This window comes from Delphinapterus leucas, chromosome 2 (genome assembly GCF_059928025.1).
Source record: "Delphinapterus leucas isolate spDelLeu-1000000601 "Yukka" chromosome 2, BTC_Dleu_Yukka2, whole genome shotgun sequence".
NCBI classification, from domain to species: Eukaryota; Metazoa; Chordata; class Mammalia; order Artiodactyla; family Monodontidae; genus Delphinapterus; species Delphinapterus leucas.
In genome coordinates, this window is record NC_143130.1 from 77936332 (window position 1) to 78080510 (window position 144179).

Here is a 144179-nt window from a genome sequence, read left to right on the forward strand (position 1 = left end):
TGCGGGGGACACGGGTTCGTGCCCCGGTCTGGGAAGATCCCACATGCCGCGGAGAGGCTGGGCCCGTGAGCCATGGCTGCTGAGCCTGCGCGTCTGGAGCCTGTGCTCCGCGGCGGGAGAGGCCACAGCGGTGAGAGGCCCGTGTACCGCAAAAAAAAAAAAAAAAAAAAGAAGATAGGGTAGAAGGTCCCCAGAGAAAGAGAACCAGGCGTGGCTTTCTTGACAGAAGAGAGGTTATTTTTGGCCTAAGCCATTATGTGACCTAAGCCTGACCACAGTGCTTGCCCTTGAACATGTCTCAGTAATTAATGATCTCAATGGAACAAAAGAATTCAGGAACAAATTCTGTTATCAGGCAAGAGAAGTAACAATAGAAATGATAATAAATCAGTTGTGAAGATTCCCTGTTCTGTTTCAATGGTAAAGATTAGCCTGACGCCTCAACCGCCAGATCAACTGGAACCTAAGGGATGGTGATGTTGACTGACCTTTTCTGACCTTCAGTGACTTCAATCAACTAAAGGTTGGACTCTGTTGACACCCTTCATGAATATGCATATACCCTTAGCTTAAAAATTCCCCAATTTTGCAGGGAGACACTGCTTTGGGAAAGATCCCAGTGTTTTCCTTACTTGCTGCAAGTGATAAATCCTTCCTTCTCCAAATCTTTGGCTTGATTGTGTCTTTTGGCTCAACACCAACCAAGAGGTGAACCCAGTTTTGGGGTAACCATGCTATTATATTGGACTACTATTCCATTTGATCTTTGTGTGTTTGTATTAGCTTCTCAACTAGAAGACAAGCTCCTTGTGGACAGAATTGTTTAAACTTTACTGAATTCCCCCATGGAAACAAATGTCATAGGTATGAAATGGTTTAATTAAATTACAACATATTTTACCACATGTCTGTTAGACTGGCTCAGATCAGAAGGAGCTGACAATGTCAAGTGCTGACAAGGATGCAGAGCAACTGTAACTGACATGCATTGCAGGGGGAATGAAAAATGGTACAGCTGTTATTGAACCCAAATTCATGTGCCCAGCACATAGTGAGGCCAAACAAACAAAAGTATTAGAGTTTGGAGCAGAGAAAGGTTTATTGTGGGGGCCGAGCAAGGAGGACAGGCAGCTCAAGCTCAAAAGGCCCAAACTCCCTGATGGTTTTCAGGGAAGAGTTTTTAAAGGCAAAATTTAAAAATTTTGGGCTGAGAGCTTCTTTCTTAGATCAACTGATTAATTTTTCATTGACATATGTAATATCCTCTTCCTAGCTCTACCCCTCAACCTCGGCAAGAAATATATATGTATTAAATTAAGTAAAATAATTTATTTTTACACAGAGAAATTGACAAAAACAACAATGGATATACTAAGGGGAGAAGGAAGAAAATAAAATATTTCCACAGGTCATGTTCAAGGTGAGGAAGAGGTCTGAAAGCAAGGAAGCCCTGCCAAGCTGGGACAGCATATCAAGCAAATGTGTACCTGGACTTTCAATCTCTTTCTAGCACCAATTGGTAGCCTCCTCCATCCTCTACTTTCTTTGGCACCATGTAGCAACAGCTGCTTAAATCCTGAAAGAGTTTAGAACCACTCCAAACATAAGACTCTGGGCAATTTTTTAACCCCTACTTTCCACATCTTAGAGAAGTCTCTGCCTATAGACTTCCACAGGCATCTATGACAGGTCAAGTCTTAGGAAGATCTGTGCAGCATTTCAGAGTTCATACTTCTACTGACATAGTAGGCAGACACAACTGGTAATTTTCTATTTTTATCTGACCTGACTTGAATGTAATTTTTGTGTAAACAGGGGAAGTGGACTATTATAAGACCACCTCTAATCTTAGGGAAGAGGAGGAGAATTTCTCCTATTTCCCTATTCTCTTCTTGCAATTTCATACACAATCACACAAAACAGGCACCCAAATGACACAGTTTAGGAAAGTGTGTCAAATGAGAAAGTGATGTACTAGGATTAGTGAAAGTGTTAATGCTGGGATGACATTAGAAAAGAAAGGCAAAAGAGTTCTGTGTTAGCATGATAGCATCTTACGTGGTCAGAGAGTTGTAGGCATTTCTGTTTTACTGCATTGGTTATCTTTCTTGAGTTGTGTCTTTAAATTTAAGATGGGGTATAAATTCTTACAATGGTTAAATACTGTACCCTTTGAGAATAGAGGAATTTGAATTTTATATTAACAGTATTTCCAATATGTTAAAAGTTAACTACAACCCATGTTCAATATTTTCTTAGATAATGATTGTATTTAACAGGCCATTCTGAAGTATAATAAATGATGTCTTCTAAATTCTAATAATGGCTGGCATTACTTATGACCCTTTCTATAGTAGTAGCCAATAAAAAACAGATCATATTTTCAGTATATACATATCCTTTTGAAGACCTAATGTTCAGAAGTGAGTCAATTTATTTAATTTATAGGAATATGAAAACCATTCTAGGAATAACATTTTATGATTCTACTCTCATCGATATCTTATACTCTAAATCTTCTTTTTAATCATCTCCATTTTCCATTGTCATGTCTGAATTACTTTAATTATTGTATTTTACCTATTTCACTGTCTACTTCTTTTCTTTTATAAATGAATTCACCAGTTGGAGCCAAAATGAGCCTAGAAACCCTTAAGATTTAAAACACACTTTAATTACCATATATCATGCCATTAAGAAAAATCAGATATATCTCTCTCTCTAATAAGAATTATGTTTACATTTATCTCATCATTAAATCTGACTTATTAAAAATAATCTTTTAACAGCAATAAAAATGGAAGTAACATTAAAAATTTGTATTCTTATTTTATTATTTTAAAATTTTAAAACTATTTGGATGCTGTTGCAACTGTGTTTTCGTCATTCCCTCTGCTTGTTTTACTTAAGAAAAAAATGTTACCATTGAAAATGTACATGTGATAGAACCTATACATAAATAAATATACATAGAATGACTGTATATACATATGCATATCAGCAGACAAAACTGTAAAATGACTCCATAAAACTTCTGCTATTAAAAATGCTTCAAATACAGTGATAAGAGAATTATCAGAGATTTCTTTAGGAAAGAAGAAGTCTGTCAGTGTGTGGGAGGGTCTGTATTTCTTTAGATAAGCCCTGACTGGCCAGTTAAGTCCATGAAAACTGTCTTCTTGTTTTTCATTCATCACTTGTGATTCCCCATTAGTCATTTTATAACAAATCAGAAGTCCAATTTGTTAAGATTCAAGTATTGTGTTTGCAGTGTCTTATTTAATCCCCCAGACTATAAAAGATCCATTTGCCTTCTATTTGAATGGATATTAAGAGAAATGAAAGAGAAAGAGAAATATGGCTTTGTTTCATAAATGGTAAATATCATCTAAAAAGTTAGTTTACTGGCCATGGTTAAATATTTGACGCTCATGAAGAAATTGCACGATATGCTTTTGAATCACTTTATATTATTAATTGCATTAAACCTTTAAGTTTTCACTCCCATAATTATTTTTAATTCTCACCCATTCCTTCAATTACTTTTTCCCTTTGAGTAGTTTAATTATCATGTTCACTTTTCTCAAACTAAATTTTGTACTTTCCTTTATAAATTTTGTATTTCCATAAACTAGGTAACATTATTCTTGGCCTAATGACCTAAATATGTTACAAGATTAGATATTATTAAGTGTGTTGCAGAATTCTTAGGATTAGATATCAGAGACAGAAATTGTGACAACAAGGTTGAAGATTTTTAATGGAGAGTTTTTTGACACTATATTCTGGTCGCAACTTATGGCTTAGAAACTTAGAGCAGAATAACTCTACATATACAGATCAACAAATAAATAACCAACACTGACATAAATGCCTTATTTCGTATGAACATGTCTCATCTCCCTTATTAGATGGTTAGTTTTTAAAGACAGAGTCAAAATAATGCCCCAGCATCTAGCGTATACCTAGAAAGTATTAGGAAATAAATGTTTGAGTTGGTTTTACTTTTTTTAAAATTAATTAATTAACTTATTTGTTATTATTATTAGTTTGGCTGTGTTGGGTCTTCGTTGCTGCGTGCGGACTTCCTCTAGTTGCAGTGAGCAGAGTCTGCTCGTTGTTGTGGTGTGTGGGCTTGTCATTGCAGTGGTTTCTCTTGTTGTGGAGCACGGGCTCTTGGCGTGCGGGCTTCAGTAGTTGTGGCACGTGGGCTTGGTAGTTGCGGCCTGCGGGCTCTAGAGTGCAGGCTCAGTAGTTGTGGTGCACGGGCTTAGTTGCTCTGCGGCATGTGGGATCCTCCCAAACCAGGGCTTGAACCCTCATCCCCTGCATTGGCAGGCAGACTCCCAACCACTGCGCCACCAGGGAAGCCCAAGTTGGTCTTAGAAGACCAATGAATCTTTGGCCGTGTATATTTACTTATCCCCAAATGAAATGTCATGCTATTTAAGATGTACAACTAGTAAGTTATTTGCACATCCTGTGAGTTCTGCACAAGTCTAACAAATCGATTAACTTCATTTTCTATTGTGAGTTTCTGAGTTTACATTGCTTCCATATACCAATCATGAGGGACGGGGTGCTTTTGTTGCCCTTTTCTTAGACTGTGTTTCAATCTTCACAATATGGGACAAAGCAGAACATTTCTTTTAGACAGTTTTTGTTCCCAGCTTACCCTTTTTGCTTTTGAGATCGTTTGACATTTCATGTTGGTGGAAAAAAATAAAAGTATTTTAAATGTGCAAGTGAAATAGCAGCCAACAAAAAACTGTTCTCTGCATTAGATAATAGAATTTTAATGTATTTCTGCTGTCAGGTTGGTGTATTTGTGTGATAATTTTATGTGACAGTGTAATTAAATTGTAAAACAATTCCCATTTCCTATGTATTTTATCTATTTATCATCATTTATTTCTTTACCTTCTCTTTCTGCAATAAATATTATTGTAAGGAGAGTTAAATAAGTTAAACCAATGCAATTACTTTTACAGATTGAAATTAACTTCATATATCAATTTGTACCCATTTATACAAAGTACCTACAACTTGCCCAGTATAAATAAATGTGTTTATTGCAGTATATTTATGATGTCACTGTGGTTTCCATGTTTGCCTTCCTTTTGAGTAATGATGTATATGTTTAAACCTGACATTTTAACAGTATTTTCAAACAATTTCATTCATTATCAAATAACCATTTATTACACTATGGCAATTTCATACCATTTACTCTACCCTTTAGACACTCCTAAACAATGATTTATCAACCAATATACAGATTTTAATGCTTATCACAGCAAATATAGAAAGTAACATTAAATAGTGACTTGACAAGAGATAACTAAATTATCTTTTTAAAAGAAATCTTGAAGAGTCATGTTTAGCAATTGCCACTATGCACTTATAGCTGTATGAGTAATTAAAAGAAGTGTATTAAATTGTTATATTCTTCATCTATTAAGATGATTAATTATAAAACCTATATGGACATCAACCATATAACCCCAAATGCTAATCTTAAAGGAAAGAAAGAAGAAAGGGTGCTTTAAATGTTTTGGATGCTGACCTACTTGGTAGCTTTTTGTGTCTGGGCTTCTCGATAGGAGGGACAACAGTCCTCAAAAATCATCCCTTGCGACAAGCCTGGAATGAGCCAGATGGATCGTGTCCTGTGAAACCAGTGGCTCTTTACAATGTCCCTATCTGCTTGCTGCACACAAGACATAGCCAGATCGTCCTCGTGAGGTCATCCTCGCTGGAGCATCCCACAGAAGTTATGTAGCTATGAACTTTATTAGGGGAGAAAATTTTATTTCTCTCCCCAAAGGAGCCAAGTCAGTGGCAGAATATTATCCTTGTAGGATCACACAGTTGATCCAGTGAAGACTACAGTCCTCAGAGGACGCTGAAAAAGAAAGTTTAGTTTAAAAATAAACAATTAATAAGGACAGAAAGGGAGGAGGGAGAAACACGACAAGCTTCCGTTGAAGTAGTATCATTTACATAAAACATTAAACCTGATAAAGGTTTCTGTCAGTGTGTGGGAGGGTCTGTATTTCTTTAGTTATCCACATCCAGAATGAATTAATTTGACACTAACTGCAGAAGGATTAAATTTATTCAGTCTCTATAGACTACTCCTTGACTACTTAAATTAAATGAAGATAAAAATGAATTATTCTTTCCTAGATCAAAAATTAAACACCAAACCAATTTATGAGGATGTGAGGGAAGATGGGCAGTAAAGACCTCAACCTGTGAGTTTTTTGTTTTTTCTAAAATAGATAGAAATGAGAATCTTATTTTTGGATAGATTTATTAATTTAACAAAAAGATCCCTTCTTGAGGTGGCCCCTGAGACACCTTTAGAAAATATACCCTAGCTATAAAAACCTAAAAATATATACATTTTTATTAATACTTTTAAAATAGATAGCTATGTCATGATATTGGTTTGCTAGAGAACGGCTTTTTTAGTAGTCAAAACACAGAACGAATTATTAAGATCAAAAAGAGAAACAAGTTTCAAGTGATTTCATTGCAGCATGTGTTTTCCGTACCTCCAATCAAATAAAGAACTGAAGCAAAAACTATTATAAGAAGAGGCATGCCTATAAACTAAACTTTGAAGCAACTCCTCATTTTCAGAATGGTCGTTAAACAATAAATATCAATTCAAGGCAATTCCTAAGACTCCCTGAGACTACCATCTATTTCTTCATTTGCTGTTGCCTGTTTCCTAGTTTTAGAGAATGCATATTACATGGGGCGCAGTGGGTAGAGAAGGGGGGAGACTTACAAATTCAATGGTCAAGTTGGAATTTCAATGGAAATTTGCTGATTCTGAGTTCAAGGCTCTGTCTACTGTATTGTGCAAACCTGCAAACTGTAAATACCGATATCCCTGGTAAATATTCAGATTCTTTACAGTATCTTTCCTGTCACCTGGCATGGATTTTATGTATGTATTTGGATTGTCTTCTATTTTTATGCCATTTTTAGAAAAGATAGATGATAACATGTAAGGCGTGTCATTTTCAGATGTTTGTACTTAAATATCCACTTAACATTTTAGTGAATTCCTAAAATTTAATGAAATGATAAGCCCAGCTTCAGACAAAATGCTAAATTAGGTAAAAATGAGTCTCTGGTGCCTCATAAATTACTGACAAGGAAACTGAAGTTCTAGGGGAAATAGGTAACTTACCCAAGGTCACAGAGACTCTACTGGAATAAGGACTAAAATGCCTCTCCTAATCCCAATCCAGTCCTAGCCTTCCATTTTAGCATAAGGTTTATGTATTAAGCCATTCTATGAAAAATAATTGCATTCTAACATGAATCAGTGCCATTAGCTAATTAAGGAAAGACTAATAATGCAATTTCAGGCATTAGTCATCATATTGATTCAAATTCACCCCTACACTCTCTCATATCCCAGACTACACACAAGGCATATTAGATACAGTATTTGTACATAGTGCCTGGGTAAGGTCATTGTCAGATGGAATAGCACCTCATATATATATATATATATATGTAAAGGTCCTCATATTAATGGGTTATCTGCTGAAGGGTTAATACTCTAGAATTTTAGAGATTAAGGATCTTTTAAAGATGACAATTCATGCTAAACTTCTGTCATTTCATCTCTCCCCATTCTATAACTACCTGAAACTACAAAGTGTTCTTTTTTAAAAACTTTTTATTGGGGTATAATTGCTTTACAATGGTGTGTTAGTTTCTGCTTTATAACAAAGTGAATCAGCTATACATATACATATATCCCCATATCTCCTCCCTCTTGCATCTCCCTCCCACCCTCCCTATCCCACCCCTCTAGGTGGTCACAGAGCACCGAGCTGATCTCCCTGTGCTATGCGGCTGCTTCCCACTAGCTATCTATTTTACATTTGGTAGTGTATATATGTCCATGCCACTCTCTCATTTTGTCCCAGCTTACCCTTCCCGCTCCCCGTGTCCTCAAGTCCATTCTCTACATCTGCGTCTTTATTCCTGTCCTGCTCCTAGGTTCTTCAGAACCTTTATTTTATTTTTTTCTTAGATTCCATATATATGTGTTAGCATACGGCATTTGTTTTTCTCTTTCTGACTTACTTCACTCTGTGTCACAGACTCTAGGTCCATCTTAGAAAGTGTTCTTTTTCTTAATTTGGTGCTTTAGTAATTATATGAGAAGAAAGGTATTTGTCTTTAAGTATAAGGGAACTGTGTAAGTGAAAAAGAATGTTACAATATTAATATTGTCTCCTCGGTTTTACTGAAATTCATTTAAAAAATTGAGTTAGTACATTTTACTTATTTACAGAGTTCCAATGTTTCAGAATATAAATAATCACCTAGATTCCCTCAGTTGAGGTACTTTTAGGAGGTAAAGTATTTTGGGAAATATGTTTCCGGAACATTTAGCGCATCACAATAGTGAGTTAGATAATACAGCCTTTTCATTTTTATATTTGTATGAAATAAAAATGCATTTGCCTAGATAGCCTCATCCACCAGAGGGCAGACAGCAGAAGCAAGAAGAACAACAGTTCTGCAGACTGTGAAACAAAAACCACATTCACAGAAAGACAGACAAGATAAAAAGGGAGAGGGCTATGTACCAGATGAAGGAACAAGGTAAAACCCCATAAAAACAACTAAATGAAGTGGAGATAGGCAACCTTCCACAAAAAGAATTCAGAATAATGATAGTGAAGATGATCCAGGACCTCGGAAAAACAATGGAGGCAAAACGAGAGGATGCAAGAAATGTTTAACAAAGACCTAGAAGAATTAAAGAACAAACAAACACAGATGAACAATACAATAACTGAAATGAAAACTACACTAGAAGAAATCAATAGCAGAATAACTGAGGCAGAAGAACGGATAAGTGACCTGGAAGACAGAATGGTGGAATTCACTACTGCGGAACGGAATAAAGAAAAAATAATGAAAAGGAATGAAGACAGCCTAAGAGACCTTTGGGACAACATTAAGCACAGCAACATTCGCATTAGAGGGGTCCCAGAAGGAGAAGAGAGAGAGAAAGGACCAGAGAAAATATTTGAAGAGATTATAGTCAAAAACTTCCCTAACATGGGAAAGGAAATAGCCACCCAAGTCTGGGAAGCACAGAGAGTCCCATACAGGATAAACCCAAGGAGAAACATGCTGAGACACATAGTAATCAAATTGGCAAAAAATTAAAGACAAGGAAAAATTATTGAAAGCAGCAAGGGAAAAATGACAAATAACATACAAGGGAACTCCTATAAGGTTAACAGCTGATTTCTCAGCAGAAACTCTACAAGCCAGAAGGGAGTGGCATGACCTACTTAAAGTGCTGAAAGGGAAGAACCTACAACCAAGATTACTCTACCAGCAAGGGTCTCATTCAGATTCAATGGAGAAATCAAAAGCTTTACAGACAAGCAAAAGCTAAGAGAATTCAGCACTACCAAAGCAGCTCTACAACAAATGCTAAAGGAACGTCTCTAAGTGGGAAACACAAGAGAAGAAAAGGACCTACAAAAACAAACCCAAAACAATTAAGAAAATGGTCATAGGAACATACATATCGATAATTACCTTAAACGTGAATGGATTAAATGCTCCAACCAAAAGACACAGGCTCGCTGAATGGATACAAAAACAAGACCCATATATATGCTGTCTACTAGAGACCCACTTCAGACCTAGGGACACATACAGACTGAAAGTGAGGGAATGGAAGAAGATATTCCATGCAAATGGAAATCAAAAGAAAGCTGGAGTAGCAATACTCATATCAGATATAATAGACTTTAAAATAAAGAATGTTACAGGAGACAAGGAAGGACACTACATAGTGATCAAGGGATCAATCCAAGAAGAAGTTATAACAATTATATATGCATCCAACATAGGAGCACCTCAATACATAAGGCAACTGCTAACAGCTATAAAGGAGGAAATTGACAGTAACCCAATAATAGTAGGGGACTTTAACACCTCACTTACACAAATGGACATATCATCCAATATGAAAATTAATAAGGAAACACAAGCTTTAAATGACACAATAGACCAGATAGATTTAATTGGTATTTATAGGACATTCCATCCAAAAACAGCAGATTACACTTCTCAACTGCACACGGAACATTCTCCAGGATAGATCACATCTTGGGTCACAAATCAAGCCTCAGTAAATTTAAGAAAATTGAAGTCATATCAAGCATCTTTTCGGAGCACAGCGCTATGAGATTAGAAATCTATTACAGGGGAAAAAACGTAAAAAACGCAAACACATGGAGGCTAAACAATATGTTACTAAATAACCAAGAGATCACTGAAGAAAGCAAAGAGGAAATCAAAAAATACCTAGAGACAAATGACAATGAAAACACAATGATCCAAAACCTATGGGATGCAGCAAAAGCAGTTCTAAGAGGGAAGTTTACAGCAATACAAGCCTACCTCAAGAAACAAGAAAAATCTCAAATAAACACTCTAATCTTACACCTAAAGGAACTAGAGAAAGAAGAGCAAACAAAACCCAAAGTTAGCAGAAGGAAAGAAATCATAAAGATCAGAGCAGAAATAAATGAAATAGAAACAAAGAAAACAATAGCAAAGATCAATAAAACTAAAAGCTGGTTCTTTGAGAAGATAAACAAAATTGATAAACCATTAACCAGACACATCAGGAAAAAGAGGGAGAGGACTCAAATCAATAAAATTAGAAATGAAAAAGGAGAAGTTACAACAGACACCACAGAAATACAAAGCATCCTAAAAGACTACTACAAGCAACTCTATGCTAATAAAATGGACAACCTGGAAGAAATGGACAAATTCTTAGAAAGATATAACCTTCCAAGACTGACCAGGAAGAAATAGAAAATATGAACAGACCAATCACAAGTTATGAAATTGAAGCTGTCATTAAAAATTTCCGTCAAACAAAAGTCCAGGACCAGATGGCTTCACAGGTGAATTCTATCAAACATATAGAGAAGAGCTAACACCCATACTTCTCAAACTCTTCCAAAAAATTGCAGAGAAAGGAACACTCCCAAACTCATTCTACGAGGCCACCATCACCCTGATACCAAAACCAGACAAAGATACTACAAAAAAAGAAAATTACAGACCAATATCACTGATGAATATAGATGCCAAAATCCTCAACAAAATACTAGCAAACAGAATCCAACAACACATTAAAGGGATCTTATACCATGATCAAGTGGGATTTATCCCAGGGGTGCAAGGATTCTTCAGTATACGCAAAACAATCAATGTGATACACCACATCAACAAATTGAAGAAGAAAAGCCATATGATAATCTCAATAGATGCAGAAAACGCTTTTGACAAAATTCAACACCGATTTATGATAAAAAACTCTCCAGAAAGTGGGCATAGAGGGAACCGACCTCAACGTAATAAAGCCCATATACAACAAACCCACAGCAAACATCATTCTTAATGGTGAAAAACTGAAAGCATTTCCTCTAAAATCAGGAACGAGACAAGGATGTCCACTCTCACCACTATTATTCAACATAGTTTTGGAAGTCCTAGCCATGGCAATCAGAGAAGAAAAAGAAATAAAAGGAATACAAATTGGCAAAGAAGAAGTAAAACTGTCACTGTTTGCAGATGACCTGATACTATACATAGAGAATCCTATAGATGCCACCAGAAAACTACTAGAGCTAATCAATGAATTTGGTAAAGTTGCAGGATACAAAATTAATGCAGAAATCTCTTGCATTCCTATACACTAATGATGAAAAATCTGAAAGAGAAATTAAGGAAACACTCCCATTTACCACTGCAACAAAAAGAATAAAATACCTAGGAATAAACCTACCTAAGGAGACAAGAGACCTGTATGCAGAAAACTATAAGACACTGATGAAAGAAATTAAAGATGATACCAACAGATGGAGAGATATACCATGTTCTTGGAGTGGAAGAATCAATATTGTGAAAATGACTGTACTACCCAAAGCAATCTACAGATTCAATGCAACCCCTATCAAATTACCAATGGCATTTTTTACAGAACTAGAACAAAAAATCCTAAAGTTTGTATGGAGACACAAAAGACCCCGAATAGCCACAGCAGTCTTGAGGGAACAAAACAGAGCTGGAGGAATCAGACCCCCTGACTTCAGACTCTTCTACAAAGGTACAGTAATCAAAACAGTATGGTACTGGCACAAAAACAGAAACATAGATCAATGGAACAAGATAGAAAGCCCAGAGATAAACCCACGCACCTATGGTCAACTAATCTATGACAAAGGAGGCAAAGATATACAATGGAGAAAAGACAGTCTCTTCAATAAGTGGTGCTGGGAAAACTGGACAGCTACATGTAAAAGAATGAAATTAGAACACTCCCTAACACCATACACAAAAATAAACTCAAAAAGGATTAGAGTCCTAAATGTCAGACCAGACACTATAAAACTCTTAGAGGAAAACATAGGAAGAACACTCTTTGACATATATCACAGCAAGATCTTTTTTGATCCACCTCCTAGAGTAATGGAAATGAAAACAATAATAAACAAATGGGACCTAATAAAACTTCAGAGCTTTTGCACAGCAAAGGAAACCATAAACAAGATGAAAAGACAACCCTCAGAATGGGAGAAAATATTTGCAAACGAATCAACAGACAAAGGATTAATCTCCAAAATATATAAACAGCTCATGTAGCTCAATATTAAAAAAACAAACAACCCAATCCAAACATGGGCAGAAGACCTAAATAGACATTTCTCCAAAGAAGACATACAGATGGCCAAGAAGCACATGAAAAGCTGCTCAACATCACTAATTATTAGAGAAATGCAAATCAAAAGTACAATGAGGTATCACCTCACACCAGTTAGAATGGGCATCATCAGAAAATCTACAAACAACAAATGCTGGAGAGGGTGTGGAGAAAAGGGAACCCTCTTGCACTGTTGGTGGGAATGTAAATTGAAACAGCCACTGTGGAGAACAGTATGGAGGCTTCTTAAAAAACTAAAAATAGAATTACCGTATGACCCAGCAATCCCACTCCTGGGCATATACCCAGAGAAAACCATAATTCAAAAAGACACATGCACCCCAATGTTCATTGCAGCACTATTTACAATAGCCAGGTCATGGAAGCAACCTAAATGCCCATTGTCAGACGAATGGATAAAGAATATGTGGTACATATATACAATGGAATATTACTCAGCCATAAAAAGGAACGAAATTGAGTCATTTGTTGAGACGTGGATGGATCTAGAGACTGTCATACAGAGTAAAATAAGTCAGAAAAAGAAAAACAAATATCGTATATTAACGCATATATGTGGAACCTAGAAAAATTGTACAGATGAACCGGTTTGCAGGGCAGAAATTGAGACACAGTTGTAGAGAACAAACGTATGGACACCAAGGGGGGAATGCCACTGGGGGGTAGGGGTGGTGGTGTGATGAATTGGGCGACTGGGATTGGCATGTATACACTGATGTGTATAAAATTGATGACTAATAAGAACCTGCTGTATAAAAAAATAAAATTAAAAAATTTAAAAAAGTGCATTTGCCTTACATAGAGCCATGTTAGCACTTCATTTTGTTAAATAGAATGAAATTCCCAGTTGACCCAGTAATTGTTTGTGTATTTTAAAATGCACTTACTTGTCTTCTTGAAGCAAGTAAAATTGTACTTTGATTCTAAAGGTGCAGAACAAATTGTTAATGCTTTGTTGAACGACAATGCTATATCTAATTTTGTGCTAATCTGGATGCAGGAACTGTAATTGGCTGTGGGACAGTTCACTTTAGTTATCAATTCTCACTTTTCTTTACCCAGCCCATAAAGAATTAGAAAAGCATTGTCATTGGTAAAAATGAACATCATCACCATCATCATCAATCAAATTCTGCTTTTTGTAATTGGAGGCTATTACTTATTTGTATGTTTCTAATTATAGATGGTCATACTGCTATTAACATTTCATATCTTAAAGGAGAGAAGGAAGAGTAAAATCAACTTCCCTCTTCAAAATTAATGTTTATTTTAGTAATAAACCAAGCATGGTAATACTATGTCTCATACTTTTGCAAGAGCATTAATTAATAAGTGGAGTGATTTTTTGGTAACGACCCCTACTCAGGGTAGATGGATCTCTGTCCATCATCTTCTTTCCAAATGAGAATCACGATCTCCAATCTATTTGTTGCCATGATTTTGCCAAATTTTGTGCTTTTATATTATAAAATGTATACTGTCAGATAGTTTTTAACTTATACTTGCCATTTCTTTTATGACACTGCATTAACATCTTCATAGAGGACTTAAATATGGACTTGAAGCTTTGTTCACACTATTAGTTTTGATCAGTAATCTGAGGTAGTACTAGTCTTTCCTAACTTCTGCTGGATGAAATGCACATCTCCTGTCATCCCCAACAAGCATGACCATGTCTAGATCTGAACTCTTATTCTCACATGACTTTAACCCATAACCTAGCTATTTCCCTGTATGAGTTGAATCCTTAAAATCCTGCGGACTAAAATTGTCCAGTAAATAAGCCTAGTTTTCCTCTAAAATGGCCATAACCTAACTCTGCGTGTGAAAATATTTCATAGGAATGTGTGCTGCTGCGTCCCTGTACCTATCCTGTGGGATGTGGAAGCATCACTCAAGAGTGAAGTGTAATATATGTACGTAGTCCAGTTTGAATTTTCTGAAATAGGGAAGCAGAAATTCTCTCTGGAACAATTTCTTTTACTGATTCACTGTAGAAAAGAAACTTGTCACCATGCCAAAGACAAAACTGCTGCTGGGTTTAGTTTTGAATTTTATAAAGTGAATAAGTGAAAAATATATACACATTCATTTCAGACTCAAGTTATGAATAATTAACTGAATATATAATTGTATCCGGTTTTACCCTCAAGCTCAACCAGCAGAGACATCTTCAGCCCATGTAAAAAGGATACTTCATTTTTTTTCAAAATTGTGAGCGAGCTGCCAAACATCATTGAATTTATATGCTCATAAGCAAGAACAACAATCTGTCTATAAAATTATACACTGGAGAGTGCAGCAGCATTCAAGAATTTTGTTTAATGTACATTATGTCTTCTGAAATTTGAATTTACACAAGCATTGTCTTAGCATTGTCTCAGATGTCTTCTTCATCACCCCTCATCTGACCTCTGGTCCAAGGTTGGGGTGGGGGTGGAACAGGGACAGCACCTCTTAAGTCCATCTTGACTGAGTGCTTTTGTTTTGATGTATGAAGTATGACAAAGTAACACACATACTAAAGTATATATTCCAATGAGTGTTATCCCTCTCAGAGTTGTTCTCTTAGGACTTATCCTAGCGAGGCTGCCATCCTGTAGGACATGTTTCAATTTCTTTTGATTGCTTTTCTATGTCACTCATTATATTGGCTTGAATAAATCCTTAGTATTAAAAAAATCCCTTTTTACTTTAAAAAAATTTTTTTATTGAAATATAGTTGATTCACAATGTTGTGTTAGTTTCAGGTGTGCAGCAAAGTGATTCAGTTTTTTATACATATATATCTTTTTTTACATTATAGGTTATTACAAGATGTTGAGTATAATTTCCTGTGCTATACAGTAGGTCCTTGTTGGTTATCTATTTTACATATAGTAGTATGTATATTTTAATCCCAAACTCCTAATTTATCCTTCCCCCTCTCCCCTTTGATAACCATAAGTTCATTTTCTATGTCTGTGAGTTTGTTTCTGTTTTATAAATAAGTGCATTTGCATCATTTTTTTAGATTCCACGTATAAGTGATATCATATGATATTTGTCTTTGTCTGGCTTACTTCACTTAGTATGATAATCCATGTTGCTGCAAATAGCACTATTTCATTCTTTTTAATGGCTGGGTAATATTCCATTGTATATATGTACCACATATTCTTTATCCATTTCTCTATCGATGGACATTTAGGTTGCTTCCACGTCTTGGCTATTGTAAATAGTGCTGCTATGAACATGGGGGTGCATGTATCTTTTCGAATTATGTTCTTCTTCAGATATACACCCAGATGTAAGATTGCAGGATCATATGATATTCCTATTTTTAGGTAAAAATCCCTTTTTAAAAAATTTACTTATTTATTTATGGCCACACCCTGCGGCATGCGGAACTTCCCTGACCAGGGATGAAACCCGTGCTCCCTGCATTGGAAGGGTGGAGTCTTAAGTTCTGGACCACCAGGGAAGTCCAAAAAGTCCCTTTTTAATCTGGCCTTTAATTACTTATTATTGTTACTAGCCATTCATACCTGCTTATCTCACTGCTTGTGCTCTAGTCATGATGAACAGTGGGCACTTCCTAGAAAACTCCATGCATTTGCATATGCCATTCCCTCTGCTTGGAAGAGCCTCCTTTTATTCTTAAGGTCAATATCATTTCTTTCAGAAAGTCTTCCTTTCCTGACCCTACCTTCCACTCCCCCACCCCCAATCTGTTTAGCTCCCTTCTATTTAGCTGCACCTTGGAAGTACCAACATCATCTCAATCCACCAAATTGTTTATGGTCTTCATTTGCCCTTCTCCCTGACTAGTCTATGAGTTTCTTGAAGACAAACATTGTGTCTTTTTCATCTGTACCCTCAGGGCCCAACTCTCAGGACTCACAATATTGTCCAATAAAGGTTTGTCCAATGATGGTTTGTGAATGGATACAAAGGTTTGTCAAAATGTTTGTGAATGGATACTTGAACGAAGTGGGTAACCTTAGATCAGGGGTCCCCAACCCCTGGGCTGCAGACCGATACTGGTCCACGGCCTGTTAGGAACCGGGCCACACAGCAGGAGGTGAATGACCTACGAGCGAAGCTTCATCTGCCACCCCCCATTGCTCGCATTACCGCCTGAACTATCCCTGCCCCACCCCGGTCTGTGGAAAAATTGTCTTTGATGAAACCAGTCCCTGGTGCCAAAAAGGCTGGGGACCATTGCCTTAGATGATAACTTTGAAGGTAAACATTCACTTGATCGAGTCCTAGTCAAGTTTAAAAAATTACTGGATTATTTAATAAATGATGTTAGGTGGAATATTTTGTCAGTAAAGTAAAAATCAGATTCCCTACCTCATATCATAAGCATATGTACAAAATTCCAATTGGATTTAATGTTCGTATTTTTTAAAAAATGAACTCTAAACAACTATGACTACTTGTATAATTTTAGGGTGAGGAGGGCCTATTTAAACATAGCACCAAAACCAAAAACCACAAAGGAAAAGACTGATGGTGGCTCTGAGCTAATGTATCACTTTCCAAAGGTATCACTTTCTGCTTAGGGTCTGGAAGACATACTTTTTTCCTTTGTGGACTTAAAAAAACTCACAATGTAAAAGTTGCTAGTAGAGTTTATTCAGTGTCTTCCTGAAGACTATAGCCTGGGAGACAGCCTTTCAGATAGCTCTGAGAAACTGCTCCAAAGAGGTAAAGGGGGAGGTCAGTATACATGTGACTCTGGCAAAGGGGGTATGTGCAACCAAGCACACATCTTGGGAGAAGTTTGCTGCTAATCACGAGGAACACACATCTTAAAGGTTTTAGTGCTTTTCTAAGTATAGGCAGATGCAACAATCCAGGTTCATAAAAAATTTCTCCTGAAAATACCTAATTATCTAAAGCTCTGTTCTGCTAGTTTTTTAGCACAGAGCGCCTCATTCCTGATCTCTGCCCTGAACTCCTTTCAGAGTCTGTTAAAAGTCAGCAACTGCAATGGCTAATGACTCAATCCTTGTAGGACCACATGGCTAGCAACATTCTTTAGCTGGCACCTCTGAATTATTTTCCAATTGTTAAGAGTCTTAATATCTGCCTATTCAAGGAGCCACATAGGAAAAACAAGTGATTGTAACAATACACTAAAGGTTGTCCAAAATTTTGGAAACACAGGGAAAATAGTGTCTATTATTCTTTTTTCAGATTAATAATTGAACCCATTGCTTCAAGGTATTTCACCTAAAAGTTGAAGGAAAATATATTGAGCATATTATTTGAAAATATAACTAGTATATTGTTTGAAAATAAGTGAGTCCTATGTTTCTGACCTTTTGGATACTCCATGCAGTGTTGTCTTTAACAGTGCATAGAGTATCCGAAATTGAGCAACCTAAATGTTCAATAAGGACTTGTTAGTACATAAATTATCCATAATAAAAATTATGGTGTTGAAATATACGTATTGACCTGAAAAGGAATTCAGGACATATTTTTATAATATTTATTTGTTCATTTTTTGGCTGCATTGGGTCTTTGTTGTGGCATGCAGGGTCTTTTGTTGCGGTGCAGGGCTTCTCTCTAGTTGTGGAGCACAGGCTCAGTAGTTGCAGCGCACGGGCTTAGTTGCCTCGCGGCATGTGGGATCTTAGTTCCCTGACCAGGGATCAAACTGGTGTCCCCTGCATTGCAAGCCAGATTCTTTTTTTTTTTTTTTAATTTATTTATTTTTGGCTGTGTTGGGTCTTCATTGCTGCACGCGGGCTTTCTCTAGTTGCGGCGAGCGGGGGCTACTCTTCATTGCGGTGCACGGGTTTCTCATTGCAGTGGCTTCTCTTTGTTGTGGAGCACGGGCTCTAGGCACGTGAGTTTCAGTAGTTGTGGCACACGGGCTCAGTAGCTGTGGCTCGCGGGCTCTAGAGCACAGGCTCAGTAGTTGTGGCACACGGGCTTAGTTGCTCCGTGGCATGTGGTGTCTTCCCAGACCATGGCTTGAACCTGTGTCCCCTGCATTGGCAGGCGGATTCTTAACCACTGGACCACCAGGGAAGTCCCCAGGATATATTTTTAAATGAAAAGAAAATATGAGATTATAAACTGTTAGGTAAATTATTTTATTTTTATAAAATATATGCTATTTTTATAGTTATATGTATACAAAAATCTGAAAGGATATACATAAATGTGATAAATAGTGACTACCCTTCTTGCCTTATCTGAGTTTCTAATGTTTCAGCAATAAGAATAGATAATTCATGAGATGGGGATAAAAAGTCAAATAGTAGAATGGCTTACTCAAAACCGAAGCAAATACTGAGCAAACTTATTTAAACAATAAAGTTAGTGAAATGAAGAAGAAACTAAAGATTGCAAGACCACATAACTGTATACGATTTCAAATGATTTTCTGCCACCCCGTGGAGAATACTACTCATTGCAGGACATGGAACTATGAAAAATATAACTGAGGATGAAATTGTTGTCTAGGGGCATGGCCCAAGAAGTTGTTCAAAGGTCGGTTTATTAGGGCTTCCCTGGTGGCGCAGTGGTTACGAATCTGCTTGCCAGTGTAGGGGACAACGGGTTCAAGCCCTGGTCCAGGAAGATCCTACGTGCCACAGAGCACCTAAGCCCATGCGCCACAACTACTTAGTCTGCGCTCTAGAGCCCGCAAGCAACAACTACTGAGCCCGCATGCTACAACTACTGAAGCGCGCACGCCTAGAACCCTGCTCCGAAACAAGAGAAGCCACCGCAATGAGAAGCCCACGCACCTCAGCGAAGAGTAGCCCCCGCTCGCCGCGACTAGAGAAAGCCCGGGCACAACGAAGACCCAATGCATCCAAAAATAAATAAATAAAATAAATAAATTTATTTTTAAAAACCCTCTGTTTATTATGATCAGTTTTGTTTGTTCACTCTGCCAGCTACTTAACAAAATTGATAGGAGGAAAATAATAATACCTAACACATGTATAATTCCAATGCCGTGCACTGTTCCAATATACATAGGACTTTATCTCACAAAGATCCTATGAAGTAGGTATTACTTTTTCCCCATTTTATAGATGAGACACAGAGAGTTTAACCCCCTGCTAGCAGTAAATGTTGCCAAAGCAATGTAAACCCACGAGCTGCATTTTGGGTCAATGATTTAAAATTTTGAGCTTTTCAGTTCCCTCAAACCCCACCATTCCATAATGCCTTACCCAAAGGGTTGACTGCTGGGCCTTTGCAGGGATTTAGTGTTTGGGATTTAAGAGGGATCATTACATTCTCCAAATTAATCTTAGTTCCTTGAAGCTGTAGAGCAGTGTTGCTACTCAAAATATGGCCCATTGACCTGAACCCTTCAGAGAACTGTTTGTTACTGGTCCACGGCGAGACAGGTAGTACAGAAATTGAGAATAAATGTTTAGGAAACTTTACGGTGATTTTGCAGGTAATTTTATGGCTGTTGACTCTAATGATGAAATGTTTCTAATTTTTTATCTTACCAAAGCATGGTCCACAACTAATTGGAAATTTGTAAAAATAATAAGTTGATCGTTCTCTACATATACTTTTGTAAGCAGATAGGGTAGTGGGTCCCCGGAGAAAAAGAACTAGATCCAGCTTTTTTGACATAAGAGAAGCCATTTTAGGCCTAAGCCCTTTTGTGATCCAAGCCTGGCCACAATGCTTGCCATTGAACAGGTGTCAGTAATAAGGATCTTAAAGGAACAAAAGAACAAATGACTGTTATCTGGCAAAAGAAACAATAGCAAAGATAATACATCAGTTGTGAAGACTCCCAGCTCCGTTTCAATGGTGAAGATTAGCCGGAAGCACTCAACCACCAGATCAACTGGAACCTAAGAGATGATGATGTTGACCTTTTCTCAGCCTCAAGTGACTTCAATCAACTAAAGCTTGGACTCCGTCAACCTTTACCCCAATTCTATGCCGCAGTCTCCTCTGCTCAAGCCCCTTCATGACTGTGCATGAACCCTTAGCTTAAAACTTCCCTAAGTTCTCTGCTTGGCAGACACTGCTTTGGGAAAGATTCCCCAGCTTCCTCCTTATTTGGTGCCAGTAATAAATCCTTCCTTCTCCTGATCTTTACCTTGGTTGTCTTTTGGCTCAACTCCCTCTAAGAGGTGAACCCAATTTTCTGGTAACAATTTGAAAAGCACTGTTATAAAGCTGTTCGCCCGGGACAATTTTACCAAACTCTAAGGATTTCTTCTGAGGTTAACTTCCCCAGTGAGACATCTGATATTTTTCCTCCTCTTTTTGCATCTATTTTATTATATAGCGCTATCATAATGATCAGTAAAGCAAACATAAAGAATATAAAAATGGCTCCTTGAGACTCGAGGGCGGCGGTCCTGTTCCGGGCGAGGAAGCGCCTGTAGCCGCAGGGGTGTGTGACAGGTCGCCTGCCGGACAGAAACGCTTGACAGCCCCGCGGGCCAAGTCGCGGGCGCCTGCGCGCAGGCATTAGCTCCTCCCTCCCTTCCTCCCACCCCACGGCTGAGGGTGTGGTCGGGAGAAGGAGCCCTGAGGCTTCCCGAAGACGCCACGGCTCCGCCTCGGCTTCCGCCAGCTGCGGCGTCTGGAGAAGGTCGGGATGTTGTCACTTCCTCCGGAGCCGCTCTCTGCATCCGGGTCGGCTGTTGCCGCTGTGGCTGAGGGACTGGGCCCGGGTCTCACCGTCGGAGGGGAGCGGGCTCCGCTCGGCGCTACCTTCTGCGACCTGGCCGTCAGCCCTGCGTCGCCGGCCTGGAGGGGCGAAGAAGACGAGGAGGCCAAGGGTTCCTCCGGGGTCAGTGCGACTCGGGAAGGCTGGGCACGGCGGGTCTGAGCTGGGAACAGTCCTGGGGTGGATGGGGGGGACGTCCGAGGGGCACGTATCCCGAACCGCCCGACCAGGGAAGCCCAGAGCGGTATCCGCTGTAGGAGGCGCCGCGGAAACTGCCCGGAGGCGCTTCCCGGATCCCCGCCCCGCTTAGGCCCCCGCCCTTGGCCAGGCTTCTGATTGCTTTTTGCCACCTTTGCGTCCCCCCTTCTTCCACCCCTTTTCCGTTTGTAGGGGTGGTGCTCTCTTCTCTGCCCCTCTGCACATTCCCCGCTCTGGGGGCACGTTGGTCCCTTGTTTGTCACCAGCGTTGGTCCTGGTGCAGAACAAAGAAACTTGGACGTCTAATGTGCTCCACATCCTCCGGGAATATAGACACGGAAGCGGCATCCGTAATCAGGGCTTTAATGGACCTTGATATGTGAAAAGCCCAATTCCTGCGTGGATTCAGACACTGCCTTTTACTTCCGTACCTGGCAAAAGTGGTTTGAGTTTCTTGATGCCACTGGAGATCTACTAGAGCAACTCCTATTAAATCAGAAATGTATTTGGGTCTGTTACATTGCTTTGAAACCCCCTTGGTCTTCCCTGTTCTGGGCAGCTCTTTGAGAGCACGGCTTTTGTCATCTAGGTAGTCGTAGCGCCTTGCATATAGTTAGTTTAATGAAGTGTGATTGTGTTTTGGTGGGGTTTTTTTTTTTCGCCCTTTTAAAAAAAATCAGGCTATTTCTCCTAATGCTTACTTAATTTTTAAAATTAAACGTATTTTTTCTCTAAAATTATATAAGAATTTCTGCCATTTGTAAATGGGTGTTGTTTCCTCAAAATTATAACTGAAGTTACCGTGTCTAGTTACCCTACAGACTATTTTCTTATGATTTTGCATATCTTCTCCTTAGTTCTTATCATTTTACATTTTCTCCACACAATCTTTTTAATTTTTATGATCTCCTCTATTGCAGCCTAATATTGTTGGGTTTAGACGGGAAGTATGACAGGTCCACTTCTGCAAACATGGGGCTTGAACTAGATCATCATAAGTCTGTGCTATTGTAGTCTTTAGGCATTACAGGACCTTTGAAGCTAAGTGTAGCTATATCTGGCATTGCAGGCTTATTCTGTAGAAAGTTGCCAGTGAACTGGAGATGGTGTGCTGTATTAGAAACAGTCTAGGTCTAATCTGGAAACCAGAATGTAGTGTTATTTGCCTCATATATAAGATAAAATGGGGGTAATAACATCAGTGTTTTATACGACACAAAGTTTTTGGGTGGGATGCATGAGATGATGGATGTACAAGTGGTTAGTAAAGGGGAAAAGCACTCTTTGGGAAAGTAGTTCTCTTCCTTCTCCTGGTGTAATGCTCGTAGAAGGAGCAGTGGTGGAGAAAGGCATCTAAGAAAGGAAGTATATGTATAGCCAGATCCGATAATTTAACCTTGGCTGATAGTGGATCAAAAGATGCCATGTGAAGTTTGCATCCTGTAAAGCAGAGTGCTAGTATAATGTGATGATAATAATATTCCAAAGTTATAGTTTTATGTTACATCCAGTATTTGTAACTCCACAGCAAAGTGTTACAGATCAGTTTTTAGACTTTAATCTTCTTAAAGGTCTCAGAGCATTTCCAGTACGTTCTGCATACTGATAATATAATGTACCTTGTATAGTTGGCATAATTACCCTGTGCTTTATCGTCACAATTTTGAGAAACAGCACTATTGTAATTTCTCTTGAATTTTGTGTTAACATTTCTGATAGGGTGTCACATTTAATTGAGATATATAATTGACATGACTTTTTTTAGTTTCAGGTGTACAACATCATGATTCGATATTTGAATATATTGCAAAATGATCACCACAATATGTCTACTTAACATCCACACTTAGTTACAAAATTTTTTTTCTTGTGATGAGGACTTTTAATATTTACTCTCTTAGCAGCTTGCATATATCTAATACAGTTTTATTAACTATAGTCACTATGCTGTACATTACATTTCCAGGACTGACTTATTTTATAGCTGGAAGTTTGTACCTTTTGACCCGCTTCATCCATTTCACCCACCTCCCACCCCACGACCTCTGGCAACCACCAGTATGTTCTCTGTATCTATGAGCTTGGTTTCGGGGGGTTTGGGTTTTTTTCTGTTTTTTGGGTTTTTTTTTTAAAGATTCTACACATAAGTGAGATCATATGGTGTTCATCTTTCTCTGTCTGACTTATGTTACTTAGCATAATGCCCTCAGGGTCCATGTGTGTTGTTGCAAATGGCAGAGTTTTTTTTTAAGTAGCTGAATAATATTCCTTTGTGTGCGTGTGTGTGTGTGTGTGTGTGTGTGTGTGTGTGTTTATTCATCGATGGACACTTAGGTTACTTGCATATGTTGGTTATTGTAAATAATGCTGCTGTGAATGTGAGGGTACAGATATCTTTTCCAGTTAACGTTTTCATTTTCTTCCGATAAATACCCAAAAGTGGAATTGCTGGATCATATGGGAGTTCTGTTTTTAATTTTTTGAGGAACCTCCTTACTGTTTTGCGTAGTGGCTGCACCAGTTTACATTCCCATCAAGGATTCCCTTTTCTCCTCATCCTCGCTAACGTTTGTCATTTCTGGTCTTTTTGATAATAGCCGTCCTAAGGTGTGAGGCGATATGATATCTTCGTGTCATTTCATTTTTAAAAACCTGCATGACTCTGCTCTCAAGGAAACAATGACAAGCATATAGGATTTTTACAGGTGTTTTGGTGACCTTCCTAAACACGTAGGCTGGGCCTAAAGTATTTTCTTGTAGTGCTACCAGCATTGCCAGCTTCACAGGAAAAAGTGAACATAAATATTTAGAATGAAGCCCTTTCCTTTAAATGGGGATGTGAAAGCCTTGCCTAAGCATTTCCTTTTGCCAGATTGATTTCAGCATACATGTTGGTTATTAGCACCTATTCCAGCATCTAGGTTAAACTACATAATAGTAAAGTTGTCATGTAAAATTGTAAGTTATAATTCAGGCAGTTCTAAATATGATCTTAATATTTAATTTTTGCTTATATTGTTAGGCTGCATGGGGAAATCCCCGTTTTCATCTTGGTTGAATTTACCACCACACCTCGCTGAGGTCAGCTACAGTTTTTGAATTTGTCTCTGTGACCTCCACTGCTAACTGGCATAAGTAATGATGTACCACCACTACCACACATTTGTTGAGAAATCAGGGTACTCCTCTTGCATTTGGTTATTTTAACAGTTGGCATCTTAAAGTATTACTTCCCCATTCTGATTTACCAAATCAATGAACAAAAAACGGGAAACAGCCACGATTAACTTGTAAATCAGCAGTATCCCGATTTCCTTCAGAGTAGTTGTGCTTATATTGCTCCTGTCTTGTTTCCTGTTCTTACAGCTGCTGATAATGTGCTTCTAAGAACAGTCCTCTCTCTGTCGTTTACCTAGTGTACTTTTCCCCTAAAATTTGTGATGAAATGATTAAGAGTGAATCTGTATTTCTCTCTCCTAGGTTTCGTTTAACTAGCTTAATTAATTATCCCCAAACTAAATATCCATGTCCATATGCCGGGGTGTATTAACATCACATGACTCAATGATATTAAAGTAAAAGTTGAATGAATCAGCTAAATGAGCTGACAGACTCTGGCTGCCTGTGTCTAGAGAAGTATTTTCACGTGGTTGACTTGTTCAAGTGGTAAAGCAGCTAAAAGACATGGTTTATCTTTTAGAATTTCACAAGGTATGTATTTTCTCTTACAAACAAGGAATAATTTTACCAACAGAAATAGACACTACTTGTATGTAGGTTGCCCCAAATATTTTCACTACTCTTTTTGAGGGGTAAAACTTAACAGGAAGACTACTTATGTAGTTTAATTAGGAAAAAAAACTTAACAGGTTGAGCAAAACAAGTGGTTACTATTCAGTGTTAAACCTTACAATTAAATGTTTATTTTTAAATTTAACTAATGTTTAAAGACCCATTATGTGCCGGACACTGTGCTAGATGCTGGGAGTACAGTGGTAGCAACTTCCAGTCACCGCTTATATTTTTGAAATATTAAATGTTTTTCTGAGTATGTGGGGTATTTGAAAAAAACACTCAGAACATCCTATTATTTTTCCAACACCCAGTAAAAATGTGAAACTAAATAATGAAAGCTCTGATTATTAAATCTAGGAAAAAACATTAATTCACTTCATAGTGAGTATCAAAGATTTGAAAAAACACTGAGTCGTGTAATGAATTTAAAAGTTGAGGGACTTCCCTGGTGGCACAGTGGTTAAGAATCCGCCTGCCAGTGCAGGGGACATGGGTTTGATCCCTGGTCTGGGAAGATCCCACATGCCGCGGAGTAACCAAGCCCGTGTGCCACAAGCACTGAGCCTGAGCTCTAGGGCCCGTGAGCCACAACTCCTGAAGCCCATGCTCTGCAACAAGAAAAGCCACTGCAATGAGAAGCCCGCACACCTCAACAAAGAGTAGCCCCCGCTCGCTGCAACTGGAGAAAGCCAGTGCGCAGGAATGAAGACCCAATGCAGCCAAAAAAGAAAAAAAGTTATAAAAGTTGGAATAGACTGTCAGTTTTCAACCTTAAGTAATAGAATGCTGCACTGTCACTTGAACATGAATTCTAGAGTAATAAGTATTAAGTATTTGGGTTTTATTGATCATAATTTGGGGGTCTTTTCTAATAATTCTGTGTTCTAAATAGAAAATTATTTGTTAAAGTAGGTATCCCTTTTTTGTTTGTTTTCCTCTCTACAGAGAGTAAGAGTTGCTGTCAGAGAACAGTCTATGAAGTGGTCCTTGAAGGTGTGTCAGATTACTTTATAGGTTATGTATCAGAAACAGAGAAACTGCTAAATAAGTCAAGATTATTATATTTTAAGTGTGTTTTCCATTCATTTCTCAAAATTGCCTGGCTCAGTTTTTCCCGGAGAATTAAAAATGCCTTACTTCTACTATGTATAAATTAACTGACTTTTCCCAGCAAACATGTTGGTGAAGAAAAGACAGCATTTGCTTTTTTCTATTTGCAAGTGGTTCCTCAACAATTTAGACCTTTTGAGAATGTTTGAAATCTCTTGAGCATAAGTAAGAATTCAAACTGGGAAAAGAGCCTCCCAGTCTTGGCAGAGATATGAATGTAGTTTATTATGTGAAATCTAACACTTTAGAAAATTTCCAATGTAATTTTGTTGTTGTTGTTGTTCTGGAACATAATGGTTTTTTGGTACAACTTTGTGTATCTTTTGAACGTTGTAATGACACAGCAGATAAGGCAACCATAAAATATGACCACAAGTTATACGTACATGATTTTAAAAGTTAAATAATTTAGAAGGATTTACCATGAATAGCATCTTCTCCCCCTCCCACCTTATTTCTTCTTCCACTGGTGTCAACCACTTTTAACTTTGTTTTAAAACTGCTAGTGATAACTAGTAATACTTTCTATCTCTTAAGACATCTATGTTTTACTTCTTTTTTAAAAGATAACTTTAGACATCTATTGACTTACTCTAATGTAAGTGAACTAAATATTCCGTTTATACCTCTTGCCCCCTAAAGTTGTCACGATTTTTGTTGCACTGTTAACCAGTTGATCTTAATGACTTCTTAAATAATATACTTAAACCTGTATTTCTTATTCCATCAACAATACCAAACTCTAGATCCTTCATTTTGTAAACTAAGGATAGTAACACCCACATCCTTTCTTGGAAAAACTGAAACTAAGTTAAAACATGGAGTTGCGTGAATAGAAACATTCACCAAATTCAGTGTCTGAAAACTCATGCTAAACTACATGAGAAAAGCTTGTTATAGATATAAAGCAAATCAGAACGTAGCATAATTCATTTACTGGACAGGTACTGGATAGCCTTCTTTAAGTGGCTCAGGAATTATGTCATTGGAACTATAGAGAAGTAATATAAGAGACAGCACACCACTTGGACTCTGCTGAATCAAGCGAGTGTAAATGCTGTTTACCTAGTGTTCAATTTCTAGAATTAACCTCTCTCCAAAGGACAGAAAATTTAATTATGGGTGTAGAATAGAGCATATATTTATTTACTTTTATTATTTGTGCCCCCCATCCCGCAAATTGCTTTTACATAATTTACAGTACCTAATAAATTTTAAATCGTGTCCTGGGGCACACATGCATATATGCAAATGAAAGCAGGTACTTCACTGCACAATACCCTTATTACAAACAGTAATTACTGGAATATATACACTCTGTTTTCTGTTCTAATTCTTGGGGGAAAAAAGTTGTAGTTGCAACCAACTAAATTTATTTCATGATCAGGATGGAAGTATGAACTAAGGTATAAGATTATTGCATCTTTTTAGCAGATAAAGTGAAAAATAAGCCTATAAAATTTTTTTTCGTTTTTTACAGGACCTTGGCTCTCTGGATTATCAGGAGCTTGTAGTTGACATTGAGTCCAGGCTGAGGATGGAAGGTGTTGAGCTTAAGGAAGAATGGCAAGATGAAGATTTTCCAATGTGAGCAATGCTTTTAAATGAAAACAAGTAAACAAAACTTCACAGTTTCTTTATTGAGATGTCACTTACTACAGGGGTCCCCAACCCCCAGGCCACGGACCACTACCGGTGTGTGGCCTGTTAGGAACCCGGCCACACAGCAGGAGGTGAGCGGAGGGCGAGTGAGTGAAGCTCCATCTGCCGCTTCAGTGCTGCTCCATCACTCGCATTCCCGCCTGAACCACCCCCCCACTGCCCCTCTGTCTGTGGAAGAATTCTCTTCCACGAAACCGGTCCCTGGTGCCGAAAAGGTTGGGGATTGCTGACTTACTAAATGAATATCAGGCTTCTTAAAGAAACCCAGTGTTGCAAAGTATTCATTTAATACTGGTAATAGAGTCTGAGGTTTTTCTAGGGGAAGGTGGTCTTTAGAAGTCTATAGGAATTGTTAAGTTGTATGCTTTTATTTTGAGAAAAAGCTTGTTAAGTAAACAAGGAAGAGCTTTCTAGGTTATCTGGCGAGCTACCTTGACACATTTGCATTTGTGTTTACGATTGTATCGGCACCAGTTGGGTTAAGAGAAAAAGAGCAAAGGCAGACTTTATATTTAAGTGATGCTTCCATGCCGTCTTGGTCAGAAGACCATCCCAGTGCATAAGAAGGTTCCTTAGCAGTTGGAATATGGACAGCTGGTGAGAGTACTGAGTCATTGCATAGCATAGCATGATAGTAGTAATAAATGCAGAGCTCAAAATATGTAATCATCATTACCATATTCCCATTGTGAGTGACAATTCAGCTTCATTATACATTGTATCATGCATCACATTAAATTCATGCATTTGAAATATATTTGTTCTGTAGATTAATGATTTTTTAATTTGTTTTGTAGTTGTATTTAAGAGCAGTTACATAAGGAATATATATCTACTTTTATGTGTTGCTTATGTAAATATGTAAGTCAATTCAGACAGTCTGAAAATTTTCTTTGACAGTGGTTTGTAAATTACTAAACCTTAAGAAACATTGGTTTATTCAGTTTTCCACATAATTGTTTCTATAAGCTATTTTAATAGATCTTTGAACTTCAAAAAATTTTTTTTTAATTTCTGGGTTAAAAATTGTGTCTGTGTGTTCTAGACCTTTACCGGAAGATGATAGTATTGAAGCAGATATATTAGCTGTAACTGGACCAGAGAGTCAGCCTGGTAAGAACTTGACACTTAGTGATAGACTTTAACTGTGCTATTTTTTGAACACATTTCTTTGTCAAGATAAAAAATATACTCAGTTTTTATTCCATCATAGGGTGCCAAAGGGTAATGTGAATGTTTAGGAAAGCGTTTTTGGATTGCTTTGGAATACTTTTCAGAAACATACCTTTGGGTTTTAGAAATTTCAACCATAAAGGGGTGAGAGGAGATCGTTTTTAATAGTAAAAGGTGACTATAAGGTCTGCTGCTGTTATTTAAAAAGGCATATCCTTGCTGTGATGTGTCATCTTGCTGTGATACAGAAGCAATAGTGATCAAAATCCAAAGTTTGTAAATAAGTGCTTTGGAATTGTGTTTAATTAATGTTATTTTCTCAAGAATAAAGTGATTAAAGTTTTTCTCTTATTCAGTTTATACATCTAAGCATTTTTTCTAAATATATCTTTCACTTTTTTTTTTAACCCATTTCAGGCTCACTAGAAGTTAATGGCAATAAAGTGAGAAAGAAACTAATGGCTCCTGACATTAGCCTAACCCTGGATCCTAGTGATGGCTCTGTGTGGTCAGATGATTTGGATGAAAGTGGGGAGATTGAGTTAGATGACTTAGATACACCATCGGAGGACAGTAATGAATTTGAGTGGGAAGGTAAGTGTTTCATTATTTTTACCTGACTTTTATTAGTGAACGTTCGTGTGTATATACATACGTAGTAGCATTTTCATATTAGGATAATTGGAAAAACTTAAAACTTGATCATGAAACCAGCTAAGGGATTTTGTTGAAAAAATCAGTGGCTAAGGGATTTTGTTGAAATGTTACACTTTCTAAAGTTCATATATTTGTTGCAAAGATATGAAATTCGGGTAAACACTGAATATGATGGCTTTCAAAACCGTTTATAGTAGATTACACATGTGGCTCTATTTTTTTCTTAATTGCCCAGTGCTGTAAACTTATGTTTTTCCATGTAGCTCCCAATATTGCTTGATAATTATGGCATGTTGTTTTATTCAGTAGATAACTAAGAAGAAAAGCTTTGAAGAAACTTATGCTTTAGGGAATGTGCTAAAAGTAGTTAAGACTTTGCAGAGAGGGAGTTCTGAAGGGAGTGGTTTTTTTTTGAGGGTGTTTTTTTTTTAAAAATAGGTTTGCCTGATAGTGCTGCACTTTGTAAACAACTACCTTGAATTAGTGTATTCTCCTAGCCTCCACCCTTATATTCTTTATCATTAGTTATTTGGAATTGAAAGGAAATGGCATGTGTTTTGCTTTGCATGCTTTCTTTAATTAGATAATTGCTGTCTACAGTATCTTTATAGTTGTTAATAATTTATATATGTTTAGTTCATCTTTAAAGTGATTTTTATTTCAAAGCAGTGTTTATCACTAGGTATGTTATCTGCAGTAAAGAGTAAGATCCTTAATGTGCTGTTATCTTCTGTTCCTTTTTTTCTTCCCTGTTTCACTCGTTCAATATGCAATCCGGTAATAAGCAATATTTTATAAAGATACTGAAATAGTTTTCTGCCTATGTGTTTTGTCTCTTCTTTCTTTAATGCTGCTGTAGTCATTTCCTGGAAGGATATTTTCCGTTAACAGCTTTGTCTTGGAAACAAACAACTAACATACAGTAGGTTTCCCCTTCCCCCATCTTTTGGTAAGGACTATGATACTAAAATTTCGAAAATCATTGCTTCATTAAAAATCAGCTAAAGTGCAATCTTAAAATGTAAATTATACCTAATCATTGGTGCTTGTGCTTTGACTAATGTCAATTTAAAATAGACTTTTGCACGTACACTTCAGAATATTATCAATAATTTTCTGCTTTATAAGACTGATCAAATGAGAAATAATCATTGACTCGTTAACCACTTTCTATCTGGTATTATAATGTTTGGGGAATAATTTATGTGCTCAGCAACAAAAAACATTGGCTCCCAGAGAGTTGCTTTAAGTAACCTATAGTGGTAACTGTCTGTCAAGGACAGTGTTGTAAATAGAATCTGGAAAGGCATTGTAGGGCCAGTGTACTAAGATTTTGATGGCTGTGTGAATTATCGTTTCTGAATTTGTGGATGTACGTTGTACTGCGATTAGGTCCTTTCTGAATTAAGCAATTCAAAAAAAGTTAAAGAACCATGATTTCCAAAAAACAAAATGGCCTTATATCAAGAATAAGCCTTTTCCTCTATTACAGAAGAAATATTTAAAATTCCACACACAGGGAACTCTGCTCAGTATTATGTAACAACCTAAATGGGAAAAGAATCACTTTGCTGTACACCTGAAACTATTGCAACATTGTTAATCAACTATACTCCAATATAAAATAAAAAGTTAAAAAATAAATAAAATTCCACAGAAGGTATAATAAAAAAATTCTCTGAACAATCTAATTCGATAGTAAAGTGGTTAACATGTAATTTGATTTTTATTTTATAAATAACAATCTGTGATTCAAAAACCTTTTATTTTGACAGATGATCTTCCGAAACCCAAGACTACTGAAGTTATTAGGAAAGGCTCAATTACTGAATATACAGCAGCAGAGGAAAAAGAAGATGGACGACGCTGGCGTATGTTCAGAATTGGAGAACAGGACCACAGGGTTGATATGAAAGCAATTGAACCTTATAAAAAAGTTATTAGCCATGGAGGTAACGGTTACCAAAGATTTTTTAGATTTTTTAATACAATATCAGAAATCTGAATGCTTAAGAGAATCTCTCCTTTGAGGTATTACATAATTTTGAAAGCATAATAAACATCATGTTCTTTTAGAAATGTAACAGGTTTGAAGTAAAAGGCTAAAGCCAACATTTAAAAATTGTTAACACGTGCATACAGTAAGTTCAAAAGGTGTAAGAGTGTACGGTGAAAACTGTCTCCTTCCACCCTTATCCCTAGACACCCCTAAACTGGGACTTTCTCCCTTTTTTATCCATTTATAATTTATATACAGTGAACTACTCTAATCCTTTTTTTGTAGCATTTGTATATTCCTTTTTTTTCCACCTTCATTGAGATAAAACTGACAAAGTGTGTAAGTTTAAGGTGTAAAATATGTTGATTTGATACGTTATATATATATTTTCTTTTAATTTTAATATTTATTTAGTTATTTGGCTACCTCAGGTCTTACTTGTGGCACGTGGGATCTTTTGTTGCAGCACGTGGGCTCTTTTGTTGCAATGTGGGCTTCTCTTTAGTTGTGGCCCTCGGGCTCAGTTGTGGCATGTGGGCTTTAGAGCGCGCAGGCTTAGTTGCCCCACGGCATGTGGGATCTTAATTCCCCAACCAGGGATCGAAAATGCGTCCCCTGCATTGGAAGGTGGATTCTTTTTTTTCTTTTTCTTTCTTTTTTTTAAAAAAAGTTTTATTTGTTATTTATTTTATTTTTGGCTGCGTTGGGTCTTAGTTGTGGCACGCGGGATCATTCGTTGCAGTGCGTGGGCTTCTCTCTAGCAGTGGCGTGCAGGTTTTCTCTTCTCTAGTTGTGGTGAGCAGGCTCCAGGGCGCCTGGGCTCTGTAGTTGTGGCGCGCAGGTTCCAGAGCACATGGGCTCTGTAGTTTGCGGCACGCAGACTCTCTAGTTGAGGCACGCGGATTGCCCCGCAGCATGTGGGATCCTAGTTCACTGACCAGGGATCAAACCCGAGTCCCCTGAATTGTAAGGCGGATTCTTTACCACTGGACCACCAGGGAAGTCCCTGGAAGGCGGATTCTTAACCAGTGGACCATCAGGAAAGTCCTTGATACATTATATGCTGCGAGTGATTGCTACCATAGCATTTGCTAACACCTGTATCACATCACATAATTACCATTTCTTTTTTGTGGTGGGAACATTTAAGGTCTAGTCTACTCTTTTAGCAACTTTCAAGTACATAATTCAGTATTGTTAACTATCGTCACTATGTGGTACATTAATCCCCAGAAATTATTCATCTTCTAACTCGAAGTTTTTACTTTGATCAACATCTCCCCTTTACCCCCAGCCCCTGGTAACCACCATTTTAGTCTCGGTTTCTGTGAGTTCAGCTATTTTAGATTTCAGATACAAGTGACATACAGTATTTGTCATTCTTCTGTCTGACTTATTTCACAAGAAATGCTCTAATCTTAAGTGTACAGTTCACTGAATTTTGATGAATGCCCATATAACTATATACACTTAAAATCTACACCCCCAGACAGACAGAACATTTTCATTGCCCCAGAAAATTCTCTGGTTCTCCCTCTCAATGAATACCCTCTCTCCAATAACCACTATTCTAATGCCTACCCCGTGATTAGTTTTGCTTGTTAAAGAATTTCATGTAACTGGAATCATAGTTTACACTCTGTCTACTTTCACTCAGCATAATGATTTTGACATTTATCCATGTTGTTGCATGTATCCATAGTTCATTCCTTGTTACTGCCGGTTTGCTTATCCATCACTATTTTGATGGCCTTGTGAGTTATTTTCCAGTTTGAGCTATTATGATTAAAACTGCTGTGAACACTTTTTTTTTTGGCTTTGCCATTCATTTGTTTTTGGCGGGGGGGCGGGGAGCTGTGTTGGGTTGCACACAGGTTTCTTTCGTTGCTGCGCGCAGGCTTTCTCTAGTTGCAGCGAGTGGGGGCTACTCTTCGTTACAGTGCACAGGCTTTTCGCTGTGGTGGCTTCTCTTGTTGTGGAGCACGGGCTCTAGGCACGGGGGCTTCAGTAGTTGCGGCTCGCGGGCTCTAGAGCGCAGGCTCAGTAGTTGTGGCGCACGGGCTTAGTTGCTCTGCTGCATGTGGGATCTTCCAGGACCAGGGATCAAACCCGTGTCCCCTGCATTGGCAGACGGATTCTTAACCCCTGCACCACCAGGGAAGTCCCCTGTGAACGTTGTTATACTCTTTTGCGCTTATAAATACAACCTGGCCCTTTAAAATATGAATCTTAATTTGCCTTAAAACCCTGAACAAATCATTTAGCTTTACCACAAAGTAGACAGTTAGTTCATTCCACGTTTTTTTTTGGAACACCCACTTTGCATATTTATGGAATATATAAAAATAAGGCTTTGTTCCTTAAGAAATTTACAAGTCAAATAGGAAAAGCTATGAAGTGCAGTTATAACATCTATCAGTCTGACTGTCTTGTATGTAGAAGTTTACATAGTCACTGTGTAAATAGCACCAGAATGTTAGTGGTAGTCAAAATACAACTCTATAGAGCACGTCATACTACCTGAAATCCTCCTAATTCAGGACAGGGGGCCACATAGGTCAAGCAGATTGGTTTTTTCACATAGTCGTTTCTGCTTAATTTACTCTCTGCCAAATGCATTCTGTTTATTTCTGTAGTCTTCATTCATCTGAAAGCAGATCTCTTGAATATTTGCAGTTACATTATTCTGCCTAATTTAGTCTTACTCAGTGAAGAAAACAGGATAATATGGATCATGAAGTCCACAGACATGTATTAATTCATCTAGTTCATTGGAAGCAAGTTGTGAGACCTGCCTCATTGTTTAAACCTAATATTTTTGAGAAATAGCACTTTATTTTTTTAGGAGAACATAATTAGGGCCATTTTATCCTATTGAGTTACCACAAGGTGTTTTGTGACTAAGGGATTAAGAAAGGTAGTGAATATTCTAATGTACTTGAAATGTTCCTTTTTAGTGCATGTTTGTAAACAATAGGAATGAAAATTAAAGCAGAAGTATTTGTTGCTGGTTACAGCTTAATATCTATATGAGAATTAAAACATTTATATTTTAGAGATTGTAATTAAAACGTATATTTTAGTGCTGTTTTTCTTCACTTAGACTTAGGTCAGACATAATCTTTTCTTTTTAATACCCTAAAAGCTACAAAATGCTAGACATCATTGAATGTAAAACTATTTTTTAAAGAGCAACTACTTTAAGCAGAAGTTGCATAAGAATGTTTTATTGCAGATGTTGTATCTGGTTGGATTATTATCTATCTACTTGCTAAAATAAGGCAGCTTTCTGAGTATGCTAATTTAAGTGGGTTTCTGGTTTTTATGCCCACTCTTTCCTCTTTAAATTTTATTGTTCTCTTTTTGAGAAGAGAGGATTTAAAGAGCTCTGTAAGACTCTACAGGGTCAGAACAAAAAAAACCATACTTTTTGATTCAGAAATGTGTGGAACATGCACCACTGTAATTTATCAACCGTAAATGATATCCCCTGAAACATCTTCAGAGTATAATCATGCTGGTTTCTTTTTCAGGATATTATGGGGATGGATTAAATGCCATTGTTGTGTTTGCTGTCTGTTTTATGCCTGAAAGTGGTCAACCTAACTATAGATACCTGATGGACAATCTCTTCAAGTAAGTAGATCATCACAAAAATGTTTGGACAGAATTGAGTACATTAGATCTCCAGTTTAAGGAAGAGAACTTTATTTAGCTGGGTAGAAATTATTGCGTTGGCCAAAAAGTTCATTCGGTTTTTTCCGTAAGATGTTACAGAAAAACCTGAGGGAACTTTTTGGCCAACCCAATATAAATAATCCTAGTTCTGATTCCGTACGTCTATCCCTTGGCATTATAAAAACTATCCATTTTCCAACTCAACAGAAGAATTGTCATTTTAAAACTGGAAGAGATATTACAGATTATGTGTTCCAACTTCATTTTACACTTGAGGACACATTAAGTGCTTTATTGGGGAAAATTTCAAACATACACAAAGGCAGAGAGAAGTATATTAAATCTTTGTGTAACAATCACCCAGTTCCACAATTATCAGTTTATACTTTATTCCCACAAATACCTCCCCATGGCATAATTTTGAAGCAAATCCCAGACATCATATCATTTATAAACATTTTAAGATGTATTTCTAAAAGAAAAGAACTTTTTTTCTTTAAATAACCATAATACCAACTAATGCTGTTTTAAATTTTTGCTCTCACTGAAGGGGAGGGAAGGGAATTGTGTTATTTGGATAACCTGGTTTGGTTCTGCATAGCAATGTTTCTAAGACTCTATTTTTACAGGTACGTTATTGGCACTTTGGAGCTGTTAGTAGCAGAAAACTACATGATCGTTTATTTAAATGGTGCAACAACTCGAAGAAAAATGCCCAGTCTGGGATGGCTCAGGAAATGCTATCAACAAATTGATAGAAGGTATTGTAAATGCAAGTGGAAAGCTAGTCTGAATAATGTTTATTATGTCCTTATTAGATTAAATTTTATTTCGCTTGCCACTTAAAGTCACCATGTATTTCTTCAGAAATTACATTTATTAATTTCATAACAAGTTTCTATTTTCAAACTTATAAAATAGCTCTATTTCTCTTTTGAACCACATCAAACATTTTCCTATAATTTACATTTTGGGAAAGGATGGAGAATTTAGTACATTTCCTATTTTATTACATTCTGGATTTTGCCTCATTTATAGTGCTTAGTATATTTTGTTAGTTAAGATGCTTATTTAGCTGTAATCTTTCTTTGGAATGAGTTCTAGAAATGTATTCTCTTGGGAGTTAGTCATCCATGCTAATGAAAGGAATTTTGATCCTCTATTTGGTTTGATTTGACCACAGCTAATTCAAACTAGGTTTAATCAACTCAGATCCAGTAACAGGTTTCTCTTCATACCTGAACATGACTTTGGCTGGTTCTTGTGATTTTTTTTTTTTTTTTAATACTTAGTCATCACTGTAAGTGTGAAATATGATGATAAAAACAGCAGTTTTTATTTCATCATTTTAAGTTGCCTAGGATAATGCTTTTTTTAAATTTATTTATTTTTTATTTATTTTTTTTTGCGGTACGCGGGCCTCTCACTGTTGCGGCCTCTCCCATTGCAGAGCACAGGCTCTGGACGCGCAGGCTCAGCGGCCATGGCTCACGGGCCCAGCCGCTCCGCGGCATGCGGGATTTTCCCGGACCAGGGCACGAACCCGTGTCCCCTGCATCAGCAGGCGGACTCTCAACCACTGTGCCACCCGGGAAGCCCTAGGATAATGCTTTTAACTTTTAATCAAAATTTTAGACTCCATAAGAATACATTAGATCTGATTCATGTTGCCTGTTCCTGTGGTGATCTCTCCTCTCACCTTTCTGCCTGCCCAGTGCCTTTCATGGTGTTGAAGAAATTAATAACAGTTTCCCCTCCATCCTGAAAAATGAAAAGAGCTTACTTTTATATTCAGTATTGGCTTCTACCCCTGGTTGACAGTCTTGAAGACAAGTGAATGTATATTAGGAGACATTTAATAACAGGCTACACTGTGAACATAAATTTAGGCAAATGAAGTAGAGTTCATTTTGTGGCAGTGGGAAGGACCATTGGAATTCAGGAGTGCATTTTCTTTTGTTTGTTATCTTTTGTTGTCTTTAGGAATATCATATCCAAATGACAGCTCTTGAATGAGGATTTTTTCAATTTTTTGTATAGATTTGCACATACTTACTGAGGTCCTAGCTTTTCTTCTAGCATTAGAATTTGTAGAACTTTTAAATTTTTCTTTTTTTTTTAAACTCCAGGTTACGGAAAAACCTAAAGTCTCTCATTATTGTACATCCCTCTTGGTTTATCAGAACACTTCTGGCTGTTACAAGACCATTTATTAGGTAATTTTCTGAGAACCATTGACTCTTAAAGAAACCCCCACAGACTCCTTGTATGAATTTCTTGTCCGTTCTGTTGGTCAGAAATATTAAGGTAATTATCTTTATTTCTTTCCATAGCTCAAAATTCAGCCAAAAAATTAGATACGTCTTTAATTTGGCAGAACTAGCGGAACTTGTCCCCATGGAATATGTTGGAATACCAGAATGCATAAAACAGTATGTTTTGTTTCATTTCTTTAATTGTATTGGATCTTTATATTTTGATGTGCAAGAGGTAAATATTTCAGTACCCATTCTTTCTCCCTTCATATATTATAATTATTTTATAACTGCTCTTGTTTTTATAACAAAGAAAAGGGGGAAGAAGACACTTTCCAACACTTTCCCCATAAGTCACCATTCTCTTCAGGCTATCAGTTGAGTAGGAGGAATTGTTTCTGGTTTGGTTCATTTATATTTTTAAAGATAGTTACAGTCTTAAGAGATGGTCTCTTGATTGGTTAGTACTAAGGAACATTCTCCAGACTTGAACATGCTGGTCTCCAAATTTGAGTAAGCTTGTCATGGCATCAAATAATATTATTAGGGAAGTAAAATATTTATATCTGTCTAATCTTAATACTTTCCAGTGGCTGGAGTTTGTTCTGTTTACCAAATTCACTTATCTAACTTCTAAAAGGAATTGGCAGAAGACTGTTAACATAAATACTTGAGTATCACAGTGCTATAATATAGAAAAATGTTTCTTTGTTCTATTAATGTGATGTTTTAGCCTGTTGAATGTGTCAAAACCACATTTCTTAAGTCAGTTCTGACTTCCTGTATAGTATGTTAAATTATTTTTGGGTTTGCCTGCAAACGTTTGAGTTTATTTTTAGTGCCTTTTTTTGAGTTTTTGTTCATCTTCATAACATGTATGTTTACTAAAATAACTCTTCCCTACCAAGGTATGAAGAAGAAAAGTTTAAAAAGAAACAGAAAAGGTATATGCACACCTTGACTGGGTTGCATCTAGACTAGTCCATTTGCATTGCACAGACTAACTCTTCCTTATTGGTTGGTTAGCTCGTAGACAAAGATAATAGCATTTGTAAATATAAATATACCCCAGGATTCAAATGTAGAGTGAATCCAAAGTTCCTGATGCTGAGTATGGCTTGGATTCACTCTGTTTTAACACCATAATAATGCCAGTTACAAAATAAAGACCACACCTCCTCCTCCCTGCTTTTGGTATAAATACTGACAGTAAATTCCTAAGAATAATACTATTTGGAAAACCAATTATTTATAATACCTTACCAGTTTCACCATACTTTAAATCTCTAACTTGCGCTTTTGAAATATTTGTGCACTTTTTTAATGTATCAGTTTTCCCCCCTGGGGTTGATGATTATATTTGCAATGCACATGTTCTTTGGCTAACCAACATTGATTTTCTTGTATGCTTAAATGGCCTGCTAACTAGTCAAATTCTACATGTGATAAAATACCTAAAAGTTCAATGTACCATTTAATAGTTAAACACTCTGCTTTCCATCTTTAATTTAATTTTGAATACTTCCGCTTTGAGCATAACAAACTGTCATCTGTTAATATCTTTGCATAGAAGATGAAAGGCAAGTGTATAAAATAGTTACCATTTTATATAGTAATTTAGAAAATTATAGGATTTAGATCTAACTTGTTAATGGATTTTTAAAATATTAACAACTAAATTAGCAAAACAGATTGATACAGTCTCATAAGAGTGAAGGTGAGAGATTTGTATGTAGTTATCATTTGGACCATTGTAAGGAACTGGAGCTGGAATATTCTTAACTTTGAACACATTTTGGCTCTGTTGATGAGCAAGAATTCAGTTGACCATGTGATAGAGTCATAGCTTTACATTTCTATGTGACACTTTACAGCTAAACATTTTAAGATAGAGATAAGGACAGTGATTTTAAATCTTGCTAATTTCTCGTTCCTCTCAAGACATTGGTGTGAATTTGCCAGACCAGAGGCTGAAGTTTAAAATGTAGTCTATAATTGTAGAGTATTTTGAAGCCAGCTGCTTCATGGATTTCAAAATGAATTGCCTTTGTTGATGAAATCTGCTATGTTGTGCCTTTTTACAAAATTCTTAGTTAAGTAACTTAGGCATCAGAAAAAAAGTAGAATTGTACTTTTTATTTAAATGTATTGTTTGAAACCTACCAATATTATTTTATCTTGATTTTTTTTTATTTTCGTTTCATTTAATCTTAAATAGAATCATTACATATATCCTTTAGGCACTTCTGAGTTTTTGTACAGAGTTTCTTTAGCCTTGAAAAATAATAAATCCTTGTCAGCTTGAAAAGGGTAACACTCACGTTTTAAAAATAGAAGGGCATGTTTTTAAACCCAAGTTAACAGAAACTGCATGGGGGAGCTTATTACCCAAGGTGAAATTTCTATGAGTACTGGTGATAAGGATTCAAAACTGAGTGTGCTGAAATATAGCAGTTTTAAATGTTTTAGACGTTTGTTTCAAATAACTCAGTGCAAGTGTAGCCAGGTAGATGTTGATTGTTAAAATATTTGAACAGAGTTTAAAAATAAAGTGATTATGAAATTAGTTCATACCGATATTTCACATGTTGAAAAAATTGATGTGTTTTGCATGCCTTATCAAGAATATGTACCTTTCAGATTTTTGTTACCAATATAAAAAGTATTTTAAAATGTTGTTAATCTGGCTTTACCACAGGCCAAGGCTTTTAGGTCTGACTCACTAATGTTCAGGTGATTGTAGTAATGGAAACAAGTGTGAAAAGTATCTTCATATATCATACCAAGTTGTTTTAAACTCTCCTCCATCAGTGATTCAAACTACTACAAATATAAATATACAAATATAATAGTAAGAGATTGTTGTACATTATCTGTGAAGGGTTGTCTATAATTTTGGTGTGGTAATTACATAATTCTTCTAATCCCCGCTTGCCTAAATTTTGATGTGATCTCTATGCATCCCACTCCTGATCCAGTCATATTTTTAATCTACATCTAGATACTTCTGATTATTAAGTTCTGTGGCTTCTTACTATCAAGATAAATAAAAAGTATTCACATTCTAAGTGTACCAATAAATTTTGGAGAATAATTATGGCATCCATAAATATGTACTTTTACCACTGAACTTAAAAGTTGATCAGTTGATGGCATTAGTGGCATTTAAATATTTCAGTTAACAACATCATTTTTGAGGGAATTATTTTTCCTGCCACTCAGATCACTTAGCTCCCTGCCTCAGCCATGCTACAGTTCAGCATTTTAATATGCCTGTTGTAATTTGAACTTTTAATAAAGTTTATATGCATTTGTATATAAAGTATCTTACAGTCTTAAAAAAAAAAAACAATAATCACATTCTTGCCAGTGTCCTCTTGCCTTTAAAAATTATCTTTCCTGGTTGGGAAAATGTTTGGTAACCTTTTTACTATGTCTGCTTCTTTGCAAAGCTTTGTTTATAACAGAATAATAATCTATGGTAAAATCAGCCATTATTTTTAGAAAGAGAATTGTTCATTTGCTGAAATCTTATTATCTATATTGTTTTTCATTAAATAGAGTTGATCAAGAGCTTAATGGAAAACAAGATGAACCGAAAAGTGAACAGTAAGTTTGGCATCTAGTCCAAACACTGAAGAATGTGCTGATGAAGCAGTGCTTTTTTGCATTTATAATGCATTTATTGGTCCTGATTTTTATGTAACCTGTTACAAAACTGACTTGACTTTTTCTTAATGGACTTTTGTATAAGGGACTGTTCACTGCTGTACTGGTTTGCAGATCTCTTGAATTTAGCTCTTTACTAGCTAATTATATTGTAATCATTTTATATTTTATATTGCTAAATAGCAGAGAACCACACTTTATATAAAGCAGTTTTTGCATTTGTTTATTAAATGATGCATTTTCTTCAGTAAAATATTTATATGCCTAAATGGAAAAGGAAAGAGATAATATATATTTTTATGTTTTTGAGCAGTATTTTTTAATGTATACCTTTCTTATGGAAGAATATGCAGGTAAATAAGACCATGATTTTGTAAAGTGCATGTTAAAATATTTGTTTTTGTAAATGGTTAAATACACTTCCTGGGTCACTTAGAAAATATGCTCATAAGGTGAGGGACAGTTAAACTGGTTCTCATGAATACCCAAAGGTCATATACATAATCTAAGTAGATTAGTACCATTCTGAGTTTTTTTCTCACTTAACATTTATTTCTTAATTCAGACACAAATACAAGTGTATTGCACACTTTTTTTTTTAAACATAAAGACAAGTCAAGAAGCCATTTTTAGAATTAGAGAATTTAAGAGGTTAAGAATTGGGGCTTGTATATATGTATATATCAGACATTTTATCTTCTGGCCAAAAGTCAGAACTTCATAAAAATTGTAGGTTTGTTCACTAATGTGAAATAAGCTGTGTGTCCAGGGTATCACTCTCCTGAATTTGTGTGAGTGCAGTGTAATATTCAGAGAATGTGATGAGTTATTCACTGTCACTACTTTTCTTTAGAAAATAGGGGCTGCTTTTTTAACTACTTTCAATGTGGGCACTTTACCAAAATACTTTCGTATCAGGTGTTTGACCCAGTCAGATAAGGTGTGTTTTCCCATTTTCTGTTGAATTATGTTGACAGTACTGTAAATTAAGTTACTTTGTAAGTCTTAGAGCATCATCATATTATGGTGTTTTGCGTTTGGTGTAAGCATATGAACTCCTTGTTTAATTTGGTAAGTACCTTGACTCTGCATTGAAATTGTATTTATGCCCCAGATAGAACTTAATTACCCACAAAATCATTCAAAAACAACAGGTTGGTCTAATACTGTGTCATATACTTGTGTGGCTTATACATTTGGTAAACTTAGTACCTGCCTGATTTAAGGGTCACACCACACTCCAGCCCTTCTTATAAGGTAATTTACAAAAGAGTAGTAAAGTTGAAGTGCAGGAGCTAAACCTCTAGGATTTATTCTATCCTAGACTGGCTTTTATCATTGCTGTTTTTAGTGTAAAGTTTTCTATTACAAAAGAGAATTTCCTTTACTTTTTGTCCTCCTCAGTCATACACTTGACACAGTAACCCAAGTCCAATTATGGCAGATGCTGGAGGATTCCCAGGATGAGACTTTCTTTAGCAGCCTCCTGACTTCACTTGGATCCAGCTGCTGTAGGCAGATCCTGAACTAAACTAATGTCATTATAGTCAATAAAGCTAAAACCATTATTGCTTGCTCAGATCTTAGAAATACTTTGTGTTCAAAAAGCAAATTAACAGTAACAGTTTAGGCATTCCTTCTGAATTTACGAATAAAAGATCATATTGAATTTAATTGTGATTAGAGTCTATATTTGTAGAGTGCTTTAAGTGACCTTTCATCAGTAAAAGTAGTCTTTCATCTATAAATTTGTGTCTCAGTCAAACCTGGCTGAGCTTTTTAAATAGGTGGCTTTCCTCCACATTAAGTACCCAGTTCTTCAGTTTCAACACATTACTGTTTATTGACTTTCGCATTTGCAAGCATTGTCCCTGATTATAGATATAACTCGTTGCAAAAGTGGTGCATTTTCCTACATATTTTTTTAAAGTAGAGATAGCCTGTATTCTATCAGAACATTAAAATTTAGAGGGAACAGTGATACCATTTGGGATATAACCAAAGGGATGTGCTGTGAATCACTAGATTTAGAAGAATACCTGTTCTAACCTATACCTTGATGAAATCTGGTATAGGGACATGCCCCGTAATGTTTCATAGCTGTGAGACTTAAGATCATAACAAGTAGGTCAGAGGAAAAGCATTTATTAAACTGGTTATTTGTAATTACTAGCTATGTGACATTTTCCCCATATCATTCAGTTTTAATTTTCCATTAGTGATTGAGGTGAAAGTACATATAATTGTGTTATTTTATCTTTCTGCTGGGATCATGGTTGTAACTTGTTTAATTTGATGCTTATGCCACTATTTTTTGTTGTGTTTAGGTTCTGAGTGCTTCTTTTTAGTCAAAAGTTTCTTTTATAAAGTAATCTGATTGTGTTCTCCTTGGTCATATTCCTTATTAGCACCAAGGGAAGATACTATATTGATCCCACAGTTTAAGCTTAATAGTCTTTAACTGGAGGTGGGGGGAGTATAAAGAAATATGATTCCAAGTAGGGCCTAGCAGGACCTGGAAAGGAAGATAACAAAACAAGGAAGTAAGAGAAAGAAAACTATAAAGGGATAATGAGTTAGCTAAGATTCCACTGAATGTGTCCTTGTTAAGGGGAGTGCTGTATATGGCAGCGGTTGGTACCATTTCTTGTATCAATCAGGAAAACCTGCAGGCTACATACAGAATATGTGAATAAGACTGTGGAGTGAAGGGGGCAAAGGCTGGTAATACTTACAATGAAAATTCATATTTTCCTCTGCTTTGTCTCTTCATACAAAAGCAAGTTTAAACAGGGAGGGTCAGCAATTACAATGCTCAGATTAAAGTGTAGGGTTACGTTACTTTTGACATTCATAGCTGGTAAACATTTAATGTATTGTTCCAAAATGGACATCACTCTTTAGTAACTATACTGAATACTGAAATTTGCTGATTGACAGGTATATATAGGTTGCTAGACTTTCTTCAACTGCAATTCCAGAATTTAAAAAGGTAAGGAATCTGCTTTTTTGAGAGTCTTCTTTTAAATGACTGTGTTACTCTGGCTGTTTTTACGTGATTGCTCAGGGAATTTGAAAGTGTTTGAATTAAAGGAGAAGGGGCTTTTTAGATTTCTTCAATTGATAGTTAAAAATTAGCATTAGGATATGTCCAGTTTCCTAATGAGATTGGTAAAGTTGTATATAAGGTGACAGTAGCTTCGTCCTTTTCCCCATGTGATATGTGGAAAATTGCTAACATTGCTCCTACAGGAGGAGGAGGAAATAGACTGAAAATAGGTAGATATGGCTACCACATTCTGTTTTGTTTTCATGCCTATTTTTTCTCATCCTGTATAGCTATTTGAGAAGTGGATCACAAATGTCAGAAGGGTGGGATAGCTAGAGGAATTAATGTACTTAAAAGTTAGACCAACTATTCCGTTACAGTTTATCTTGTAGGAACAGGGATTGTGTAATTTGAGTTGCTGGGAGAAAGAGTTAAGGACTTAGACTTGCATTAAGAAGGTCAGCTGGTAAGAGAAGTGGGAGATTCTCAATGTTCTAATAGTAAGGAAGAATTACCTGGAGAGTCTTTCATCCCCCTCTTCCCATCCCAAGATTCAGAATGAATTAGAATCATATCAGTGGTGAGTCCCAGTAATGTGATCCTTTAAAATTCTCAATGGTAATTGAAAATAATGTGTTGACCAGCAAGGAGTGACACTAAAATTTGAACAGAACTGTTACTTTGTTGCAGCTATATATGATAGATCTACTTAATTTCTTATGTTTTGAGAACTACTTTTATGAAAAGTTTACATGAAGCACTTAATATAACATAACACATCAAACACCAGAAGAAAATCAAAGTTTAATGCTTTCATGTTACTAAAGAATTATTAAAATATCTGTCTAATTCTATTTTATAAGACATTCTACAAGAGGTTAAAACATTTGCATTTTGAAATTTTTATGCGTTTTCACATTCAGTGTAGCTAAGGAGGAACTTGGAAAATAATGTTAATTAGCTACTCTACTGCACTTTTTGTATTTGAATTTTCTGAAGTTATGTCCCTTAAACAGTTTATTTACATAAACTAGCTAGTAAATATTTGTGGTGTTCAGGGCACTGACTTGCACAGCCCTTGGGGCACATGGAACACAATTCAGAGTTCGTTAGACACTAATGCACTTTGATATATATTTCAAAGATTAATACATTTTTCTTACCATAAATTCACATGCTGTCATTTAGACACAGTTAATGTACTGTGATCATTTTATCACTGTTCAGATAATGTTGCATAGCCTAGTGCTCTCCTTTTACAGTGAGAGAAATTCAGTTCTGAAGACTGTGTGTGCAAGATGTTGATGTGCTCCCTGTAAGAAATACTAAGGTTGGTCTTGATTTACTAAGAAGATGTAATATTTTCTTTTTCTCTGACTTGTTAGGAATACAATAACTTGTGTCCTGATTTGTTGCACATCGTATTTTTGCAACGTTAATGAATTTAAATAAATTAATTGGAAAGTTTTGGTTTTGACTCACTTGTCACATTTTTCTGTCTCCCATTTCACTACTGAATTTTTACAAAGTTTATCTTGTAAGTTTATCTTTTCAAATAGTTTTAAACCTTTTGTTTCTGTAGTTTGGGTGCTGCTTCCTATTCAAGGGGGTGAAGAGTTCATCCTGCTTCAATTTTAAACATTATCTTAACTATAAGCACACTTTGTATTTCATAGTTTAGAATTATTTTAGTTATGGGGAATCCACCAATGAAATCAGTTCAATAAGTGGCTGAAAACATGGCATAAAAAAATAACCTGTTTACTCTATGGACCTGCGCAGAGGTTCAAGTTGGTTGCAGTTGTTTTGCATTTACTCCTCAATCACTGTTCAACTGCTTAACGGCAAACAGCTGTGCACATTACTGCTGCCTTTAATCCAGTTAGGATACCGTTTGGGATTACGTAAACGCAAATACAAACTGAAGTATTTGTCTTGCATTAAGCAAAAATTTTAAATACAGATTCTCCCGAATTGAAATTCTGTGATTCACAAACTAAACGCTTGCAGAGTTAAATGAATTGCCGCCCTGTTTCGTTAAGAAATACTTGGCTATAAACTTTTCAGAATTTGGCTTCAATTCTGTATTACTGGGTCTTCAACAGTATTACGCTGAACACACTTGCGGCATAAAATGTGACTGCCTTACATTTTCTGATTGTGCGTCTAACAGTGGAGAGAAGTCTGTAAAACTGTAATTCTCTTATTAACGATTTACTGAATCTGGTGAATTACTTGGGAGCTAAACCTGTTTAGCGGTCTGAGGCTTGAAAGCTGCGGCCCCACGCTCCTCTCGCCACATCCCTCCCCTCTCACAAGACGAGTGGCTGGCGGGAGCAGGAATGGGCGGGGCTCACGGGCCTACGTCATTTCCAGCTTCTGCGAGTGCTTCCGGGACGTCGACCCAGCGCTGCTTTATCTGCGGCGGAACGAGAGGTACTCTGGCGAAGTAGGTATCTCTTCCTCGGTTCTTGGCCGAACCACTTCTGTTGCCTCCGAGGCGGAAAGCGCCTTTTCCACAGGTACTGGGTGAGCCTGCCCGCGCTCCCTGCCACCATTCAGAGCAGGCATTGCGTCCGTTGGGTCTTCTGCGAGGGCCTTTTCGGCCTGGGTTCGGCCCGTTACCGACTTCGCTGCCGGGATGGCCTCGCGGCGCTTCCCGGGGTGGGAAGGGAAGGAAAGGGAGGCGGCCGGGAGGCGGCTTGTTGTACTCGGAGCGCCCTGTGAACAGTCCGGAGGGTGGGGGTTTGGGGGGCAGGGGTCCTCAGCCCAGCACCGTATTTTTAGCCAGATGAAAGTCTTAAAGCTTACATGGTGATTTTCCCCCACAGTATCGGGGCGGGCTTGCGGGGGCGGGCGGCCCGTTTCTTAAGTGTCTCATTCTTGTGTGTCTTCGGTGCTTGAAGTCCGCTTTCCAACCTCATGTGAACTCGTACCGGAATGAATTTAAACTGGATGGTTTGCTCAAGAAAGACCAGGACTGTGAGGTTACTTCCGGATGTGGAGCCTTCTACTTCAATTTTCTAAACTGCAAAATGGAGTAGTACTAAATTTACGTGGCTCATACCACATCTGAAAGAATTAAACATTTCACAAGGAATTTTTAGATATCTGAGATTATTAAAGCAAGTAATTTAAACAAACATTTAAATAACATAGCTATTTCTAAAATTATTTTTTATTGAGGTATAATTGACATATAACTTAACTACATTACTTTCAGGTGTACAGCATAATGATTCAATGTTTGTACACCTTGTGAAAAGATCACCACAATAAGTCTAGTTAACAACCGTCACCAAACATAGTTGCAAAAAAATTTTTTTTCATGTGATGAGGACTTTTAAGATCTACTCTCTTAGCAACTTTCAAATATGCAATGCAGTATTAGTAACTCTGGTCACGATCCTGTGCATTATATCCCCATGACTTACTTATTTTATAATTGTAAGTTTGTAGTTTCACCCATCCTTTTCCCCAACCCCCAATCTTCTGTCTATGAGCTTAATTTTCTTCTCTTTTGTTTTTTAGTTTCCACATGTAAGTGAGATCATGTGGTGTTTTTTTTCTCTGACTTATTTCACTTGGTGTAATGACCTCAAAGCCCATTCACATTGTCCCAAATGGCAGGATTTCATTTTTCTAAATGTCTGAATAATATTCCATTGTATATACCGCATTGTTTTTATCCACTTATCCCTGGATGGACACTTTGATTGTTTGTGTATCTTGGCTATTGTAAATAATGCAGTGAAAGAAAAATGCATGTATCTTCTTGGGTTTTTTTTTGGGGGGGGAGATATAGTTGATTTACAATGTTATGTTAGTTTTAGGTGTACAGCAAAGTGAATCAGTTAGACATATATCCACTTCTTTTTTTTTTAAGATTCTTTTCCCATATAGGTCATTACAGAGTATTGAGTAGAGTTCCCTGTACTTTACAGTAGGTCCTTATTAGTTACCTGTTTTATATATAGTAGTATGTATATGTCAATCCCAATGTCCCAATTTATCCCCCCGCTTTTCCCCCGGTAACCATAAATTTGTTTTCTACATCTGTGACTCTGTTTCTGTTTTGTAAATAAGTTCATTTGTACCATTTTTGGAGATTCCACATATAAGTGATACCATATGATATTTGTCGTTGTCTGACTTACTTCACTCAGTATGACAATCTCTGGGTCCATCCATGTTGCTGCAAATGGCATTATTTCATTCTTTTTTTTTTTTTAATCTTTATTGGAGTATAATTGCTTTACAATGATGTGTTAGTTTCTGCTTTATAACAAAGTGAATCAGTTATACATATGTTCCCATATCTCTTCCCTCACACCCTCCCTGTCCCACCCCTCTAGGTGGTCACAAAGCACTGAGCTGATCTCCCTGTGCTATGCGGCTGCTTCCCACTGGCTATCTATTTTACGTTTGGTAGTGTATATATGTCCATGCCACTCTCTCACTTTGTCACAGCTTACCCTTCCCCCTCCCCATATGCTCAAGTCCATTCTCTGGTAGGTCTGTGTCTTTATTCCTGTCTTACCCCTAGGTTCTTCATGACATTTTTTTTCTTAAATTCCATACACACGTGTTAGCATACGGTATTTGTCTTTCTCTTTCTGACTTACTTCACTCTGTATGACACACTCTAGGTCCATCCACCTCATTACAAATAGCTCAATTTCGTTTCTTTTTATGGCTGAGTAGTATTCCATTGTATATATGTGCCACATCTTCTTTACCCATTCATCCGATGATGGACACTTAGGTGTTTCCATCTCCGGGCTATTGTAAATAGAGCTGCAGTGAACATTTTGGTACATGACTCTTTTTGAATTATGGTTTTCTCAGGGTATATGCCCAGTAGTGGGATTGCTGGATCATATGGTAGTTCTATTTTTAGTTTTTTAAGGAACCTCCATACTGTTCTCCATAGTGACTGTACCAATTCACATTCCCACCAGCAGTGCAAGAGTGTTCCCTTTTCTCCACACCGTCTCCAGCATTTATTGTTTGTAGATTTTTTGATGATGGCCATTCTGCCCGGTGTGAGATAATATCTTATTGTAGTTTTGATTTGCATTTCTCTAATGATTAATGATGTTGAACATTCTTGTGTTTGTTGGCAGTCTGTATATCTTCTTTGGAGAAATGTCTATTTAGGTCTTCTGCCCATTTTTGGATTGAGTTGTTTGTTTTTCTGTTATTGAGCTGCATGAGCTACTTGTAAATTTTGGAGATTAATCCTTGTCAGTTGCTTCATTTGCAAATATTTTCTCCCATTCTGAGCGTTGTCTTTTGGTTTTGTTTATGGTTTCCTTTGCTGTGCAAAAGCTTTGAAGTTTCATTACGTCCCATTTGTTTATTTTTGTTTTTATTTCCATTTCTCTAGGAGGTGGGTCAAAAAGGATCTTGCTGTGATTTATGTCATAGAGTGTTCTGCCTATGTTTTCCTCTAAGAGTTTGATAGTGTCTGGCCTTACTTTTAGGTCTTTAATCCCTTTTGAGCTTATTTTTGTCTATGGTGTTAGGGAGTGATCTAATCTCAAACTTGTACATGTACCTGTCCAGTTTTCCCAGAACCACTTATTGAAGAGGCTGTCCTTTCTCCACTGTACATTCCTGCCTCCTTTATCAAAGCTAACGTGACCATAGGTGCGTGGGTTTATCTCTGGGCTTTCTATCGTGGTCCATTGATCTATCTTTCTGTTTTTGTACCAGTACCATACTGTCTTGATTACTGTAGCTTTGTAGTATAGTCTGAAGTCAGGGAGCCTGATTCCTCCAGCTCCGTTTTTCGTTCTCAAGATTGCTTTGGCTATTCGGGGTCTTTTGTGTTTCCATACAAATTGTGAAATTTTTTGTTCTAGTTCTGTGAAAAATGTCAGTGGTAGTTTGATAGGGATTGCATTGAATCAGTCGATTGCTCTGGGTAGTAGAGTCATTTTCACAATGTTGATTCTTCCAATCCAAACACATGGTATATATCTCCATCTATTTGTATCATCTTTAATTTCTTTCATCAGTGTCTTATAATTTTCTGCATACAGGTCTTTTGTCTCCTTAAGTAGGTTTATTCCTAGATATTTTATTCTTTTTGTTGCAGTGATAAAAGGGAGTGTTTTCTTGATTTCACTTTCAGATTTTTCATCATTAGTGTATAGGAATGCCACAGATTTCTGTGCATTAATTTTGTATCCTGCTACTTTACCAAATTCATTGATTAGCTCTAGTAGTTTTCCGGTAGCATCTTTAGGATTCTCTATGTATAGTATCATGTCATCTGCAATCAGTGACAGCTTTACTTCTTCTTTTCCGATTTGGATTCCTTTTATTTCCTTTTCTTCTCTGATTGCTGTGGCTAAAACTTTCAAAACTATGTTGAATAAGAGTGGTGAGAGTGGGCAACCTTGTCTTGTTCCTGATCTTAGTGGAAATTGTTTCCGTTTTTCACCATTGAGGATGATGTTGGCTGTGGGTTTGTCATATATGGCCTTTATTATGTTGAGGAAAGTTCCCTCTATGCCTCCTTTCTGGAGGCTTTTTATCATAAATGGGTGTTGAATTTTGTCGAAAGTTTTCTCTGCATCTATTGAGATGACCATATGGTTTTTCTCCTTCAGTTTGTTAATATGGTGTATCACATTGATTGATTTGCGTATATTGAAGAATCCTTGCATTCCTGGAATAAACGCCACTTGATCATGGTGTATGATCCTTTTAATGTGCTGTTGGATTCTGTTTGCTAGTATTTTGTTGAGGATTTTTGCATCTATGTTTATCAGTGATATTGGCCTGTAGTTTTCTTTCTTTGTGACATCCTTGTCTGGTGTTGGTATCAGGGTGATGGTGGCCTCGTAGAATGAATTTGGGTGTGTTCCTCCCTCTGCTATATTTTGGAAGAGTTTGAGAAGGCTAGGTGTTAGCTCTTCTCTAAATGTTTGATAGAATTCGCCTCTGAAGCCATCTGGTCCTGGGCTTTTGTTTGTTAGAAGATTTTTAATCACAGTTTCAATTTCAGTGCTTGTGATTGGTCTGTTCATATTTTCTATTTCTTCCTGATTCAGTCTTGGCAGGTTGTGCATTTCTAAGAATTTGTCCATTTCTTCCAGGTTGTCCATTTTATTGGCATAGAGTTGCTTGTAGTAATCTCTCATGATCTTTTGTATTTCTGCAGTGTCAGTTGTTACTTCTCCTTTTTTATTTCTAATTCTATTGATTTGAGTCTTTCCCTTTTTTTCTTGATGAGTCTGGCTAATGGTTTATCAATTTTGCTTATCTTCTCAAAGAACCAGCTTTTTTATTGATCTTTGGTATCGTTTCCTTCATTTCTGAACTGATCTTTATGATTTCTTTCCTTCTGCTAACTTTGGGGTTTTTTTGTTCTTCTTTCTCTAATTGCTTTAGGTGCAAGCTTAGGTTGTTTATTCGAGATGTTTCCTGTTTATTAAGGTAGGATTGTATTGCTGTAAACTTCTGTCTTAGAACTGCTTTTGCTGCATCCCATAGGTTTTGGGCTGTCGTGTCTCCATTGTCATTTGTTTCTAGGTATTTTTTTATTTCCTCTTTGATTTCTTCAGTGATCACTTCGTTATTAAGTAGTGTATTGTTTAGCCTCCATGTGTTTGTATTTTTTACAGACCTTTTCCTGTAATTGATATCTAGTCTCATAGCATTGTGGTCGGGAAAGATACTTGATACAATTTCAAATTTCTTAAATTTACCAAGGCTTGATTTGTGACCCAAGATATGGTCTATCCTGGAGAATGTTCCATGAGCACTTGAGAAAAATGTGTATTCTGTTGTTTTTGGATGGAATGTCCTATAAATATTAAGTCCATCTTGTTTAATGTATCATTTAAAGCTTGTGTTTCCTTATTTATTTTCATTTTGGATGATCTGTCCATTGGTGAAAGTGGGGTGTTGAAGTCCCCTACTATGAATGTGTTACTGTCGATTTCCCCTTTTATGGCTGTTAGTATTTGCCTTATGTATTGAGGTGCTCCTATGTTGGGTGCATAAATATTTACAATTGTTATATCTTGTTCTTGGATCGATCCCTTGATCATTATGTAGTGTCCTTCTTTGTCTCTTCTAATAGTCTTTATTTTAAAGTCTATTTTGTCTGATATGAGATTTACTACTCCAGCTTTCTTTTGGTTTCCATTTGCATGGAATATCTTTTTCCAGCCCCTCACTTTCAGTCTGTATGTGTCTCTAGGTCTGAAGTGGGTCTTTTGTAGACAGCATATATATGGATCTTGTTTTTGTATCCATTCAGCCCGTTTGTGTCTTTTGGTGGGAGCATTTACTCCATTTACATTTAAGGTAATTATTGATATGTATGTTCCTATTCCCATTTTCTTAATTGTTTTGGGTTTGGTATTATAGGTCTTTTCCTTCTCTTGTGTTTCTTTCCTAGAGAAGATCCTTTAGCATTTGTTGTAAAGCTGGTTTGGTGGTGCTGAACTCTCTCAGTTTTTGCTTGTCTGTAAAGGTTTTAATTTCTCCGTCGAATCTGAATGAGATCCTTGCTGGGTAGAATAATCTTGGTTGTAGGTTTTTCTCCTTCATCACTTTAAATATGTCCTGCCACTCTCTTCTGGCTTGCAGAGTTTCTGCTGAAAGATCAGCTTTTAACCTTATGGGGATTCCCTTGTGTGTTGTTTGTTGTTTTTCCCTTGCTGCTTCTAATATGTTTTCTTTGTATTTAATTTTTGACAGTTTGATTAATATGTATCTTGGCGTGTTTCTCCTTAGATTTATCCTGTATGGGACTCTGTGCTTCCTGGACTTGATTAACTATTTCTTTTCCCATATTAGGGAAGTTTTCAAGTATAAACTCTTCAAATATTTTCTCAGTCCCTTTCTTTTTCTCTTCTTCTTCTGGAACCCCTATAATTCGAATGTTGGTGCGTTTAATGTTGTCCCAGAGGTCTCTGAGAATGTCCTCAGTTCTTTTCATTCTTTTTTCTTTATTCTGCTCTGCAGTAGTTTTTTCCACTATTTTATCTTCCAGGTCACTTATCCGTTCTTCTTCCTCAGTTATTCTGCTATTGATCCCATCTAGAGTATTTTTTATTTCATTTATTGGGGTGTTCATCGTTGTTTGTTTCATGTTTAGTTCTTCTAGGTCCTTGTTAAATGTTTCTTGCATTTTGTCTATTCTAGTTCCAAGATTTTGGAACATTTTTGCTATCATTATTCTGAATTCTTTTTCAGGTAGACTGCCTATTTCCTCTTCATTTGTTAGGTCTGGTGGGTTTTTATCTTGCTCCTTCATCTGCTGTGTGTTTTTCTGTCTTCTCATTTTGCTTATCTTACTGTGTTTGGGGTCTCCTTTTTGCAGGCTGCAGGTTCGTAGTTCCCGTTGTTTCTGGTGTCTGTCCCCAGTGGCTAAAGTTGGTTCAGTCGGTTGTGTAGGCTTCCTTGTGGAGGGGACTAGTGCCTGTGTTCTGGTGGATGAGGCTGGATCTTGCCTTTCTGGTGGGCAGGTCCACGTCTGGTGGTGTGTTTTGAGGTGTCTGTGGACTTTTTATGATTTTAGGCAGCCTCTCTGCTAATGGGTGGGGTTGTGTTCCTGTCTTGCTAGTTGTTTGGCATAGGGTGTCCAGCACTGTAGCTTGCTGGTTGTTGAGTGAAGCTGGGTGCTGGTGTTGCAATGGAGATCTCTGGGAGATTTTCGCCGTTTGATATTATGTGGAGCTGGGAGGTCTCTTGTGGACCAGTGTCCTGAAATTGATTGTCCCACCTCAGAGGCACAGCACTGACTCCTGGCTGCAGCACCAAGAGCCTTTCATCCACACGGCTCAGAATAAAAGGGAGAAAGAGTAGAAAGAAAGAAAGAAAGAAAGAGAGAGAGGGAGGGAGGGAGGGGGAGAGAGAGAGAGAAAGAAAGGATAAAAGAAAAATAAAGTAAGGTAAAGTTATTAAAATAAAAATATATTAAGAAAAAAAATTTTTTAAGTAAAATAAAATGGACGGATAGAATCCTAGGACAAATGGTGAAAGCAAAGCTATACAGACAAAATCTCACACAGAAGCATACACATACACACTCACAAAAAGAGGAAAAGGGGAAAAAATAATAAATCTTGCTCTCAAAGTCCACCTCCTCAATTTGGGATGATTCGTTGTCTATACATGTATTCCACAGATGCAGGGTACATCAAGTTGATTGTGGATATTTAATCCGCTGCTCCTGAGGCTGCTGGGAGAGATTTCCCTTTCTCTTCTTTGTTCTCACAGCTCCCGGGGTTCAGCTTTGGATTTGGCCCCGTCTCTGCGTGTAGGTCGCCAGAGGGCGTCTGTTCTTCGCTCAGACAGGATGGGGTTAAAGGAGACGCTGATTCGGGGGCTCTGGCTCACTCAGGCCAGGGGGAGGGAGGGGTACAGAGTGCGGGGCGAGCCTGCAGCGGCAGAGGCCGGTGTGACGCAGCAGCAGCCTGAAGTGCGCCGTGCGTTTTACCAGGGAAGTTGTCCCTGGATCCAGGGACCCTGGCAGGGGCGGGCTGCATAGGCTCCCCGGAAGGGGGCTGTGGATAGTGACCTGTGCTCACACACAGGCTTCTTGGTGGCGGCAGCAGCAGCCTTAGCGTCTCCTGCCCGTCTCTGGGGTCCGCGCTTTTAGCCGCGGCTGGCGTCCGTCTCTGGAGCTCCTTTAAGCAGTGCTCTTAATCCCCTCTCCTCGAGCACCAGGAAACAAAGAGGGAAGAAAAAGGCTCTTGCCTCTTCGGCAGGTCCAGACTTTTCCCCGGCCTCCCTCCCGGCTAGCCGTGGCGCACTAACCCCCTGCAGGCTGCGTTCACGCTGCCAAACCCAGTCCTCTCCCTGTGCTCCGACCAAAGCCCGAGCCTCAGCTCCCAGCCCCGCCCGTTCTGGGGTGAGCAGACAAGCCTCTCGGGCTGATGAGTGCTGGTCGGCACCGATCCTCTGTGCAGAAATCTCTCCGCTTTGCCCTCTGCACCCCTGTTGCTGCACTCTCCTCCGTGACCCCAAAGCTCCCCCCATCCGCCACCCGCAGTCTCCGCCCGTGAAGGGGCTTCTAGTGTGTGGAAACCTTTCCTCCTTCACGGCTCCCTCCCACTGGTGCAGGTCCCATCCCTATTCTTTTGTCTCTGTTTATTCTTTTTTCTTTTGCCCTACTCAGGTACGTGGGGAGTTTCTTGCTTTTTGGGAGGTTTGAGGTCTTCTGCCAGCGTTCAGTAGGTGTTCTGTAGGAGTTCTTCCACGTGTAGATGTGTTTCTGATGTGTCTGTGGGGAGGAAGGTGATCTCCGCGTCTTACTCTTCCGCCATCTTTCCCCTCTCTCCCTATTTCATTCTATTTTTGTGGCTGAGTAATATTCCATTGTATATATGCCACATCTTTTTTATCCACTCCTCTGTCAGTGGACGTTTAGGTTGCTTCTGTGTCCTGGCTATTATAAATAATTCTGTAATGAACACTGGGGTGCATGTATCTTTTCGAATTACAGTTTTCTCCAGGTATATGCCCAGGATTGGGATTGCTGGATCATGTGGCAGCTCTATATTCACTTTTGTTTTGTTTTGCAGTACGCGGACCTCTCACTGTTGTGGCGTCTTCCGTTGCAGAGCACAGGCTCCAGACGCGCAGGCTCAGTGGCCATGGCTCGCGGGCCCAGCCACTTCGCGGCATGTGGGATCTTCCCGTACCGGGGCACGAACCCGTGTCCCCTGCATCGGCAAGCAGACTCGCAACCACTGTGCCACCAGGGAAGCCCAATATATTCAGTTTTTTAAGGAACCTCCACACTGTTCTCCATAATGGGTGCACCATCAGTGTAGGGAGGGTTCCCTTTTCTCCACACCCTCTCCAGCATTTATTGTTTGTAGATTTTTTTGATGATGCCCATTCTGACCGGTGTGAGGTGATACCTTATTGCAGCTTTGATCTGCATTTCTGCAATAACCAGTGATGTTGAGCATCTTTTCATGTGCTTCTTGGCAATCTGTATGTCGTCTTTGGAGAAACATCCATTTTGATCTTCTGCCTATTGTTTGATTGTTTTCTTTGTTTTGTATATTGAGCTGCATGAGCTGTTTGTATATTTTGGAGATTAATCCTTTGTAGAGCGCCTCGTTTGCAAATATTTTCTCCTATTCTCTGGGTTATTTTCGTTTTGTTTATGGTTTCCTTTGCTGTGCAAAAGCTTTTAAGTTTAATTAGGTCCCACCTGTTCATTTTTGTCTTTATTTTCATTACTCTAAAAGGCGGGTCAAAAAAGATATTGCTGTGATTTATGTCAGAGAGTGTTCTGCCTGTGTTTTCCTCTAAGAGTTTTATAATATCTGGTCTTACATGCAGGTCTTTAATCCATGTCAAGTTTATTTTTGTGTATGGTGTTAGAGAGTGTTCTAATTTCTTTTTACATGTAGCTGTCCAGTTTTCCCAGCACTACTTACTGAAGAGACAGTCTTTTCTCCATTGTATATTCTTGCCTCCTTTGTCATAGACTAGTTGACCATGGGTGCATGGGTTTATTTCTGGACTTTCCATCCTGTTCCATTGATGTATATTTCTGGTTTTGTGCCAGTACTATACTGTTCTGATTACTACAGCTTTGCAGCACACTTTGAAGTCAGGGAGCCCGATTCCCACAGCTCCATTTTTCTTTCTCAAGATTGCTTTGGCTATTCGGGGACTTTTGTGTTTCCATACAAATTGTGAAAATTTCTGTTCTAATTCTGTGAAAAATGTCATTGATAATTTGATAGGGATTGCATTGAATCTGTAGATTGCCCCAGTTAGTATAGTCATTTGGACAATGTTGATTCTTCCAATCCAAGAACATGTTATATCTCTCCATATGTTTGTGTCATCTTTCAAGTTCTTTCATCAGCGTTTTATAGTTTTCAGAGTACAGGTCTTTCGCCTGCTTAGGTAGATTTATTCCTAGATATTTTATTCTTTTTGATGCAATGGTAAATGGGATTGTTTCTTTAATTTCTCCTTCTGCTCTTTCATTGTTAGTGTATAGAAATGCATCAGATTTCTGTGTATTAATTTTGCGTGCTACAAGTTTACCAGATTCATTGATGAGCTCTAGCAGTTTTCTGGTAGCATCTTTAGGATTTTCTATGTATAGTATCATGTCATCTGCAAACAGTGACAGTTTTATTTTTTTTTCTTTTCCAATTTGGATTCCTTTTATTTCTTTTTCTTCTCTGATTGCCATGGCTAGGACTTCCAAAACTATGTTGAATAAAAGTGGTGAGAGGGCTTCCCTGGTGGCGCAGTGGTTGAGAGTCCGCCTGCCGATGCAGGGGACACGGGTTCGTGCCCCGGTCCGGGAGGATCCCACATGCCAAGGAGCGGCTGGGCCCGTGAGCCATGGCCGCTGAGCCTGCGCGTCCGGAGCCTGTGCTCTGCAACGGGAGAGGCCGTGACAGTGAGAGGCCTGCGTACTGCAAAAAAAAAAAAAAAAAAAAAAGTGGTGAGAGTGGACATCCTTGTCTTGTTCCTATCTTAGAGGAAATGCTTTCAGCTTTTCACGATTCAGTATGATGTTAACTGTAGGTTTGTTATATATGGCCTTTATTATGTTGAGGTAGGTTCCCTCTATGCCCACTTTCTGGAGAGTTCTTATCATAAATGGGTGTTGAATTTTGTTAAAAGTGTTTTCTGCATCTGTTGAGATGATCATACGGTTTTTATTCTTCATTTTATTGGTGTGGTGTATCACACTGATTGATTTGTGGATATTGAAGAATCCTTGCATCCCTGGCATAATTCCCACTTGATCATGATGTATGATCCTTTTAATGTGTTGTTGGATTCGGTTTGCTAGTGTTTTCTTGAGGAATTTTGTATCTATGTTCATCTGTCATATCGGCCTGTAATTTTCTTTTTTTGTGGTATCTTTATCTGGTTTGGGTATCAGGGTGATGGTGGCCTCATAGAATGTGTTTGGGAGTGTTCCTCTGCAATTTTGGGGAATAGTTTCAGAAGGATAGGTGTTAACTCTTCTCTAAGTGGTTGATAGGATTTGCCTCTGAAGCCATCTGGTCTTGGACTTTTGTTTGTTAGAAGTTTTTAATTACAGTTTCAATTTCACTACTTGTGATTGGTCTGTTTATATTTTCTAATTCTTCCTGGTTCAGTCTTGGAAAGTTATACCTTTCCAAGAATTTGTCCAGTTTATTGGCATATAGTTGTCCAGTTTATTGGCATATAGTTGCTTGTAGTAGTCTCTTACAATCCTTTGTATTTCTGTGGTGTCCATTGTAACTTCTCAGTTTTCATTTTTTTTAACATCTTTATTGGAGTATAATCGCTTTACAATGGTGTGTTAGTTTCTGCTTTATAACAAAGTGAATCAGTTACACATATACATATGTTCCCATATCTCTTCCCTCTTGCATCTCCGTGCCTCCCACCCTCCCTATGCCACCCCTCTAGGTGGTCACAAAGCACTGAGCTGATCTCCCTGTGCTATGCGGCTGCTTCCCACTAGCTACCTATTTTACGTTTGATAGTGTATGTATGTCCATGCCATTCTCTCACTATGTCCATTTCTAATTTTATTGATTTGAGCCCTCTCCCTTTTTTCTTGATGAGTCTGGCTAAAGGTTTATCAGGTTCATCTTTTCAGAGAACCAGCTTTTAGTTTCATTGATCTTTTCTGTCATTTTCTTCATCTGTATTTCAGTTACTTATGCTCTCATCTTTATGATTTCTTTCCTTATACTGACTCGCAGTTTTGTTTGTTCTTCTTTCTCTAGTTGCTTTAGGTGTAAGGTTAGGTTGTTTGAGATGTTTCTTATTTCCTGAGGTAAAATTGTAGTGCTGTAAACTCCCCTCTTAGAACTGCTTTTGCTACGTGCCACAGGTTTTGGATCGTCGTGCTTTCATTTTCAGTTGTCTCTAGGTATTTTTTGATTTCCTCTTTGATTTCTTCAGTGATCCATTGGTTGTTTAGTAGCATATTGTTTAGCCTCCATGTGTTTGTGTTTTTTACAGTTTTTTTCTTATAGTTGATTTCTAATCTCATAGTGTTGTAGTCAGAAAAGATGCTTGATATGATTTCAGTTTTCCTAAATTTACCGAGGTTCACTTTGTGGCCCAAGATGTGACCAATCCTGGACAGTGTACCATGTGCACTTGAAAAGAATGCGTATTCTGCTGCTTTGGGATGGAATGCTCTATAAATATCAATTAAGTCTAACGTGTCATTTAAGGCCTGTGTTTCCTCATTGACTTTCTGTCTGGATGATCTGTTCATTGATGAAACTGGGGTGTTAAAGTCCCCCACTATTATTGTGTTACTATTGATTTCCCCTTTTATGCCTGTTAGCATTTGCCTCATATATTGAGGAGCTCCTGTGTTGGGTGCATATGTATTTACAATTGTCATATCTTGGATTGATCCCTTGATCATTATGTAGTGTCCTTCCTTGTCTCTTGTAACATTCTTTATTTTAAAGTCTGTTTTATCTGATATGAGTATTGCTACTCCAGATTTCTTTTAATTTCCATTTGCATGGAGTACCTTTTTCCACCCCTTCACTTTCTGTCTGTATGTGTCCCTAGGTCTGAAGTGGATCTCTTGTAGACTGTGTGTATACGGGGTCTTGTTTTTGTATTCATTCATCCAGTCTTTGTCTTTTGGTTGGAGCATTTATTCCATTTACATTTAAGGTAATTCTCTTTATGTATGTTCTTATTGCCATTTTCTTAATTGTTTTGGATTTTTTTTTTTTAGGTCTTTTACCTCCCATTCCTCTTTTGTTCTCTTCTCTTTTGATGACTAACTTTAGTGTTGTGTTTGGATCCTTTTTTCTCTTTTGTGTGTGTATCTATTGTAGATTTTCAGTTTGTGATTACCATGAGGCTTTGATATAGCAGTCTATATATAAACAAGATTGTTTTCTGTTGCTGGTCTTAATTTCAAATGTATTTCCCATATCCTGTATTTGTGCTGATTTCGATATCATATTTTTGATATATCGAATTGCTGATTTCGATATCATATTTGTGTGTGGATGATTTCCTACCTTTACTGTATGTTTGCCTTTAACAGTGAGCTTTTCCATTTGTAATTTTCCTGTTTCTCATTGTGGCCTTTTCTTGTCTACCTAGAGAACTTTCTTTAGCATTTTTTGCAAAGCTGGTCTGGTGGTGCTGAATTCTCTTAGCTGTTGCCTGTGTGAAGCTTTTGATTTTGTTGTCGAATCTGAATGAGAGCCTTGCTGGGTAGAGTATTCTTGGTTGTAGGTTCTTACCTTTCATCACTTTAAATATATTTTGCCACTCCCTTCTAGTCTGCAGTTTCTGCTGAAAAATTAACTGATAACCTTATGGGAATTCTCTTGTATGTTATTTGTTGCTCTTCCCTTGTTGCTTTTAATATTTTTTGTGTGTTTAATTTTTGTCAGTTTCATTACTGTGTGTCTTGGCGTGTTCCTCCTTGGGTTTAATCCTTTATGGGACTCTGTGCTTCCTGGACTTGGGTGACTTTTTCCTTTCCCATTTTAGGGAATTTTTCAGCTATTAATCTCTTCAAATATTTTCTCAGGTGTCTTCTGTCTCTTGTCCTTCTGGGACTCATATAATGTGAATGTTGGTGCATCTAACAAAGTCTCAGAGGTCTCTTAAACTGTCCTATTTATTTTTTCATTCTTTTTTCTCTGTTCTGTGGCAGTCATTTCTGCCATTCCTTCTTCCAGCTCCCTTATCCGTTCTTCTGCCTCATTTATTCTGCTATTTATTCCTTCTAGTGTAGTTTCATTTCAGTTATTTTATTGTTCATTTCTGTTTGTTTCTTCTTTAGATCTTCTAGCTTGCTCTTAAACATTTCTTGCATCTTTTAGGTCTGTGCTTCCATTCTTTTTCCAAGATCTTGGATCGTCCTTACCATAGTTACTCTGAATTCTTTTTTGGGTAGATTGCCTATCTCCACTTCATTTAGTTGTTCTTCTGGGGCTTTATTTTGTTTTTTCGTCTGGGACATACTTCTCCAATATCGCATTTTGTCTGACTTTCTGTATTGTGGGCCTGTTCCACAGGCTGCAGAGTTGTAGTTCTTCTTGCTTCTGCCCCCTTGTGGATGAGGCTGATCTAAGAGGCTTTTGCAGGTTTCCTGGTGGGAGGGACTGGTTCCTGCCCACTGATGGGTGCAGCTGGGTCTTGTCCCTCTGGTGGGCAGGGCTGTGTCAAGAGGTGTGTTTAGGGCTTCCCTCGTGGCGCAGTGGTTGAGAGTCCGCCTGCCGATGCAGTGGACACAGGTTCGTGCCCCAGTCTGGGAAGATCCCACATGCCACGGAGCGGCTAGGCCCTTGAGCCATGGCCGCTGAGCCTGCGCGTCTGGAGCCCGTGCTCCGCAACGGGAGAGGCCACAACAGTGAGAGGCCTGCGTACCACAAAAAAAAAAAAAAAAAAGAGGTGTGTGTAGCAGGCAGCTGTGGGCTCAGGATGACTTTTGGCAGCCTGTCTGCTAATGGGTGGGATGTGTTCCCACCCTGTCAGTTCTTTGGCCGGAGGTGTCCCCGCACTGGAGCCTAGAGGGTGTTGGGTGGGGCCAACTGTTGGTGAGAAAATGGCGGCCTCTAGGAGGGCCCATACCAATGAGTACTCCCCAGAACTACCTCCACCTGTGTTTTTGTACCTGCAGTGAGCCACAGCTGCTCCCTGCCTCTACAGGAGACCCTCCAATACCAGCAGGTAGGTCTGGCCCAGGATCCCGTGAGTTCACTGCTTTTTCTCCTGGGTCCTGGTGTGCACAAGACCTTGTGTGTGCTAAGAGTGAAGTTTCTGTCTCCCCCAGTCCTGTGGAATTCCTGCAGTCAAACGCCACAGACGCTCAAAGCCAGATGCTCTGGGGGCTCCTCCTCCCATTGCCAGACCCCCAGGCTGGGGAGCCTGATGTGGGGCTCAGAACTTTCACTCCTATGAGATAACCTCTGTGGTAATCATCATTTTCCAGTTTGTGGATCGCCCACCCATTGGGTATGGGATTTGATTTTATTGCGATTGTGCCCATCCTGCCATCTCAATGTGGCTTCTTCTTTGTCTTTGGATATAGGATATCTTTTTCGGTAGGTTCCAGTCTTTTTTTGTCAATAGTTGTTCAGCAGTTAGTTGTGATTTCAGTGTCTTTGTGAGAGGAGGTGAATCCATGTCCTTCTACTCTGCCATCTTGTCTCCCATCCCACAGTTTCTTTATCCATTCATCCTTTGATGGACACTTAAGTTGTTTTCATGTCTTGGCTATTGTGAATAGTGCTACAGTGAACATGTGGGTGCATATATCTCTTCCAGTTAGTGTTTTCTTTTTCTTCGGATAAGTACTCCAAAGTGGAATTGTTGGATCATATGGGAGTTCTCTTTTACTTTTTTGAGAAACGTCCATACTTTTCCATAGTGGCTGCACCACATTTTGCATGCCTACCAACAATGCACAAGGGTTCCCTTTAATCCACATCTTCACCAACACTTGCTATTAATTGTCATTTTGATAATAGTTATTTTAACAGGTGTGAGGTGATATTTCACTGTGGTTTTGATTTGCATTTCCCTGATAATTAGTGATGTTGAGCAGCTTTTCATGTACCTGTTGGCCATCTGTATATGTTCTTTGGAAAAGTGTTCACATCCTTTGCCCAATTTTTTTTATAGAAGTATAGTTAATTTACAACATTGTGTTAGTTTCAAGTGTACAGCAAAGTGATTCAGTTATACATATATTATAAATATATATGTATTTTCAAGTTCTTTTCCCTTATAGGTTATTACAAGATATTGAGTATAATTTCCTTTGCTATACAGTAGGTCCTTGTTGCTTACCTATTTTATATGTAGTGTTGTGTATATGTTAATCCCAAACTCCTAATTCATCCCCTGCCCCCTCCCCTCCCCAATTCCTTTGGTAACCGTAAGTTTGTTTTCTGTCTGTGAGTTGATTTCTGTTTTGTAGATAAGTTTATTTATATCATTTTTTAGATTCCGCATGTAAGTGATATCGTATGATATTTTGTCTTACTGTGTCTGACTTCACTTAATATGATCATCTCTAGGTCCATCCATGTTGCTGCAAATGTTCTGTCCAATTTTTAATTGGATTGTTTTTTTTTACTATTGAGTTTTATGTATTCTTTATATATTTTGGATATCAGGCCCATATGAGATACATGATTTGCAAATATTTTTCCCCATTCAGTAGGTAGCCTATTTTTTTTATGGTTTCCTTTGCTGTGCATAAGCTTTTTAGTATTATCCTGTCGCATTTATTTATTTTTGCTTTTATTGCTTTTGGTGTCAGATTCAAAAAATCATCACCAAGACCTGTGTCAAGGAGCTTACCACCTATGTTTTCTTCTAGGAGTTTTAGGGGTTTTATGGTATTAGGTCTTAACATTTCAAGCCTTTAATCCATTTTGAGTTCAGTTTTGTGTATGGTGTATGATAATGGTCCAGTGTCTTTTTTCTTGGATGTGGATGCCCAGTTTTCCTAGCACCCTTTATTGAAGAGACTGTCCTTTCCCCATTGTTCTTCCTTCCTTCCTTCCTTCCTTCCTTCCTTCCTTCCTTCCTTCCTTCCTTCCTTCCTTCCTTCCTTCCCTCCCTCCCTCCCTCCCTCCCTCCCTCCCTCCCTCCCTGTGTTGGGTCTTTGTTGCTGCACGCGGTCTTTCTCTAGTTGCAGCGAGCAGGGGCTACTTTTCATTGTGGTGCGTGGGCGTCTCATTGCAGTGGCTTCTCTTGTTGCAGAGTACAGGCTCTAGGCGCACAGGCTTCAGTAGTTGCGGCGTGGGGGATTCTATCTACAGCGCAGGCTCAGTAGCTGTGGCGCACGGGCTTAGTTGCTCCGCGGCATGTGGGATCTTCCCAGATCAGGGCTCAAACCCGTTCCCCTGCATTGGCAGGCAGATTGTTAACCACTGCACCATCAGGGAAGCCCTCCCAATTGTACATTCTCGCCTCCTTTGTTGTTAATTACTTGACCGTACATGTGTAAGTTTATTTCTGGGCTCTTTATTCTATTCCATTCACCTAACATCTGTTTTTATGGCAGTAATGTACTGTTTTGATTACTGTAGCTTTGTGATAGAATTAGATATCAGCAAACATGATGCCTCGAGCTTTGTCCTTTCTCAAGATTGCTTTGGCATTTTGGCGTCTTTGTGGTTTCATATATATTTTAGGACTGTTTGTTCTATTTGTTTGAAAAATGCCATTGGAATTTTGATAGGAATTGTGTTGAAACTGTAGATTGCTCTAGGTAGTATGGATATTTTAATAATATTGATTCTTCCAGTCCACGTGCATGGAATTTCTTTCTGTTCATTTGTGTCATATTCAGTTTCTTTCATCATTGTCTTATAGTTTTCAATGTCCAGGTCTTTCATCTCTTTGGCTAAATTTATTTCTCTTTGGCTAAATTTATTTCTAAGTATCTTGTTCTTTTTGATGCAATTGTAAATGGGCTTATTTCTCTTTCTGATAATTCATTATTAACTTATAGTTATTTTCTGGTAACTCTAAGACTTTTGTTAAATGGGCAGGACACAAGATTCTGTACTCTCACTTTGTCAAGTTTATATCTTCTTGCTGGGACCCCTTCTTGCCCTTTTTATCCCCCCTCAGCTACCCACATACATTTTACTAACTGATTTTTTTGTGTTCATTTATTTATTGAACAAATATTTCATTGTCTCCTATTACGTCTCAGGTAGTGTTTGTTCTAGACGCCTGGTTTACTTCAGTGAACAAAAACAGACAAAAGTCCCTGTCCTGGTAGGTCGTACAGTCTATTGAAGGATACAGAAAATAAACATAAACTAAGGAAACTGTATAACATGTTAGAAGGTGATGGTGCCATCAAAGAAACATAGCAGGGTGAGGGGGATTGGGCAGTTCCAGAGTGGAGGTGGGAGTTGGGGTTTTAAATATGGTGGTCTGTTTAGGCCTCATTAAGTATGTGCTATACTTGAAGGAATTAAGAAAAACAAGAGGATACTGGGAGAAGAGCATTCCGGGTGAAAAGGACAGTCTTTACAAAGGCTTACATAGGCAGGAACATGTCTGTCATGTTCCAAGAAAAACAAGGAGAAGCCAGTTTGTCTGGAGAAGGGCAAGAACAAGGGGGAGATGGCAAATGAGGTCAGTGAGATAATGGGTAGCCAGATTATTATAAGGACTGAATGAAATGGAAACCATGGGAGGTTTGCACAGAGAAGAGATATGTTCTAACCTGTGTTTTAAAAGATCACCTGACTGCTGAATTGGGATTAAAATCTCGGGGGCAAGCAGGGAAGCAGGGAAAGCAGTTAGGAAGCTATTTCAGGAATCCCAATGACAGGTGATGGTGGCACATACCAGGGTGATAACAATGGACATGGTGAGAAATGGTTGGATTCTGAATCCATATTGAAGGTAGAGTTTACAGGTTATGCTAGGGATTGGATGTGGAGGTAAGATGGCCAGACTGGGGGTAGGGAGGGGTGGTCGGGAATAACTTCGAAGGTTTTTGCCTAAGCCCATAGAGGTATGGAGTTACATCAACGGAGATGGGAAGGACAGCACATAGAGATGTTGAGTAGGCAGTTGGATCCAGGAGTGAGAGTTCAGGGCAAGGTCGGTTCTAGTATATGAATTTGGGAATCATCAGCAATGGTATGTAAAACCATGACACAAAGCGATATCACCAAGGAACAAGTGTAGACAGAAAGCAGAGAACCAAAGCGGTGTCTTGTGACATTAAGAGTTAAGGGAGAAGAGCCTCAACCAACAAACAATATTGAGAAGGATGAACCAGTGCGTTTAAGAGAACAACCCAAAAAGTGTACTGTCCCAGAAGCTAAGCCAAGATCCTTTATCAAAGAGGAGGGAGTAATCAGCCATGTCAAATGATTAAGTCTGGTGAGAACTAAGAATTGAGGATTATTAGTTTTAGCATTGCCACCGGTGACTTTCACCATGTTTCATTTGAGTGCTTGAGGCAAAACTGTATAAGGAGTGAGTTTAAGAGAAAATGTGAGAAAAGGAAAGAGAGACAGTGAGTACAGACAACTCAGGAGTTTTTGCTGCAAAGAGGAATAGAGAAATAGAGTGTAGCTGGCCAGAGAAGCGAGTTGAGACTATTTTTCTTAAGATGGGAGAAGTGCTGCCTGTTTGTTTGCTGATGGGAAGGATCCGTAGAGATGGGAAATTTGATAGGGATAGAAGGAATAGTTGAATTGTTGGAAAAATATCCTGTCTGTAACAGGGGAGATAAGACCAGATCCACAGTTAAAAGGATTGTATTTAGGTAACAACATGGATAGTTTGACTATAGTGACAGGCAGAGTATGTGGGTGTAGATATTGGTAGGTGGTTAGATGTAGTTTTGAGAGTTGAAGTTTTCATTGCTTCACTTTCCTCAGTAAAGTAGAAAACCTATTCTAAATGTATCTAAGTGCAATACAGTTTGATATTAGCATTTTGACATATCACCAGGTTATTTATTCACTAACAAATACTTATTGAATTCATACTAGGCATTGTTCTAGATGGTAAATATATAACTGAGCAAAAGTCCTATTTGAGGGAACGTCTGTTTTAGTGGGTGGAAATAGAATAAGCATATATATGTCAGCTTCAATTAGTGATATAAATGAAAATAAAGCAGTGTAAAGGGGAAGGGAGGTAGTTCTTTCTTATAGGTTGGTCACAAAAATCATTTCTGATGAAGTGACATCTGAGCAGAGATCTGAATCGGATGAGAGGTAAACCCTGCAGGTGTCTGCGCAGTACATTTGAAACAGAAAGAACAGCCAGTGCGAAGGCCCTAAAGCAGGAACATCTTGCCATATTGGAGCAAGGGTCTAGTATGGCTGAAGCAGAGTGAATGAGGGAGTAGGTGGAAGAAGTCAAGTTGAGAGAGGTAGTGGGGCGGGGGGGCCCAGATCATGCAGGCCTTGTAAACCATTAGGAGGACCTTGGTTTTTACTCTGAGATAGGATGCTGCCTTGGGAGGTTTTGAACAGGTGAGTGATGTGATTTTGTGTTTTAAAAGGCTCAGCATGGCTTCTCTGGGGGCAGGGGTGGGATAGACAAGGGTAGAAAGAAGGAGACGCCTTACTTGGCTATCACCATAAATCTTAGTGACAGGTTGATGGTGACTTAGTGCTAGCAGTGGCGATGGTCAAAGTTGTTGGATTTTGGTTATATTCAGAAGGAAGAACTGAAAGGATTGGCTGACAGATTGCATGCAGGGTGAGAGAGAATTTGACTGAGGTTTTGGGGCCGTCTTACTGGAAGACTAGATTTACTGTTAATTGAGGTGGACAAACCGAGGGCAGAAAAGGTTTGAAGGAGTATCCAGAATTTGGTTTGTAACAAATTTAATTTGATCTACCACTTTATGTTTCCATCCAGTGTGTCAAGTAGGCAGTTTTATACATGGCAACGCGGGCATATAAAAGGTCAGGACTGGCAATGTAAGTTTGCACATTATCAGCAGATAAATAGAACATATTTAAAGCCATAAGCCTAGATGAGGTAACTAAGGGAGTAAAGCGTATAGAGAAGACATGAGAAGCTTTGGGGCACTCAAGTAGTTAGTTACAAGTTAGATTGCTGAGGAGCAACCAACAGAAGGAAACAAGAAACAGTACTATCCAGCGAGGTGGGAGGAGGAAACTGAGTGTGGGGTCCCAGAAGCCAAAGAAAAGACTTCAAGAAGGCAGACATGATCAAGTGTATCAAATGCTCACTAGGTGTGTAATGTGAAGACTGATAACTATTATTTTTGCTGAGTTTTACCTGATGTTTACTCCTGAATACGCCTGTCTCCTTCTGTCCATCTCTAAACTGAAAGTGCCATGAGGTCAGGTATCTAATACATGACATGTAGTAAAAGCTCAGTATTTGCTGAATATGTGCTACTGGCACCCTCTTAGAGCCCTCATCCCTCATCTCTTTCTAATCTTGCACTTGAGTACATTGTTTACATTGCTGCCCATTCGTCTGACCTTTCCTGTCTAGAAAGCTTCAGGGGCTCCCCATTACCTGCATTATAAAATCCTGGCACCTCTCCTGACAAATCCATCCATGTCATCTTTTTCAGCCTCATCTCCTACCACTTCCTATTCATACCTATACCCTAATATGGAACAATTTATAGTTCTGTCTACAGACTGTATTATTTCATCCTTCTATGGCTTTACTCATTCTATTTATTTTTTCAGCCTAAGATGACTTTCCTCCTTTGCTTGGCTAAAGTCTAGCTTGAAGAATCAGGAAGCTTTTGTGAGCCAACTCATTCAGTCCACAGGCAGCCTCCATAATAACTGTATATAATCTCTATCTCTAACTTTATGTGTCTGTTACGTTTTCTAAAGTATAAATTTTTTAGGGTCAGAAGTGTATCTTTCTTTATCTTCCTCTCCATTGTCCCTGTCACAGTGCTATCTTCTGGGTAGGCACTCTAAATACTGAATTTTAAGAGAACAGGAAAATGAAGGGGAAGGCATTCAAATGTGAGCTGAAGGTTGTCTGGATCAGTGACTTGACAGTAAGTAGAAAAGAATGGTACATGGTAAATTCTAGACTAGGTCAAACGGTAGATATTTGAAAGAAATGGTAAAGATGTACATTTTAATATATATATCTATACTTTGTACAAAGGAGTATAAATGCCTACGTCGAAATAATAGAAAAAATAAATAGAAAAACTATTTTTAACTATTCCTTGCAATTCTTCAATTATATAGTATGCTAATAGTATATATTAGAAAATATGAAGTAGACTGTTACATATGTAATTTATAATTTTTTTAATACTTTCATATTAAATTTTTAGAATATCAATGCAAGCCTGAATAAGAAAAAGAATTTCTCCCTCCTAAGCCATGGCATATCAGTTGTACAGAAATACCACTTTGGGAAACAGTCTTCAGGAGAGCCTCGATGAGCTTATACAGGTGAGGGAGTAAAAATCAACATTTTTATTTAGATGGATCTATAATAATTCTCGTTCTCATACTTATGAGAATGGCATAGTCTAGGTAGCTTTAAGATAACTTTGGATAAGTTAATACAAGTCTTGAGATTTAAATTAGAATTTTGAATTTATATTTTAATTTTAGGAAAATTAACCTTTTTATGTAAACCTCTCATCCAAGAACATATTACATATTTCCATTTATTTTCATATATTTTGAGCTTTGATAAGATTAGACTTTTTTTTTAACGTATTATTGGTCCCAAGTTTTTTATTTAAAAGAAACTTGGTTCCTTCAATTTATCGAACACTTCTTTCCAGATACTGTGAAGGAGTGGTAGACAAAGTTTTGTCCTGGTTTTGTAACATCACTGCATGTTTTCTTTTCAAAATTATGTTTGTGTCAAGATAATGCAAGAAAATATTGTCAGCCTTTGCTTCTTAGTTGTCAGGTATGGCAAAAAAGAAAAAGGGATTCTAGTTTAGAGGCTGTGGTCAACCTCAGTTAAATTTTAGATGATAATTCATAATTTTTTGTTTTTTTAGCTTTTTAAAAAATTTTATTTTTTGCTGTGTTGGGTCTTCGTTTCTGTGCGAGGGCTTTCTCTAGTTGCGGCGAGCGGGGGCCGCTCTTCATCGCGGTGTGCGGGCCTCTCACTGTCGCGGCCTCTCTTGTTGTGGAGCAGAAGCTCTAGACGCGCAGGCTCAGTAGTTGTGGCTCACGGGCTTAGTTGCTCTGCGGCATGTGGGATCTTCCCAGACCAGGGCTCGAACCCGTGTCCCCTGCCTTGGCAGGCAGATTCTCAACCACTGTGCCACCAGGGAAGCCCTATAATTCATGTATTTTTATTTTTTCTTCAATGTTCTTCTCTAAGAAGATTCACGACCTTTATTTTTTCTCAGTCTCAACAGATTACCCCCCAGCTTGCCCTTCAAGTTCTACTTCAGTTTGATAAGGCTATAAATTCAGCATTGGCACAGAGGGTCAGGAACCGAGTCAATTTCAGGGTAAGGATATTTTCTTAAATCTAGAAGCTGCACCATGGTTGTTACAATAGTGCTTTTTAGGACACCTACATATTTATTAATCATAAAAAGAGATGGCTTAATCAAACTTTGGAACTTGTTTGATAACAACTAAATCCTGCTTGATGTTTAAATCTGTATACTAAGTTCATCCACTTAATGTGAGATACAGAGTTGTTTTTAGATTCTTATTCCATTGTTTTTCACAAATCAGCCTATGTATGTTTGGCTACCTTCCCTGAAGAGTTACTGAGATTTCAAATGTCTGAAACATTATCTGCAGGATTGAAGGTAAGTGAGAGTAATCTCTAAGGATCAGTTATGTTTTTTAAACTCTGACCAGGGAAGTTCAGAGTTATTTCTAGAAACTTCACGTAGCCTCACACCAACTCTTAGATAACATGGCTTATAAAGACCTGACCTGTTGGCAGATAATGGTCTCTTCTGGTAGCTTGGTCTCATTTGAATCATTTGTACTTTGAAATCCCAAACTGAACAAAACTGTCTTTCTCAATTCGATGGTAAATTCAGATTACAAGATACGAAAAATCAACAAATGAAAAGAATATAGATGTTAATTTGCATTTAAGAGAACATCAGTGTTTGGGGTTTTTGGTTTTAGTTTGTGATGAAAAGCACAAAAGAAAAATTTATCATTTATTCAACGAACATTTCAATGCCTATATTGTTCTGGATATTGGGTATACAGGGCAAAAGAAGAGAGGCCCCGTTTGACTTATTTTAGTGAAAGGGTAAAATCTGCATGTGTTTTATATTCATATAAATAAGTCACATGATTTTCACATGCCTAACAATTATCTGGAGTAAAACGTGGCTTTATACAATTTTATCAGTGGATTCTTGAATTTTTAACAGTAATAATGCTGGCAAAGCTTCCTTTTTGTACAACCATACATACAAATGTGCCTAGTTTGTCATTCAGAACCTGATCCTTTAATTCTAAATTGATCCATGTTGATACATACTTGCCCATGTAGAAAATTTGTTTGACTACTTATCAGAGTCGTAGGGTTCACAAGGCCCGAGTGGTCTTCTAGTTGTATTATTGTAGGTTTCTAGTTTGGATCTCTTTAGCTAAAGGTAAATTAACTGTAAAAAAGTGTTAGTCAGTAGATATATGTAAAAAATATATGTATTTATTAGAGGTGCATTAAATATACAGTTTAGCCACATGTTATCTATCATATAGAAGGAAATTTTTAATACAAAGAACAGAATTTCAGCATAGTTGAATGTTCACATGCTAATCATAAATAGCAGTGACTTGCCTGGTTCAAGTCATTGACACATCTGCCACCAACTGGATATGACAGTAACCCACACACTTATAAGATCACTGATTATACACAAGCCAGAAATGAACATTGAGGTTGGCATTTGGTTGTTCAGCCTTCCAACGGCTCAAACTATAGTCGAGGAAGACATCTAATTTAAAAAAAAATTTTTTTTTTACATTTACAACTCTGCATCTTTTTACTTAATACGTCCTGAGTGATTTTCTATGCATTACTCCCACCTCTCCACTGAAACTTCTCTTGCCAAGTTATTTATTGCTAAATCGAATGCATAATTAGTGATACTATTGATTAGTCTCTTTTGAAACGCATACTTCCCTTGAAATCTTACTATTTTGGCTTTTTTCTTCTATTCCCTGGCCCCTCTTCTCAGGCTACTTTGTATCACTTAATTGCTGGTTTTCCTTAAGGGTATCTAGGGCTCCACATATTCTCCTTGAATGATCTCATCCAGTCCTTGGCTTTAAAATTGATATGCTCCCATGCTTGCTTCTACACTCCAGCTGCTTACTGGATATGGTAAGATGTAGCTGAAACTCAAATTTAACTCTCCTCCCAAACCAGTTTTTTCTATGAATGCGTTGTTACACAAGCCAGAAACTTGGGAATAACAAAGATTTCTGTGTTCCCCACCCTACCGTATCCAGTTGGTTATCAAGCGTTGACAGATCTACCTTTTAAAAGCTCTCCACTTCCCGGGACCCCCTTGCCTCTGTTATCGCCCAGCCACTTTCACCTGTCTGATTCAGCCAGCTAAAAACTATCGGCTTCTTAGCTTCTCTCCTTCCTCCAGTCAGACTCCCCTCTCGTCTGTTCATGTTATCACCAAAAATGCAAAATGCAAATCTCATCATGTTACTCCTCTGCTTGAAATCCTTCATTGATGTCCTAATGCCCTCACAATAGGGAAAAGCTTTCCCAAGGTTCTCCATGATCTCTCTCACCTTAGGACCTCCTGTCATATTCTCCTTTCAGGAACTTACTATCCCATTCCAAGTGTTTGTCTTTCTTTCTGCTGTCCCACCTTTCCCTTGACGCTTTTTCATGCTTTGGGACTCAAGCTTTCTCTGTCCTACTTGGATGCCTCTACTGTACTCCCATGGTACCCAGTAACAATCTTTCATAGCACTGTTACACTATGTATTTACTTGTTTTAGTGATCTCCCCTGCTAACCTAAGCTTCTTGGATGGCAGGGATCATATGTGTATTGCTTACCGTTGTATCCTCAGTGCCTAGTATAGTCTAACAAATTGTAATTATTCATAGTTATTAAATTTATTCATTCATAGCCATTATAATTCCCGTAATCATTCTAACTTAAGCCATTAATGAGAACTCAGTTTTTGATATTACAAGTAACACTGCAGGGAACAGTTCTGTGCTGAATTTTTTTTCTGAAGGCATATAAATGTCTCATTGAATACTAGATTTCATATGTAAATACTTGTGCATGTATATCTCTCTCAGGTTTTGATTATATTCTGTTGGTGTCCACCCTTGCACCTTCATCACAGTTCTCGAAAAGTTCCTTTTAATGTTCAGATAACATTTTTTTAGGAGAAATATGTGTTAATTAGAAGAATGTGAGTTGCACAGGACAGTAATGTTGTAATTTTAGTGGCTAATACAGTAATTCATCTGAGCTATAAGTCACAGGATGAAAATGAATGTTTCTAGGAATTCCCTGCTTTTGTACAAATTCAGAGAATCAACATACACAGTAAAAATCGGTTGCTTTTAAAAAGTATTTTTTAAAAAGTATTTATATAAAAAATTCAAATGCATTTTCATAATTTAGCCACATGAGGGCAGTAGAAATACAGATTCAAATTTCCATTCAATTTTTCTTCAGATTTCAGGTAAGTAATTTGCAGGCTTTTCCAGTGCTGAAAGTAGTCTGCTAACTAAAATATTTTTTAACTCTTAGGTGATTAACACTTAAGATTGCTTGCTTAAGATTTTCCTTAATTTTCATCCTATTTTGAGAATTACGTACTTGTAGCTAGGTTTTCTTAAATTGTCTGGAGAAAAATGTGAGGGGGAAAAAAATGACTTTTCATGGTTTGTCTAAATGTTTTGTTTTAAAGGGCTCTCTAAATACATACAGATTCTGCGATAATGTGTGGACTTTTGTATTGAATGATGTTGAATTCAGAGAGGTGACAGAACTTATTAAAGTGGATAAAGTGAAAATTGTAGCCTGTGATGGTAAAAGTAAGTGTTTGCCCTAATTACTGTGAAAGCAAAGCTACCTGAAATCTTGTTTTCATGAGTCTTTAGAAAACTTTCATCTGACATTAAGGGAGAAAATGGCCAGTGATCCACTCCCAGATAGAGAGACCAGGCTTCTTTCTCAGCTAGATTCTGGATTCCAGATCTCACATAGTCCTCTTACTAACTTTAGGTATAAACATTTCATATGACACACAGACTACTTCCACAGGTTGACTTTGTGTGCAGGGTCGGGGGGGGGAAGCAGATTACTAAGCTTTTCTTCCCTATTTCAGTTGCAGATTTGAAGTGTTTCTAAAGCTTTCCTTTTTCTTTAAGGAAGTGTTTAATTTCAACAGTTTTATCCTATGGTTTCTGTTTTGTTGGATACCTATACATTTCAAAAATGATTATTTAAAAAGACTTTAAATAACCATAAGAGCCTTATCAGTCATAATGGTAAATATCTAGTCCTCTGATCTGTTACATGCAGATATTTTTACAGCAGACCTAGGAACTTCTTCAGGTCCTTAAATGTTTCAAAAACTATACATCTCTGCTTTCTGTTCCATGATTATTTTCTTTTTACTAGTTGAATTTTAACTATATAAATTATACTTACTTTTACTTTGTAATCTGAACAATTTGTGTTTAAAGCAGCTATTCCTGAAATTAAATAGAGAATACTGTCACTTTCCAAGAAGGGGAATTTTGAAAAGCAAGAGAAAGAGAAATGTAGAAAGCAGGACCCTCCGTTTCTCAGGTGGTTAGGTTTTTTTGTTTTTATGTTTTGGGTTTCAAAGAAATGCCCTATCACTGAAAAGCTATAAAGACAGAAAACCACACAGAAGAAAAACGTCATTTGTAACATCATCTGGAGAGAACATATCACATAATATTTTAATGTGTAACCTTCTAGTCTTTATTTATACCTATCTTTACAGTCATATATGTATGCACGTACTCATTTGCAAATATATCATTTTTCACACATAAGTCATTAACTGTTCTCTTAAACCTGATTTTTGATAGCTGCCTAGAATTATATACCTTTATCCCTTTTTAAAGAAATCATATCTTCCAGATGTCGGAGTCTCTGAAACTAGCAATGTTACAGTGGCTCATACATTTCATTTCGGAAGGTTTAACTAGGGATAATCATTCTAAGAACTTTAAGATGACTTTTTTATATAATTACCAAATAGCTTCTTCTTTGCTGCAACAACAAAAAAAAATCTGTATTTATAATTTTATAGTTCCTGGATCACAGATAACATTTCTGTATGTCAGATAATGTATACTTTTTTTCATGTCTTTCTTATAATTTAGGCTAATAGTACCCTTATAACCCTTAGGTTTTCAGATTTTTACTAGACTATAGAATTTGAGCATTAATGTATAATTTCTAGACCACTATCAAAATGAGTTAATAATGATATGGATCAGTACTGTTCATAAAACTTGCATGCTGATGGAAATGTTTCCTGTCTGTACTCTCCAGCAGCCACATCTGACTGTTAAGCACTTGAAATGGATTAGGGCAAGTGAGAAATTTAATGTTTTAATTTTTATTTAATTTTCTTAACTTTAAATAGCCACATGTGGTTAGCCAGTAGCTACCACATTGGACAGCACAGATGTAGACTAGTAGAGTGTCAATCAATCAATCATTTGAAACATAGCTAAGAACCAAAAAGTCAGTGAAGGCCCCCGAGCAAGCTTAATAATATCAAAGAGTCCATGTAAACATATGTATTTTACTTTAGAGTGTATTTCTCTTGCTTCTTACAGATACAAGATTGTCTGTTTTTTCACACTTCAGTGTATATAAAGTACAAAGCAGCCTTACCTACTGCAGTGGCTTCTGAGGAACTTGCCCCACTCACAGCACAGCACAGTAACTGTTCTTCAAAGAGACGATTGTTGAGTATTCAAGGAAAGCTTAGATTGTGTTCCATGCACTCGCGTCAGCAGGAAATACAACCAATCATTAAAGTATAAACAGTTGTGGCATTTAATACCATTCCTCAGTAACCAGATAAAGGCAGTACTACTGCGAAATAAGCCCGTTTCTTCTAAAAGTCAGCTTTCTGAAATAAAGTTCAATTCCAAATAGAGAAGCAGAGAAAGTGATTGATAGTGGCTAGAATTTTGGTCTTTTTCTCGCCAGGAATTAAAACAATTCTATGTTATAGTCCTTTGTCATTTTAAATTTGTGGACCGTAGAGGACTTGAAAAAAAGTATAGCAGCGGTATGAACCAAATGTAGCATAACTTGATTTCTCTTAACATAAATGTGGAGACTAAGCATTAACTTTCCTTTTAAGGCAGAGGTAAAAAGACATTTACGTGCACAAGATATTACTGTGGTCAGCTTTTCTTTTCCACCCTTGTCTCCCCTTCTTCACCACCATTAGTTCCCGTTTTACTTTTGAAAGAAAGATAAAGATTTTCTCAACATATTTAAATTTAAGTTGCTGCTTGAATTTACTGTGTCTCTCCTCTGTTTCCTAGATACTGGCTCCAATACTACAGAATGAATAGGAAAAAAATGGCTTTTTAATGCCATCCTGTTATTGTTCATCGCTTTTTGAAGAGAAGCATAGAAGAGACTTTTTTTAAAATTTATTCTAGCATTGCAGAAATGACTACACTGTGCTGTACTATCAGAGAATTCCAGTAGAAAGAAGCTTATAATTCTGTACCTTGTTACATTACCTTATTATACAGCATGAAGAAACAGAACTTTTTTTTAATGACAACTCAAACATTGTGGCCTTCCTAAGACCATTCTTTAATAAATTCATTTTAAAACTCAATGTGAGTAATAACTGCTAGAGCTACTGAGCAATATGGAGATACTGGATAAGCAGTTTGACAGAGCACCGTGTTCCTTGCAAAGGAAGTTAGAAAATGCATTCATTTCAGTAAAGTTAGTTTTTATCACTTGTTAGTTTAACTGATGAAAGCATTAGCAGGGGCAAGACCAAAATTCCAGACTAGAACTTTCCTTACAAAAATTTTTTTTGAAGTACAAAACCAAGGGTAATTATTGGCGTGAAAAATCTAAGTAGAACTCAACTAGGAAAAATTAAACAACATGTAGTCTTTACATGTAAATTATTTCTTAAATTGTCCATATGAGTCAGGTTTCATTTTTAGAATATTCTACATCTTACCAGTTATTCGACTTTCAATAAAAAGTCCTATTAAGGGCTTCCCTGGTGGCGCAGTGGTTGAGAGTCCGCCTGCCGATGCAGGGGACACAGGTTCGTGCCCCGGTCCAGGAAGATCCCACATGCTGCGGAGTGGCTGGGCCCATGAGCCATGGCCGCTGAGCCTGTGCGTCCAGAGCCTGTGCGCCACAACAGTGAGAGGCCTGCGTACTGCAAAAAAAAAAAAAAAGTCCTATTAAACGTATCCCATATCTTTGTGTACTTGAAGGAAAAAGTTTCCTTTGTCAATCTAGGAATATATGATGAAGAAAGTGGCATTTCTAAGATGTCACAGAGGGAGAATGTTTATCATTTAGTAGAAGTAGGCTTTTACAGCCCCATCCTGTGGTCATTCCCAGTTCAACCCTTTTCAGTGTGAAGCCGTCCTTCCACTCTCACTCTGCTGAGAGAGAATAGAGTTGGCAGTAATCGTCAGCAAAATAGCTTTTCATAAACCTATTAAAGTACTAAAAAAGACCTTTATATTGCACACCGTCCCCCTATTTTTTAGTTGTAGAAGCATGTTATATAATAGGTTTCATCATTTTTAAGTAATCAGTGCTCAGGTCTGATCTATGTAAGATAATGGCCAACATCACTAACTGTGTTACATATATTCTTCCGGATAATCCTCACAACAGCCCTGGAAGAACTTTGTTCCCCTTTTACAGATTTAGAAGCTTAATTACCAAAGGTTACCTAATTAGGATTTTTCTTAATTGCAGTGGGTCAAGATCAATATACCTTTTTATTTTGGAGGTTCCACATAATGGTTAGGAGACAGGTTATGTTGATAGTAAACTTACAATGGTTGTAGAAATTTCTGTTTCTTAAGGAGTAAATTATGGTTTAAACTTTTTTCATGTTACTAACAGTCACTGAGATCTTAAGAAAAGTACAGGGCTGGAGGTGTATACTTTGGGGGATTTTAAATCCTATAAATGATGTCACTAGATTGTGCTTTCAAACATACAAAAGTAACATTGACCTAGATGATGAGTTTCTTACAGGAAATAGTTGACTGCCATGACCTACTAATTGGACTAATGCCTTCGTGCTCCTAGTATTACCTCAGCACATCAGTGTAGTCCTTGATTCTTAAATTAAAACTAACTTTCATCCTTGTAGCCCATTCTGCACAGTCTATTCCAGTGTTCTCTTCGTGACCTTCCCTACCAATGAGCACATAGTCTGCTCCAATTAAATTTGAGAAAGAAACAAGTCAGATCTCAGATTTCTCTTTTGTCTGGGTTATGCTGTTTCCTTCATTTCTCATGACTTTCCTTTCAGAATCAAGATCCTATCCGTCATTCAAAACTTAAACCCGCTTGTATCTGAGTACAACCCATATTGAGCTCTTCCCTTGTGAGCTCTTAACAAAGGAGTCATGAGAAAACACAGCAAAGGACAGGAAGAACTTACATCACTCTCAGTGCTCACTCATACTCATCCAGGTAACTGGTGTGGAATACCTAGGGTTTATAGTGTACCTAGGTGTAAACCCTAGGGATTATACCACATTCCACCAGTTGAAACCAATTCTTGTATAGACAGCCACCACATACACACCTCTCTCTTCACCTGGGCAGGAGTACAGATTGGTTGACATCAATCCCAGTGTCTTAAGGTATGTTATCGTCAGTTTTGAGTGGGTTATAATTGAATCACTAATAGTAAAATATGTAAAATACATACATATATTGGAATGTATGTGTGTGTTTTCACTCAACTGGAGAAGCAATTATTTGTAGCATAGTTATAAAATTTGGAATCAATAAAACAATGCATGGTAAGGGAAAGTGCAAATTCTCCATAAGAATCTGCAACATTTGTTCTGTCAATCCATTCTGAAAATGCCCCCTAATTTGGTGAAAATTCATCCGGCTATTTTTTTATATGCCGTAGTAATAATAGAATCTTATTTTTTAGTACATAGGTAGATAGAATGTGCTTGGGGTTTGGGGCAAGGCATTGTACCTTGTAAGAGGTATAAGAACTTTGCAACATACAGCAAAAGATTTAGCAGCATTAGTTCAAGAGAGCATTGTGCTAGAAAACTGTCAACAGTATTCTCTCGTGAATGTCCCAACTCTTATTCTCTGATACTTTCTTCCTCTGCTTTTATGCATTCTGTTTACCAAAGTGAGCCACAAAACACCTTGAATAGCCAAAGCAAGAACAAAGCTGAAAACATCACACTTCCTGCTTTCTGACTATATTACAAATCTATAGTAATCAAAACAGCATGATAATATTGGCATAAAAACAGACACATAGATCAGTGGAACAGAATAGAGAGCCCAGAAATAAAGCCACACGTATATGGTCAATTAATCTATGACAAAGGAGGCAAGAATGTACAATGGGGAAAGGACAGTCTTGTCCATAAATGGTGTTGGGAAAACTGGACCACTCTCTTACACTACACACAAAAAATTAACCAAAATGGACTAAATTACACTTGAACCTAAGACCTGAAGCCATAAAACTAGAAGAAAACATGTGTAAAGCTCCCTGACGTCAGTCTTGGCAGTGAATTTTTTGTATTTGATACCAAAAGCGAAGGCAACAAAAGTAACATTAAGTGGAACTACACCAAACTAAAAAGCTCTGCACAGCAAAGGAAAAACCATCAATAAAATGAGCAGGCAGCCTACAGAAGAGGAGAAAATATTTGCAAATTATATACCTGATAGATTTATATCCAAAATATAAGGAATTCAGACAATAGCTAAAAAACAGTTCTGAATAGACATTTTCCCAAAGAAGACATAAATACAGCCAACAGGTACATGAAACTATGCTCATCATTAACCAGGGAAATGCAAATCAAAACCACAGTAAGACATCACCTCACACCTGTTAGAATGGCTACCAGCAAAAAACAACAAGCATTGGTGAAGATGAGAAAAGGGAACCCTCGTGCACTGCTGGGAAGAATGTAAATTAGTACAACCAGTATGGAAAAGTATGGAGATTCCTCAGAAAATTAAAAGTAAATTTACCTTATGATCCAGCAATTCCACTTCTGGGTATTTATGTGAAGGGAATGAAATCACTATCTTGAAAAGATATCTGCATCTATGTTCAAAGCAGCATTATTTACAATAGCCAAGACAGGAAAATATGTGTCCATTGATGGATGAATGCATAAAGAAAATGTGTCATCTGTGGCCCACAAAGACCAGATCGTTCAGCCATTAAAAAAAGGAAATCCTGTCATTTGCAACAAAACAGATGGATCCTGAGGGCATTATGCCAAGTGAAATAAGTTAGAGAAAGATACTGTATGACCTCATATGTGGAATCTCAAATAAATTGCACTCATGGATACAGAGAACAGATTGGTTGTTGCCAGAGGCAGATGGTGACGGGGTGAGCAAAATGAGTGAAAGTGGTCGTGAGATACAAACTTGCAGTTACAAATGAGCCCGGGGAATGTACTGTACAGCACAGTGACTATAGTTAACAATACTGTGTTGTACACCACCAGTTTGAACTGTGCGAGTCCACTTACTTATACAGGAATTTTTTTAATAGTAAATACTACAATGCTACACGATCCACAGTAGGTTGAATCCACAAACGTGGAACCACAGATGCAAAAGAACCACATACACAAAAGGCCAACTATAAGTTATACATGGATTTTCAACTGCAGAGGATCAGCAACCCTAACCCCCTCATTGTTCAAGGGTCAACTGTGTACATTTAAAAGTTGCTGAGAGTAGATCTTAAAAGTTCTCATCATAAGAAAAAAGATTTCTAACTGTATGGTGATGGATATTAACATTATGGTAATCATTTTGCAGTATACATGTATATAAAATCACCATTTTGTACACCTAAAACTAATGTTATATGTCAATTTTAATCTCAATTTTTTTTTTTTAAGTTCCCATCTTCAGAGACTTCTAGTCATTCCAGAATAACAAGGACAGGACTTAACTTCCTTCCATAAGCAACTAGAAAAGTAGACAAAATATATGAAAGTATTTTCCAGACATTGGAAAACAGGCAGCACAAGGCTGTAATCTCTGAGAAAGGGGGCAAAGAAATAGTTGAGGTCTACAACCTTCCATCTCACTGCATGGAGGCAATACCCAGACTCTAGGAACTTCCCTGGTGGTTCAGTGGCTAAGACTGGGTCCCAGTACAGGGGGCCCAGGTTCAACCCCTAGTCAGGGAACTAGGTCCCACATGCCGCAACTAAGAGTCTGCATGCCACAACTAAAGATCCCACATGCCGCAACGAAGATCCTACATGCCGCAACTAAGACCTGATGCAGCCAAATAAATAAATATATACTTTTTAAATACGCAGACTATAGACACAGGGAGAGGGTAACCTAAACAGAGCCTGACAACCTTGCTGAGTTGAGAAGACTCTGAGATCAGAGTTTAGGAAAGCTGAGGTGATTGAAAGATGCAGCATTCTAGAAAGGAATCAAAACAGTGGTCCCCTAGAGTGTTTGCTGTGTACTTGGTTGCACATAAGTAGAATGACGCCTTACAAACCCAAGCAAAGAGTAGCTAGGGAGCTAGTTATAAACAGCAATTCCCAAAGCTCACATAGGGTGGGGAACCAGAGTAAACTGTTCTCAGTAGTCACCTAAGGCATCAAATAGAGTGAGACCCCAGAGGGTCATGCCTCAATAGTAGGCTAAGATGGAGTAAAAGCTACTCTAGCTTAGAACCACCCTAGCTAAGGTGAAAAACAGGATTTGAGAGGATCAAACTGATTAATAAATAATTGTCAAAACATTTATATATATAGCATTTTTCACAGAATCAGGACAAAAAATTTCACAATTTGTGTGGGAACACAAAAGACCCTGAATAGCCAAAGCAATCTTGAGAGAGAAAAATGGAGCTTGGGGAATCAGGCTCCCCAACTTCCAACCATACTACAAAACTACAGTAAACCAAGGCAGTATGGTACTGGCACAAAAACAGAAATATAGATCAATGCTACAGGACAGAATGCCCAGAGATAAACCCACGCACATATGGTCACCTACCTAATCTATGACAAAGGAGGCAAGAACATACAATGGAGAAAAGACAGCCTCTTTGATAAGTGGTGCTGGGAAAACTGGACAGCTACATGTAGAAATGAAATTAGAACACTACCTAACACCATACACAAAAATAAACTCCAGATGGATTAAAGGCCTAAATGTAAGACTAGACACTCTAAAACTCTTAGAGGAAAACAGGAAAAATACTCTTTGACATAAACCACAGCAAGCTCTTTTTTTGACCCACCTCCTAGAATAATGAAAATAAGAACAAAAATAAACAAATCGGACCTAATTAAACTTAAAAGCTTTTGCACAGCAAAGGAAACCATAAACAAGACGAAAAGACAACCCTCAGAATGGGAGAAAATATTTGCAAATGAAGTGACAAAGGATTAATCTCCAAAATATGCAAACAGCTCATGGAACTCAATATCAGAAAAGCAAACAACCCAAGCCAAAAATGGGCAGAAGACCTAAACAGACATTTCTCCAAAGAAGACATACAGGTGGCCAACAGGCACGTGAAAAGATGCTCAACATCACTAATTATTAGAGAAATGCAAGTCAAAACTACAATGAGGTATCAACTCACGCAAGTCAGAATGGCCATCATCAAAAAATTTACAAACAATAAATGCTGGAGAGGGTGTGGAGAAAAGGGAACCCTTTTGTACTGTTGGTGGGAATGTAAATTGATACAGCTGCTATGGAGAACCTAAATGTCCAACGACAGATGAATGGATAAAAGTGTGGTACGTATATACAATGGAATATTACTCAGCCATAAAAAGGAATGAAACTGGGTCATTTGTAGAGATGTGGATGGACCTAGAGTCTGTCATACAGAGTGAAGTGGGCCAGAAAGAAAAACAAATATCGTATATTAATGCATATATGTGGAACCGAGAAAAAAAATGGTACAAATGAACAGGGCAGGAATAGAGACATAGATGTAGAGAATGGACATGTGGACACGGGGTGGGGGGGCAGGGAAGAGCAGGGTGGGATGAACTGGGAGATTAGGATGGACATATATACACTACCATGAGGAAAATAGATAGCTAGTGGGAACAAGCTATAAAGCACAGGAAGCTCAGCTCGGTGCTCTGTGACGACCTAGATGGGTGGGATGCGTTGGGGGGGGGGGGCGGGTAGGAGGGAGGTCCAAGAGGGAGGGAATATCGGTATACATATAGCTGATTCACTGCATTGTACAGCAGAAACTAACACAACATTGTAAAACAATTATACTCCAATTTAAAAAAAAGTACAGCACAGAGACAAAAAGACTGGAGAAAATGAAGAGCCTCAGTGACGTGCGGGATCATGTCAAGTGGAGATTTCTACATATTGTGTGCCAACCACCACCCCCCCAAGAAGGAAAGGAACAATTTTTAGGAAATAGTCAAATGTTTCCAAATTTGATGAAAACGATGAATCAACAGAGAAAAGAAGCCTTAATAAACTCTAAACAGGATAACCACATACCTCATAATATCATTGCTAAAAACCAGTGATAAAGAGAAAATTTTTTTAAGTAATCAGAGGTAAAAGTCACTTTGTAACCACAGAGACGAAGATAACAAACCCATGGGTTTCTTGTTAAAAACTATGTACTTAGAAAACAATACAACAAAATCTTAGAAGTGCTTAAAAAGGGCCACCTCACATCCATTAAAATGGCCACTATCAAAAACAGAAACACAAAATATGTGTTGATGAGGATGTAGAGAACTTGGAACTTTTGTACACCGTTGGTGTGAATGTAGAATGTTGCAGCTGCTATGGAAAACAGTATGGCAGTTCCTAAACAAGTTAAAAATAGAATTTTGATATAATCCAGCAACTTTACTTCTGCATTTATACCCAAAAGAATTGAAAGCAAAGACTCAGAAATATCTGTACACCCATGTTCATAGCAGCACTATTCACAATAGCCAAAAGGTGGAAGCAACCCAAGTGTCTATCAACAATTGAATGGATAAACAAAATTGTATATACATATACAATGAAATATCATTCGGCCTTAAAAAGAAATCCTGACACATGCTAAAATGGATGGACCTTGAGGACATTATGCTAAATGAAATAAGCCAGTCAAAACCAGATAAACATTATATAATTCCATTTATATAGAGAGCAGTCAGATTTTTAGAGAAAGAAAGAATGGTGGTTGTCAGGCTGTGAGGGCTGGAGGATTGAGTTGTTTAATGGGTGTAAAGTTATGGTTTTGCAAAATGAAAAAGTTCTGGAGATTGGTTGCTCAACAACATGAATGAACTGTACACATAAAAATGATTAAGATGGTAAATTTTATGTCTATTTTACAACTGTTATTAAACTTATAAAAAATGCTGAGGGAAAAATCTGTCTCCTCCCTGCCTATCACAGATCTGTTTGCTCTACTCAAGCCTCACCACTTCTAAGATTTCCTCACCATTCTGCTTCACACGTTTCTTAACCTCCCCTGAACTCGCAGACCACCATACATAGTGTTATGTAATCTACCTGTCTTGAAACTTAACCTGTAGGAGCCTTGAAAAAGACCAAGTCTTCAGCTTGTTTCGGGGCCCCTCTAGTGCCTACTTCATTTTTTTAAATAAATTTTTTTTTTTTTTTTGGCTGTTTTGAGTCTTTCGTTGCTGCGTGCGGGTTTTCTCTAGTTGCAGCGAGCGGGGGCTCCTCTTCATTGCGGCTCTAGATGCGTGGGCTTCAGCAGTTGTGGCTCATAGGCTCTAGAGCCCAGGCTCAGTAGTTGTGAGGCACAGGCTCAGCTGCTCTGCACCATGTGGGATCTTCCCGGACCAGGGCTCGAACCCGTGTCCCCTGCATTGGCAGGCAGATTCTCAACCACTGCGCCACCAGGGAAGCCTATGCCTACTTTAGAGGAAATGTATCGGTCATTGTCCACTCGGAAAAAGAAACCACATTAAGTATTTCAAACGGAAGGAATTTAATACAAGGAGTTTGTTACAAAGGTGTTCAAACAGCTTGAGCAACAGATGAAACGTAAGTGTGTCTAAAGAATAGGAACTGAGGAAGCAGCTAACATCCCTAGTGCTGGAGGAAGCAAAAACGAAAACAGTATGACTCGGAGCCCAGAGTCACTATGCCACTGAGGCTGCTACTGTTGAACCATGTGCCTGCTCAGAAACTAATTGTCCTACACTAACCAGCCACAGCTGCCACTGCATCTATTGTCACTTCTGCTATCACTGCCGTTGCTTGTGACACTACCAGAATGTCTAAGAAAGGTAGTTTCTCCCTTCTTCTCACCTTCCAGTATCCCAGTAGTGCCTCTCAAAGGCAGAACTAAACAGAAATCCAGCTGCAGGGAGTCTGGGAAATGTAGCTTGTGGATCTCCTCCTGCCACAGCAGTGCAAAGGGAAATACAGAAGAGTTCATATGCATCTGAAAGAAAAGAGAATATCCAGCACCCTCCTTTGAGAGGTGCTGGATATATATATATTCAGCATATATTCCCATCCTTTTGCCTGTTTTGAGGTTTACATACAACAACAAACTATCTCTTCTACGAAATATGCTTAATCTGTCCCCCACAAGAAAGACACAAATTCCTACCACTATGAACGTCTTCTAGAGATGTTAATTCCTTTCCTAGTTAATTCAACACACATACCCACTCCCCAGAGATTTTGTACTGTTAAGACTAAGTTATAAAAATTAGTCGCCACTGAAACTTTTATATGTAACAACAGAAGAGAGAGGGAAATGATTAACATGTAATGTTTATACACACACACACACGGAACAGACAGCATAGTTCTCATTTTTATAAATTAAATAGCCATCAGACTGATCTTTCTTTTCATAGCCCATATCATTTTCCAGTTGCCTTCAGTCAGCACCTTAGCTGACTGGGGTTCTTTACCTGGTGGGGAGACCCTAAACTTCATTCCTGAAGTATTTAAGTTTTTAGTGAATTTTCCTTTAATGAATTGCTATAGCCTTAACTTTTACAACTGAATATGGGGGCACTAAGGAGGCACTCCAGAGAGTCACATTGTTTAGCAGCAGCCATATGTTCCTTGATAATTAGGATCAAGCACCACAGTCAATATAATAACCCCCTTCTTTTCCCATTGGTCCAGTGGCACAAGAACCCTAAATGCTCAAATGGGAGTCTCAATTTCCAGTTCACTGGGAGCATTGTTGGTTTCCTAGTGGATGTGTTCTTCCTTTGGGACCCAACTAGCAGAGCCCAAAATTACAGGTACAGGAAGCAAAAATTCTTTGAGTGGGTTATTAGATGTAACTTTGCCAAGTGTCATTCTCACTTACCCCCTTGATTCCTGGACCTTTTGATTCAATGACAACCCATTAGCAGAGAGCATCCCTAATGCACGAATTGTGGTTTATAAATACCATTCACACTTTAAAAATAAAAACTATGAGAATGGCTGATTAAAGGTAAGGGATAGGAAATATAATAAGCTTCGAAAGTCTTCTTGAAAGAGAAAATGAGGAAGTTAACCAAAATTACTGGAGTCATGTCACAAGGAAACAGGAGCCATCTTTAAAGGGTTCTCACTAGTTTTCATATGCTGAATAATGGTCCCCAGGGATATCAGGTCCTAATCCCTAGAATGTGTAAATGTTTCCTCATGTGGTAAAAATTTTGCAAATGTTACTAAGGATCTTGAGGTGGGGAAAGTATAGGATAATCAGGATAGGTCCTAAGTGTAATCACATGTATTTTTACAAGAGAGATGCAGAAGGAGATTTGACGTACAGGAGAAAAGAAAGCAATATGACCATGGAGGTAGAGATTAGAGTGATGTGGCTACAAGCCAAGGAATGCTGGCAACCACCAGAAGCTGGAAGAGACAAGGAACAGATTCTCCCCTAAAGCCTCCAAAGGGAGTGTGGCCACGCCAACACCTTGACTTGGCCCAGTGAAACCGATTTTGAACTTTTGGCATCCAGAACTGTGAAACAATAAGTTTCTATGGTTTTAAGCCACTATGTTTGTGATAATTTGGTACTGTAGCCATAGGAAAATACACTAGCCAAAGATGGAGCATTTTCAGCTTCATCAAATAATTGCAGTGAATCACAGCATATGAAGTATGTGGTGTTTTGTGTTTTGCTTTTTTTTAACAATTCTTGAGTGCTAAATGAATACACATAAATTTGTTTGTCATTAGGTAACCAATTCATTGTTCTGAAAACTGGTAACGGGAAATAATTGTTCTTCAGAGTAGCAATACTGTTGGTAAGGAAAAGTTTTGCTTTATAAAAAATTTTAAATAAAAAAGGATTTGTAGGGCTTCCCTGGTGGCGCAGTGGTTGAGAGTCCGCCTGGCGATGCAGGGGACACGGGTTCGTGCCCCGGTCCGGGAAGATCCCACGTGCCGCGGAGCGGCTGGGCCCGTGAGCCATGGCCGCTGAACCTGCGCGTCAGGAGCCTGTGCTCCGCAACGGGAGAGGCCACAACAGTGAGAGGCCCGCGTACCGAAAAAAAAAAAAAAAAAAAAAAAAGGATTTGTAGAATTAGGATACCACCATTTTGCAATTTGTTATGAAATAAAAGAACAGTGATCATCAATGGCTACTAAAACGATTAGGTAAAAAGGTTATGGGAAATGTATAATCGGGCTGACAACTTCCAAACCCCACAGTTCAATCCCAACATTAAAAAAGAAGAAGAAGAAAAAACAGACCAAACAGACATATGTACCTCCTGATGTGATGGAATAGGAAATACAAAATACCAAAATGAAATTTTCTTGACAAAAATTCAAACCTGAATCCCTTCAAGCTTCTAAATCTAAATACCAGTTTACAAGAAATATTGGGGACAGGAATATATTAAATAATATTGCTGAGATCCTATCAGCAGAATCCAAAATATGGGGAACTGTTGAGGAAAAAGACCGAGTTTGTTCAACAAATAAACTGCCAATACAATAAAGGTAGAGGGAGAAATCTACAATTAAAAGAGATTTAAGAGATATATCAACCCAACATGTCTTAATTCAAATAACCCACTGTAAAACATAATTATGACACAGTGGGGGAAATTTAAAAACATTTGGTATCTCATTAAATTAAGGAATTACTATTATTACTTTAGGTATGATATAGTTGGTTGAGTTTTTTAAATGTTTATTACTTATCTCAATTGTGATATACATACTAAAGAATGAATGGAAAAATGTATTTGGGCTTTACTTCAAAACAGCCCAGTTGGGGTTGGAAATTTAGGCCAAGGGTAGATAAAACAAGGTTGGTCAGGAGTTGATAATTTTTGAAACTGGATGATGGGTACTTGGGAATTTCATTATGCTATTCTCTCTATTTACATATATGCTTGAAGATTTCCAGATTAAAGATCTCTTTTAAAAGTATCTTCTACAGATCCTCATTGCTTACAGATAAAGTCCAAACTACTTGACAGAAGCAGAACACTAGGTTTTCTGTGATCTGGCCACCTTCTAGGCTCATCTTCACCTGGCCTCATTCCCAGCTACCTCCTCTTTACCTATAAAGAGCTACATTTATTTCCCTGAACATACCCTGTATTTTCGTGCATTCGGTAATCCCGTTTGCTTACCTGGAAAACCCTTCATTACTTTCATCATTTGGTGAACTCCAAGACCTAGTTCAAGTGTCACTGTTTCTAAAATTCTTTAATAGACTCCTTGAAATAGGACTACTCCCTCACTTCAATAGACTCCTTGAAGTAGGATTAATCCCTCACTTCAAAGCAATCCTAACACATCATGGACATGACACTCCAGTACACCCCTTATATCATCCCATTATCATCCCCTCCCCTCCCCACGTTACTCAGATAAAATTCTATGGTCCATCATTATGATCACTCCCTTTAACGTAACCTCAGCTCCTTTGCCTCTCTCTCGTACTTGCTAGGATAAATCACAAACCTGAGTAAATGCTACCCTTTGCCTACTGTATGCCTGTACTCTTGCAGCTGAATGTGAATGAGTGGCTGATTTCTTTTCAAACTCACTTTCCCTAATGTCATTGGGTTCTTAATACTGCCAGGCATCATTTTTCCCCCCTTAATCTGTCTTCTTTTCCAGTTTCCAATCTGAAACAATCATTTAATACATTTTCCTCTTTTCTAAACCTCCAATATCTCTTCCTCCATACAGATCTCATAAAGTCATCTTTATTTCACTGAACAAAACAAAGGTAATCAAAAGAGAATTTCCAGGATAACCAAATAGCAATAAGCGTACGAGAAGCTACTGGGTTGGCCAAAAATTTCGTTCGGGTTTTTCTGTGCCATCTTACGGAAAAACCCAAAAGAACTTTTTGGCCAAACTGATACTTCACATCATCAGTCACTAGGGAAATGCAAATTAAAACCACCATCTGATACCACCAACACCCAGCAGAATGATTAAAATGACCAAGACAGATTAATAATATTAGCAAGGAAGTGAGGCACATGCACCTCTCACACCTTGCTGGTGAGAGTTAAATTGGTAGATCATGTTGTAAAAACTATATGACAGTATTTACCAAAGGTAAACATATGTATACCTTACGGCCCAGCAATTTCACTCCTACATACCTACTCAATTGAAATGTATGCATATGTTCCCTATAAAACATTTCAAGAGGTTCATAGAGCACAATTCATAATATACAGATAAAAGCTGAAAACAACCCAAATGTTCATCAGCAATAGAATGAAGTACGGTATATCCGTATAGGGACTATTACACAGCAGTAAAAATCATTGAGCTGTGGCTACACACAACAACATAGGTGAACCTCAATGTTGAGTTTAAGGAACCATAAACAAAAGAGAACATAGTATTTATTAAAAAAATTCAAAAACAGGCCAAAAAACCTATGGTGTTGTTACTGAACGCAACTTGGGTCCACTCACCTGACACGCAGCAAAGCCAATCTAACACCAGGCTGTAATAAAGGAAAGTACTGCATTTATTTGCAAGGCACCAAGAAAGGAGAATTAGCAGCTAATGCTCAAAAGACCCAAACTTCCCAATGGCTTTTGGTTTTTAAAGGCAACTTTAGGGGTGAGGGTTGCAGGACACGTGATCAGCTTGCGGACTTTCTTCTGATTGGTTGGTGGTGAGGTAACAGGGTGAAGTTTCAGGAATATTAACCATTAATCTTCTGGTTCCTACCAGTCTGGGGTCTATGATCTTGTGATCCACATGTAGTCAACACCCTCCACCAGATGGGAGTCTTAGTTTCTGCAGAACAACTCAAAGATATGCATCAGACTGTTATCTATATCCCTTCAGGAGGAACTAGGAGTCCTCTGACTCTATTGTTCAAGCCCTTTGTTTCGCATTTTCTACTTCTCTAATCATTAATTTGAGTCTGCTATTCGAAACTTCAGGAAGGCCTAGGAAAGGAAAGCTTTTTCTACAAACCAGAACTGGAGACACAGAAGGGCTTGCACCCAGGAGCGCCCTGCAGGGTCCTGCTCAGTTTCAGTGTCAGGACAGTGGTTATCCTTGCTGCAGCTTGGGTAGTAACTGGAAAGGGACACAGGAGCCCTCTGGGTTGCTGGTAATGCTCTGTTTCTTGATCTGGGTTCTAGTTAACACAGGTTTGTTCACTTTGTAAAAATTACAAGCTATACATTTGGGATTTTTGTACTTTTCTAGATGGATATTATACCTAAAATAAATTATTGAAGAATAGAAAAATAGAACTCCACAAATTTCACAAACCACCACATTGACCCATCTATGTACATCTGAGCCCAACTGCCCTGCCTGCACTCCTGTTACTGTGGGTGAACTGTTGTTCACGCTTCCATCAGAGACAGGCCCTTTCTCCTGTGCACCACATAACTACCCTCTTCTTCACAAGGGTGTCACCCTGGCAGGTATCCCATCTCATTCCTACATCTTCTCTTCTTGACTAGATCTTTCCCGTCAACTACAAACATGCTATCACTTTCCTAATTTTTAGGACAAACTGCTCTTAACCTTCCATTACTTTTTTTTTTTTTTTTTTTTTGAGGTATGCAGGCCTCTCACTGTTGTGGCCCCTCCGTCTCCGGGGCACAGGCTCCGGACGCGCAGGCTCAGCTGCCATGGTTCAGGGGCCATGACTCATGGGCCCAGCCGCTCCGCAGCATGTGGGATCCTCCCGGACCTGGGCACGAACCCGTGTCCCCCGCATCGGCAGGCGGACTCTCAACCACTGCGCCACCAGGGAAGCCCACCTTCCATTACTTTTATTCTCCTTCTCTTGCCTTAAAGCAAGACTCAAACAATTCATCTATACTTGCTGAATCCAGATTTGTTCTAACATTCTCCTTGAACCACCTCCGATCACGTTCTCACCTCCACACTCCACAAAAACTGATCTTATCAAGGTCACCTCCACATTGTTAAATCCAACGGTCACTTCTTCATTCTCATCTTAACTCATTAACCAGTTTTGGGCATAGTCATCAACTTCCTCTTTCCTGAATCACCTTCTCCTTTACGCTTCTAGAATATTATTCCGGTTTTCCTTCTATTTACTACACTAGCTGCTTCTTTCCAACTCTCTCTTGTTGGTTCCTCTTTGCCTCTGTGACCTCTGCATTTTTTTTTCACATCTTTATTGGAGCATAAATGCTTTACAATGTGTTAGTTTCTGCTGTACAACAAAGTGAATCAGCCATATGTATACATATATCCCCATATCCCCTCCCTCTTGAGCCTCCCTCCCACTCTCCCTATCCCACCCCTCTAGGTCGTCACAGAGCATCAAGATGATCTCCCTGTGCTCTGCGGCTGCTTCCCACTAGCCATCCATTTTACATTTGGTAGTGTATACATGTCAATGCTACTCTCTCACTTCACCCTAGCTTCCCCTTTCCCGCCGTGCCCTCAAACCCATTCTATACGTCTATACGTCTGCGTCTTTATTCCTGCCTAGCCACTAGGTTCATCAGTACCGCTTTTTTAAATTCCATATATATGCATTAGCATACAATATTTTTCTCTTTCTGACTTACTTCACTCTGTATGACAGATTCTAGGTCCATCCATTTCACTACAAATAACCCAATTTCGTTCCTTTTTATGGCTGAGTAATATTCCATTGTATATATGTGCCACATCTTCTTTATCCATTCATCTATTAATGGACATTTAAGTTGCTTCCATGCCCTGGCTATTGTAAATAGTGCTGCAATGAACACTGTGGTACATGTATCTTTTTATTTTTAATTAATTAATTTTTGGCTGCATTGGGTCTTCGTTTCTGTGCGTGGGTTTTCTCTAGTTGTGGCGAGCAGGGGCTACTCTTCATTGTGGTGGGTGGGCTTCTCATTGCGGTGGCTTCTCTTGTTGCAGAGCATGGGCTCGAGGTGCACGGGCTTCAGTAGTTGTGGCACACCGGCTCAGTAGTTGTGGCATATGGGCTTAGTTGCTCCGCAGCATGTGTGATCTTCCCGGACAGGGATCGAACCCATGTCCCCTGCATTGGCAGGTGGATTCTTAACCACTGCGCCACCAGGGAAGTCCCACATGTATCTTTTTGAATTATGGTTTTCTCAGGGTATATGCCCAGTAATGGGGTTGCTGGGTCACATGGTAGTTCTGTTTTTAGTTTTTTAAGGAACCACCATACTGTTCTCCATAGTGGCTGTATCAATTTACATTCCCACCAACAGTGCAAGAGGGTTCCCTTTTCTCCACACCTTCTCCAGCATTTATTGTTTCTAGATTTTTTGATGATGGCCATTCTGATCGGTGTGAGGTGATACCTCATTGTGGTTTTGACTTGCATTTCTTGGACGATTAGCAATGTTGAGCATCTGTTCATGTATTTGTTGGCCAACTGGATGTCTTCTTTGGGGAAACGTCTGTTTAGGTCTTCTGCCCATTTTTGGATTGGGTTGTTTTTTTGTGTGTGATATCGAGCTGCATGAGCTGCTTGCATATTTTGCAGATTAATCCTTTGTCTGTTGTTTCACTTGAAAACATTTTCTCCCATTCTGAGGACTGTCTTTTTGTCTTGTTTATAGATTCCTTTGCTGTGAAAAAGCTTTTAAGTTTAATTAGGTCCCATTTGTTTATTTTTATTTCCCTTCCTCTAGGAGGTGGGTCAGAAAGGATCTTGTGGTGATTTATGTCATAGAGTGTTCTGCCTATGTTTTCCTCTAACTGTTTTATAGTGGCTGGCCTCACATTTAGGCATTTAATCCATTTTGAGTTTATTTCTGTGTATGGTGTTAGGGTGTGTTCTAATTTCATTCTTTTACATGTATCTATCCATTTTTTCCAGCACGACTTGTTGAAGAGGCTATCTTCTCCACTGTATATTTTTGCCTCCTTTGTCAAAGATAAGGTGACCGTACGTGCATGGGTTTATCCCTGGGCTTTCTATCCTGTTCCATTGATCTATATTTCTGGTTTTTGTGCCAGTACCATACTGTCTTGATTACTGTAGCTTTGTAGTATAGTCTGAAGTCAGGGAGCCTGATTCCTCCAGCTCCATTTATCTTTCTTAAGATTGCTTTGGCTATTCGGGGTCTTTTCTGTTTCCATGCAAATTGTAAAATTTCCTGTTCTAGTTCTGTGAAAAACGCCACTGGTAATTTGATAGGGATTGCACTGAACCTGTAGATTGCTTTGGGTAGTAGAGTCATATTCACAATATTGATTCTTCCAATCCAAGAGTATGGTATATCTCTCCATCTGTTTATGTTGTCTTTGATTTCTTTTATCAGTGTTTTATAGTTTTCTGAGTACAGGTCTTTTGCCTCCTTAGGTTTATTCTAGGTATTTTTTTGTTGTTGTTGCAATGGTAAATGGAAGTGTTTCCTTAATTTCTCTTTCTGATCTTTCATTGTTAGCGTACAGGAATGCAAAAGATTCTGTACATTAATTTTGTATCCTGCAACATTACCAAATTCATTGATTAGTTCTAGTAGTTTTTTGGTGGCATCTTTAGGATTTTCTATGCATAGTATCATGTCACCAGCAAACAGTGACAGTTTTACTTCTTCTTTTCCAATTTGTATTCCTTTTATTTCTTTTTCTTCCCTGATTGCTGTGGCTAGGACTTCCAATAATATGTTGAATAATAGTGGTGAGAGTGGACATCCTTGTCATGTTCCTGATCTTAGAGGAAATGCTTTCAGTTTTTCACCATTGAGAATGATGTTGGCTGTGGATTTGTCATATATGGCTTTTATTATGTTGAGGTAGGTTCCCTCTATGCCTCCTTTCTGGAGGCTTTTTATCATAAATGGGTGTTGAATTCTGTCAAAAGCTTTTTCTGCATCTATTGAGATGATCATATGGTTTTTATTCTTCAGTTTGTCGATGTGGTGTATCACATTGATTGTTTTGCATATACTGAAGAATCCTTGCACCCCTGGGATAAATCCCACTTGATCGTGGTGTATGATCCTTTTAATGTGTTGTTGGATTCTGTTTGCTAGTATTTTGTTGAGGATTTTTGTGTCTATGTTCTTCAGTGATATTGGACTATAATTTTCCTTTTTGTGTTATCTTTCTCTGGTTTTGCTACGAGGGTGATGGTGGCCTTGTAGAATGAGTTTGGGGGTGTTCCTCCCTCTGCAATTTTTTGGAAGAGTTTGAGGATAGGTGTTAACTCTTCTCTAAATGATTGATAGAATTAACCTGTGAAGCCATCTGGTCCTGGACTTTTGTTTGCTGGAAGATTTTTAATTACAGTTTCATTTTCATCACGTGTGATTTGTCTGCTTATATTTTCTAATTCTTCCTGGTTCAATCTTGGAAGGTTGTACTTTTCCAAGAATTTGTCCATTTCTTACAGGTTGTCCATTTTATTGGCATATAGTGGCTTGTAGTAGTCTCTTATGATCCTTCGTATTTCTGTGGTATCCATTGTAACTTCTCATTTTTCATTTCTAATTTTATTGATTTGAGCCCTCTCCCTTTTTTTCTCCATGAGTCTGGCTAAAGGTTTATCAATTTTGTTTATCTTCTCAAAGAACCAACTTTTAGCTTTATTGATCTTTGCTACTCTTTTCTTCATTTCTATTTCAATTATCTCTGCTCTGATCCTTATGCTTTCTTTCCTTCTATTAACTTTGGGTTTTCTTTGTTCTTCTTTTTCTAGTTGCTCTAAATGTAAGGTTAGGTTGTTTGAGAATTTTCTCAAATAAAAGGTGAGAAAATTGAGGTGAGTTTGAATTGCTATGAACTTCCCTCTTAGAACTTCTTTTGCTGTGTCCCATAGGTTTTGGATTAGCATGATCATGGTGTTTTTGTTGTCATTTGTTTCTAGGTTTTTTTGAATTTCTTCTTTGATTTCTTCAGTGATCTCTTGGTTATTTAGCAGCGCACTGTTTAGCCTCCATGTATTTGTGGTTTTTTTCCTGTAATTAATTTCTAATCTCATAGCATTTGTGGTTGGAAAAGATTCTTGATATGATTTCAGTTTTCTTAAATTTTCCAAGGCTTGATTTGTGACCCAAGATGTGATCTATTCTGGAGAAGGTTCCATGTGCACTTGAGAAGAAAGTGTATTCTTCCTCTTTCCAACAGAATATCCTAAAAATATCAATTAACTCTATCTGCCCTATTGTGTCATTTAAAGCTTGTGTTTCCTTATTTATTTTCTGTCTAGATGATCTATTGGTGTAAGTGGGGTGTTAAAGTCCCCCACTACTATTGTGTTACTGTTGATTTCTCCTTTTATGGCTGTTAGCATTTGCCTTATGTATTGAGGTGCTCCTATGTTGGGTGCATAAATATTTATAATTGTTGTTTTCTTCTTAGACTGATCCCTTAATCATCATGTAGTGTCCTTCCTTATCTCTTGGAACAGTCATTATTTTAAAGTCTATTTCATCTGATACGAGTATTGCTACTCCAGCTTTCTTTTGATTTCCATTTGATGGAATATCTTCTTCCATCCCTTCACTTTCAGTCTGTATGTGTCACTAGGTCTGAAGTGGGTTTCTTATAGACAGCATATATAAGGGTCTTATTTTTGTATCCATTCAGCCAGTCTGTGTCTTTTGGCTGGAGCATTTAATCCATTTACATTCAAGGTGACTACCTTGAATGTATGTTCCTATTACCATTTTCTTAATTGATTTGGGTTTGTTCTTGTGCGTCTTTTTCTTCTTGTGTTTCCTGCTTAGAGAAGTTCCTTTAGCATTTTTTGTAAAGCTGGTTTGGTGGTGCTGAATTCTTGTAGCCTTTGCTTGTCTGTAAAGCTTTTGATTTCTCCGTCAAGTCTGAATGAGATCCTTGCTGGGTAGGTTTTTCCCTTTCATCATTTTAAGTATGTCCTGCCACTCACTTCTGGCTTGCAGAGTTTCTGCTGAAAGATCAGCTGTTAACCTTATGGGGATTCCCTTGTATGTTATTTGTTGCTTTTCCTTTGCTGCTTTTTTTTGTTTGTTTTTGTTACGTGGGCCTCTCACTGTTGTGGCCTCTCCCGTTGCGGAGCACAGGCTCCGGACGCCCAGGCCCAGCGGCCATGGCTCACGGGCCCAGCCACTCCACGGCATGTGGGATCTTCCCAGACTGGGGCACGAACCCATGACCCCTGCATCAGCAGGCAGACTCCCAACCACTGCGCCACCAGGGAAGCCCTTCCTTTGCTGCTTTTAATATGTTTTCTTTGTATTTAATTTTTGATAATTTGATTAATATATGTCTCGGTGTGTTTCTCTTTGGGTTTATCCTGTATGGGACTCTCTGCACTTCCTGGACTTGATTATTTCCTTTCCCATGTTACGGAAGTTTTCTACTATAATCTCTTCAAATATTTTCTCAGACCCTTTCTCTTTCTGTTCTTCTTCTGGGACCCCTATAATTTGAATGTTGGTGCATTTAATGTTGTCCCAGGTCTCTGAGACTGTCCTCTATTCTTTTCATTCTTTTTTATTTATTCTGCTCCCTGGCAGTTATTTCCACCATTTTATCTTCCAGCTCACCTATCTGTTCTTCTGCCTCAGTTATTCTGCTATTGATTCCTTCTAGAGTATTTTTAATTTCAGTTGCTGTGTTGTTCATCACTTTTCTCTTTCATTCTTCTAGACCCTTGTTAAGCGTTTCTTGTATTTTCTCCATTCTGTTTCTGAGATTTTGGATCATCTTTGCTATCATTACTCTGAATTCTTTTTCAGGTAGGTTGCCTATTTCATCTTCATTTATTTGGTCTTGTAGGTTTTTACCTTGCTTCTTCGTCTGCGACTTTTTTTTCTGTCATTTCTTTTTTTTTTTTTTTTTTTTGATAGGTGGGGCTGTATTCCTCTCTTACTGGTTGTTTGGCCTGAGGCATCCAGCACTGGAGTTTGCAGGCAGTTGGGTAGAGCCGGGTCTTGGTGCCAAGATGAAGAACTCTGGGAGGCCTCACTCCAATTAATATTCCTTGGGGCTTGAGGTCTCTATTAGTCCATAAGTTTGGACTTGGTGCTCCCAAAACAGGAGCTCGGGCCCAACCTCCGGCCTGGGAACAAAGATCCTGCGAGCCGCATGGCACAGCAAAAAAAAAAAACCCCAAAAAAACAAAGGAAAATAAGGGCAGTACAATAACAAAGAATAAAAAATAAAATAAAATTAGAAAGATAAAAAAAATATTAGGAAAAATAAAAATATAATTGAAACAATGGCAACAAGGTAAAACAAAACCGCAACAAAAAAATGAAAAAAAAAGGGGAAGACAAACCAAAAGGAGAATAACAAAGTATAAAGAATAAAATAAAATTAGAAGAATAAAAGATTAGAAAAAATATATATATATAAATGAATCAACAACAACAAGGTAAAACAGAACCCCAACCTAAAAGAAGAAAGGAAAAAAAGACCTTGGCTACGGGGGTGGAGTTTAGGCGGGGGTGGAACTTAGGGGCGGGGTTTAGGGTGGGGCAGGACCTAGGCAGGCAGCAGGGTGATGTTTGAGCATGTGGCAGGGCCTAGGCTCAGGGCCGATGCAGCTGGAAAAGGCCTTGGGGACAGTGCCTAGGTGGGGCGACGTTCAAGCATGGGGTGGGGCCTCTGCTTAGGTCCTGTGCAGAAGGGGAGAGGCAGTATGCCCAAAAGGGGGCCTCTGGAGTGTGGACTTCCAGGGTTTGGCGGTAGGGCCCTTGAGTGAGTGTTTGTGGGTGGAGTTTAGGCCCAGCACGCTGGAGGGAGGGGGTGTCCGAGCGTAGAGGTGGGGCCCTGGGTGGGGGTGTAGGGGTGGGGCTTGGGGGTCTGCGTAGCAGGAGGGAGGCTCCGAGGGCAGGATTAGGCCCAGGAGCCCAGTAGGCTCCCTGGTGCCTAAGTGGACAGGGAAAGAGCTGGCTGCGTTCCCTTCCGTTTCTCTGCTCCCCCACCACCCCAGGCAAGGGCCTCCCCCAAGGGTCTCCCCCATTGCCACCGCCAGACCCCTAACCGTGGGTGGGTCCCGCTGGGTGTAGGAACTCCTCCCCTCCCCCAGCCGCCCCTCAGGGATGCCGGTCCGGGAGGTCCGGCTTTTACTTTTGCTTCCCCTTCCCTCCCTCCCACTCCCTCAGGACCCGCGGCTGGAGGGGGCCTCGGTGGGCAGAGGATCAGGCCCGGGATCTCAGCAGGCTCCCGGGGACCCAAGTGGGCAGGGGAAACCTGTTCACACTCCCTTTTGATCCTCTGCCCTCCCAGTGGTCCCCCAATTTCCCCCTTCGGGCATGGGATCCCTTCGTGTCCCCCAGCCGCCCCTCAGGGGCGCCAGTCCCGTAGTGCCTCCACTTCTCCTCCTCCCTCACTCCCCCCCACGCCCCATGTCCTACCTGGTCACTGTAGATTCCTCCTGACCCCTTAGGTGTCCGTGGTCCCCCACTGGTGCCTGGCAGGTGCCCTAGTTGTACAGAGATGCGAATTCTGCATCCTCCTAGTCCGCCATCTTGACTCCACCATCCTCTGCATTTGGGAGGCTCTTTTTTTCCATTTCTGCCACTCCTTTGGGACTCTCGTCCAGTTTCATGGGTTTACATATAAGCTGATGAATACCATATAAGTGTCTCCAGTCTAGCCCTCTCTCCTGAACCCAGATTCCTGTCACATTCATCTCCTCAACATCTCTGCTCAGATGTCTAATAGGCATCTCCAATTTAACATGTTCACAATCAACCCCCTGATCTTCCCCTAAGAAACCACTCTTTCACAGTGTTCCTCTCTTGGTTGACGGTAACTCTGTCCTTCTAACTTATCATCAGAACAAAAGCCCTGGAGTCATTCTTGATTCCTCCATTGCTCTCATACACAAATTCAATCTGTCAGCAAACTCTCGGACTGAACCTTCAAAACATTTCCAGAATCTGACCGCTTTCACCATTTCTACTGCTCGTGCTGCGATTAGTACCATAGCCTCCTAACGAGCCTCCCTGCTCCCACCCCTACCTCCCAACCAGTCTGTCCTCAACGCAGCATTAAAATGTTAGTCAGATCACGTCAGCCCGCTGCTCAAAACCTGCCAGGGGCCTATAATATCTCTCAGAGAAGACAAAGTCCATGTAATGGGGCACAAGGGCCTTTACAATATATCCTCCTCCCCTGTATTCTTAACTCTTTTCCCCCTCCTTTACTCTGCTCCGTTTACACCAGCTTCCTTGCTGTTCCTCTAACGTGGCAGGTGTGGTCGTGCTTCAGTGCTGAGCAAGTTTTTCCTCTTGGCCTAGAATGCTCTTCCCGCATTTATCCTCACGGATCATTCCTTCATCTCCTTCAAATGTTGACTCAAATGTCACCTTTTCATTAAGGGCCTCCCTGACCACACTATTTAAGATTTTCCTCCCCACTCTACTCTCCTAAGGTCTCATTCACTTCCTTCAATTTCTTTCCAGCGCTCGTCTCCTCCTAATATACATATACATTACTTATCCGTTTCTAGTTGTTCTCCCACTGGTATGCCCATACCAACATGAGCATGGGGATTCCTGTTTTGTTGACTGCACTATCCCCAGTGTCAAAAGCAATATCTGGTAAATAGTCAGAGCTTACTTAATACCTGCGGAGTGAATGAATGAGTTATTTCATCGCTCATCATACACTCAAGCGTCACAGAGATGGGAACCATACCTTTGTCATGACGGACCGACTAAGCGGAAGAAGTAAGAATAGGTATGCAGTTCAATTGAAGGACTTAAGGCAGGCAATGGATTTAATTATTCTTTCCATTTTTTAACTGAAATACTTTTTCTCCTCAAATAAATTATATCTTCTGTTGCCAGACAGGGTTAACTGTCTGTTCTTCCTTTCTTAACTTTTCGCTCAGTCAAGAAAAGAGCAAAGGTTACAATAGGCAGAGTATGCAACAAAAACTATAGTTATTAAAACAACACTTATCGGGACTTCCCTGGTGGTCCAGTGGTAAAGAATCCACCTTGCAATGCAGGGGATGCGGGTTCAATCCCTGGTCCGGGAACTAGGGTCCCACATGCCGTGAGGCAGCTAGGCCGGCGTGCCACAACTACTGAGCTTGCGCGCCTCAACTGGAGAGCCCGCGTGCAGCAAACTACAGAGCCCACGCACTCTGGAACCCGCACGCCACAACTACAGAGCCCATGCGCCCCGGAGCCTGTGTGCCACAACTAGAGAAGAGAAAACCCGCACGCCACAAGTAGAAAAAAGCCCGCACACCTCAACAAAGAGCCTGCACACCACAATGAATGATCCTGTGTGCCGCAACTAAGACCCAACACAGTCGAAATTAAAATAAAAAAAAATCACTTACCAACAGGCCACAAATCAAAAATAAAGAGGAAATTCAAACCTTGAGAATATAAACATAGTTGCTCAATTCTTTAATGAGATTTTTCCTTTCCAGAGAAAGGGTACAGAAACAGATATGACTCAGAGGGAAGGAAAAATCAACAGATGTGTTGGTTTAATTGTACGGTTTCTAAAATACACTCACCAAATAAGGGAGAAACTTGACCCTTCTGATAAGAAGACCTTAGGTTTTTTATTAAATAAACAGCACTTCCTATTCACCTTTGAATGTATTTCTAGAGGAAATTTCAATGCTTGGAGAATTCCAGCAACTTGCTCCCCCAAAATGACAAGTTCACATTTTAATCTTTATAACGTATTTATATAAAACCTTATTTATTTCACGTGATAATTTAAAGAGGAAGTTGACTATGAAGCCAAAAACCCACGTTGTTTTCTCAGAACACATGCACTCGGAAACTTTTCTTCCCCCTTGCAGCCCTCTCAGAGGAGGACCAAGGACAGTCACAAAGGCTAGCAGGTGGAGAGGTTCACAACCACCACTGCTAGGGACAGACCTTACAGGGCTCATCTGTGGAGCATCCAGCTATTCATTAGTCATCCCCATGATGGGGCTGAGAGCAAAGTGAAGAGGACTCAGTGTGACAGTGCAGGTAAGTTGGTGGTGGCAATGCCCATTACCAAAGGAGTACAATCTTACAAAAAGCAATCACTAACTTAGAAAATTCACTGTATCAGACACAGTGATAGCTATGTCAGAGTACATGGGTTGCAGGGAAAGTTGGTTGTGAGAGAACACTCGATTAACTGAATCAAGATCAGAAAAGAAGAAACACACTAATGACATCACGACATATTAATGGGAACATCATTCAAATTACACAAATTAACTGGTATATAGATCACTTTTGCAGAGCAGATTGTATGCAGAAGACCAGCTCTACCATATACAAGATATGCTTATCTGTTTATGAGGTATCCTTTTCCCATCACAGAAGAATATAACTAACAGCTAATTGCCTTCCGATTACCTGACAATTATCTCTGAAGCTTTAGAAAGGAAACTATTTCTCCAGGTAACATTTGTTAGGCAGGTGGATGGAAGTGTGGGGCAGAGAACACATGTACACACACACACACACACACACACACACACAAACTGTTTCCCCACACGGAAATGTATAAGCCACAGAACTATGAACAGTGACCATTCCATTCACATACTTAAATAAGAGTTTTGACTCAAGACGCACAAAGATAGAATAACCAGACCTAGTTTATTCTTGTTATCTAACATAATTATTACTACTACAGCACCCACCCACCCCCAAGTAAAATGTGTTCCAGTTTTGACAATAAATTATACAGTGACCTTACTTAATGGCAACTACCATCTTTCTCATGGAACGTTAAGCTTTGGTTGTGAAGCTTGCAAAATCAGTGCTGTAATTTTCCCATAAGGATATGGAGAGTCATATTGGTTAAATCACCCTGCCTTTTCCCTTACAGAAAAGTCATGAATCTGGCGATGTTAACAAAATGAGGAGGGCTTTCAATAATGAAAGAATCAGCTGTGTTCCTCTATATTCTTTTGCATCTGCCATTTATACAGCTTGCCATGATCATTCCGGAACAATGGGGATTCTCTTGGTAGCCACCAGGGATTTTAAATGTCACCAGTAGTTATGAGAAAACGTCTCAGAGTTTTATCTTATCTCTGGCTTACTAGACAAAGAGTAGAGTCAGGGATTTGAATCAGAAGCTCTTTATTTTTAAGCTAATAGTACAAAATACAAGGCCTTTTTTCCCTCAAAGTCCCCTCCCTACTACCAAGCCTAGAATTATTAGGAATGGCATCTCCAAAGAGTGAAAAAGCCAATACCAAGAACTGAACTAAAATCCAGGGTCTCCTGCCACACTTCCCTCCCTTATTCATGCAAAGAGCTGGTTCTTATTCCCAACTCGGTGGGAAAGTCAGTGGAGAAGCTATTGGAAGTGAGGTGAGGACACAACAGTGTTCACCCAGAGCAGCAATTTGCAAGGCAACAAATCTACTCATCACACTCCAAGGGCAGCCCCCTGACCCAGGGAGATGCCACGGATTCCAGCGCCCTGGTCTCCCACCCCACGCTGTCCCAGCATGTTCTGGGCACGTTTGTACATGTTCCTGCCCCTTGGGTAGCAATCCTCTCACGGTGTATCTCAGAGTTCAGTCCCATAGATGGCCTTATAACGTAAATACTCTTCTAAGCACTGCAGAACATTATCATCCACCTTTGGGTCAAACTTGTTCGCCAAGAGGTGATGACTCTGAAGAATCCAGTGCAGGTCCCCAGCCCCATAAATGCAGATAGCCCGCTGGTGGATTCCAGAGCAAGGTGCATAAGGTGCCCCCATACTGATGTCTCCCTCATGGAACTGCCATTTGACCAGCCTGGCAATGGCGGTCATGTCTGAGATGTGAAACTTGGGGTGGTAGGGGACAGAGCCAGGCATCCACGGTGCACGCTGAAGGGTGGCCCAGAGGTGTTCATCGGGGCTATAGGTGTCTTTTGCCCATTCGATCAGTCGTTGGGATTTGGGGTTCTCTAAGACATGTTGGACAAAGGCTCGAGAAGCCACAAAATAGGCATTCCCTGTGAACACAGGTAAGTTATCAGGGGGAGGGTCCTTCATCTTGCTGGTTAGGTGCAATGTGTCTGTCACCTCATAGTGGTATTTCCAGCGAGACTTTTTGTACTCAGTAGGTATCTCGGACTCCATACTGTTCTTCCCATTCAACATCTTGAGGGCCAGGACCATCTCAGCATTGGTCTTTATAGGAAAATCTGTCCCACATGTATTCAGTAAGTACTTCCATGGCACCGAGCTCCGGAGCAAGTCTTCCATACAGTTCAGGTCAGCCTGCACCCTGGACCAGGAGGCGTAAACCACCCGGACCAACTTACTGGCCATGAAGACATTTGGGAAGCAGGAAATAATGGCCTTGACTGCCTCTTTGAAAGTTTCTGGGGACTTCTCATCCACATGGACGCAGTATATGTTCTGAGGGGCATACACAGCTCGCAGCAGCCGTTCAAAGTTTTCAATCTTCTCATGGACCACCACAGAGTATGCGATGGGGAAGTCTAACTCTTCTTTGCTCAGTGGGAACTGTATGAACTTCCTTTGGGACTTAAACTGCTCACAATCTCTGGTCATGTTGAGGTAATCGGTGTCTGTGAAAGGCTCCCGCTTCTTCTTGACCTCCAGATTGTCCAGGAGAGCCTTGACCACTGCTTCCTGGTCCCCTCGGGTGACCCCAGAACAGTTGATGGATCTCTTTGCTGGCAGCTTCAGGGACTTGTACAAGATGTCCCTACAGCGCTGGCTTTGAAAGTCCCTGGATTCCAGATCCAGGGAATCTATGTCACATTTTAACCTGAGAGAAAGTCTCAGAGCAACAACGGCCAGCAGCAAATAGCAGCCCACGGCCCACAGGTGATGCCCCCTGCAGAGTTTCTTCTTCCACCCAATCATCTTCATGGAATGGGAGATCGGTAGAGTTTGGGCACAGGGAAGGAGGAGGATGAAATCCTTGGACAGAACAAAATGCCTTCAGTTACAAACTAACCTGGAGCATGCTCAAGGAACATCAAGTTCAACTCCGAAGTGATGGCAAAAATAGGTTTCTTCTCTAGACAAATATCCTAAGTCCTGCCTAGGAACTTCATACACCCAGCTCACTGATGGAGGTCTAGAGCCTGACACTACAAACCAGCTGATCACGCTGGCATTGGAATCAGGATCTGGGTCCACCTCCACCTCAGGAGACAGAAAGGGAAGCAGAGCTGAGTACCTGTTGCTGTAGAGGTGTAATTAATAAGAGAACGCCCCACCCTTCATTTTTCCTTCTTCCCCCCAAACCTTACCACCCTGTTTCTAACATAGCTCTTAACTGGGGGATAGAATTTCTGATCGGTCTAGAGAGAAAATCCATGAAATTCAAACTCTCAGCTTCAGTTCTAGAAATGTCCTTTTAAAAGATAAAGTAGGGCTTCCCTGGTGGCGCAGTGGTTGAGAGTCCGCCTGCCGACGCAGGGGACACGGGTGCGCGCCCCGGTCCGGGAAGATCCCACGTGCCGCGGAGCGGCTGGGCCCGTGAGCCATGGCCGCTGAGCCTGCGCGTCCGGAGCCTGTGCTCCGCAGCGGAAGAGGCCCGCGTACCGCAAAAAAAAAAAAAAAAAAAAGTACAGTTCTTGCTCTTATTTGGCAGTTTATATTTCAGGATGCTTTCACCACATATAACTCATTGGTTAGATGTGGCATCTAGCCACGCTTTAAAGAAAATGTTCTTAAACAAGTACAAAAAATTGGATGTAATTCCAAAAATACATTGTAATCATTCATACAGATAACTCTCAGTCTATCCAAATTTAAAATATATCCACACAGAGACACACAAAGCTATGCATATGCAATATTTAATGAGAACTTTCTTTGAGCCAGAAATTTCTTTACATTTTCCCATTGAATCTTCACAACATGCCTAAAACATAGTAATATTAGGCCTCTTTTATAGAGAGGAAAACGGAAGCAAAATGACTTGCCAAATGTCATATACATTATAGGAAGCAAATCTGGGACTCTTCCATACTCCCTCTTCCCCCAATTTTTTTTTGGGGGGGCGTGTGTCTGTAAGCCTAATACTTGTTCCTCCAAACCACAGCTACCTTTTAAATACAATACAGGGTACTTAAAACTACTATGTAAAAAACAGATAAACAACAAAGTCCTACTCTATAGCACAGGGAACTATATTCAATATCCTGTGATAAACCATAATGGAAAAGAATATGAAAAAGTATGTATATCTGAATCACTAAGGGTACTTAGTACCAACAAAGAAAACCAGATAGTATAGGGGAAAAAAAAATCCCCAAAAGGAGAAAAAGAGGAACAAAGTGTGACATATCCTTCCAGCAATAATTCTTTTCCCTCATCGCAATCTTGTTCAAAGCATAAGACTGTATCCTCTTTAGTAATAACTTATGGGAATCTAAGAGGATGAAAAAATGAAAAGAAAAGAAAACTCTCACCTTTAATAGCTTCTTTCCTATTTACGGAAGATCTTTTTCCCAAGGGAAGATCTGTTGGGTTCCATGGAAGCAAATGTGAACACCATATCTCTTCTTTTTTCAGCCTCTCCAAAATATATTTTCCAACATTCACAGGATGTCCAAGAAACTGTGTCAGACTCCTTAATCTCTGCAAAGTAAAGAGTAGCAGGTGGCTCTGTCACTCACCTTCTAGCTTCCTGCTCTCAGATAAGAGAGCCAGCTCAGATATATCATTCAGGAGCATATTCTCAAGAACAAGTCATTCAGGGAGGTGAGCAAGTAGGAAAAACATGCTGGCAATGGGTGAGAAGGCAAGCAGCTATTTCATCCAGAATAGCCCAGTTTGTACTCATGTTCTCCTGCCACAAAACCATTCATAAAAACTTGTCAATACTCATACAAGAACTTGAAAGCTTTTTTCCCCCTTAACAAGGAACCATGGAAACACACAGGTATGCCCCTATCTTCTTTTGGCCTGGAGTTCAAATATCTCTCCTCTTATGTTCCCTGAATACTCCCTGAATTTCACTGAAGAGTGAAGCAATAAAAATGACCTTCAAGGATTATTTCTTTTGTTCTTTTACTTTAAAGGAAAAGTCAGTGAAAAACAGACTTTGCTCTTCCATGGCAACTACTCAAAAAAAAATTCATTTGCCTGGCTTTCCATGTTAATAATTTGTAAGTTGGAGAAATATCTCGGGGCTCCAGACTGTAGATCTCCGTCACTAATGTCTGTGAGTCTAGGGTTCCTGGCAGTCTGAACAAGGCTAACACTAAGGGTGGTTGGACTTCAGTGAGAGCCCCATGGGTGGTTCTGGCAATACAGTGTGAAAACTTACTTCTTCAAAACTGCTGCCATTGTTTGCCACTGTTTGCCTCTCCCCATCACCCCCAAAGCACCCCTCCAAATATGCAGCATTCCTGGCCAAATATTTGAAATAACAAATTTAATAATTTCACATAAAGAACTTAACCAGGTATCAAGTTATGTAGATAACGGAAAGCAGGGGGAGGGGTAGATGATGCTAAATTATTAAGGAAGTAACAATTGCTGGAAGTTGCTATCACCCCTAGGCTGGAAGAAAGAGGAAAATATTGGGGGATTACTGAGAATTTGGTAAGGGGATGCCAACAAGCGGAAACTCAGACCTCTGGTTGGTGCTGGGGTCTCTGAGCTCAGAGGAGGGTCTCCTAGGCTGAGATCCAGACCTCTCCTGAGGAGCCTGGTGTCTCTGTGCTCCGTTACTGTAAACTAGGTTCACGGCAGCTACATAAAGGAATCACACAACTGCGAAGGAAAAGGGTGTTGACATAGAGACGCTCACAGAAGCAGGAAATATGTACGACGCCAACAGGAAGTCCCGCCTCCAGTCTGTCTTCCTCCAACGCCCCCTATTGGCAGAGCCTAATAAGGGGCAGCTGGCAAAGCACAAACGTGATTTGCAGACTTCCCTCATCCAGCATCACAAAGCTGAGTCCAGGAGGGCAGGCTTCATCTGAAGACAACAGCTTAATAACGAAGATGAGTTAGAGTTGCCTTCCTCCTGCAAGAATTGTTTATGCAGCCCGCAATAAAGCACCGGGAATTTAGGTCTTTTCTTTTTTTGGACCTCCTCTGCCTGTTTCTGACTGTAGATGAAGACAGACCAATGGCACGGAGCCATATGGAGTCATGTGCGCCCGCTCTTTTATTGACCCCGCTCCACCGGCTCTGTCTTCTGTCAGCTTTGGTCACTCCGGGGCAAAAACGATTAAAGGATAAACACTTGCTCCAGTATCGGAATCTAGCAAAATCTTTCCAATTTGTTTATATCTTACTTCTCTTTGATGGCCACCTCAAAGTCCCACCTTCTTTCCCATAAAAAAAAATCAAAGAATCTCTCAATAGAGAGAAAATATTTTAAATATTTGATTTTTAAGGTAACCAAAACAGGTATCCACTTTTATTTGCTAAATATATGTTAATGTAACATTAACAAATTGTGGATATATTTTGTTAAGATAATCTACGTATGAGTAACACCAAGTGGCTAGTAGTTATGGGCACACCTGGGCTTTGGCAGGAGAGAGCTAGGTCTGAATCCTGGCCCTGCTACTTTCTGGCTGTGTGACCATGGGAAAATTCTGTAATCCCTCTGTGCTTCAGTGATTTCCTTGGTATAACTGGGGCTAATACTAAATAGCTATTTTATAGGATTGCTGTGAAGATTAAACAAGATAACACATATTGGGGCTTCCCTCGTGGCGCAGTGGTTGAGAGTCCGCCTGCCGATGCAGGGGACACAGGTTCGTGCCCCGGTCCGGGAAGATCCCACGTGCCGTGGAGCGGCTGGGCCCGTGAGCCGTGGCCGCTGAGCCTGCGCATCCGGAGCCTGTGCTCCGCAACGGGAGAGGCCACAACAGTGAGAGGCCCGCGTACCGCAAAAAAAAAAAAGATAACACATATGGGAGACTTAAAACCTGGCATATGCAGGCCCTGGGTGAAGGTTACTGTTAAGTAGTCTCCAGTACCAGCCCACAGAGGCCATTTTGCTCACAGAATAGCTCAAGGAGGGTACAAATAGTGTTCTTTAATTCTGGATCAAGGGAAAGTATTGATGCTGGTGATGTGGGTAGATCAGGGAAGAGACCTGGAATTGTCCCCTTCTCTGTGCTCTGGAAAGAGGCTCAGTTTAAGTGGTCAGTGTTAGCAGTGCAGAGGGGAGAGGTGAGCTGCAGCTGACCCCAGGGAAGTGCAAGAGAGGAAACAGAATAGCTGGAGAGAGGCACAGGAAGATCAGGAGCCAGGTAACCCGCAGAGATCACAAAGCAGCAGATTCCACACCTTAACTCCATGCTGACCATAAAGAGAAGGTGGGGACCGGGCAAGTTTCAAGGTCTAGGAGCCCAGACCTAAGGAATGAATCCCTTCATAGGGGTTTCTTTTAGCCCTGCTGAGGCCCAACAGAGCCAGGTGAGCCTGGGGGCAAATGTGTCCAAGGGTCCAGGATTACATGAAGATACTTACAAGTCCCAAGCAGTGAAATGGTGAGAGCACTCAGCTCCCTCAAGTACTGAGAATAAAAGCGACACTAAACCCGATAATAAGTATAAGCCCAACACAGCCCAGAGTTCCCACAAGGACTACTGCTGTGGTGTCACTTCTGAAACAGCAGACTTTTCCCGCTCAGACACCTCAATCCTTTTCTCCTAATCGTGAGTTAAGTCTGATTATTGGGCAGAGAGTTTTGCCTCCTTCTGCTACTTTCAACTGTAAATCCCTGTATGTCTGTGAAACGGTCTAAGCGTTCCAATAATGGGGAGACTAAGCCAGGCTCATCAGGGTGGATCTGAAAGAATCCAGTGGAGTTTGCTGTTAACTTCGATGGAGGTGCAGGGGACCCTGCAGTCCCAACAAGAGGGTCAGAGGAAGGCCCAGGCAGCAGGGATCCGACCTTTTTTTTTTTTTTTGCGGTACGCGGACCTCTCACTGTTGTGGCCTCTCCCGTTGCGGAGTACAGGCTCCGGACGCGCAGGCTCAGCGGCCATGGCTCACGGACCCAGCCGCTCCACGGCATGTGGGATCTTCCCGGACCGGGGCACGAACCCGTGTCCCCTGCATCGGCTGGCGGACTCTCAACCACTGCGCCACCAGGGAAGCCCGGGATCCGATCATTTTAAGCTGAGTTTACAAACTGGCAAATGCACCCTTTTACTTATTTCATCATGGTGGTGTTTATCTCTAGTATGTGTCTGTTTTGTCCTCTCATTAGACTACAAGCTCCTGGAAATCATATTCATTCTCTCTCAGCACCCAGCACAGTAGGTGTTGGCAGAATTCTAAGGCTGCACAGAAGAGAAAGGTTGCATGTGGTCACGGAGAGTAAGGGGAGCCCCACTGACTGGCTAAGGAGAAGAGGCCATGACTAGGAGAGGCAGGAAATAGAAAGAGATAAGCAAGCCAACTTAATGTGTTACCAGATGGGTGGAGCTGGAGTCTGAAAGAGACAAAAGGTACTGAAGAAGATGGGGTGCGGGTACTTTGAGCCCTAACCTTATTCAATGTTCTGTATCAGTAGGCTCTTGGAGAAGATGGGCTATGATCTCTAGCCACAGAGAAGTGGTTCAAAGACTCAGTATGATCATCTTTGTCTCCAATCAGGGATGTAGGACACAGCTCAGGGTCAGCTGAGATTTGCTGGCTGGCTGGCTGGGGGCACTCTCCAGTCCCACCCAGACCTCCACTCCCTCTATGCACCCAAAGCTCTCCCTCCCCCTGGACACACTCCACCTACAGTGAAGGAAAAAAGAGATTCAAGAAAGAAAAGAAAAGAAAAAAAAACAGCCCACAGAACTCAATAAGTACTTATTTGCTGAATGCAGAGGAAACTTTTGAGAGTAGAGAAGAAAACAATCTCCTTGGGCGAAATAATCCAACTTGTTCCTCCCTGCTCCTCATGTTTCCAAGGTGAATCATTTGCTAAATTATAAAGGAGGCCACCTTTCCTTACTCCCCATGCCCCACCTTTGGGTGATGCTCTGATTTCTACCAAGACCAGGGTTCCTGCTTCTCAGCAGGAAGAGGGGCAGCCACGCAGACCGAGGGGCAGCCACGGCTAGGCTTTTTCTATGCCACCCCCGCCCCATGAACTCATCAAAACTCACTCATCCTTGGGCTTCCCTGGTGGCTCAGTGGTTGAGAGTCCGCCTGCCGACGCAGGGGATGCGGGTTCGTGCCCCGGTCTGGGAAGATCCCACATGCCGCGGAGCGGCTGGGCCCCTAAGCCATGGCCGCTGAGCCTGCGCGTCCGGAGCCTGTGCTACGCAGCGGGAGAGGCCACAGCAGTGAGAGGCCCACGTACCACAAAAAAAAAAAAAAAAAAACCTCACTCATCCTCATTGTGGTGTCCTGATCCCAAGGGCAAAGGCCATTTCTAACTCAGCTCTGCCTCCTTAGAGCAGCCAGCATGAGAACTTCCAAGTGGCAGATGCACCAGGAATGTTTCCTGAATGAACAGCTTCCCCAGGGTCCCTGAGAGGTCCTCTAAGTACTGGAGTCTTGAAACCCTGGCTTACTAATAGTTACTGGAAGTGATGTACGGAGGTGCCCTCCAATTGTCCACAAAAATACAATGCCACAGAGTTGAAACCAACTGAAATCCAAACAGCATTAATGGGATTAATTTTGTTGAGGAAACTTCCTCAGAAGTAACCTCCCAAAAATGAGATTTAACTAAGAGATTAAGGTACCTCCTACTGAGTCATTATAAAGTAACCTTTTAAAGGGAACTAGTAACAAATGGCATGTAACATGACACTCTTTCATTCGTTCAGTCAGTTTAACATTGATTGAGGAAGCTGCTAAATTTTCAATGTTAGAAATACCAAGTGGATTAAGACAGTCCCTACTCTCAAGGTGCTCACAGTCCTGTGTGGGTGAAATGTTTGAACATGGATTATAATGCCATGTATGAGTGCAAAAGAAGACATGTGTTGGATACAATGGAGGTCCAGAGGTTAAAACTAAAAAGGGAATGGTTAGCAATACAAGTGTGAACAAATTAGTGTAGGTCTGAATGAAACCTAGAAAAAAAAGATTAAGAATTTGTCTGGGTGCCTCTTGTACTTTCTAGGGAAGGATCTTGGCTAATGGCTACAAGAGGAACAGATATTGTGGGTTAAAGAAAATGTCCCTTTACGGCAGCCATTTGGAAAAAGAATGTTAGATCTCTACCCCACGCTATAAACATAAATAAATTTCAGATTAAAACTAAAAAGAAAAAACAGTTCTAAAATTCCAGAAAATGTACAGAATACTTTAATGATACTAGGTTGGGAAGATATTTTTACTATTACACCAAAACCTGAAAATTATAAACAAAAAAGAAATAGATTTGACTATGAAGAAATCATAAATAAAATTACAATTAAAAGTATAAAAGGGGACTTCTGGGAAAGCTCCTTAAAAGGGAGAGGCTAAGCCCTTCTTCCCTTCCTTCTTTTACTATCATGAATGCAGATGTAATGGTTGGAGCTCCAGCAGCTATCTAGGACCTGGAGGCAACAATGAGAAAGGAAGTCATGAGCTGAAAGATAGTCATACCATACAGCCACTTCACCAGTTCTAGACTGCCTACTTCTGGGTTTCATTTATATGAGAAAGAAACAAATTTCTGCCTTATACAGCCACTACTTTTTCAGGTCTCTTACATGAGTCACAAATTCTTAACCCATACAGAAGCTGTTTCCTAATTCAGGGACATTTAGAAACATAGGTATGAAAAAGGCATAGGTTTCAGGGAAGTAAAAAGAAGTTAGTCTGACGCCTGCAGAGTACAGAACAGGAGCTCTAATTCCCGTTCTCTCTACCACCACTTGTCCCATCCCCATACCACCACCACCACTGTTTGTGTCTTATTTAAAAACACACTTCAGGAAAAAGTCTGGAAAGGAATGCACTAAAATATTAAGCACGGTATTCTGGGTTGTGTGATTGCTACTGGTTTTCCGTTTCCTTTTTTTTGTCTCATCAGTTTCTAGAATGCACAGGTATTATATATTTTTTAATTTAAAAAAAAAAGCTATTTTAGAATCATCTTAGGAAGCAAAACAAAATAATGCCTTCCACTATTTACAATAGCCAAGACATGGAAGCAACCTAAATGTCCATTGACAGAGGAATGGATAAAGAAGATGTGGTATATATTTATACGATGGAATACTACTCGGCCATAAAGAAAGGATGAAATAATGCCATTTGCAGCAACATGGATGGACCTAGAGATTATCATACCAAGTGAAGTCAGTCAGAAAGAGAAAGACAAACACTATATGGTATCACTTATATGTGGAATCTACAATATGGTACAAGTGAACTTATTTACAAAACAGAAACAGACTCACAGACATAGAAAACAAACTTATGGTTACCAAAGGGCAAACGGGGTGGGGGAGAGATAAATTAGGAGTTTGGGATTAGCAGATACAAACAACTATATATAAAATAGATAACCAACAAGGTCCTACTGTATAGCAAAGGGAACTATATTCTGTATCCTATAATAAACCATAATTTAAAAATGAAAATATATAGTTATATGAATCTCATATATATGTGATATATCACATATATATATATACTGAATCACTGCTGTATACCAGAAACTAACATAACGTTGTAAATCAACTATTCTTCAATAAAAAAAATATCTTGCTGTCTTTGATTGCAGAAGTCAACCATGATTTTACCTCTTTGCAGGTCTATGTGAACAGATCCAGTCTTTATTTTGGGGGGGAATGTAGGATCGTGTGCATGTGTATATGTATGTATATGCATGTATTTATGTCTAACTGGATACTAATAGAAGTACCTATTTAATGAATGTCAAACTGGAAGTTTTTATAATGAGAGCAACTTAAACAAGATAATTGAAATACTTGCACCACCTCACACTCACAGAATGCCACTTCACTTACTCATATGATCTTTTAAAGGAAAATGACCACCATGCCAACTAATATGAAAATACAAAAATGTATTAAATGACAAAACAACACACAGTACATCTTAGTTCTATTTTCTTGGTCTTAAAAAACAAATTAGAAATAAGGAAACTACCGGCTCTTCATGCCATCCTTTTGGATAGCACGTGAAGAAAGTATTTCTAGGGTAGGGCCCTCTCTAGGCTGTCTTAGCCCATAAGGTCCCATCATCTGTGTATACTCTGTGGTTATGGTCACGGCCATCTTTCAGGCATAGACCATTGAGACAACATGCTGGGCCCCAGGCAGAGAGAATCTCCCTTGTCGGGTGGGGAGCAGATAGAAAGGTGAGGGGGGGAGTGCAGGCCTGTAGGAACCAGTGGCGTCTATGACTTCTCTCCAACCCACACCTACCAGTCAGGAAGGCAGAGTGGATCCTGAGCAACCGAGAGGCCAAGCAGACTGAACTTGGTCCTCGGTACCTCTCAAGCCCTCAAATACTGTAGTTCCAGCTCATCAGAGATGGGCTTTGTCTGTTTTTCTTTTTACCTTTTTTTTAAATTGAAGTCTAGTTGATTTACAATGTTGTGTTAATTTCGGGTGCACAGCACAGTGATTCGGTTTCATATACAGACGCATGTACGTGTACATATATGTATATTCCTTTTCAGATTCTCTTCCCTTATAGGTTATTACAAAATATTGCATAACGAGCTTTGTCTTTGCCCTGACCAGCAAAGCTCGGCTGCAGCCCACATCTGGCCTGGGTATGTACCTGCTTCCCGTAGTTGGTAGTGGACGTGAGTCCATGGTGTAACGGTTGTGGAATTTAAGAACTCGAGCGAAAATTCTATCTCCCTTTATCCTTGGGGAAGCTCCTGGACCCTCTCCTGGCCTCTGTGAGCTCATCCATACTAACAGGTATGCGTTGGTAAACAAGTGCCATGCAAATATCACCATCGAGGAGCTCCTAGTTTGGTAGGAAGAGCAATCAACAAGCAGGGACAACAAAGTTTGGAAAGTACCAAGGGTACTCGTACCAAGTAGACATAAAGCTCTGTGGGAAAGTGGGATCCCTGGAAGACATCCTGGAGGAGGTGGCATTTAGGCTAATAATTGATGGGTAAAGAGATCAGTCAGGCAAATAGTAGGGGTAGAGGAAACAGCCAGGCTGAATGTCCACCTTAGTCGCCTTATCCTCAAAATCATGATACCTGTGCTCAGGGATTTCTCCTGCTTTACTTTCAATTCCTGGAAACAACAGGGCTCAATCTCAGCTCTGGACTTTGACCCTGGCTGTTCTGTCCACCCAGAGGGAATGACCACCTCTGCCTCCTCTAGGTCTCAGCTTGGCTGTGGCTTCCCCTGGGCAGCCTCCCCTGACCCTCCAAGCCTGGGTTGGAGGCCCCCCTTCCTTGCTCTCTTAACATCCTGAAACATTACCTCATCATAGTCTTTCCCACACTCTATTCTCCACTGTGTCATAAATGCCTTCAGTTACAAGGACTGTGCTTTCTGGTCCACCTTTTAATCCCTAGTGCCTTGCAAATAAATCATCAGCATAGACTGAGACATATTGTGTGCCGGGCACCGTCTTAAGCACTTTACATTTAATTCTCACAACAAATCCTGTAAGGCACAGAGACACTGAATAACCTACCCGAGACTACACAACTAGTAGGTGGCAGGGCCAGAATTTGTACCCTGATGTCTGGCCCGGCTCCCACCCCCTTATCACCTCTGCACACCAGCTGCCCACACTAGGAATACAATTCCTAGCCAGGCTGCCTCTCCTGGGACAGTTCTAGCTCAGCCTCTGCCTGTCCCTAACTGGGAAGCCAACTAGGATGCAGCCTGTACCTTCACTAGGCCTCAGTTTTGCCACCCATGATGGAAGGTAGAGTGGATCATGTGTAAGGGAAGAAATTAACCTGCCCGAGAAGAGCGCCATGTGACGGGTTCACACTTCGGCAATCCCATTTCACAGTCACTTTACTTAACCTCACTCACTGCCTCAGGTGCACAACGAAAGTTTGTGCAATTAGTGAGTGAGCAGGTGATTGAGTGGCTGAACCCTGACCCTCTCTGAAGGGACGGAGGATCACTGAACCTATTAAGAGCTATTAATCCAGCAACCTAGTTATTGACTCATGGTATCTTTGTAGGAATCTTCTAGAAGAATGCATATCAACAGCAGTCAAAATATATTATTCTAATGATGATGCAAAAAACTGGATTCTGTTTTACCTGCCCTTTTGAATCTTGCTTTTTCTCTTTACAATACACATTGAAAGTCATTCAATGTCAGTACATTTTTATCTATGTAAATGAAGTTATTTCCAACACATTTTCAATTATAAAAATTGCTGCATTAAAAATTATAGTTTTGTACATTTGTTATTTTTATAGAATTTATTCTAAAAAAATAACTTCTAATAATTTATTAGAAGAATAATTTCTAGGTCAAAGATGCAGATTTAAAATTGTTTAATTGGCACTACCCAAAAGGTTTTACCCACTTTAACCATAAAAGTACCTGTTCCCCTCATCATCACCTGGTATTATCTTTCATTTTTTGTCTTTTCCACAATCAATAGATGACAAATGATAGCCTACTATGATTTTCATCTACTTTTCTTTGATTATTAGTAAGCTTGGGCTTCTTTTCATGTTTTTGGCCATTTGCATTTCTTTTTTTTTTTTTTTTTTTTGGCCATGCCTTGTGGCTTGCAGGGTCTTAGTTCCCCAACCAGGGATTGAACCCAGGCCCCAGCAGTGAAACCATCAAGTCCTAACCACTGGACCACCAAGGAATTCCCTACATTTCTTTTTAAATTTCTTTCCTGTTGATTTTTTCTAACCATTTTTCTATTGGATTGTTAGTTTTTCTTATTCATTTGTGAGAGCTCTTTGAATTTATCAGTTAATTATCCTTTGTGTTCTGGTTTTGGAGGTATTTCACCCCAGTGTGTTGTTTGACTTTGACTATGTTTTATGGGGTTCTTTCCAAGGTGCAACATTTGATACGTAGAAGTTTTGCAGTTACTTTATGTAGTTAAATTTATCTATCTTTTCCCTTTGGCTTCCAAAATTCATATAATCCTCAGAAAGCCCAATTCCACTCCAGGGTCATACAAAATGTTCACCGACACTTTCTTTTAAAAAATGTTCTGCGATTTGTTACATTTAAACTTTGGATCCATCTGGAATATATTTTGATGTATGGAATGAAATAGTCAAGGCAATGATTATGCTAGGACCAAACAGCTATGCTTTGAAAACAAGCTATGAACCTTTTGGCTTGGCACTTCAGGAAAAAGCCAAACACCAATGAATGGAGGGAGGAGCGGGCATGGGGACCTAAGAGCACAGTGCTGGCTTGAAGGGGAGGTGTCACTAAGTTCCAAAAATGCATTCAATTTTGATTATGTAAACACCAGTCAGTGATTTTGAAAAACCACACAATGCTGGCGATTTTGGAGGGGAAATCAGAACCTGGCTAAAGAAGGAGAGAGCAAACAAACTAAATCGTAGCTGGTATTACACATGGGACTGTATTACCTCTATTAGGGACCATCTAATCTTGGCTACATCCTGAGTGGCAGAGCCCAGATAACTCAGGTGTTATTTAAATATTCTTGTGGGCTCTAATCATGACCCCGATTGCAAGAAAGTGGATATGATGTGTACTGCGATCTAGGCAATCGCGCAAAGATAAACAGCATGTAACACAAAGCTGACTCAATTATAGTTGTAGGGGAAAAGTTTAAGGGACTAACTCACTTACTGGTTCCCTGTGGGACAACCACAAAAAGGAGAGGTTAGAAGGTAGTATTCGTGGAGGAAGAGAGAAGTAGCACTGGGAGGCCAGAGGGCTGGAAGAAAGCAGAAACAGACCGTGGGAAGAAAAAAACAGAATTAATTATGGGAGTATCAGGATAAACCAGCCACATGATCCAATGAGTGGCGGAAGAAGGAAACCAGCCCTTTCTGTTGTAAAAGTGCGCAAGATACTGAAGCCAAAGGAAACGGGTCAGGACAGCTCTGGGAGGTGCTGATTGAAGCCAGAAAAGCTTGGATTAATTGGCACTCCCTTCTCCATGCCCATTAATGGAAATACTTTCTGCCCTGTACTTTGCAATGGAAGTGACAGGGGAACAGGTAACAGCTGGGATTTATGCACAAAGCCAGTTTCCAGAGACTGTCCCAGCACATTCAACCTGATTACTAACCTCTTCAAAATGATTCCCCTCCCTCCCCGTGTGACTTTAACTGGGTCTCTGTTTCCTCACTGTGTGGGAACCCTAACCCTAAACCTTAACCCTAACCCCTAACCCTGAATCTGAAAGACCAGCTTTTTCACAGCAGCACTATCTACAATATCCAAGACACGGAAACACAACCTAAATGTCCATGGACAGGTGAATTGATAAAGAAGATGTAGTACATATACATAATGGAATATTACTCAGCAATCAAAAAGAATGAAATAATCCTGTTTGCAGCAACATGGATGGACTTGGAGATTATCATACTAAGTGAAATCAGTCAGAAAGAGAAAGACAAATACCATATGACGTCACATATATGTGAAATCTAAAATACAATACAAATCAACATATCTGTGGAAAAAAAAACAGACTCACGGACATAAAGAACAGACTGTGGTTGCCAAGGGGGAAGGGAAGGGGGTGGGGGGGGGGAAGGAGTGGGAGTTTGGGATCAGCAGATGCAAACTATTGTATACAGGATGGATAAACAAGGTCCACTGCATAGCACAGGGAACTATATTCAACATCCTTTAACAAACCATAATGGAAAAGAAGATGAAAAAATATATGTATGTATAACTGAGTCACTTTTCTGTACACCAGAAATTGACACAATATTGTAAATCAAGTATACTTCAATAAAATTTAAAAAAAGAAAAAGAAAAAAAAGAAATTCTGTGTTCCTGCTGCCTGTTTGTCTTTGTCCTACAAACATCATGTCAGAGCCACAGTTCAAAAATCCTTATTTGGAGGTGGATCTTACCAGGGATAGAAGGAAGGGGCAAAAGACTGGCAGTGAGCAAGCCTGTGGGGGGCAGATATTACAGTGGTCAAGTGGATATGATGAGGGTCCAACCAGGTGGGTGGCTGGTCGATGTGAATAGCAAGAGGAGAGGGTTGTGAGGGACAGGAAGAATGTAAAAGCACCAGAGAGAGACATTTGAGAAGGCTTGGGAACCAAATCTGAAAGCTAGGAGCCTTCTGACCCAAAGTTCACAGTGGCAACCCCAGATCATAGGACTGCCAGGAAAATTAACCACGCTAAAGCATAACTTTCCCTAAAGTGAAAAAACCACTCTCCCCAAATATACATTGAACGTGCATCAAATGCTCAGCTCACTACTTAATGGACGCAGTAAGATGGTAAATCTGGTTCCAAGAGCATTTTGCGAAACTATTTGTACGCACTTATAAAGGAAGGTTAGAGTCAAGTTTCTAGTGTAGATGTACTACTGGTTAACGCCCTACAAGATAATACAAAACCATACCATTTGGAATCTCCCTTCTACTGGGGAAAAATTATTTGCTTCTCAACAGAGTAAGATCTGCAAATTGAGAAGTAACTGGACTGAGTGTGAGCCTTTAACAGCAAACAGCAGATGTTCAATAGCAAATAACAAATGTCCATTCTTCTAAATCTGTGGTTCTCAAACAGGGGCAGTTTTGCCTCCCAGGGGACATTTGGCATTATCTGGAGACACTTTTGGCCACAACTCAGCCAGGAGTAGGGAGTGGGGAGAGGGATGGCATCTAGTAAGAAGAGGCCAGTGATGCTGCTGGACACCCCATAGCACACAGGCCAAGCCCCACGCAAAGAAGTATCCTGCCCAAAAGGTCAGTAGAGTGAAGGTGAGAAGTCCTGCCCCAGATAATGAACGAGCCCGCGGGTAAGCTTGTTAAAGAATGCCCTTGTGTGGGACTTCCCTGGTGGTCCAGTGGTTAGGACTCTGTGCTTCCACCGCAGGGGGCACGGGTTCGATCCCTGGTCAGGGAACTAAGATCCCGCATGCCGTGCAGCATGGCCAAAAAAAAAGAGAATACCTTTGTGCAAAGATATGCTGCCCCCCTCTTTTTCTTATTTCCAAGTTCTAAATAATCTTTCTTAATGGTAATCGTCAACCATCTGCCTTTAAAGGAAAGTAGACTTCTTTTTACGAATATTTCACCTGAGTATGTTAAAAAGGTTTCTAATTTACCTGAAGGACATCAGAAAAATTCAGTTAAACAGCACACCCCTTCCCAGTTACTGAGCCTTTTGTCTTATTAAGATCTTACTACAGTTGCTGTCCAAAGACTATGGGATTTTTCCAGAGAGCATGCAAACGCCTGGAAGTTTCTTAAAAACAAGAATATCCAACCCCCCAGAAAAGCAACAACCAAAAAGATGTGCTGATATCACTGGGAGAAGTTGGCAGCAGGGCAGAAGCATAGTCACAGGAAGTACAGCTGGGAAAAGACAGAGGCTGATGACCCCTCCGCTGACCCAGCTGGGACACATCTCCTTCCTCCCTGTTCCTGCTCCAGCCCCATTGTTCCAAATCTTGGCCAACTCTACCGTCTACCCAGGTACCCAGGCCAGACTTTGCAATGACGCCTTAGCTTCCTCTTCTTTCCCTCCCATCTACAGGAATTCGCTCATTCAGTAAGACATTTATGGATGGAGCAATGACTCCCAGGCACCAAGTATATACAGAGCAGTGAGCACAACGGGCTTGCAGCAGATTGCCAAGGCCCTCGGATTCTTCCTTAACTCTCCATTCTCACCACCCTCCTTTCTTGCCTTTAAGCTCTGTAGCTGCAGCCTCTTAAATTATTCCCCTACCCGAGTCTAGCCTCTCCTGTTTTCAGATTATCACCTTGAAACACAGCTCTGCCTGTACAGCTCCCCTGCCAAAAACAACTTTGAACTTCCCTTTGCTCAGGGAATGGGCTCAAAGAATAAAATCCAGACACCTTTGCACAGCAACCAGGTTCCTTCATACTTAACCCACCTTGCTCAGACACTACTGCCGAAAGCAGCATTCACAGCTCCCAGGACAGATGGCAGGCTTTCCCACACCCATGCCTTTCTTTCTGCATCCTCATTTTTGTCAATTCCCTCATCCGCAGGTATCAAAATGTACCAATTAACAGATCTGTTATGCTAGATAAATACTTGCCGGCCCCCAAATAAATTTCCTAGCGTGAGAAGACAATTTATGATAATCTACAGCATGTCTGTAGGTTAACAACACATTTTAAAAGATTTTTCATTAAAAAAAATAAATTTTGCTACTTTAAAAAATTCAAAGGTAGAGTTTTAGAAACCTAAATATGAGGAGTAAATTCTCTGGAAAAAAAACATTCATCAAGGGAAGCAAGTTCCTAAAATTCTCTTTAGGAAATTTTCACAAAGAACATTTATCATTTCAATACTGCATACAAGGGTGTTCTTGGTGGACCAAATGTGGGCTTATCTCAGGACATAACAGACCTCTAGAGAATACAGGCAGGTATTAGACCATGAGTTAGATGATCGGATAATGTGCTTTGGAAACAAGTATGTGGGTCAGAGAGGACTCGTGAAACAGGTCACTTCTAGGCTGAGACCTAATGTTTGTTTCTTTTAATTTTTTTCATTTTGTTTTATAAGCAGAAAGCTAATTAAGACTGGATTGTCCAGTTCAAAACCTGAACCTCTTTTAGCACTTGTCACAATGCAGCATAGAGAGTCATTTAATCTCTGGCCTTGCACCCCACTACCTCACTCCTTTGGCCTGTCACCTTGCTGCAGATAAAGATTGCATCTTACTCATTATGTATCCCCAGGACCTAGGATTGTGGCTAGTATTTGTACCAAACAAATGTTGTTGGAACAGACTGGAATGAAATGAATGGAAAATGAAATCATATGGTTATATTGGTGAACAAATTCAATTAATAAGTGATTGATTCACCTATAATGGAAAAGAATCTGAAAACGAATGTGTGTGTATATATATGTATATGTGTGTGTGTGTGTATATATATATAACTGAATCACTTTGCTGTACACCGGAAACATCATAAATCTGCTATACTTCAATTAAAAAGAATGTGATCCATTCAGTCCAATCATTGCATTGACTTCCCTTTTCTCCACTGAAGTGAACTTACCAAGCCAACCCTTCCACAGGCAACTGCCACTTAAGACACTCTATAGCACAGCTGGCCCAGAATGGAGACTGGTTAAATGAATCTACATATCTACCTTCTCTTTCTCAAGTGCTATGTATGAATCCCAGAAATGAACAAGGAGGCAGTAAATATTTATTGCTGTGTGAGAGGCTGAACTCACACAGCAGTTGAAAGGTATGCAGGGCTGGGCATTTAACCATACTTCTCTCATTTCAGGGAAGACTAGCTGAGTTTGAAGTTATCCGGCTGACCTTTGAACAACACAGGTTTGAACTGCACAGGTCCGCTTCTACGTGGACATTTTTTTTTCAGTAAATACAAACTATAGTACTCCACGATCTGTGGTTGGCTGAATCGATGGATGTGGAACTGCAGATATGGAGGGCTGACTGTAAAGTTATATGTACTTGGATTTTTGACTGCACGAGGGTCAGCGCCTCTAACCCTTGTGTTGTCCAAGGGTCAACTGTAGTTTGAATGCATGTGAAATGTTTCAGATTGGACTAGTAATAATACATAAAAAGGACTGTCTAGGTGTGGTTGACCAGGTGAATCTTCAGACCACGTGGGATCCCATCCTGTACTGCTTGTACCCAAGCTGCCCCTAAGACCTAGGGTGGAGGACACAAAGGCATCTCAAGAAGGAAGTGACAACCAGAAACGTCTCACTTGGAAGCTTGAAACTCCCTTTCATATCTTTTCCTAAGCACTGCCGTTCTTCAAATAAGATTCCGTTGATTAAAAGATACATTGCTTTTTTATGAGCCACTGAGGAAGAACAAATGCCACAACAAATAAAGCTGGACACGAAGCTTTCTGGTCATTTATTTATTTTCATATCACATTTTAGTGATGTGAAAATAAATAAAGGTAATTTTAAAATTTTAATTCATAACACAATCACAGAGCACTCAGCTCTCTTAATGAACATACTTCTCATACTCCAGGGAATTTTAAAAATCTCTCAGTTCAATTACAAAATGCTCAGTGAGATTCAGTCATACTGAGTGCTTGTTCTATATTCCAAGGGTAAATAATACATTAGTGCTCACATATATATACGGAATCTAAAGGGAAAAAAATGGTTCTGAAGAACCTAGGGGCAAGACAGGAATAAAGACGCAGATGTGGAGAATGGACTTGAGGACACAGGGAGGGGGAAAGGTAAGCTGGGATGAAGTGAGAGAGTGGCATAGACATATATACACTATCAAACGTAAAACAGATAGCTAGTGGGAAGCAGCCGCGTAGCACAGGGAGATCAGCTCGGTGCTCTGTGACCACCTAGAGGGGTGGGATAGGGAGGGTGGGAGGGAGGGAGACGCAAGAGGGAAGAGATATGGGAACATATGTATATGTATAACTGATTCACTTTGTTATAAAGCAGAAATTAACACACCATTGTAAAGCAATTATACTCCAACAAAGATGTTAAAAAATAAAATAAAATAAAGAATCAGGATAAAGAATAATAGAAAAAATAATAATATATTAGGACAAGCAACAGGTACAAGATGGGGAGCAGTTAATTAACATCCAATTCAAAATGCTTACATGTACATCAAAACAATGAACTGTTTTTTGTTTTGTTGTTTGTTTTCATAAATAATGCAAATATTCCAAGAATCAAGCAAATTTGTACAAAATACAATAAATGTGACTGGAAAAGACTGAGTAGTTGTACAGCCAACTAAATGAATAAATTATTTCAGTATTTCAGGCAAGCTCTCCTTTTGTAATCAAAAAGGCTGTGCCTTGGTCAGTGATAGTTAAGAATGAAAATTGTCTCCATAATTTCACATAAATGTTTGAATTTCATATCAGGAAAACAAGACAACATTATTTCTGTAGGGAGACACTGGTGAGTAATGCTTACCACATATCATTAAAAAATAATTTAACTGTTGGAATTTGAGTATAAACTGAAAAATAAAAAGTGAGTTTGTTGTGTTTCTAGACTATTACTAGTTCAAAAAACTTAGAATCTTTTCAGCTATAGCCAGGTATTTTAACAAGTAACGTATTTTAATTCAGCAGAAAACAATTCTTTTGAGTTATGCTAATAATAAACACAACACATTTTATTCAATGGGATAAGAAGCAGCAATGTTGTACAAATTCACATTATTAATCTAACTCTTACATGACAAGGATTGTTATATCAAATAGAAACAGATTGCTTTGCCTTAGCTGGAATGCCCATCCTGGATGGACTACTTTACATGGTAAAGTAAATTTGGTCAATAGAAGGTTTGTTTGAATTTTAGAACCTGGAAGAGTTTAGAGACAATCTACATATACCCTCTATTATGTTTTCTGTTTTGCTGTTCTCTCAATTTCTCTTTTCCTATCCAAACCCATTCTTTGATTGCTGTACACCTGAAACTGACACAACATTGTAAATCAACTACACTCCAATAAAAATTAAAACAAACAGAACAACACAAAACCCCAATGTTTGAATAGAGAAATAGCCTTTGGTAAGTCCAGCTAGCACAGCAACACCAAAGTATCTTCCTCAATAATCTTCTTGATTCATTTCAACCTCTTTGAGGTCATATTGTTATTATTATTACCTATAAAGGTTTGGTAGAAATTCCTTGAATTAATTTTCCTCCTCTTTCCCTGCTTGTGATTTCTTGACAATCAGTGTGACCCTTAGACAAGCTTGTTTTCCACTCAGATTTGTTCATGCTGTTGAAAGAAATGTCCTGTAAGCATGACTAGGGCTGTTGCTAGTAGAACCTTCCTATAAACACCTTACTTATTTTTATTTTTTTAATAAATTTATTTTTATTTATTTTTGGCTGCATTGGGTCTTCAGTGCTGCACATGGGCTTTCTCTAGTTGCGGCAAGCGGGGGCTACTCTTCGTTGCAGTGTGCGGGCTTCTCATCGCGGTGGCTTCTCTTGTTGCGGAGCACGGGCTCTAGGCACGCGGGCTTCAGTAGTTGTGGCACACAGGCTCAGTGGTTGTGGCTCGTGGGCTCTAGAGCGCAGGCTCAGTAGTTGTGGCGCTTTCTGGTCATTTAGAATGTTTACCTTATGCTTACAGAAAGAGCTCCTTCCTGTTTGAACATATTTGAACACAAATGACCTGTAACCTGTGCTCTAACTTTTAGCATTTACATTGTAATTTTGAGGATGAAGAGCCCTGGGGTTTAGTCAGCATTTTATATTTGGCTACATTTGTAGTTTGGGTTTTGGCTCCACTGAATCATCTGTCTCTGGATTTTGAGCAGCTTCTGTTCAAACTCAGCAGGAAGCTCCCAACGATTAACGATCAACTCCTTAATCATAGTTCACTGTGATGCACATCACGTTGACGTGTCATGGCTTTGAAATTTGTTTCAAGGAATGTGTCAATTCTTCCTAACTTCAGGTACAGTGCTTGGCCTAGTATCAGTAATAAAATCCAAGTTTTTATGACCTTAGAGCTAAACTTCTTTGCTATCTCTCATAACATACTTCGCTGATGTTGGCAAGATAATATTGGATTGTGATTATTCCTCCAACAATGAACATGTGCTTCCCTAATATATAATCTATGCCTCTTTTGTACTTTGACTTTTTGTTTTAATGCTGTAGCATAAAGTAATCTTTTTTTATTGAGATGATGATTTTATGGAGATATATATATATATATATATATATCCCTACAGATGTGCCTTGGAGATATTGCAGGTTCGGTTCCAGACTACCACAATAAACCAAATATCACAGTAAAGCAAGTCATGCAAAATTTTTGGTTTCCCAGTTCATGTAAAAGTTATGTTTACACTATACCGTGGCCTAATAAGTGTGCAATAGCACTGTGTCTGAAAAAAATGCACATACCATCATTATTACTTTATCACTAGAAAATGCTATCATCTGAGCCTTCAGCATGTTGTCTTTTGGCTAGTGGAGGCTTTGAAATATCACGAGAATTAACAAAACGTGCCACAGAGACACGAAGTGAGCAAATACTGTTGGAAAAATGACGCCAACAGACTTACTTGATGTAGAGTTGCCACAAACCTTCAATTTTTTATTTAAACATCTTGATTGGAGTATAATTGCTTTACAATGGTGTGTTAGTTTCTGCTTTATAACAAAGTGAATCAGTTATACATATACGTATGTTCCCATATCTCTTCCCTCTTGCGTCTCCCTCCCTCCCACCGTCCCTTATCCCACCCCTCTAGGTGGTCACAAAGCACCAAGCTGATCTCCCTGTGCTATGTGGCTGCTTCCCACTAGCTATCTATTTTACATTTGGCAGTGTATATATGTCCATACCACTCTCTCACTTTGTCCCAGCTTACCCTTCCTCCTCCCTGTATCCTCAAGTCCATTCTCTAGTAGGTCTGTGTCTTTATTCCTGTCTTGCCCCTAGGTTCTTCAAGACCTTGTTTTATTTTTTGATTCCATATACGTGTTAGCATACGGTATTTGTTTTTCTCTTTCTGACTTACTTCACTCTGTATGACAGACTCTAGGTCCATCCACCTCACTACAAATAACTCAATTTTGTTTCTTTTTATGGCTGAGTAATATTCCATTGTATATATATGCCACATCTTCTTTATCCATTCATCTGTTGATGGACACTTAGGTTCAAACCTTCAATTCGTTAAAAAAAAAAAGAAAATGCAGTATCTGCTGAGCACAATAAAGCAAAGCACAGTAAAATGAGGTCTGCCTGTATGAGAGAGAGAGAGTAGACTTGAAATATGTGCAGTTTGCTGTATGTCGATTATACCTCAGTCAAGCTGTTTTTAAAAAGCATTGTAAATCATCAATAGGTGAATGGATAAAACAATACGTGGTGTATATATATATATAATATAATTATATATATATAATAATATAATTTTATATATATATATATAATTCAGCCTAAAAAAGGAAGGAAATTCTAATACATCTACAGCACGTAGTCAGCTCTTATACTCATCTGGCGCCAGGGCTCTGGTGGCCAGGGAGGCTTGCATTCCTAGGTCCCTGGAAACTAACAATTCTGGGGACAGTCCTTGACAAGTTAACACCCCTAGGGCATGGCACAGAGCAGACTGAAACACACCCTTGTTTTTCTGTGAAAGAGGCCTATTTACTTGTCCTGGAGCTTTGGCCTGAGGGGCAGTTTCAGGTTTGACTCACAACTAGAGGCTCGTGGAAGTGCACTCAGAGAACACAGGCTGGTGGACACCATCTCTGCATCCTCCCTTTGCCTCACTACAGCAATTTGGTATCTCCCAGAAAGTAACTTATACACTTGTCTGGAGCCCTGATTTTTCACCTGCTTCCCACAGGATACCTCCAAATTGCCAGGCTCTGGTGGACAGGGAGGCTTACCCTTACAGTCCCACAGGACTCCATTTATTTGCCTACTTTAAAAACTGCTGCCTGAGGGTCTGGCTTCTAATCATCCTGAATCTAGGTGCTGACTGAGACCCTCCCCTTTGAGACACTGACAGGTCTGGGCATAGCCTCAACTACTAGCAGCGATTAAAAAATAAAATAAGGGCTTCCCTGGTGACGCAGTGGTTGAGGGTCTGCCTGACGGTGCAGGGGACGCGGGTTCGTGCCCCAGTCCGGGAGGAGCCCGCGTGCCGCAGAGTGGCTGGGCCCGTGAGCCATAGCCGCTGGGCCTGCGCGTCCAGAGCCTGTGCTCCGCGGCGGGAGAGGCCGTGGCAGTGAGAGGCCCACGTACCGCAATAAAAAATAAAATAAAATAAATAAAATAAGCTGCTTGGACAATCACAAAGGTTTGAGAGACAACCAAGAGCTAGGGCAGGGTTAAATAATAAGGCTTAATCTGCTACATGAGGCCCCTTATTTAAGAATGGGACAGATGGCTGCTTTATCTACTGCATAGAAACCAACACAGAGAGTCAAGCAAAATGAAGAAACAGAGGACTATGTTCCAGATGAAAGAAAAAACCCTTAATGTAACAGAGAAAAGTAATTTACCTGATAAAGGGTCCAAACTAATGGTCATAAATATGCTCCCTGAACTTGGGAGAAAAATGGATGACACAGTGAGAACTTCAACAAAGAGATAGGAAATATAATAAAGTACCAAATAGAAGTCAGAGAGCTGAAGAATACAATAACTGTATCAAAAAATACACTAGAGGGATTCAACAGCAGACTAGATGAAACAGAAGGATAAGTGAACTCAAAACAGGGCACTGGAACTCATCCAACGAGAGCAGCAAAAAGAGAAAAGAATGAAAATAAAAATGAAGATAGCTTAAGTGACTTATGTAAGAACATCAAGTGGACTGACATTTGCATTACAGGGCTCCCAGGAGGAAGAGAGGGGGAAAAAAAAAGCAGAGAACTTACTTGAAGAAATAATGGCTGAAAACTTCTCTAACCTGAAGAAGGAAACAGGCATTCACATCCAGGAAGGCAGAAAATTCCAAATATTAGGAACCCAAAGAAACCCACACTGAGGCACATTATAATCAAAATGTCTAAAGTTAAAGACAAGGAATGAATCTTAAATGTGGCAAGAAAAAAACAACAACTCATTACATACAAAGGATTCCCTGTGAGAATATTATCAGGAATTTTCCAACCGGAAAGGAATGGCACTATATATTTAAAGTGCTGAAAAGACAAAAAACAAGAATACACTACCTGGCAAAGTTATCATTCAGAATTGAAGGAGAAATAAAGAGCTTTCCAAACAAGCAAAAGCTAAAGATGTTCATAACCACTAAATTGGCTTTCCAAGAAATATTAAAGGAAGTTCTTTAAGCAGAAAAGCAAAGGTGCTAATTAAGAACAAGGAAACATCTGAAAGTGTAAAGACAAATAAATAGTAAAGGTAGGGGATTAATCACTTTTAAAGTTAGCATGAAGATTAAAAACAACTAGCTACAATAATTAGTTAAGGAATAAACAAGATAAAAATATGTAAAACTGTGACATCAAAAATATAAAACATTGTGGGGGGAATAAAGATGTGGGTTTTTAAATGCGTTCAAACTTAAGTTGCTATCAACCTAAAATAGACTGTTATAAATATAAGTTGTTTTATGTAAGCCTTATGGTAATCATAAAGCAAAAACCTATACTAGATAATCAAAAGGTAAAGAAAAAAGAATCTAAGCATATCACTACAGAAGGTCATCAAAACACAAAGGAAAAAAAAACACAAAGGAAGAGGGCAAGGGAAGAAAGGAACAGAGAGAAACTAAAACAGCAAGAAAATAATTAACAAGATGGAATAAGTAAATACCTAAAAATAATTACTTTAAATGTAAATGGACTAAATTATCTAATCAAGAAAAAACAGAGTGGTTTAATGGATAAAAAACAAGACCCATCTATATGCTGCCTAGAAGAGACTTGCTTCAGAAGTCACACACAGACCAAAAGGGAAGGGATTGGGAAAAGATATTCAAAAGATATGCAAATGGGAACCAAAAGAAAGCTGGAGTAACTACGCTTATATCACACAAAAAAGACTTTAAAGCCAAGACAAATAAGGGTATTACACAATGATAAAGAGGTCAATCCAAGAAGAGTATATATAACATTTGTATATATTGATGCACCCAACACATGGGTACCTAAGAATGTGGGGCAAGTATTAACGGACTTAAAGGAAGAAAAAGGCAGCAATGTTCTGATGATAGTCCTGATGAACAATTCAGTGTAACAGATCAAATCACAAGAGCAGGACTAAAGGGACTACAAGCTGCTAACCTTTCCCAGAATTGGAATTCTGTTGAAATTAATGCTCCTCTAAAGGAACTGCAAAAATTAAGAAGAATTTGAATATCCCACTTAGTTCAGCCCCTGGATGCAGTGCTGGATGATGGCATTAGCTGTGGTGTCTGGCTTGTTCTACAGAAATTGGGTGGTTAATGACCCAGGATGAAGAGAAATCATATCAGAGTAATGCAAAGGTAGTTCTTACTGGAACTGGTGCAGATGAGCACCTTGTAGCTTATTCTCATCATCATGTCCATTTTGAGACATGTGGGATGGACAGATTGAATAAAGAAATTGAGATGGAACTGGGTCAAATTTCTGCTAGAAATCTTGGTTGTGACGACAGAATTATTACTTAACACGGTAAAGCAGCAAGATCTCCTTTCCTGGATGAAAATGCCTCCTTTCTAAATTCCTTACAAGTTTGGGAAAGGGCAAACTTGACTTTACCTGGTGAAATTGGTAAAAAACTATTTCTGTGTCTTGCAGCAGTGAAACTTGACCTAACAATCTCCACTCTTCTTCTGAAACAGGCCATGAAATTTGGATCCAAAAGTGCAAAAATGGAAAAAAAAATAATGAAAAGCCATCTGATAAATGTGGGAGGCTCCAAGTCATTTCCTTAGAAAACCTTTCTATTGAAAAGGAGATTAGAAGATGGTGCAGTGGGAGGACGTGGAGGTCATGTCTCCCCACAAGTAAGGCACCTACCGGATGCTGGTGGGAGAACTTGAAGCCCAAGGAGATGGGAGGAACCCCTGAGTGATTGGGTTGGACATTGGGGAGGAGTGAGGGGGGAGGAGAAGTGGATGTCAGAAGGGATGAGCACCCCTGAGAGGTGGATGGGAGAGGGGAGGGGCATGCCTGGAGGGACCCTCAGGGGCTCGAAGAATCGGGGGGAGCACAGCTAGTGTTTCCCCTGCACAATTGCACCCCAGGAAGCCTGCTGGGGTCCAGGGCTGGGTCCTCTGCCTTTCAGGGTCTCCTCTGGCTACGTTGGTCTTAGGGGCAAGGTGGGGTGGCGGAGAGGAGAGGAGGAGAGGAGGAGAGGTGGATGGTGAGGGCCCACCCAGGAACAGAGGATCAGGGGGAAAGCACCTAGCATTTCCCCTGCCCACTTGGCCTCAGGGAGTCTGCTGGGCTCCCAGGCTTGGTCCTCTGCACTACAAGGCCCCCTCAGGCCATGTGGGTACTAGGGGTGTGGGAGGGAGAGAGGCAGGGGGAAGAGGAGGAGAGGCAGACAGTGACGGGGGGGACTCTCAGGGATTGGAGGATCAGGGGAGACGTGGCTAGTTTCCCCTGACCACTCGGGCCCCAGGAGCCTGTTGGGTTTCCAGGCTTGGTCCCCAGCAAGCCTGTTGGGCTTCCAAGCCTGTTCCCCAGCCTTCCAGGGCCCCCTCTGACCAAGTGGGTCCTAGGGGCATAGGAGGGAGGGAGCAGGGAAGAAGAGGAGAGGTGAATGGGGAGGGACCCTCTAGGATCAGAGGATTGCGGGAATGCATGTAGCATTTCCCCCACCCACTTGGGCCAAGGGAGCCTGCTGGGCTCCCAGACCTGATCCTCTGGCCTGAGGCCAGAGACACTGCTGGGTCCCTCCAGTCTGCTCTGGGCCTAAGCCCCGCCCCCAGGGCCTTTTTGACCCCACCCACTGTCTAAATCTCGCCCCTGCCTAAGCCCAGCTCCCCACAGCCAAGGCCTTTTTCTGGGTTTTTTTTCCTTCTTTTTTGCTATTGTGGTTCTGTCTTAACTTTCAGTTGTTGTTTCATCTATGTTTTTATTTTTTCTAACATATCTGTTAGTTTTCTAATCTTATTTTATTTTTCACTCTTTGTTATTGTTCTGCTCCTTTCTTTTTTTTTTTTTTTGCGCCACCCCTGCATGGCTTCTGGGATCTTGGGTCACAAGCCAGTGGTTGGGCCTGAGCTCCTGTGGTGGGAGCTCTGAATTCAAACCACTGGACTAACAGAGAAACTGAGACCCGAGGGACTATTCATCGGAGTGAGCTCTCCCGAAGGTCCTCATCTCAGCACCAAGACCGAGCTCTACCCAACAGCCAGCAAACTCTAGTGCTGGAAGCCTCAGGCCAAACAACCAGTAAGACAGGAACACAATCCCATCCATCAAAAAAAAAAAAAAATGAGATGACAAAAATATATGTTACAGATAGAGAAGCAAGGTAAAAACCTACAAGACCAAATAAATGAAGAGGAACTAGGCAACCTACCTGAAGAAGAATTCAGAGTAATGATAGTAAAGATGATCCAGAATCTCGCAAATAGAATGCAGGCATGGATTGAGAAAATACAAGAAATGTTTAACGAAGATCTAGAAGAACTAAAGAACAAACAGAGATGAACAACACAATAACTGAAATGAAAAATACACTAGAAGGATTCAATAACAGAATAACGGAGGCAGAAGAACAAACAAGTGAGCTGGAAGACAGAATGGTGGAAATAACTGCCAAGGTACAGAATAAAGAAAAAAGAATGAAAAGAATTGAAGACAATTTCAGAGACCTCTGGGACAACACTAAATGCACCAACATTCGAATTATAGGGGTCCCAAAAGAAGAAGAGAAAAAGAAAGAGTCTGAGAAAATATTTGAAGAGATTATAGTCAAAGATTTCCCTAACATGGGAAAGGAAACAGCCACCCAAGACCAGGAAGCACAGAGAGTCCCATACAGGATAAACCCTAGGAGAAACACATCAAGACACATATTAATCAAACTAACAAAAATTAAATTCAAACAAAAAATATTAAAACCAGCAAGAGAAAAGAAAAAATAACATATAAGGGAATCCCCATAAAGTTATCAGTTGATTTTTCAGCAGAAACTCTGCAGGCAGGAAGGGAGTGGCAGGATATAGTTAAAGTGATGAAAGAGAAAAATGTACAACCAAGATTGCCCAGCAATGATCTCATTCGGATTAGATGGAGAAATCAAAAGCCTTACAGACAAGCAAAAGCTAAGAGAATACAGCACCATGAAACCAACTCTACAACAAATGCTAAAGGAACTTCTCTAAGCAGGAAACACAAGAGAAGAAAAAGACTCACAAAAACAAACCCAAAACAATTAAGAAAATGGTAATAGGAACATACATAAAGATAATTACCTTGAATGTAAATGGATTAAATACTCCAACCAAAAGACACAGACTGGCTGAGTGGATACAAAAACAAGACCCATATATATGCTGTCTACAAGAGACTCACTTCAGACCTAGGAACACATACAGACTGAAAGTGAAGGGTTGGAAAAAGATATTCCATGCAAATGGAAATCAAAAGAAAGCTGGAGTAGCAGTACTGGTATCAGATAAAATAGACTTTACAATAAAGACTGTTACAAGAGATAAGGAAGGACACTACGTAATGATCAAGAGATCAATCCAAGAAGAAAACATAACAATTATAAATATTTATGCACCCAACATAGGAGCACCTCAATACATAAGGCAAATGCTAACAACCATAAAAGGGGAAATTGACAGTAACACAATAACAGTAGGGGACCTTAACACCCCACTTACACCAATGGACAGATCATCCAAACAGAAAATAAATAAGGAAATACAAGCTTTAAGTGACACAACAGACCAGATAGATTTAATTGATATTTATAGGACATTCCACCTGAAAGTGGCAGAACACACTTTCTTCTCAAGTGCACACGGAACATTCTCCAGGATAGATCACATCTTGGGTCACAAATCAAGACTCAGAAAACTGAAGAAAACTGAAATCATATCAAGCATCTTTTCTGACCACAATGCTATGAGGTTAGAGATCAATTACAGGAAAAAAACTGTAAAAAACACAAATACATGGAGGCTATACAGTGTACTACTAAATAACCAAAAGATCACTGAAGAAATCACAGAGGAAATAAAAAAATACATAGAGACAACTGAAAATGAAAGCATGGTGATCCAAAACCTATGGCATGCAGCAAAAGCAGCTCTAAGAGGGAAGTTTACAGCAATAAAATCTTACCTCAGGAAACAAGAAAAATCTCAAACAACCTAACCTTACACCTAAAGCAACTAGAGAAAGAAGAACAAAGCTCAAAGCCAGTAGAAGGAAAGAAATCATAAAGATCACAGCATAAGTAAATGAAATAGAGATGAAAAAACGACAGAAAAGATCAATGAAATTAAAGCTGGTTCTTTGAAAAGATACAGCTGATAAACCTTTAGCCAGATTCATCAAGAAAAAAAGGGAGAGGGCTCAAATCAATAAAATTAGAAATGAAAAACAAGAAGTTACAATGGACACCACAGAAAAACAAAGGATCATAGGAGACTACTACAAGCAACTATATGCCAAAAAAATGGACAACCTAGAAGAAATGGACAAATTCTTAGAGAGGTAAAATCTCCCAAGACTGAACCAGGAAGAAACAGAAAATATGAACAGACCAATCACAAGTATTGAAATTGACACTGTGATTAAAAAACTCCAAACAAACAAAAGTTCAGGACCAGGTGGCTTCACAGGTAAATTCTCAAACATTTAGAGAAGAGTTAACACCTATCCTTCTGAAACTACTCCAAAAAATTGCACAGGAATGAACACTCCCAAACTCATCCTATGAGGCCACCATCCTGCGGATACCAAAACCAGATAAAGATACCACAAAATAAAATTACAGACCAATATCACTGACAAATATAGATGCAAAAATTCTCAACAAAATACTAGCAAAAAGAATCCAACAATAAAGTAAAAAGATCATACACCACAATCGAGTGGCATTTATCCCAGGAATGCAAGGATTTTTCAGTATCCACAAATAAATCAGTGTGATACATCACATCAACAAATTAAACAATAAAAACCATATGATCATCTCAATAGATGCAGGAAAAGCTTTTGACAAAATTCAACACCGATTTATGATAAAAACTCTCCAGAAAGTAGGCATAGAAGGAACCTAGCTCGACAAAGGCCAGACGTGACAAACCCACAGCTTACATCATACTCAATGGTGAAATGCTGAAAGCATTTCCTCTAAAATCAGGAACAAGAAAAGGATGTCCACTCTCACCACTTTTATTCAACATAGTTTTGGGAGTCCTAGCCATGGCAATGAGAGAAGAAGAAGAAATAAAACGAATCCAAATTGGAAAAGAAAAAGTAAAACTGTCACTGTTTGTAGATGACATGATACTATACATAGAAAGTACTAAAGATACTACCAGAAAACTATTAGAGCTCATCAATGAATTCAGTAAGGTTGCAGGATCCAAAATTAATACACAGAACTCTGTTTACATTTCTATACACTAACAACGAAAGATCAGAAAGAAAAATTAAGGAAAAAACTCCACTTACCCTCAAATCAAAAAGAATAAAATACCTAGGAACAAACCTACCTAAGGAGGCAAAAGACCTGTACTCTGAAAACTATAAGGCGCTGATGAAAGAATTCGAAAATGACACAAACAAGGGCTTCCCTGGTGGCACAGTGGTTAAGAATCCACCTGCCAATGGAGGGGACATGGGTTCGAACCCTGGACCGCAAAGATCCCACATGCCGTGGAGCAGCGAATCCCATGTGCCACAACTACTGAGCCTGTGCGCCACAGCTACTGAACCCACATACCTAGAGCCCATGCTCTGCAACAAGAGAAGCCACCGCAATGGGAAGCCCTCTCACTGCAATGACAAGTAGCCCCCACTCTCCACAACTAGAGAAAGCCTGCACACAGCAATGAAGACCCAATGCAGCCAAAAATAAAATAAAATAAATAAATAAATAAATATATATATATATATATATATATATATATATGTATGTATGAAAATGATACAAACAGATGGAAAGAGATACCATGTTCCTGGACTGGAAGAATCAATATCATCAAAATGACTATACTACCCAAAGAAATCAACAGATTCAATGCAATACCTATCAAATTACCAACGGCATTTTTCACAGAACTAGAACAAAAAATCTTAACATTTGTATGGAAACACAAAAGACTCCGAATAGCCAAAGCAATCCTGATAAAGAAAAACGAAGCTGAAGGAATAAGGCTACTTGACTTCAAACTATTGTACAAAGGTACAGTAATCAAAACAGTATGGTACTGGCACAGAAACAGAAGTATAGATCAATGGCACAGGACAGAAAGCCCAGAACTAAACCCACGCACCTAAGGTCAATTAATCTATGACAAAGGAAGCAAGAACATACAATGGAGAAAAGACAGTCTCTTCAATAAGTGGTGCAGGGAAAACTGGACAGCTACATGTAAAATAATGAAATTAGAACATTCTCTAACACCACACACAAAAATAAACTCAAAATGGATTAAAGACCTAAATGTAAGGCCAGATACTATAAAACTCTTAGAGGAAAACATAGGCAGGACACTCTTTGACATAAATCACAGCAATATCTTTTTGGATCCACCTCCTAGAATAATGAAAAGGAAAACAAAACTAAATAAATGGGACCTAATTAAACTCAAAACTTTTGCACAGCAAAGGAAACCATAAACAAAATGAAAAGACAACCCTCAGAATAGGAGAAAACATTTGCAAACCATGCGACTGAAAAGGGATTAATCTCCAAAATATACAAAGAGGTCATGCAGCTCAATATCAAAAAACCAAACAACCAGGACTTCCCTGGTGGTGCAGTGATTAAGAATCTGCCTGCCAAAGCATGGGACATGGGTTCAATCCCTGATCCGGGAAGATCTCACATGCCGCAGGGCAACTAAGCCCATGTGCCACAACTACTAAGCCTGCGCTCTAGAGCCTGCACAGCTACTGAAGCCCACACACCTAGAGCCCATGCTTCGCAACAAGAGAAACCACCGCAATGAGAAGCCTGTGCGACGCAACGAAGAGTAGCCCCTGCTCGCCGCAACTAGAGAAAGTCCACGTGCAGCAACGAAGACCCGATGTAGCCAGAAATAAATAAATAATATATACATATATTTAAAAAAACAACCTAATCAAATAATGGACAGAAGACCTAAATAGACATTTCTCCAAAGAAGACATACAGATGGCCAAGAGGCACATGAAAAGATGTTCAACACGGCTAATTATTAGAGAAATGTAAATCAAAGCTACAATGAGAAATCACCTCATACCAGTCAGAACAACCATCAGCAAAAAGTCTACAAACAATAAATACTGGAGAGGGTGTGGAGAAAAGGGAACCCTCCTACACTGTTGGTAGGAATGTAAATTGGTACAGACACTATGGAGAACAGTATGGAGGTTCCTTAAAAAACTAAAAATAGAACTACCATTTTATCCAGCAATCCCATTCCTGGGCATATATCCAGAGAACACCATGGTTCGAAAGGATACATGCATCACAATGTTCATTGCAGTGCTATTTACAGTAGTCAAGACATGGAAGCAACCTAAGTTTCCATTGACAGAGGAATGGATAAAGAAGATGTGGTACATATATACAATGGAATATTACTCAGCTATAAAAAAAGAATGAAATAATGCTATTTGCAGCAACATGGATGGATCCAGAGATTATCATACTGAGTGAAGTCACACGAAGAAAGACAAATATCATATGATATCACTTATATTTCGAATCTAAAAAGATGATTCAAATGAACTTATAAACAAAATAGAATCAGACTCACAGACTTCGAAAATAAACTTATGGTTACCAAAGGGGAAAGGTTGGGGGGAGGGATAAATTAGGAGTTTGGGATTAACATACACCCACTACTATATAGAAAATAGATAATCAACAAGGACTTACTGTATAGCACAGGGAACTCTACTCAATATTCTGTAATAACCTATATGGAAAAAGAATCTGAAAAAGAATGGATATATGTATATGTATAAATGAACCCACTCTGCTATATACCTGAAACTAAAACAACATGGTAAATCAACTATACCCCAATATAAAATAAAAAATAAATTAAAATAAAATAAAACAATCATACATCATGATCAAGTGGGATTAATTCCAGGGATGCAAGGATTGTTCAGCATTCACAATCAGGGTGATAAATCACATTAACAAATGAAAGATAAAAATCATACGATCATCTCAATAGACACAGAAAAGGCATTTGACAAAATTCAACATCCATTTATGACAAAAACTCTGAGAAGATGGCAGAGTAGAAGGACGTGCTCTCACTCCCTCTTGTGAGAACACCAGAATCACAACTAACTGCTGAACAATCATCGACAGGAAGATGCTGGAACTCACCAAAAAAGATACCCCACATCCAAAGACAAAGGAGAAGCCACAATAAGACAGTAGGAGGGGCGCAATCACAATAAAATCAAATCTCATAACTGTTGGGTGGGTGACTCCCAGACTGGAGACCACTTATACCACAGAAGTCCACCCACTGCAGTGAAGGTGCTGAGCCCATCAGGCTTCCCAACCTGGGGGTCCAGCAATGGGAGGAGGAATTCCTACAGAATCAGACTTTGAAAGCTAGTGGGATTTGATTGCAGGACTTCGACAGGACTGGGGGAAACAGAGGCTCCACTCCTGGAGGGCACACACAAAGTAGTGTGTGCATCGGGACCCAGGGGAAGGAGCAGTGACCCCATAGGAGACTGACCCAGACCTACCTGCTAGTGTTGGAGGGTCTCCTGCAGAGGCAGGGGGTGGTGTTGGCTCACTGTGGGGACAAGGACATTGGCAGCAGAAGTTCTGGAAAGTACTCCTTGGCTTGAGCCCTCCCAGAGTCTGCCACTAGCCCCACCAAAGAGCCTCGGTAGGCTCCAGTGTTCGGTTGCCTCAGGCCTAACAACCAACAGAGAGGGAACCTAGCTCCAGCCATCAGCAGTCAAGCGTATTAAAGTTTACTGAGCTCTGCCCAGCAGAGCAACACCCAGCTCTACCCACCACCAGTCCCTCCCATCAGGAAACTTGCACAAGCCTCACAGATAGCCTCATCCACCAGAGGGCAGACAGCAGAAGCAAGAACTACAATCCTGCAGCCTCTGGAACAAACACCACATTCACAGAAAGATAGACAAGATAAAAAGGCAGAGGGCTATGTACCAGATGAGGGAACAAGGTAAAATCCCAGAAAAACAACTAAATGAAGTGGAGAGAGGCAACCTTCCACAAAAAGAATTCAGAATAATGATAGTGAAGATGATCCAGGACCTTGGGAAAAGAATGGAGGCAAAGATCGAAAAGATGCGAGAAATGTTTAACAAAGACCTAGAAGAATTAAAGAACAAACAAACAGAGATGAACAATACAATAACTGAAATGAAAACTACACTAGAAGAAATCAATAGCAGAATAACTGAGGCAGAAGAACGGATAAGTGACCTGGAAGACAGAATGGTGGAATTCACTGCTGCGGAATAGAATAAAGAAAAAAAGAATGAAAAGAAATGAAGACAGCCTAAAAGACCTCTGGGACAACATTAAATGCAACAACATTCGCATTAGAGGGGTCCCAGAAGGAGGAGAGAGAGAGAAAGGACCTGAGAAAATATTTGAAGAGAATATAGTCGAAAACTTCCCTAACATGGGAAAGGAAATAGCCACCCAAGTCCAGGAATTGCAGCAAGTCCCATGCAGGATAAATTCAAGGAGAAACATGCCAGACACGTAATAATCAAATTGGCAAAAATTAAAAACAAAGAAAAACTATTGAAAGCAGCAGGGGAAAAACAACATATAACACACAAGGGAACTCCCATAAGGTTAACAGCTGGTTTCTCAGCAGAAACTCTACAAGCCAGAAGGGAGTGGCATGATATACTTAAAGTGATGAAAGGGAAGAACCTACAACCAAGATTACTCTACCTGTCAAGGATCTCATTCAGATTCGATGGAGAAATCAAAAGCTTTACAGACAAGCAAAGGCTAAGAGAATTCAGCACCACCAAACCAGCTCTACAACAAAAGCTACTAAGTGGGAAAGACAAGAGAAGAAAAGAACCTACAAAAACAAACCCAAAACAATTAAGAAAATGGTCAGGGCTTCCCTGGTGGCACAGTGGTTGAGAGTCCGCCTACCTATGCAGGGGACACGAGTTCGTGCCCCTGTCTGGGAAGATCCCACGTGCCACGGAGCGGCTGGGCCCTTAAGCCATGGCCACTGAGCCTGCGCGTACGGAGCCTGTGCTCCGCAATGGGAGAGGCCTGCGTACCACAAAAAAAAAAAAAAAGAAAGAAAGAAAATGGTCATAGGAACATACATATTGATAATTACCTTAAACATGAATGGATTAAATGCTCCAACCAAAGGACACAGACTTACTCAATCGATACAAAAACAAGACCCATATATATGCTGTATACAAGAGACCCACTTCAGCCCCAGGGACACATACAGACTGAAAGTGAGGGGATGGAAAAAGACCTTCCATGCAAATGGAAATCAAAAGAAAGCTGGAGTAGCAATACTCATATCAGATAAAATAGACTTTAAAATAAAGAATGTTACAGGAGACAAGGAAGGACACTACATAGTGATCAAGGGATCAATCCAAGAAGAAAATATAACAATTATAAATATATATGCACCTAACACAGGAGCACCTCAATATATATAAGGCAACTGCTAACAACTATAAAAGAGGAAATCGACAGTACCACAATAATAGTGGGGGACTTTAACACCTCACTTACACCAGTGGACAGATCATCCAAAATGAAAATAAATAAGGAAACAGAAGCTTTAAATGACACAACAGACCAGATAAGTTTAATTGATATTCATAGGACATTCCATCCAAAAACAGCAGATTACACTTTCTCCTCAAGTGCGCACAGAACATTCTCCGGGATAGATCACATCTTGGGTCACAAATCAAGCCTCAGTAAATTTATGAAAATTGAAATCATATCAAGCATCTTTTCAGACCACAATGCTATGAGATTAGAAATGAATTACAGGGGAAAAAACGTTAGAAACGCAAACACATGGAGGCTAAACAATACGTTACTAAATAACCAAGAGATCACTGAAGAAATCAAAGAGGAAATTAAAAAATACCTAGAGACAAATGACAATGAAAACACAACAATCCAAAACCTATGGGATGCAGCAAAAGCAGTTCTAAGAGGGAAGTTTACAGCTATACAAGCCTACCTCAAGAAACAAGAAAAATCTCAAATAAACAATTTAACCTTTAACCTAAAGGAACTAGAGAAAGAAGAGCAAGCAAAACCCAAAGTTAGCAGAAGGAAAGAAATCATAAAGACCAGAGCAGAAATAAATGAAATAGGAACAAAGAAAACAATAACAAAGATCAATAAAACGAAAAGCTGGTTCTTTGAGAAGATAAACAAAATTGATAAACCATTAACTAGACTCATCAAGAAAAAGAGGGAGAGGACTCAAACCAATGAAGTTAGAAATGAAAGAGGAGAAGTTACAACAGACACCGCAGAAATACAAAGCATCCTAAGAGACTACTACAAGCAACTCTATGCCAATAAAATGGACAACCTGGAAGAAATGGACACATTTTTAGAAAGGTATAACCTTCCAAGACTGAACCAGGAAGAAATAGAAAATATGAACAGATCAATCACAAGTAGTGAAATTGAAACTGTAATTAAATATCTTCCAACAACCAAAAGTCCAGGATTAGATGGCTTCACAGGTGAATTCTATCAAACATTTAGAGAAGAGCTAACACCCATCATTCTCGAACTCCCAAAAAATTGCAGAGAAAGGAACACTCCCAAACTCATTCTGTGAGGCCACCGTCACCCTGATACCAAAGCCAGACAAAGATACAAGAAAAAAGAAAATTACAGACCAATATCACTGATGAATATAGATACAAAAATCCTTAACAAAATTCTAACAAACAGAATCCAACAACACATTAAAACGATCATACACCATGATCAAGTGGGATTTATGCCAGGGATGCAAGGATTCTTCAATACATGTGAATCAATGTGATACACCATATTAACAAATTGAAGAATAAAAACCATATGATCATCTCAATAGACGCAGAAAAAGCTTTTGACAAAATTCAACACCCATTTATGATAAAAACTCTCCAGATAGTGGGCACAGAGGGAACCGACCTGAACATATTAAACGCCATATATGACAAACCCACAGCAAACATCATTCTCAATGATGAAAAACTGAAAGCATTTCCTCTAAGATCAGGAACGAGACAAGGATGTCCACTCTCACCACTATTATTCAACATAGTTTGGGAAGTCCTAGCCCTGGCAATCAGAGAAGAAAAAGAAATAAAAGGAACACAAATTGGAAAAGAAGAAGTGAAACTGTCACTGTCTGCAGATGACCTGATACTATACATAGAGAATCCTATAGACGCCACCAGAAAACTAGTAGAGCTAATCAATAAATTTGGTAAAGTTGCAGGATACAAAATTAATGCACAGAAATCTCTTGAATTCCTATATACTAATGATGAAAAATCTGAAAGAGAAATTAAGGAAACACTCCCATTTACCACTGCAACAAAAAGAATAAAATACCTAGGAATAAACCTACCTAGAGAGACAAAAGACCTGTATGCAGAAAACTATAAGACATTGATGAAAGAAATTAAAGATTATACCAACAGATGGAGAGACATACCATGTTCTTGGAGTGGAAGGCTCAATATTGTGAAAATGACTATACTACCCAAAGCAATCTACAGATTCAATGCAACCCCTATCAAATTACCAATGGCATTTTTTACAAAACTAGAACAAAAAATCTTAAAATTTGTATGGAGACACAAAAGACTCCAAATAGCCAAAGCGGTCTTGAGGGAACAAAACGGAGCTGGAGGAATCAGGCCCCCTGACTTCAGACTATACTACAAAGCTACAGTAATCAAGACAATATGGTACTGGCACAGAAGCAGAAACACAGATCAATGGAACAAGATAGAAAGCCCAGAGATAAACCCCACACACCTATGGCCAAGTAATCTATGACAAAGGAGGCAAGGATATACAATGGAGAAAAGACAGTCTCTTCAATAAGTGGTGCTGGGAAAACTGGACAGCTACATGTAAAAGAATGAAATTAGAACATTCTCTAACACCACACACAAAAATAAACTCAAAATGGATTAGAGACCTAAATGTAAGACCAGACACTATAAAACTCTTAAAGGAAAACATAGGCAGAACACTCTTTGACATAAATCACAGCAAGATCTTTTTTGATCCACCTCCTAGAGTAATGGAAATAAAAACAAAAATAAACAAATGGGACCTAATGAAATGTCAAAGCTTTTGCACAGCAAAGGAAACCATCAACAAGACGAAAAGACAACCCTCAGAATGGGAAAAAATATTTGCAAATGAATCAATGTACAAAGGATTAATCTCAAAAATATATAAACAGCTCATGCAGCTCAATATTAAAAAAACAAACAACCTAATCCAAAAATGGGCAGAACCCCTAAATAGACATTTCTCCAAAGAAGACATACAGATAGCCAAGAAGCACATGAAAAGCTGCTCAACATCACTAATTATTAGAGAAATGAAAATCAAAAGTACAATGAGGTATCACCTCACATCAGTTAGAATGGGCATCCTCAGAAAATGTACCAACAACAAATGCTGGAGAGGGTGTGGAGAAAAGGGAACCCTCTTGCACTGTTGGTGGGAATGTAAATTGATACATCCACTATGGTGAACAGTACGGAGGTTCCTTAAAAAACTAAAAATAGAATTACCATATGATCCAGCAATCCCACTAGTGGGCATATACCCAGAGAAAACCATAATTCAAAAAGACGCATGCACCCCAATGTTCACTGCAGCACTATTTACAATAGCCAGGTCATGGAAGCAACCTAAATGCCCATCGACAGACGAATGGATAAAGAAGTTGTGGTACATATATACAATGGAATATTACTCAGCCATAAGAAGGAACGAAATTGGGTCATTTGTTGAGACGTGGATGGATCTAGAGACTGTCATACAGAGTGAAGTAAGTCAGAAAGAGAAAAACAAATATCGTATATTAACGCATATATGTGGAACCTAGAAAAATGGTACAGATGAACTGGTTTGCAGGGCAGAAATTGAGACACAGATACAGAGAACAAACATATGGACACCAAGGGGGGAAAGCTGCATAGGGGGGGTGGTGGTGGTGGTGGTGTGCTGAATTGGGCGATTGGGATTGATGTGTATACACTGATGTGTATAAAATTGATGACTAATAAGAACCTGCTGTATAAAAATAAAATAAAATTCAAATAAAAAGATTACTGAAACACAAAACCACCAAAAAAAAAAAACCTCTCAACAAAGTGGGTATAGAGGGAACATAACTCATATCATAACTCATGATAAAAGCCATATATGACAAGCCCACAGCTATCATCATACCTAAGGGTGAAAAGCTGAAAGCGTTCCCTCTAAGATCAGGAACAAAGCAAGTATGCCCACTTTGACTACCTATATTCAACACAGCATTGGATTTTCTAGACAGAGCAATTAGGCAAGAAAAAGAAATCAAATGCATTCCAATTGAAAAGGAAAATGTAAAATGATCCATATTTGCAGATGACACATTATAGCTGATTCACTTTGCTGTACAGCAGAAACTAACACAACATTGTAAAGCAACT

General features: G+C 39.2%; 3 protein-coding genes across 10 annotated transcripts; 2 read left to right on the top strand and 1 right to left on the bottom strand.

The window, feature by feature from the left end:
- Window positions 1-21414: 21414 nt before the first annotated feature.
- On the top strand, window positions 21415-46051 carry BNIP2 (BCL2 interacting protein 2). Of its 7 annotated transcripts, XM_030761684.2 has the most exons (14): window positions 21417-21593; window positions 26409-26456; window positions 28054-28160; window positions 29281-29348; window positions 29826-30002; window positions 31841-32017; window positions 35598-35700; window positions 36372-36503; window positions 37872-37958; window positions 38076-38174; window positions 38906-38941; window positions 41559-41606; window positions 44607-44658; window positions 45978-46051. In XM_030761684.2, the coding sequence occupies exons 2-13, from the start codon at window positions 26439-26441 to the stop codon at window positions 44614-44616; spliced, it is 1062 nt and encodes a 353-aa protein (XP_030617544.1). In that variant the 5' UTR covers window positions 21417-21593; window positions 26409-26438; the 3' UTR covers window positions 44617-44658; window positions 45978-46051. The 7 variants fall into 7 exon arrangements, with proteins under 7 accessions (XP_089763282.1, XP_089763283.1, XP_089763284.1 ...); XM_089907156.1 differs by lacking the exons at window positions 44607-44658; window positions 45978-46051 and adding an exon at window positions 43071-44048 and having other exon boundaries at window positions 21415-21593; XM_089907160.1 differs by lacking the exon at window positions 38906-38941 and having other exon boundaries at window positions 21418-21593.
- Window positions 46052-46981: 930 nt separating this feature from the next.
- GTF2A2 (general transcription factor IIA subunit 2) lies at window positions 46982-77025 on the top strand. Of its 2 annotated transcripts, none has more exons than XM_089907162.1 (5): window positions 46982-47164; window positions 69512-69632; window positions 70556-70660; window positions 74083-74209; window positions 76721-77025. In XM_089907162.1, exons 2-5 carry the CDS (start codon window positions 69561-69563, stop codon window positions 76744-76746), a joined length of 330 nt encoding a protein of 109 aa, XP_089763288.1. In that variant the 5' UTR covers window positions 46982-47164; window positions 69512-69560; the 3' UTR covers window positions 76747-77025. The 2 variants fall into 2 exon arrangements, with proteins under 2 accessions (XP_089763288.1, XP_022435368.1); XM_022579660.3 differs by having other exon boundaries at window positions 47072-47237.
- Window positions 77026-101192: 24167 nt separating this feature from the next.
- Window positions 101193-138686, bottom strand: GCNT3 (glucosaminyl (N-acetyl) transferase 3, mucin type). The gene is made up of 3 exons (XM_022579656.2): window positions 138201-138686; window positions 106202-106370; window positions 101193-104699 (listed from the first exon to the last, which is right to left on the bottom strand). The coding sequence occupies exon 3, from the start codon at window positions 104646-104648 to the stop codon at window positions 103326-103328; it is 1323 nt and encodes a 440-aa protein (XP_022435364.1). The 5' UTR covers window positions 104649-104699; window positions 106202-106370; window positions 138201-138686; the 3' UTR covers window positions 101193-103325.
- Window positions 138687-144179: the final 5493 nt, after the last annotated feature.

Excerpts from the sequence above, each read along its gene's own strand:
- GTF2A2 (XM_089907162.1), top strand. The coding sequence starts at position 69,561 with ATGGCATATCAGTTGTACAGAAATACCACTTTGGGAAACAGTCTTCAG. Across the intron at positions 70,661-74,082 it reads GGAACCGAGTCAATTTCAGG|GGCTCTCTAAATACATACAG; the intron begins GTAAGGATATTT and ends TTTGTTTTAAAG. Across the intron at positions 74,210-76,720 it reads TGTAGCCTGTGATGGTAAAA|ATACTGGCTCCAATACTACA; the intron begins GTAAGTGTTTGC and ends TCTGTTTCCTAG.
- BNIP2 (XM_089907156.1), top strand. Across the intron at positions 28,161-29,280 it reads CAAGATGAAGATTTTCCAAT|ACCTTTACCGGAAGATGATA; the intron begins GTGAGCAATGCT and ends TGTGTGTTCTAG. Across the intron at positions 30,003-31,840 it reads TAATGAATTTGAGTGGGAAG|ATGATCTTCCGAAACCCAAG; the intron begins GTAAGTGTTTCA and ends TTATTTTGACAG.
- GCNT3 (XM_022579656.2), bottom strand. The coding sequence starts at position 104,648 with ATGAAGATGATTGGGTGGAAGAAGAAACTCTGCAGGGGGCATCACCTG.